This window comes from Pleurodeles waltl, chromosome 8, assembly GCF_031143425.1.
Source record: "Pleurodeles waltl isolate 20211129_DDA chromosome 8, aPleWal1.hap1.20221129, whole genome shotgun sequence".
In the NCBI taxonomy this organism is placed as follows: domain Eukaryota; kingdom Metazoa; phylum Chordata; class Amphibia; order Caudata; family Salamandridae; genus Pleurodeles; species Pleurodeles waltl.
The window spans coordinates 1,241,111,089-1,241,255,267 of NC_090447.1; positions in this window are offsets into that span (position 1 = coordinate 1,241,111,089).

Below are 144,179 nucleotides of genomic sequence, written 5' to 3' on the forward strand. Positions count from 1 at the left end.
CCAGTGATTTTCCCTTTGACTGCAAAGTTTGACAGCTTGTGACTGAAATGATTTTCTTTCCAGGCTAAAAGTCCATAACTCCGGTTATACTTCTCTGATTTACTTTGTTTCGGGGGTGTTTAAAATGATATAAAAATCAGATTTATTTTTATAAATTTGTGTCAGATTTCTTTTGAGTTGTGTTAAATACTTAGCCCTCACGTTGGTACTCTGAAATGCTTAACACATGTTCCTGTAGTAATTGCCTTACTGCTCCTTGCCACATTAGCAGGACTGATCTAATAGTTTATTATTGTAAATCCAAAGAACCATCTTTGGGGTATTGTGAGAGTGTTACATAGTGAAGCCTAAAAGTATTACTGCATTATATAGGCTGCTTGGCTCCACGCTACAGGTCGATCTTGACCTTGGGGACCCCATCCACCAGGGCGTCTCTTAATTATTTTATTCTCTTTTAAAGAGGAGGGGGCCGCGTGGCTTATATTGGCCCCTGCACACAATGTACTGAATGACCCCTCACATTGTTTTTCTTCACTGCCCCGTGGAGGTGGTGGTGCCCGGGGCTGCAGGGGGGCCCCCGCACATGCCCTGTGGAAGTGGCGGTCCCTGAGGCTGCGGCTGGAAGCATCCTGTCCTCCAATAAACAAGGTCTTCAGGACTTAGCCCACCCCAGGGACTTCTGAATAACGAAGCACAGGTGGCTGCGCTTAGTTTAAAAAAATTTTTTACTATGGATTCTGGACCCTGTCGGGATTCCATGGCAAACATTATTTTAAAAAGTGCTTTTTAGCCAAGGAGGGGTCCCTCTGGGACCCCACCACCAGAGCTAAGGGGTCAGGGTGTCACTACCCTGGCCCCTTTTCTTTATTTTTAACCTCTTTTCTGGCTGAAGCCGAGTCCTAGCTTGCCTGCCAACACTTCCTTGTTGAAGTGTTGCCTGCCAATCTCATCACAAGATTGGGGGGGTCGCAAATTCTTCACATCCCTATATATACAAATTTGAATTTCCTTTAATTTCTCTATGTGGGACAACAGGGCTGATTGCAGGGGCCCCCTAACTTTTTGCCCCCATTTCTCACTTTTTGCTGGTGTTTTCCTGACTCTGATGGCGTCCTGGGTACTGCTAACCAGTTTCAGGGCCTGTGCTCTGTGTAAGATAAGAATGCAAATTAGGCTAATTATAAAAGTGGCTATGTCAACATACCTATAAGTCCCTAGTATATGGTAGGGCATGTAGGTTTAGGGACCCCAGCATAAATAGTGCACCCATTGGTGCACTGCTGAGGTGCCCAGGGACATTTTAAAGGCAGGCCTGTCTTGCTGGCTTCTTTATATGCAAATTCGACTTTGGAATTAAAAGTACTTCCAAACTCTTAAACTACCTTATTTTCACATATACGTCACCCCCAAGGCAGGAGAATGGTGTGTTTAAGATTTTTAGCCACACCCGTGAGTTGGCTCAGCCAGATGTAACCTCTAAAAATCAGTTTTAGACATGATGGATTTTGAAGGAATGTTGCTCCCTGGGATTGATTTTTGCCACACTTCCCAGGAGGTGGTCTTTACAGGTGGAAGGACCCTGTACCTGATTGGAGAACCAGGACCCCTGGTTTTTCAGCAAGGAAAAAAATGGCAGACCTGCACCCACACCTCAGATCCCTACCAGATCCCTGCAAAGAAGAACTACAGGAAAAGAAGGACTGCCTTGCTGGACCCTTGACCTGTACCTGGACACTGCACTCTGGAGGACTGCAGCAGCTGCACACTTGGGCTCTACCACAAGAAGGACTTTACCTTGCTTCAACTGGTTCAAGGAGGGACTCCCTGTTTGCGACAGGTGAAAAATTGCTAACCAGAGTCACCTACCTCAGATCCTGAAGAAACTGACCAGCTGACCACTGTCCAGTGGCTGTTTTGGAGTTTGAGCCAGGTGTATTCTGGGAGTTGTAGTCCGCACCCTCAAGGAGCAACTCAGAACGTCTGGCACCTTGGGGTGAGCTGTGGACACCAAACGAACCTTAAAACAACATCTGGGAGAAGATCCAGAAGTTTGGAGATGTTTGGAGAACTTTTGGAAAAAAGCTCCATAAAGGGACTGACCCGCTATGGCAACTCTAGCCGGCTTGCTTCAACTGCAACCCGGCCTGTCTTGCAGGTTTATCCAGGTGAAGAAAATCTCAGAAAAAGTGACTAAGTCTGAACGTAGAAAATTGACCGGGATCTCCCAGGCAGTGCATCTGAAGAGGGCTCCAGGGATGTCAGATCAAGATTCAGGATTGCCCCGGTCCAAATATTTTCATCTCAAAAAATCCTCTAAGTCTGAACATAGAAATCTCCACCGTGGGCTCCCGCGACGCGTATCTGGGGCGAGAGTTCCAGGTGGTCAGATTGGGCTGGCAACTTGTGTAGCTAAGTACCCCCATTTTTACCTGTATGTCAGTATGTTTTTGCCTGTCTCACTGGGATCCTGCTGGTCAGGACCCCAGTGCTCATAGTTATGGCCTAATGTGTGTGTCTGTATAGTGCTTGACTGTGTCACTGAGGCTCTGCTAATCAGATCCTCAGTGCTTATGCTCTCTCTGTTTTTAACTTTGTCACTGTAGGCTAGTGACTTCATTTACCAATTTCAATTGACACACTGGATCCCCCTTATAAGTCCCTAGTATATGGTACCTAGTTTCCCAGGGCATTGGGGTTCCAGGAGATCCATATGGGCTGCAGCATTTATTTTGCCACCTGTAGGGAGCTCAGACAAACCCTTGCACAGGCCTGCCATTGCAGCCCGTGTGAAATAACGCACATGTTATTTCACAGCCATTTTCACTGCACTTAAGTAACTTATAAGTTACCTATATGTCTAACCTTCACTTGCTGAAGGTTAGGTGCAAAGTTACTAAGTGTGAGGGCACCCTTGCACTAGCAAAGGTGCCCCCACATAGTTCAGGGACATTTCCCAGTACTTTGTGAGTGCGGGGGCGCCATTATACGCGTGCAGTACATATAGGTCACTACCTATATATAGCTTCACAATGGTAACTCCGAATATGGCCATGTAACATGTCTAAGATCATGGAATTATACCCCATTCCAAATCTGGTATTGGGGAGCCAATTCCATGCATCCTGGGGGCTCCATTATGGACCACCAGTAGTGCCGAACCAGCTCTCCGAGGCTTGCACTGCAGCTCACAGACAGGGTTCTGCCCTCCTGGGGCTGTGCAGCCCAGTCCCAGGAAGGCAGAACAAAGCATTTCCTCTGAGAGCAGGGTGGAAATAGGTGTTACAGGCTGGGGAGGGGTAGTCTCCCCCAGCCTCTGGAAATGCTTTGAAGGGCACAGATGTTGCCCTCCTTGCATAAGCCAGCCTACACCAGTTCAGGGACCACTTGTCCCCTGCTCTGGCGCGAAATTGGAAGAAGGAAAGGGCCGTGACCTCTCCCCTTCCATCACTACCGTAGGGTTGGTGCCCAGAGCTCTCCAGTGTGTCCCAGACTTCAGTCATCTTGCTTTGCAAGGTGTGGAGGCACTCTGGGGGGCTCTGAGTGGCCAGTGTCAGCAGGTGATGTTAGAGACCCCTCCTAATAGGGCCTTAGCTGATAAGGTAGCCAATCCCCCTCTCAGGGCTATTTAGGGTCTCTCCTGTGGGTTCTCTTCAGATTCTGCTTGCAAGTTTCCTTCAGGAATCCTCTGCAACTACTTCATCATCCTCTGACTTCGGATCAACCGCAGCCTGCTCCAGAATCCCACAAGGGATACTTTTCCTCTGCAACTTCAGCTCCAGACAGCAACTGCAACAGTTTCCACAGTGTGCACGCTCTGAGGACTCCCTGTCTTCACCGTGCACCAGAAGGACGAAGAAATCTCCCGTGGAGTGACGGAGCCACTCCCCTGCTCCAGCAGGCACCTTCCAAGATGAAGACTGGTACCCTTGGACTCCTCTCACAGCAATGAGTGTGCTCCTAAGGACACAGAGGGTGGACATCATTGAAATAGACTGTCCTGAGGTCCTGCTGATGCAATGTGGCAGAGGTAAGACCTTGCCTTCCCAGAGAGCGATGGTATCCCTGCGTACTGCATCTTCTTCAGATCCTGAGGCCTCTGTGCACTATTAAAAAAATTCCTTTGTGCACAGCCTGGCCCAGGTCCCAAGCACTCTATCCTGCGATGCTCAACTCGCTGAGTTGTTCTCTGGCGGCATGGAACCTTCCTTTGTTGTGCTGCACCAACCGCATTTTGCACCTCCTTTGTCCCCGTGTCCTGGGACTCCCGTGGGTGCTGCCTGGCATCCTGAGGGCTCTCTAAAGTGCTGAGAGCCCCCTCTTCCTCCTCACACAGAGTTGAGGCCCCCAGGTCCCTCCTGGGTCCAGCCAGCGCCATTGTGATGCAAAACGTACTTTAGTCGTAACCAAGGCTTGTTGGTGACTTTCAACATGAAATCACATCTGCATCCATCTTCATGTCGTGGGACATCCTTTGCCCATGCAGGAACCCACTGTCATCTTCCTAGGGTGCATTCCTGCAGTCTTTGACTAACCAGGGACTCTTCTTTTTCACCCTCTTCTTGGTTGGCAGGGGCTCCTGCCCTTCCTGGAACTTCTTTCGACTTCTGGACTTGGTCCCCTCCTTTCAGGTCCAGGAATCCAGCAGTTGTTGTTGCAGACTTGGTTGGTTACTGCAAAATCCCAATCATGAGGTGTAGTGTGTCCTAAGGAAACTTGCAGCACTTTACTCCTGCTTTTCTGGACTCTGGGGTGGGGTAATTTTCTTACCTTTACTGTATTCTTACTCTCCCAGCGATTCTGTACACACTACACTTGTCTAGGGGGGAATTTGTGATTTGCATTCCACTTTCTTAGTATATGGTTAGTGTTGCCTCTAGACCTATTTTCTCTCATTGCATTCCATAGCATTTCCTATTGTTTGCATTGTTCTACACTATTTACTTGTCTAATTTTGGTGTCTAGTGTATATATTGTGTATAATACTTACCTCCAGAAGGAGTATTGTCTCTAAGATATTTTTGATACTGTGTCACCCAAATAAATACCTTTATTTTTGGTAATAGTGAGTGTTGTCTTTACGTGTGTATAAGTACTGTGTAACTATAAATGGTATTGCATGAGCTTTGCATGTCTCCTAGTTCAGCCTAAGCTGCTCTGCTATAGCTACCTCTATCAGGCTGAGCTGCTAGAACACTACTACTTCGCAAATAAGGGATAACTAGACCTGGTATAAGGTGTAAGTACCCAAGGCACCCACTACAAACTAGGCCAGCCTCCTACAACTTGGTGCCGCTAAAGTAAAATTTTCAACTTAGTCCGAAGGTAAACTTTTGAACGAGGCCTCCCGCCAGCTGTAGCCTAGCAAGACTCCATAGCGGTCGGACTTAAACTTTGACTTTGCCATGGTTGAGGTACGACCCGAAGACCAGATTGGCGCGATTCGTTTCTAAGTGCTAAAAAGCATTAATTCTTTCAAAATTCATATCTCCGGTCCCCCTTATCTGATTTTATTCGTTTTGGTGTTATTTTCGGGATAAAAATGTAATCTATTTTTATTGTGTTTTACTTATTTACTATTTTGTGTTTTTTTAAATGCTTTGCACATTTGTCTACTAAGCTAAGCCTTGTAGCTCGTTGCCAATCTACCAAGGGTTGAGCTGGGTTTAATTTATTGAGTTTTTTAGAACACGGACAAGGGACATGGTTACCCAAATTAAAAGGTTTCAGGATTTGTGGCCATTGTGAGGCCTGCAACTTTAGCAATAATGCGACCAGTGTCATGTTGGAGGGGATATGAAAAAAATAAAACATGACCAAATTGATCACTTGTAATACTGATTATTTAGTTTATGTTAAAATACATCTGTGCAAGAAGTAGTACATTGGGTCTGCCATGTTTCCAGTGAAGGAACAAATTTTGAAGCACTGACAGATGATCACTAACAACAATGGGTCATACAGTACAGCCAAACATTTTAATAACAAACATGCAGGAGCCTGGAAGGAGGCAACATTTTTTGCTCTAGATACTGTGTTTAAGAACCCACTCGGGGGGCAATAGGCTGTCTGCTTTGAAAGGTTAGAATCCCGATTAATTTTGGAGGCTGGGTGTGTAACTCCGAGAGGCATGAATATGAATGAAGATCTCTCAGTCCATTTACAGTAGGATTAGACTATGAGCTTGTCTATTGATTGACACATTCGACTCTCCTCCCCTTTTTAATTTGTAAACAAGGACAGAAGTGATTTGTAGTATTGTGCTTATGACAATTTGATTAAGAAGTTTCTGTTTTTGCTTTTTTATGGTATCAATATTTTTATTTTTATTTCTCCTTTCTTTTAGATATCTTCAATGTGAATCACAACTTTGGATTATGAGTTTCGATAATTTAGACAGGGTGAACACTTATGAAGTCTGAAGATGAGTAGTTGTTTTTAACAAAAGTTTACATTTTTTTTCAGACAAGAATTTATTAATCAGCATAGTAGAGAAATCACTATAGTTGGATGGACATAAAGTGTGCTACTATACCCACATCGATGTTGAAAGTTTTGAGATCACTAAACATTACAAGTAATGCTTGTTAGACAGGAACTATAAAGATTGCTGGCTACTATAGCTTAATTAGGTGTTAAATGTTTTTTGACAACCCACAACTGGAATTGATGTTTATATGGTTTAAGAGATCATGAATGTGATATTTGCCTCCTACGCTTTAGTGGATTACCGTCATTACTCCATTTTCTTATTCTTCTTACGTAGTAATTTTGTTTGACACTATTTTTAGGATTAGAATTATGAACTGTGAATTGAATGATTTTATGTTTTAACTGTGTATGGTTTTTGTTGCTTTTGACACATGAATTGGAAGTCTTTTTCCCAGTTCTGTAAATAATATTGTAAATGAGCTACAAGTCACGTGATCAAGACCATGACTGATCAAAACACGTTGTTTCCCAGCAAGTAAAACCAAATCAAACTGACTCCAGTGGTGTGGCTTGTTTTTTGTCCTTTGACATGAGTAGCTGAATGATGTGCTTTGGATGCGTATCAGACGTGATGCCCACTGCACAAGTCCCGGTCTGGTGGGTGGGCATCTCCTGCATCTGTTGACCTGGCAAAAAAAAAAAAAAAAATATATATATATATATATATATATACACACACACATAGATATATCTATACACACACACACACATATATATATATATATATATATTAAAAATGTGGGCGGTTTCCAAGATCCGCGGAGCCACCTGCAGATTTACAATGGGGGCTGTGTTGAGCCCCACGGGTGGATCTGCGGATCTTGAAAACCACCCCAAAAATTAGTTTCTGAGCATTTCCAGTACATTGGTTGGTATTGTATCACATTTACATCACCCAATGAGGATAGGGAATCTCTACCATGACCACATCATGTACATTTCTCCCACATTTCAGTCCTTGTGAACTGGTTCGCGATAAAACAAAATGGTGGCGGCAACTTCCCTGCTAGGTTGCAGCCAGCCAATCAGATTTTTCCTGTGGTGCGTGGATCCATGGATCTACCAGTGGTGAATCGAGGGAGGACTCACGGCCCTAGACATCTATATTTTTTGTCTTTTATATCTCTAAAACTACGGAACAGATTTACACCAAAAAGCATGCTTTCTGGACCAAGAGCTACCTCTCTGCCAAATTTGGTGTAATTCCGTCCAGTGCTTTTGGCGCTATCGCAGTTCAATTTTTCCTATAGGAATTAGCATTGAAAACACTCTAAATTTCACCACCCTTTTCTCTCAGCCCCTGCTTGACAGATCACCCTGAAACTTTCCAGACAGTACCCTAAAATCTAAATATACCATTCCCACCACATATCCTTACCCACCCTAAACCCTAAAAATGCCCCTTTTACCCAAATATCCGTACCCTCGCTAAGCACTGGAAACACCCTAACCACCCTAACCACCCAATACCCTCATCCATCCCTACATCCTAAAAATACACTTACTGCCCCAAATCCTACAAATACCCTTACCATCCAATACCCTTACCCGCCCCTAAATTCCCCCCGGTGGGGGAGGTCCTGGGGGTGTTTTATGTTATATATTTTCTGGGTGGGGGCATCACATTTAGAAGGGCCAAATCTCGTCAGGACCATCTTGCTACTAATGCTGCTCCCAGCAGGCAGGAGCGATATATTCGTCTGTTTTCCCTACCAACAGGCTGGGAAACAGATGGAAAGTCTGCTGTCAAAAGGCAGGAGTATTTTTGAACCTCCCACCAGCTGGGAGCAAAGTTGATGTTTACTCCCACTTGGCAGGAGATTTTAAAATGCTGCGTTGAAGCAAGAGCAAAGACAGGTTTCCCTGTCCGCACCACTGCAGGCAGGGAAACCAAGGTGTGTGGGCACCCCGGGAAATAGCTGTGAATTGGGCCTCAGGGTGGCCTCCCCGGGGTCTCTTGAGGCAAAGGGTGGGGGTCAGAGGTCCCCCTTCTTACCATACATTATATATATTTGTCCCTGGGGATGGTCTCCCCTGGGTCCCCACTGTCTCGGGAAGGGGGGTTTACGTTACCCCTCCCTATAAATAATAAGTTTGGCTCCCCAAGGCCTTTAATGGCTGTGGGATGGGGGTGCATGTCCTCCTTCCCCATAAAAACTGTTTGTGGCCCTGGGGATGGGCTCTTTGGGGCCTCTGGAGGGTAAGGAAGCGCCCCCTTATACTTTATAAACACATTCCTTGAGGTAGTCTCCTCTGGACTTATAATCACTAAATGCAGTCCAACTGACATTTTATTTTATTCCCTGATCCAGCGAGATTCTTGTGGGATAGCAGCATATTTTGCCTTTTTTTGGCCATGGGAAGGTCGTTCTCGACCCCCCATGGGGCCTGGTGGGTCAGGGTATCCCTACCTGCCCTCATATATCTTTTTTTTTTTTTTTAGAACTTCAGGACAAGGGCTTAATTCCCTGAGTCTTGTCATAGCTTCTAAAAACATTTTTCTCCATGGTGCTGGCAGCCAATCAGAGCGCCCTCTCTTAGTAGTCTGACTGCTGTGGAAGTGAGATGGCCCAAAGAAAATAAAGCTGCCTGGGCCAATCAGAAGTTTTTTTAACTGGCGCGCCAAAGAGAGTCTCTGAGACACTTGCAAGCCCAACTGTCAAAATACACAATTATTTTTCATCCTTAATTTCCCAAAAACTACAGAACGGATTTACACCAAATCATGAACAGCACAATCTGTTGACCAAGACCTTCCATTGTGCTGAATGTAGTTTAATTCCGTTCAGCAGTGTTTGCTGTAGCCCCTCTTGAAGAAATTTATGGAAAATACACAGGGATTTTGTATTTTGGGACCCCCTTTTTTCTCGGTGCCCACTGGATGGATTACCCTGAAGCTTGCCATGCACAAACTAGTCAAAAAGTAGCACTTTTTTTTTGAAAATTTTGCAGACATTCAATAAAAAATTAAAAGGTGCCAAAGTTATTAGCAACAGAAAGAAAAGACCTAAATGTAACTATCACCAGGCAACATATATATAGATATATATCTATATATATATATATAGATATATACATGTGTGTGTGTGTGTGTATATATGTGTGTGTATGTATATATATATATATATATATATATAATCCAGTAGAAGGTGTCAGTCGAAACTCGTTGACACTCCAGTTGTGTTAGGAGCAGCACCGGATTTGTACTTTACTTGCAATAAAAATATGAACAATGAAGAATATAAATATTGGCTTTTTTCTGTGATGGCATCTGTGGATCTATATTGTGTTGCAGCCACATGACGAGTGCAATCTCATCATTTTGGCAGAATGAGATTATGCCATTTATTTATTCCAAACAGGAATGCGTTCCGGCGTGTTACTGCCTTTGTCAACCTGTTCGCCACCATATTGTTTTGTCATTTGTATAGTCACATGATTGCATTGCTGCACGACATTTTCAACCATGATTCGTTTTTTGTAAATATCTAACATATTATCACAAAGCTGACACACATTGTATCTAATGCCTGCATTTGAAAACCTTCTACATTACATTGATATATTTTGAATTTTGCTCATGTGAAATGGCCCAAATATCACAAAACAAGGCGGATAGGTATACAATAAACTCATTCTAAACGTAAAAGCCATAGTGCCTGCAATAGCCAGCTTGCCAATTTTACAGACCACATATTCTAGGTACATATTCCATGGTAATATCTTCCTCACCCAATCTAGCCCAAGTGGACATTGTATAGAACCCCACCTCTCACTCCATTGTGAAAATATACACAACTCCTTTTCTTTCACTCACCAGCTCTGTGATGACAGAATTAGAAACAGAATTAAAAGTATATCTCTACATCCATGTTTACAAACAATTACAAATTTAAAAATAAACAGCACTTCAGCTCAAATGGATCTAAAATTCCTCACTACTGTTTAATCCATTCGATTCTTTAGTATCAAACGCAAGTACTCCAGGATCCTTAATTTCTTTTCTCTTCCACCACCCCAAATGTCTTTCAGTATCCCATCAATCACACTGTATTTTAAATCATCTGATTTCCCAGCATATACCTCATGAATCTGACGTGCTAATGGATAGGTATTTTTTTTGTTTTTAATTGCTCTTAGATGTTGCAAAATGTGTTTGTGAACTTGTAGCTTTGTGCTCCCTACATAGATTTTGAGACAACTACATCTCAGAATACATACTACATATTCACTTTTGCAATTATAGTACCTTTAATTCTGCTAACTCTTCTGCCGTCCTCCAGCACAGTTTTATTCTTTTCACCATTTTTGCATGCCTTGCATCTCATGCATTTGAAAAAAAAAACATTCCTTGGGTTGAGCCAGATATTACTGCTTTCTCTTTGTTTAATGTCGCTCTTCACTAATATATACTGCATAGATTTACCTCTACAGTACATAATCTGCGAATGTTTTCTTATTTTACCTCCTATAATGGGATCACTTTTTAACAAATGCCAATATTTGTTTGATATTGTTCTTATCTGTAAATGTGCCTTATTGTATGTGGTTAAGAATCTCTGTTGTTCGCCGCCTTTTATTTTTTCCTTTAGGTCTTAAAAAGTATAGTCTCTCTTGAGTGACTGTCTACCTTTCTATTTGCATTAGCCAATGTTGTATCAGTATAGCCTCTCACTCTTAGTCTTCTCAGCATATCATTTTTAACTGTTGCAAAGCCACTCTCCATACTGCAAATTCTCTTTGCTCTTAGTTGTTCTCCGTAAGGGATCCTTTCTTTTAATGATTTGGGGTGAAAATCGTTGGCACGTAATATACTATTACCAGCAGTGGGCTTTCTATAAACTGTTGTCTCCAACCTGCCTTTCTCAATTGTAACCTTGACATTCAAAAATTCGATTTCGTATTCATTAATTCAAGTCGTTCTCATTGATACAATCCACAAACGTCATTGCACTTTCTGCACTTCCTCTCCAAATAACAAAGATGTCATCTATAGAATGCAACCACAGCACAATGTGGACATTCCAAACATCCAACGGTGGACTGTTGAGGGCCTGCTCCTCCCACCAGCCCATATGCAAATTTGCATAGCTGGGGACAAAGCAGGTTCCCATTGCAGTCCTACATTGCTGTTCAAAAATGTCATTATTGAAGAAAAAGATATTGTGAGTTAAGCACCATTTCATCATGCTGATTAACATTTTTCTATGGTAGTAGAATCTGATAGGCCTAGCTCTTAAAAAATATTCTGCAGTCCTTATTCCCATGCTGAGCAAGTAATTAAATATACATCTACATATATAGATACACATATATATATATATATTTTTTTAAAGGGCTTGTATATGTGCTTTTATGGTATATTTTTTACTGAAACAAAGCTGAACTTGAACAATATATATATATATATATATATATATATATATATATATATATATATATATATATATATATATATGTATATATATCCTGGGGAAAAAATAGGCGTTTCATTTACCTGATATATACTTACCATTTCATTGTAAAGGCATGCATGATAAGGCATATGTGTGGTAAAAACTTGAGTGGTAAAGACAAAGCATGGCAAGGCATTCTGTGGTAAAGGATGCATGGTTAGGGTATTGCGATGTAAAGACCAATGGGCTAAAAGTTCCCAGGGGTTACGGTACCTTCATGGTTTACTGTAACTACTTTTGTAGAATGTCCTTTGTGCCATACTGCACACAAACCTACAGTGCTCTTCTCTGCCTAAATACAAAGATGTTCAAACCCTTCTCTGCTTGTGCAGAACCTATATGCCTGTCCCAGAGATGTGACCAGGTAAATGAGTGTTTCCGGTTCTGTGATCACTCTAAACTAGTTCTGGGGGCAGCTTCCTCACCACTAAGATTGATACCTACCTACCTTGGGGAGCAAAAGAAAGGAACCGTCCATGTGTCATCTGAAATCTACCTGTGAGAGAAAGGCCTCTTGATTTTAGTTACATTCCTGGGCACTGTCTAAATAGTCATCCTGCCAGAGGAACATAAACACCTCCCCATCCAGACCATTGTCTCTGGTCTTGGAGCAGTTATCATGTCTCCTTCAGGGTTCAGGGGTCTTGAACATTCAGAGGGCTGCAGCTTAAGGCTAATGCAGATGAGCCTCTAGACCTGAGGCTTTAGGCAGGGAAAAAGTAACTTTCTAAAAGTACATTTTCCATAATGTTCAATAAAAATCTGACTTCACTTGTGAATTTGGCTTTTAATCAATATTAGAATTAGTCCATGTTAGAAATGGGGTTTCTGGTTGGCTGGGGTATGCACCTCAGCCAGGCAGAACTTACCCACTCTAGTCAGGGCAATGGAGTTACACGTCCAAGATAACCCCTGCTCACCCCCTTGGTAGCTTGGCACGAGCAGTCAGGCTTAACCTGGAGGCAATGTGTAAAGCGTTTGCACAACACACACAACATATGTGACACAATATCCCCACCACAAAGGAAACACAACACCAGATTATATGAAAATATACTGTATTGTACACAATGCAATTATCAGACCAAACATCACATATCAGTACTATCCTGCTACCTTAGCAGTTGTCAGAACGTTACACATTAGTTACTCTGCAACCTAGCAGTAGTCACACATTACACACAGGTTACTCAGTATTCTGCAACATAAGCAGTAGTCAGGAAAACACGTTATTACATCACAGCAGTTGTCATAAGAATATCATAAAATGCCCATAGTAGGAACATTAGAAAACATATGGCAAGTTAGAAAAACATATTAGCAAGCATGTCCATAAAAGGGACATTTGCATACACATATGTAAAAACATCAAACGCAGATAGGTAATATGTGAATCAAACAAAAGTCTGTAGAAAGAACTTTGGATTGTAACTCTATTGGTCCTTTAAACAGTACCTGGTTGGACGAAGGCAGCTCCAGTGCCTAGAAGGTGAACAATGGGGCCCCCGGCGCTCCTATGCGCAAAACGGGGGCCTCCCTTATACTCTGGGGTCAGAGGAGGGCGACATGCACCTCCTCTCTTTTATAGACAGGCCCCTCCCGGGACCGTGATTACTGGGTCCCCCAGGGCCTCAACCGGCCCTCACGATGGGGCCAAAGCCAGCAAAAACAACTTAGGGCAGGAGGGGGGCACCACGCACCCCCTCTGGTTTAATGACAGGCCCCACCCGGGACCCGTGATCTCTGGGGGCCCCCCTGGGCCTCCACTGGCCCTTCCACCAAGCTGGGGGGGGCACAATAATGCCCATTTTACCTAACAGCAGAAAAGGAGCATCCTGCTCCTAACGCAGAGGCCAGGGGGCACTCCCCGCGCCTTCCCCTGGTCCTGCCGTGAAGCCACAAGAAGATCAGACCCCTCCTGGGGCCCGAGCAGACACTTGCCTTCACCCGATGCGGTGCGCGAGTGTTCTTCCAGCTTCCCGGGCTGCTGCGGTGATCTTATTTAAAGGGGCACAATGCAGCAAGGAGCCTACGAGCTCCCAAGGCTCCATAAGCGTCCGCTCTATGGCATCCGCAACCATGGAGAAGCACCCCTCATGAAGAAATGGATGCAGGGGTCAGGGGCCACAGCACCCTGCCCCTGGGGAGCAGAATCTTAAGACAAGGTCCTCAGGTGAAGGGCCCAGCTACAGGCCAGCACAAGGGAAAGGCAGCAAGTGGCAAGTCCTTCACAGTGACCAGGCAGGTCACAGGTCAGCACAGCAGCAGCAGTCCATGGCGGTTCCTGGTGAGTCCTTTCAGCCTTTGATGTCCAGTTCCAAGATGATTCCAAGAGTCTCCAATTTGTAGGGAAAATTCCCCTGTACTCATAGTCAGTTCTTACAGTGTTTTACAATGGTAGGGAGAGGAGGTTCCAGCCAGTTACAAGTTGTTCTGGGATTGCCCCCTCTCTCCTTTCAGCACAGGCTCCAAACATCAGTGGGGAGTTAACAACCCTATTGTGTGAGGCCAGGGCACAGTCTTTACAAATGCAGGTGTACCCCACCTCTCCCTTCTCTCAGCCCAGGAAGACTATTCAGTATGCAGATGCACCTCTGTGACACCTCCACCCTGCCTGTGTACAGGCTGTCTGAAAAGTATGTAGAAAGCCCCAACTGTCACTCTGCCTAGATGTGGATTGAAGTCAAGCTGCAAAACACCAGAGTCATAAGCACAGATAAATGCGCACTTTCTAGAAGTGGCATTTCTGTGATAGTAATAAAAAATACACCCACACCCGTAAGCAGCATTTATTATCACCATCACAACCATACCAAACACGCCTACGCTACCCCTCAAAAATCAGACAATACCCCTTACACATAAGGCAGGGCATTTCTAATGTAATCCTATGAGAAGGCAGCACTCAGAGCAGTGAGACACCAAGTTAGGCTGTTTGTCACTACTAGGACATGCCATGCAATATGGCACATGTCCTGCCTTTCTAAATACATGGCACCCTGCCAATAGGGCTAGCTACGGCGTACCTTAGGGGTGACTTACATGTAGTAAAAGGGGAGTTCTGGGCCTGGCAAGTAAATTTAGATGCCAGGTCCCTGTGGCAGAAAACTGTGCACACAGGCCCTGCGCTAGCAGGCCTGAGACAGGTTTGAAAGTCTACTTCAGTGGGTGGCGCAAGCAGCGCTGCAGGCCCACTAGTAGTATTTAATTTACAGGCCCTGGGTATAGAGATATCACTGTACAAGGGACTTGCAGGTAAATTAAATATGCCAGTTAGGTATAAGCCAATCATACCAACTTTAGATGGGAGAGCACCTGCACTTTAGCACTGGTCAGCAGTGATAAAGTGCTCAGAGTCCTAGAGCCAACAGCGAGAGGTCAGAAAAACCAGGAGGAAGGAGGCAAAAAGACGGGATGATCCTGCGTAAGGCAAAAAGTCCAACAGTCCAACAATTATTTTACTAGGTATTTCCTATCCATATATATCATAATTAAATGTAAAAGTGCACCTCAGTGTTTCTCTATAGAACTTCTAAACTTGCTACAGTAAAAATAGCTTCTGGGTGCTAATCACAGTAAAGATGAGTTTATAATTACATTTCTACATTTCTATATGTCCTTCTTGTAAATACCATGCACCCTATCTTATGGATTATAAAGCCTATTTAGGAGTGACTCAATAATTAATATTTAAATAAAAGGTTTAGACCTGGCAAATGGTTTTATTTTGATAGGTCGAATTGTAGTGCTTAAGTTGCTCCAGCCAGGCTACAGTGGTAGACCTGAAGTCATGTTTACACTGCTACTGTAGTGGATAGCACAATAGGGGCTGCAGGCACTAGTGGCCTTTAACCTACAGGCCCTGGGTACAAGTGGTACAGTTTATGAGGGATTTATAGGTAAATTAAATATGCCAATGAAGGGTACACCAATTCAACCATGTTAAAAGAGGAAGTACAGAAACTTTGCTGCTGGTTAGCAGGGTAAAGTGCACAGAGTTCTACAACCAACAAAAAAAAGATAGGGCAAAAGATGGTAATTTCCTGCACATAATTAAGGAATTGACAGAGTCAAAGGGGCTTGGTGCACATATGGGATCCTAAGGGTGTAAGTTGGCATTGAAGCAACAAACATATTAAATATTTGTATATGTATCATTTAAGGGAGAAAAGTGACCGGAGATGTCCAGGAACAGGGACTCACACCTCCAAAGTTTCCAATGATCACATGAATGGCCAGGGTAGTAGGGGGATCCAAAGTGATCTGGCTTATAAGTAACTAAAGCTTGCTTGTAGATATTGTGTGCCTCAGTGTTAATCAAGTTAAGTATGATTAGGATTGGAGTGATATTGTCAAACGTTTTTGTATTAGTGATTAGGCTAACCACTGCATGTAATAATGCTTTGTTCCCACCAAGTGTAGTTTTGGAATTCCTATCAATATGGAGTTTGGGTAGTCCAGTCTTGAAAGCTCTGGGGCTTTCATCATTTGCTTATAATAATTTCTGGTGATGAAACACTTCATATCTTGAAAGAGCCTCAGCTGATGTTCTGTGCCTTTGGCCAAAGAATTGATGTGAGCTTTTGCGTTCACATTTGTTTCCAGGAAGACGCCTTTTGGCAGATTTCACAATGGCAGGCTGGCAAATTAACATAGAACATGTGTTGTAATAGGCTTAGATCAGGAATGAGCAGATTTGGGTTGAGATGAGAAGGAGTCAGTTAAGTTTGAGGTGACATGCCGTCATTCACGTTTGAATGTTAGCAAAATATTGGGTTGTATTTTCAATGTTGTTAGGGATGAGATTTTCAGGAAAAGCTGAGTAGTCTCACAAAATGGATATGTTTGCAAGTTGGCTAGATGTTCCACTTAGATATTGAAAAGTAGGGGGAGCGAATGGATCATTAAGGACAGATTGTTGGTGTGCTGAGGGGTCTGAGAAATGAGGCAATTTTACATGTTGACTTCAGTTCTCAAGCTAAAATGGAAACCAGCTGAGGACAGCTCCTTCTCTGCCCCATTATAAACTACAACATTGCTAGAGTGGAGTGATTTGGTGTATTGCTGAGAGGTTTAGGAGGACACAAGGGCAGAGTCACCATGTCTGGAATGTAAAATTCATTGTCAACAAGGTTTTAGTATACTCTTTCCCATGCTGCATCCTGCTCTATGAACAAATTGAAACTAATTTAGAAGGTTATTTTCTGCTACATAGTGAGGGTTGAAAATATATATACACAGCTTTCTGGAACCTTCATAAGGATAGGAATTTGAAATATGGACATAAATTGTTTAGGTACCTGATCAATTTTTAGTCTACGTGGGGGCCAGGGGCCATATCCTTTCCACACGGACAGCACTCTGGGCCCAACGCTGGAGGTATCCAGGTAGATTTTGGGATCCTTCTTGGAAAAATGTACGCAATGGGATTGTTTGCAAAGGACAGATTTATTTTAGGCTACACAGCTGTCATCATTATTGCCCTCACTTGCTCAATATCATCTGTACAGCTAGGCAATGTCAATTAGGCTATTGTGGTATAGATTGCATTTCACAGACCATTTGAGTACTCCTTACACATTGAGAGGCATTGCACCTATCTTTTCAAATTGTCCTTTTCTGAAAGGGTCTTTATCTTCATAAAACCATATTGATTTGGCACACTATTTATTTTCAGCAGCTACATTCTCATTTTATTTGCTGACCAAGAAGGTACTAAATACTATGATATCTTACCAACCTTTTAAAATCTCCTTTAATTCTGGGGATGTTATGTTATATCTGCAATTGAGCACGTGTGATGGAGTGTGGTCCCTGCAATGTTATTCAAAGAGCCAGGTCTTCGGCCTCTTGCAGAACTTAAGAAATGAGGAGAAGGCTCTGATATTTTGAGGGAGGTCGCTCCAGGTCTTGGGTGCAATATAGGAGAATGAGCAATCTCCTGCTCTAGTTTTGTGGATGCCGGGGATTTGTGCAAGTGGAAGTGATGCAGAATGCAAGTGTCTGGCAGGCTTACTGAAGGTGTATGCCACTGTTGAAGTATGGTTGTCAAAATGCTGGGTAAGGCTTTGTATGTGTGCCTGAGGAGTTTGAATTGGCTGTGCTTGGTAATAGAGAGCTAGTGGAGCTCTTTCAGGTGCAGTGTGATGTGGATGTGATGTGGGAGGTTGAGTATTCATTTTTCAGTGGGGGTCTGAGTAGCTGGACTCTGTGTAGGAGTTATTTGAAGATTACTGCATGCAGAGCATTGACCTAGTCCAGCCTGTGTGACAGTCCTCCTGGTGTTTTTTGGGAACCACTTGAAGATCTTGTGCAGAATTTGAAGGATGGGGAAGCAGAAGAAACTCACTGCATTTATTTATGCCGTCATGTTGAGCTTGTCATCTAGGATGATTCCCAGGTTTCTTGTGTGCTTGTTATTTGTCCTAACTCCAAAGGCCACCAGGTGGAGTCCCATGGCGAGGTCTTGCTGCTGAAGATCAGCACTTCTGTCTTGCCTCTGTTGAACTTCAGACAATTTGTTATCATCCAAACTGCTACTGTGGTAATGCAGTTGGAGAAGTTGGTTTTAATGATGGCTGTCTTGTCCATCAGGGAGAGAATGAGTTGGGTGTTCGGCGTAGAAGGTGATGGTGAGTCCTTGGAATCTGATGATGTAGGCAAGCAGCATCATGTAGAAGTTGGACAGGGTGGGACTGAGAGACAAACTTCAGGGAATCAGCTCCAAGGTCACTAATATGAAGGGTGGTAGTCTGAGGGCATGGCCTGGGGCCGATGGAGCTGCACGCATAGTGCGACGCTCCCGGGCCACGAACTGGATCCGACGCATGAATCCTGCCATAATAACGACAGGAGGTCTTGAAAATTGAAGAGAGGTGGTCGGAGGGTATCCGGCACAGGTAGGGACCGCGGCGCCCCTATTTTGAAGTGGAGTTTGCCCGAAATCTGCCCTGACAGCTCCGCGGCTGCAGCGACCTAAAATGGCGGCCGCGGCGGAGCAGTGAACCCATCGCGGCTGCAGCCCCCGGCTGGGGGAGAGCAGCGGACCTGCAGTGGTGAGGACCCCCACGCCACCCATCGAAGTGCCCCAGAGGTACAAGGCCCTGTGCCCATGACGGCGAGAGTAATGATATGAAGCGGAACACCGGCGGACCTTGGGGAATGTAGCGAGGAGTAGATGAGGTGCGCAGTCCCTGGAGCTTCGGGTAAGAGAGGGACGGCTCCGACAGGTCGGATCCCCGGCTGCCATGAGGCCAGTGAGACTGTGAAGGCTGCCTGCTGAGGCGGGAGCTGATACCGGCACATTGAGGGGAATCGGGGAACTCATTCTCATACGCCCCAGAGATCCATGATATCCTGCACAACGGCTGCCCGGTTGGAGAGGGGAATCAGGGATACCGGAGCTGCACCCTCCCTTGTTTACCGGAACATTATGCGGATGTCGCTGACCGATGCCCTACCGGAGGTGAGATCTTAGCTCTGCCTTTCTGCATTCTCCGGTTGCTCTAACCGGCAACCAGCACATACATAACTGCGGGAGAACACCTTCGTGGACGAGCTGCCCAAAACAGAGGATATCTCACAGTGCTTTCCATGTGAGAGTGCTGGGACTGGGGAAAGGTGACACCCAGGTTAGACGACACTGGCGAACAGTACCACCTTCTACTAATTTGAGCGACCATCGCCTACCTGAGGCGAGTTGCTTTCCTATTACAATGGTAAAACCCAAAAAACACGACAGGCCGTCAGCGGGGGATACCTCACCCACTGAGAACCCACCCCCAACACCCGCCAGGGGTTCACAAGCTGGACATGAGCAACAAGAAACAACTCTGGACACTGTGCTGCTGGCCATTAAAGAATCCCGTGAAGCACTAGAACGCAAGATTGACAACCTTACCACAGACCTTTCCCTTTTACGAGATGACCACCGTAAACTAAAGGAAATAGTGGGTTCACATGAGAATACGCTGATGGAGGTTTCAGCTGCACAAAAAACCTTGTCCTCAGAAATTAAAGACCTGGCCACCCGGCTGAAAACATTGGAGGCAAGGGCGGAAGATGCCGAGAACCGAGCCCGACGGAATAACATCAGACTGGTGGGGGTTCCAGAGGGGGCAGAGTCCATTGCAGCTAATATGGAAACGTTCTTGGAGCAATGGCTTAGAGACACGGTGGCCCCAGAGGGCTTCTCGGCGTTTTTCGCCTACCTAAAGGATCCTCCCTCAGCCCAACCTTGTTCAACATCTACATGACCTCCCCCCTTGCAGATGTCATCAGATCCTACGGACTCAATATATTCTCCTATGCCAACAACACTCTGCTAACCCTCTCACTCACCGAAGACCCCCACAACACCAAAGCCAACTTCTGCAATGCCATGACCAATATAGGAAAATGGATGAAAAACAACAGCCTCAAACTAAACACCGACAAAACAGAGGCCCTGATCTTCAGGAAGAATACCTCCTCATGGGACCACCGGGAGCCAGACCGCGGCCGATAATCGCCAGATTACTCCACCATAAAGATAGGGACTACATACTGTCGCAATCCCGCCAGCAAGGAGAGATTCAGTTGGATGGTCAAAAAGTCATGATATTCCCTGATTTTACAAGAGAGACACAATCACAGAGGGCATCGTACATTGCAGTAAAGTGCACCATGCGTGAGCATAGTATAAAGTATGCCATGCTCTTTCCGGCTAAACTCCGAGTGGAATACGATAATAGGACCCACTTTTTCCTCACCCCTCAATTGGCGATGGATTGGCTAGAATCACTGAACATCCCCTGCAGAACAGTCCGCGATCGACCTTCTCGAACCCCCGGGAAGAAACGTAGTAGATCTCGGAAGAAGACCACAGAGGCGGCCCCATCCAAACATCAGTCACTTCAGGAGATGCATGATGCGGTGGAAACAGCAGCAGCACTGAGTGGAGGAGACTTCCACACGCGTCGGATCCCGGATGCTGCATCGGATGTCGTTTCAAGCTGCGAACACTCCTCAGTGTCCTCCCGAGACACTCTTATCAGCTTGCCGCCAATCACCCCAAGAACAGCGGATGAGCTTATATGACCTCACTGAAGTAATAAGCTGGCAAATGGGCTAGCATCTGTGGGTGATTTTCACTTTGTTCGGGGGACCTGCTCGGTCCCACCCGTGACTATATGGTGGTATGACCCTGGATATCACTTCCTAACCGGCACACTCCATGTGGTTGGGCCCGGGGAATGGCCTGCAGCACTACCTCTTGGTCTCTGGCGCACCTCCTTCCAATAGGTTGATAATTAAGATTACAATGGTTGTAATGGTTTGGACGGGGAGAGTTGTAGGTACCAGTCCTGGGGAGAGGGAGTTGCAAAGGGGTTTTGATTTTGTTCTTGTTGTTATAAGGGTATATCACGCACATCTACTTCACGGCTCAGACAGTTCACACCTCAGATTACTGATCTCGAAAGGTACATCCATTAGTTGTAATAGAGCTGCGTTTGCAGGCCGCCTCCATAAACTATGGCCACAGAATACAAGATAATCACATGGAATGTTAGGGGCCTAAATAACATGTCCAAAAGATACAAGGTCCACAATTTTCTTAAACGAAGGGGAGTGCACATAGTTATCTTGCAAGAAACCCATTTGTTAGAGCAGGAGGTTAAAGCCCTGGAAAAGCGCTGGAGGGGACAAATCTTCGCCACTGCCCACTCGGCGTTTGCGAGGGGCGTGTTGATATGGATCCGCCCGGCGTCCCATTGCAGGTTCTCCATACCTTGATTGACAAGGAAGGGAGATATGTAGTGATTTCTGGTAGATTGGACGGGAAGGAGGTAACCCTTGCGGGACTCTACGCCCCAAATCACGACCAGGGGAAATTTCTAGATCGATTATCGCTGGTCATGAGTACGCTCCTCACCAGCACCACACTAATAGGAGGGGACTTTAATTGTGTAATGGATGCCACAATGGACAGATCGCACCCACCATTGTTGCAATCCACAATCCATAAAACAGCATTGTACTTTCTGCAGTGGCAGAGACACTGGAAACTAACGTATTGTTGGCGCAAACTTAACCCCCTCAACAGAGAGTATTCTTTTTACTCAGCAGTCCACAACCTGCACGTGCGACTGGACACCTTTTTGGCCTCTCCGAATGTGCAATCTGCGGTGACGAAGGCTGAGTATCTTGGCAGCACCATCTTGGATCATAATCCCTTACTAATTTCTTTGACCTGGTGCGGTGTGAGACCTTTGATTCCCACTTGGCGCCTAAGAGCAGAATCCCTTGAGGACGAAGCTTTTAAGGCTCTACAGAGTACGCATATCACTGATTTCTTTAGGAACAATGCTGAAACTGCTTTGTCTAGATCCATCGACTGGGAATCCTTTAAAACTGTGACCAGGGGATATTGTATTGGCACGACTGTAGGAGTACGTAAGGTATTGGAGACTGAACTAGACGGTCTCGAGGATTTCCTTAGAGATCTTGAACGCAAACACCCGGCACAGCCCGACCTCTCACCACAACTGGAAGAGACAAGGGCTGGAATAGCGGAAGCTAACTTTAGACTGTCTCGTTTCGATTATAAGCTATTTTTACAGAGACTGCACGCGGAGGGTAATAAGGCGGGTGCCCTCCTGGCCTGGCTGGTTAAACCACCACAGCAACAAGCCATAGTAGTAGAGCTGGAGGTTACCCCGGGTACCAAAGTGTGTGGACAGAAGGAGATCAATGCTACCTTTCTCGACAATTACTCGGAGATTTATGCCCCTCCCACCGCATAACTGAGCGACGCTCAATTACTAGAACTGGGAAACCTCAACCGCCCTACACTGGGAGTGGAGGATAGAATGGCCCTGACGACTTCCATATCACTTGCAGAAATAAAGACTGCAATTCGTATGGCTAGGGGCAAGGTCCCGGGAGCGGATGGTCTCCCCCTGGAGTTTTACCTTATGTACCAGGATTTACTAGCTCCCCAACACAGTATATTATATGCAGAGGCATGGAATAATAATAGCTTGCCTCCTTCCACTACGGAAGCTATAATGATTCCTCTTTTGAAACCCACCAAATCCCCAACGGACGTTCGATCATACCGCCCACTATCAATGTTGAACTTAGATCATAAAATACTAAGCAGAGTGCTGGCTAACAGACTTCTACCGCACATGTCCTCGTTGATCCATCAGGAACAATCAGGATTTATCCCACAGCGTAGCACTGCCCAAAATATTCGATGACTGATTTCACTCCTTCATGCCCTGCCTTCTGATGCATCTAGAGCAGTGATCATCTCGATAGATGTCGAGAAGGCTTTTGATAGCCTGCGATGGGACTACCTGGAGCGAGTCATGCTACAGCTGGGACTGGGGGAAGGTTTCGTTAAATGGACGAGGCTTCTTTACACAAACCCCACGGCGCGAGTGCGCACAGGCCGTACAATATCCCCTTCTTTTGCCATAGGTAGGGGCACTAGACAGGGCTGCCCGCTGTCACCTTTACTCTTTGCCTTGGCGGTTGAACCTCTCGCCCAGTCGGCTAGATCCCAGAGGTTTTATGAAGGCATTACAATCAATGCCTGTACACATCATATTGCCCTATATGCGGATGACATGTTACTTTTTCTCCAGAACGTGGAGGCCGGCCTGCAGGGAGCGATGACAATGTTGGACAACGTTGGTGCTGCATCTGGGCTCCGGATTAATTGGGGGAAGTCGTCCATTTTTCCCGCTACCAGGGGCGTCAGGGAGCCAACGGACAGTCGAGGCCTCCCGTGGTCCCCGTCCACATTCAGATACCTAGGGGTTAATATCTATCACTCCGCTGAGGAACTACTGGAGGGGAACATACAGAGCACGATTAGGAATATCAAAAACAGCATGACATTCTGGCAGACGCTTCCGTTGGCGGTCACTGGGAGAGTAGCACTGATTAAGATGATAGTGCTGCCTAGAGTGTTATACTACTTCGGAACGATTCCACTCATAATACCGAGGGTAGTATTTAAAGCAATCACATCCTTGATTACAGGATTTATATGGGGACCCAGCAGACATAGGATTGCGTTGCGCACCCTCCAGAGATCGACAGCAGAGGGTGGTATAGCCGTTCCCAACTTCGCATTATATTACTGCGCGAGCCAACTCCAGTGGCTGGCGCGGTTTCTCAGGGCACCTCCAGTGGGGGAGGCCCTGAGAGCCCCTCTCCACTGATCCCGAGATAGAATTTTGGGCATACTACTAAACCCCAAAAAACAGAATAGGCCACTGCCGGTAGAATGGGAGGCATCACGTTACTGCTGGGAACAATACCTAAAGAGAACGCTCACCAGAGCTCCATACTCACCAGCAGCCCCCCTGACTTGCTTGAAGTCCATCGCGGGAAATCATGTGATAGGGGGCATCGCCCAATTCATATCATTTCAGATCGACACCATAGGGGCTCTATATAATAATGGGAGACTATGTACCTATGCAGAACTACAAGAAAAGTTCCAGCTCCCACCAGGGCTGTTCCTAACCTATAACGCGATTGCTAGAACTCTTCGTAAGCAATGGGGCACAGGGCCGGAGGAACCCCCCAGACATCTTACTTGTGACCAACTATGCACTATAGGGGACCAGGGGAGGATGATATCAGGGATATATACCTCTTTGCTAACCAGCACATGTCTTCCCTTAAGTAAACTTAAGACCAAATGGCAGGGGGAGTTGGGCGTTACAATAGACGACGCACAGTGGTCCAGAATAACCTCACACATATACACAGTTTCCAGGAATGCCAGGTTTAAATTAATAAATGTATATGTCTTTCATAGGGCCTACTTAACCCCCTATATGATATCAAAGATTTATGGTGTAGAAAATGCCAGTTGCCCTCGCTGTGCAGAACTGGCAGCGGAACTGTTACACATGCTCTGGAGTTGCCCACTAGTTGGGGATTACTGGGCGGAGATATTTGGGGCGCTCTCCTCCTGCACGGGCAGAACATTACCCCGATCAGCCATGGTAGTGGCCTGGGGGGATTTCCCACGCCCCAGCAAGCATAAAATTACAAACTGGTTCATAGACCTGGCACTGATATTAGCAAGGAGAGAAATAACCTCACACTGGAAAGATCTGAAGGGCCCACAGATAAACCGTTGGAGAAATGCGTTAATTAAATGGGCGGAAGCCGAAGGAACAGTGCTATTGAGGGAAGCCCTCAGAGGCATAAGAAATAGAGACAATGTTCAGCATTGGAATACGATACTGGACAATTTTAGAGCACCCGACACTTCTAATTCTGATGCTGAGGCTAATCTCTCAGAACCGGACCCTGCATAACTAACCAAGATACTCATACAGGAGATTGTACAAGAGGATAAATCTGTTGTTTATTTGTGAATTGGTCTAACACATTTATGCAATTGATAGAATGTGCGGAAGGGAGAAGGGAGGGGGGGGATCACAAAATTGTGGAGTTATTTCGTCATATATGCGTTGTCATGCAGTTATAAAGCAATAAAAGAGATTTAAAAAATAAATAAAATGAAGGGTGGTAGTCTGACCCTTTTGGTCCGTCCCCTGAGGAAGGAGCAGGTCCAGTTCAGTGCAGCTCCTTGGATGCCAATCTCATGGAGTCTTCTGATGAGACCGTTGTGGGAGACAGTGCTGAAGGCTGCAGAATGGTTCAGCAGGATGACGGCTGCTGTTTCTCTTTGGTCCAGGATGGTACGGATGTCATTGGTGGCTGCTATGAGTGCTGTTTTGGTGCTATGGTTCTTTCTGAATCTGGATTGGCTGTTGTCTAGTAGGCTGTGTAGCTCAAGGTGGGTTGGAGGTTGTTTGTTGATGGTCTTCTCAATCATTTTGGCTGGGTAGGAGAGCAGGGAGATGGGTCGTAAATTGCTGAGTTGGTTCGGGTTGGCTGATGGTTTCTTGAAGAGGACGTTGACTTCTGCATCATTCTTTCAAGACCCCGGATTGTGGCATAGTTGATGGAGCTGTTGATAATTTGGGTGAGGGTAGTACTAATTGATTGGGATCCAAGGTTGTACATGTGGTGAGGGCACAGATTTGTTGGGGCCCTTGATTGGATAGTCTGCTTGATTGTCGCTGTGTCATATCTGCTAAGGGTTGTCCATATGGCCAAATGCCTGTCTTGGTTGGTGCTTAGTAGATTGGCAATGAGCTAATTAGGGTCACGTTGGTGTTTGAAGTTGCTGTAGATATTTGTGATTTTGCTGTGGAAGAACCGCTTTTACCCAAATTTTGATTTTTGAGTGCAGTGCCCAATCACCACTCACACTGTGTAGTCCTCCATCAATGTCAGGTCCCACCACTGCCTTACTGGACTCATCACTTTGTCACTGTTTTCATGTTATGTCATATTAGTTGTGTGTCTTTTTTTTCTGACAAACACTGGATCAGAACCAATGGATTCCAGTGAAAACTCTCCTACCATTCTCACTCTCACTTTGTGGGTTGCACTAGCATAGAGGGGTATGGTCCTAAATTATGTCTTTACACCTCTTTTCGAAGGGTACCAGCTAGGCAGATATATGTTGACCTCCCATATTGGGACAAATTACCCCTGTGCTTCTTTTTATCCTCTAACCACTGAGGAGAAGAATAGAATTAAGAGTCCACCAGGAGTTAGTTTTAACAGCTCTGTTTCCCCCTTGCAAGTCTTACTGCTTACAGCTCATACTACCCCCAGAGAGGATCCTCTCACAGGTTTTCCATGCTCCAAGACCTCCCCTCTCACAAGGCTAGTAAAACACAGCAGCACTCTCCATACAGTTGCTTTGAGAAGGGGCTCTGTGATAAAGCATGCCACCCGTAGGTGGGCCAAGGACCTTTGCCTAATAATACATTTGGAACAACGCATTTGAGACATGCATTTTAATCAACAGTTGACTAGGAATATTTATTGCTGTACCATTATGGGTATTATTTAGGATTATTTAGGATTATAGATAGTGTCGTTTTTACATTAGCATTGAATCCAGTCGGTGCTCTGAATCATGACCACATGGATTTTGGAATATGAAAAGTGATATTTTGATACTTGACCAGCAAATGGGAAAGCTCCTGTGTCCATCTTCTCTTCTAAGAAGGCAAAGAACTTTTGTGAAGCGTTTTTGGTGTTACTAATTTTAGGACATTGAGTGGTATTTATCACATGATCAAACATATTTTTGTGGTATTTTTTTGCTTGGTCAATCTCATTTTCTATGAATGTGGACTTGGCTAGGAAAATTTGATGTTTATATTCCTTTCTTTTAGACCTTAGCTTGGCTAGAGACAGAGGACAGGGACTTGTGTACCATCACTGTTCAGTAGTGGTAAACGTCTTCTTTTCTTCGTTTACTTTTTATGAAAACATTTGTGTTCATGTTTTAGAAAGAAGGTATTTAGGAAAAAGACTACATTATTGGTTTGGATGAACAGATCAATGTTATTCAGATCGCTGATCCATAGTTTGCATCTCTGGTGTGCCTCGTGGCAGCATTTCAGAAGGCAGGAAAGAAAGGAAGAGAAGGAAGAGGTTTGACTAATCAACAGGGATTGGTGTCTCACTCTTAAGCTTTTAGTCTGTAGCAGTTTGGTGGTTAAGAATTGAGGTTTTATAGTGATTGGGAGTACAATAAATATGTGTGTTGTTATTACTTAATGGAAATGTTTAGAGCTGTGCCACAGCAGGGCCCCTTACATTACCCCATTTTAAGATAAGTCTAAAAGGTACCTGTTATTATTTCAGGGCATCCTATTATAACTCAGGAGTTTTATGTACTTCTCCACAAAAAAAATATGTTTGGCAGCATTGGAAAATGATGCAGTAGTTTAACACTAGGAGTGACATAGTTGCATGGGTGGGAGCCTTCTGACAATCATATGCATTTGGAGCAAATGCACATTAGGGCACAGAGCACACACCTGCTAGTCTAATGGTAGGGGGCAGATCTGAAAATGTGAGGGCAGGATCTGTGTTTTTGGCTTTGATCTCCCTTACCCTGATTGCAGGTCCTGACTGTGAATTAGATCCCTCAGCACCGAAATCTGAGGCCAACCATATACAATAGGAATTTTATCACTCGCTACTGTGTGGCCAAACGTTTATGAATAGGGTCTAAAATGTAGATCAATGGAACTCTCTGGTAATGTCAACATTTTTGATGATACATTTTTTTTCCAAAAGAGTAATGGCATGAGAGTTTTGTTTCTTCACTTTCACATAATTCACAGAATGGGAAGATGATGTAAACCAAACGAGGATGAACAAATTGAGACATGCTGTGATTATCAGTCTTAATAATATTCAATGCATTGTGAATGCTGCTGTCTTTTTTTAGAAATTGTTGTGGGTTAAATGAAATGCTATTTGTGAGTTTTCTATTGAAGTAATGGAAGTTAAACAACAAAGCTGTTTTTAGGTTTCTCCTGCTGTGTGCGCTTATGCGCTGTGCTTGTAAAATCTTTTGTTGATGATTTTTTTTAAAAGGTGCTTGGATCCCGCCCCTAACTTACTTGAACTTACCATTGGTCTATTCCAATGTCGCTCTGCTTTCCCTGCTCCTCATTGGTCAGCATGATGTCACTTTTTTCTTCACTTCTCATTTCCCTTCTTTGTTTGCCTGTCCATGTCATGGCATGGCGCTTGGCCAAAGTACAACTTCTGGTCACTTGCAGTGGCTACTGGCTAGTGTTCTTCCCTAGCTATGCACTTTTGGATGTACTTCTATTTTTTTTTGCTAGCAGGTCATTTTCCCTCCTCCCTGGCACTCGAAGAGTCTGGGGGCTGTATGGCTGTGTTTTCATTCATTGGCAGTCCGGGCTTTAAAGCTCCCTCAGGCAAACAATAGGGGCTGCGGGTGATACCTCTGACCAAGAGATGTGGTCACACAGCCCCCCACCCTTAACATGCATTCCATCTTCTTCCTGCACAGAATCAATGTTTTTTTTTTTAAAGATTGTATTCTTCCTGCCCTCCCGTTTCCTCCTGCCGTTCCCACTGCTAGTGCTCCCTAATATCTCCCCTCCTGCTGGTCGTTCTTTTTTTTAAAGCAATTTTAGATAGTGCTAATGTGACCCAATGGTATTGGAGCCCTTTACATGAGCACCAGTTATGTTACACAAGGACACATTTATTTCAGTCACAAAGAGATTGTGATTTTCTTTTAGTTTACTTTCTGCAGCGTGCATGGCACTGTCCATTTCATTCTTCGTCCCTCGTGTGTCGTATCCTACCTTCCCTCCTCCCAGCCACCTCACATGTTGCTAACCCTTCCTTATTGCTGCTCACACAATCCGAGGCAATCCAATATGTACTTTTCAACAGTGAAATGTGATGCTGATACTTGCAAATCTGCACACCCCATCTGCTGGCCAGACCACACTCGTGTTTAGTCCTTTCACAGCGTTAGTGTATCTATATCCTGGGACGCCAGTACAAATAAACCTCTCCAAGTGGACGTGCTTTTGTTGACATGCTCGGGCCGGGGTAACCATATCACAAAGGCCTGTGTCAAATTTCATTCTGTGGTTGATTTTTCTGGTGACATCAGTTGTGTTTTTCAACAGAACTAAAAATACGTGAAAAGTATTTCTACTTCAATTGTACCTCTCCCTCATACGTGTCTTTATTGTGATCTTTACATGTATAGTCAGGCCACTAGCTATGTGCACGTATATTGCAGCATGCTGCCAGAGGGGAATGTGCACCCAATGGATGCCCTTCTAATCCCGAATTCAGTCGTTCCCGTTGTGTCCTAAATGACTATTCCATTCATTCTTCGGATTCCGATAACATGAGCTAATTTGAGTTAAGTAATGAGAATGTCTCGGTCACAAGACCTAAGATAATGAACAGGGAGCCTGAAAGCAAACTCAGCACAGACCTTCAGTTTCTGCCATTTATAAGCGCTATAAACCGCACATATTACTATTGCCCATTCATACGTCTCTCAATGTGCCAACCTGGCTTATATGTAAGTAAACAACTCTACAGCTTTTTGGCATTTATTGCTCCAGTCTCTGGCTCCAGAGCAGAGCTTCAGGAAACCAGGAAAGCGTAGCGCTAGCTCGGGAAGCTTTTGTGCCCAAGAACAGAGGGAACACAATGTCCTCAGAGCTGCAGTGAAAATAAACATTTTATCTAGCAAAACCCCCAGTCACTCCGGTCGAGTTGTGTAAAACAGTCAGCCAGCTGATAAACAGGATTATTTTCTGTAAAACAGACTTTCTCCTAAATGACGCACAGGAACCTCAATAATAACATAGTAAGGGGCATATTTATACTTATTTTGCTCTGAATTTGCGTCATTGCTTTGAACGCAAATTTGGTGCAAAACTCCATATTTACATTTTAGCACTAGACCTGTCTAGTGCCAGAGTTATGGAGTTAAAGTCATTTTTTAGTTGTGGAAACCTACCTAGCGTCAATGAGATGCAAGGTAGGCGTTCCCGTGCAAAAATGACTCTATGGCCTTAGCACCATATTTATCCCCCAGTGCTAAAATCACGCACAGGGGGGGAGGAGGGGTCAAGTAACTTTGCACCATTATGTAACGCCTGGGTCGGGGCAGGCGTTAGGGGACCTGTGGGCATGTTTCCATGGTCTGAGATCTTGGAAAGAGCCCACGGATGCCCTTCCCTTTCCCTAGGGACACCCCACCCACCCCCACCTACACCACAGGGATGCTGCAGGATGGGAGACCCATCCCAGGTAGGTCCCGGTAAACATATATTTTTTTTATTTTTCCCCCCTGGGGTGCCATAACCTGGGGCCCCCCTGCATGGCACATTGGGGTGGTGGGCATGACTCCTGTCTTCACTAAGCAGGAGCCATGTCCATGGGGGTTGTGTGCCAGGAAATGGTGTTACTCTGCCTAGAGGCAATTTTTTTGTCTCTAAACAGTGTAGCGCCATTATTAGTTGCACAATCTCTGGTTCTCCCTACACCTCCCCCACCCGGTTAGCGTCATTTACAATGACGCTAACCAGGCATTACCGCCGGCTAGCGCCATTCCTTAAATATGGCAATCCGGCCGGCGTCCATGAATGGCGGTAGCCGGCATTATACTTTTGCAGTTTTGCATTAAAAGTATCAATCAGGACCTAAGTGGCATATGTAGTAGGAGCTGTCTTCTGAATGTTCATCATTTGAACATTAACAAAACCAATAGATTTTCAAATAATAATTTGCCACATTTGTCACATAATCCATCATTTGCCACATAATCTTGAAATTTTTGCACACAAAAAAACAATTTCTAGCCCAACATTTCAAATGTTACTTCAAACGCAGTGACACGTGTTGTGGTGCAGTGGAAGGCCCTCTGCCAAGCTGGGCAGTTGCTTATTGCTATATTTATATTACATTTACAATCCTAGAATGCAAAATAAAACACAGAGGCGAAACCTATTAGCTTTGCCTTTGTTTGTTACATTTTGCTGCCAAGCTGACAGAATAATTTTGTGAAGCGCTCATTGCTCTTGAGTGTTTAAAGACACACCATCAACTGGACTAAGAAATCACGAGCAGAAAACTTATGTTTGAGGGGAAGGTACCATCAAGATTGCCACAACATATAATGCGCTTGTTTCAAATGAAAAGCATAAATATTTTAGGAGGAACGCACATTCTATGCACCTTAACATTGATGGCTGTCACTTTGACACAGTTTCACAACAACTTTACTTCCGGTCCCTACTAGTGATTTTTACCACGTTAGCTGAATTGCAAATCGTTAATAATATTTTTATTTGGTATTAATAACATTGAAACATAAAAAGTGTTTTGTGGTATTAAAATACACTGAATCCGATCTTATAAATAAAATTCGACCTTTATACGCATTGCAGTTTTGATCATAAAATGAGCTGAGTCGAATGTCTCTGATTAAATAAAGTACTTTTGCTAAATTACAGAATAGCATTTCATACCACAGTTTGAGCTTCTTATGCCAAGAGAGACTTCACATGAGGGTGAGTCACTAATCAAACACAAAGAGATATTCTTTACGAAGGAGGAAACCGAAAGGAAAAACTGAAGCAACGCTGTTTTTTATTAAGTTAAATAAATGGTCTGAATCATTCTCGGACATTCTATTTCAACGTCAAAAGATATATTTAATAATTTAAAGGCTCTTCATTCAAATGAATTTGTAATGTGCGCAAGATGTTAAAAAAGAGAATTATCTTCGGGGTACTTAAATAATCAGACCTGCTATCGCCATTTTTCTAAATGTGGCTGTAATTGAGTAGACCCTTTTCTGAGTGTGCTTGACATAATTTATGAACACTACGTGCTTTCTTGAAGACTTCTTTCTTTGTAAATTGGAAGAAATTATTTACTAAACTGGTTTAATGACAAGAATATGCTACACTAAAATCATTTTTGTTCTTTTAGGCAAACCGTTATTGCCTAAAAGCATTTTACAGTACACTAGGTCAATTCTTGTTTATTTTGCAAGTTATTATTGTACTTTTATTTCATGTCTTATATGATAAAGTTAGGGCAGATTTGGTACCATTATCAACAAAGATTTTAAAGGTCCAATTCAAAAACTGAGTTTTGTAAAGTAATACTGCGGTAGTAGAACTCACATACTAAACAAGCATTTGCCCTGCAGTGGGTCTCTCGTTTACTCGAATTAAAGCTATTAGCTTTGTAAACTCCTAACCGGACTTTTCTTGCCACATAAACTGAAAAGTAAAACAGTTTCACATAAGCGAGCCGATGGCTGCCATCAGCGCAAAGCAAACACACAAAAGGAAACAGAAGTTCACTTGCAGTGAAACATATGGACAAAAGTGCATTTTATTCATGTAACCGCAGAAGTGTAATTACCCATGTAACCGGCAAAAGTGCAAATATCCACGTAACAGGGTTGATGTCATGCAAAGCGCTCTACTGCCCAGCGAGATCGCGCTGCCTGCAAAATAAAGAGAAAAATAGTGCAGAAACCATACGGAAAAAATGGAGCCTCGTATCTTTTCAATAGTTGGCTGGTGCGCTCGAAGAGGGCTAAACACCAGAAAAGGCATAACGTATGCATGCCTTTCACTAATTAAATCAAGCGAATTTTTAAAGGCAAGCCCACAAACCAACCAATAGTTATAAAGTAAGGTTTAATTTAATGGTGTAGGTTAGCATAGGGTCAATACACTTAGGGGGTCATTCCGAACCCGGCGGGCGGCGGGCGCCACCCGCTGGGCGGAGACCGCCAAAAGACCGTACCACGGTCAAATGACCGCGGCGGTCATTTTGACTTTCCTGCTGGGCAGGCGGGCGACATCCATAAGGCCGCCCGCCCGCCCAGCGGGAAAGCCCCAGCAACGATGAAGCCGGCTCCGAATGGAGCCGGCGGAGTTGCTGGTGTGCGACGGGTGCAGTGGCACCCGTCGCGATTTTCAGTGTCTGCTTTGCAGACAATGAAAATCCTAATGGGGCCCTGTGGCAGTGGCATGGGCACTGCAGGGGCCCCCAGGGGCCCCACGACACCCGTTCCCGCCAGCCTACACCGCCAGGAACAGGCTGGCGGGAAGGGGGTCGGAATCCCCATGGCGGCGCTGCTTGCAGCGCCGCCGTGGAGGATTCCCTGGGGCAGGGGAAAACCGGCGGGAAACCGCCGGTTTCCCTTTTTTGACCGCGGCTTTACCGCCGCGGTCAGAATTGCCCCTGAAGCACCGCCAGCCTGTTGGCGGTGCTTCCTCCGTCCCCGGCCCTGGCGGTCCATGAACGCCAGGGTCAGAATGAGGCCCTTTCTCTTGAATCTATTTTACTCAATGTAGTGGTAATCTCAGAAGTGGTAATCTCAACAGTGGTAATCCCTGCAGTGGTAATCTCAGTGGTAGTAATCACAGTAGTGGTAATCTCAACAGTGGTAATCCCTGCAGTGGTAATCTCAGAGGTAGTAATCACAGTAGTGATAATATCAGTAGTGGCAATCTGAGTGGCAGTAATCACAGTAGTGGTAATCTCAGCATTGGTAATCCCTGCAGTGATAATTTTAACAGTGGTAATCTCAGAAGAGGTAATCCCTGAACTGGTAATCTCGGAGGCAGTAATCACAGTAGTGGAAACATCAGCAGTGGTAATCCCTGCAGTGGTAATCTCAGCGGTAGTAATCACAGTAGTGATAATATTAGTAGTAATAATTTCAGTGGCAGTAGTCAAACCAGTGGTAATCTCAGCAGTGGTAATCCCTACAGTGGTAATCTCAGAGGTAGTAATCCCAGTAGTGGTAATCTCAGCAGGGGTAATCCCTGCAGTGGTAATCTCAGAGGTAGTAATCATAGTAGTGATAATATCATTAGTGGTAATCTCAGTGGTAATAATCACAGCTGTGGTAATCCCTGCAGTGGTAATCTCAGAGGTAGTAATCCCAGAAGTGGTAATCTCAGCAGTGGTAATCCCTGCTGTGATAATTTCAATGGTGGTAATCTGAGCAGAGGTAATCCCTGCACTGGTAATCTCTGAAGTGGTAATCTCAACAGTGGTTATCCCTGCAGTGGTAATCTCAGTGGTAATAATCACAGTAGTGTTAATCTCAGCAGTGGTAATCCCTGCAGTGGTAATCTCAGAGGTAGTAATCACAGTAGCATCAGGATGGGCTGCAGGGTGCTCCAAACCGTTTGTGCTGGTTGGGAGCCTGCGTCCAGCCAGCAAGGAAGAGGAGCGTGGCACGGGACCGCGCAGAACAGGTAAGTGTTTTTTTATTTTTATTATTTAATTAAATTAACTTTTAGCACGCCCCGTGCCTCCTACCCTTCCCTTTCGAGGCCCGCGAGCCGCTACTGATCGAAATATTTAATCAATCTCTGGCACTGCATGCTCATGAAGTTGCTTTCCATCTTTCGGAACTCTTTTTATTTAACTGACATTAATGTTCTTGAACAATTGTTTGGCAGACCACATGAAATCAGGAGCTTCAAATTCCTCTGCCTTTTGATATACATATATATATTTATTTCTTTTTACACAGGATTCCCTTCTGAAGCCGAATCTTCCATCAGTTGCATTGTTTAACACACAACTCATATGAAAATCAAGTGTGTAATTGTAATGTTGTCTTTCTTTGCAATGTGACCGTGAACAGAAGCGTGAAGAATAACATTGTGCACCACTAGATTTAAGGTTGTGATCTTAATAGCTCGGTCAAGTTCATAGCTCGGTCAAATCAACATAACTGTGTGCATTTTCTTTATTAACATAATATGATGAGTGATCTCTGAATGGCCAAGAACAGGCTCCTAACCGGGCTTTTCTTGCCACCTAAACTAAAAAGTAAAACAGTTTCACATAAGCGAGCCGACGGCCACCATGAGCGCAAAGCACAAGGAAGTTCGCTCGCAGTGAAACGTATCAGCAAAACTGCAATTATCCATGTAACCGAGAAAAGTGCAAATAACCATGTAACAGGGTCGATGTCATGCAAAGTGCTCAACTACTGCCCAGCGAGATAGCGCTGCCTACAAAATAAAGAGAAAAAGTAGTCCAGAAACCGTATGGAAAACATGGAGCCTCGTATGTTTTCAGTAGTTGGCTGGTGCGCTTGAGGCTGGCTAAACACTGGAAAAGGCATGACGTATGCATGCCTTTCACTAATTAAATCAAGCTAATTTTAAAAGGCAAGCCCATGAATCAACCAATGGTTATAAAGTGAGGTTTTATTTTAAGGTGTAGGTTAGCATTGGGTCAGTACACTTACTTCTGAATCTATTTTACTCAATGTAGTGGTAATCTCAGAAGTGGTAATCTCAACATTGGTAATCCCTGCAGTGGTAATCTCAGCAGTAGTAATCACAGTAGTGGTAATATCAGTAGTGATAATCTCTGTGGTAGTAATCCCAGCAGAGGTAATCCCTGCAGTGGTAATCTCGGAGGTAGTAATCACAGTAGTGGGAACCTCAGCAATGGTAACCCCTGCTGTGGTAAAATCACAGGTAGTGATCACAGTAGTGGTAATCTCAGCAGTGGTAATGCCTGCAGTGGTAATCCCAGAGGAAGTAATCACAGTAGTGTTAATATCAGTAGTGGTAATCTCAGAGGTAGTAATCACAGCAGCGGTAATCTCAGCAGTGATAATCCCTGCAGTGGTAATCTCAGAGGTAGTAGACCCAGTAGTGGCCATTTCAGCAGTGGTAATCCCTGCAGTGATAACTTCAACAGTGGTAATCTCAGCAGAGATAATCCCTGCACTGGTAATCTTGGAGGTAGTAATCAGAGTAGTGGTAACCTCAGCAGTGGTAACCCCTGCAGGGGTAATCTCAGAGGTAGTACTCACAGTAGTGGTTATCTCAGCAGTGGTAATCCCTGCAGTGGTACTCTCAGAGGTAGTAATCACAATAGTGGTAGTTCAGCAGTGGTAGTCCTTGCAGTGGTAATTCCTGCAGTGGTAATCTCAGAGGTAGTAATCGCAGCAGAGGTAATCTCAGCAGTGGTAATCCTTGCAGGGGTAATGTCAGAGGTAGTAATCGCAGCAGTGGTAATCCCTGCAGTGGTACTCTCAGAGGTAGTAATCACAATAGTGGTGATTCATCAGTGGTGATCCCTGCAGTGATACTCTTAGAGGTAGTAATCACAATAGTGGTAATTCTGCAGTGGTAATACCTGCAGGGATAGTAATCCCAGTAGTGGTAGTCTCAGCAGTGGTATCACTGAAGTGGTAATTTCAAAGGTGGTAATCTCAGCAAAGGTAATCTTTGCACTGGTAATCAGTAGTGGGAACCTCAGGCGTGGTAATCCCTGCAGTGGTATTCTCAGAGGGGCTCATTTCAACATAGTAGATTCTATGTAGCGGTATATGGACTCTGATGTATTTTAGGTGGTGACATGCAACCCTTCGTGTTCTCACACGTAGAGTGCTGGTCCCCTGTCTGATATGTTCATTGCATTTGCGTGTGAATAACGCTCAAACATTTTCTGTTTATAGCGCGCTTCCCCTTTAAGGACTCTTGCCTCCTTTTATAAACCCATTAGACATCTCAGGTCCTCAACAGCATTGGCCGTTATCCCCAGAGTGAAAAAATCCAGATGGGGTGGTAGTACTATGTCCTACCTCAGAGCCAAATTGTGGAATTCTTTTCCCCTTGGTCTCCGTTTAACCAGCCATGAACTTAACTTCCGGAAAGCACTCAAACCTGGCTGTTTTAGAGTGTGTTCCTCAGACTTTGTCTCACACTTTCGGGACTAGCGCTGGGAGGCCTCCGGGTATACAAGCAACCTTAACATAACATAACATGTTTTAAACCACTTCCTCCTCTGCGAGAAAAAGGACATCTGAACTGAGTACTGCGCAGCGCCTTCCGGAGGGGTACTATATTCATCAAATGCGCCTTCCTTAGGAGCACCATCCTCATCTAAAGGGAAACATCTTCATTCACTTTGTTTTTCTCAGCAGACTAGGGCCTTATAAAACAATGGGTCTCGGATAGAATCCTTTTCACAAGCATTTGCAATGCAATGGGTCTCGTGGTTACTCAAGTTAAAGCTATTAGCATTGTGAACTCCCAACCAGACTTTTCTTGCCACATAAAGTGAAAATGAAAAGTAAAACAGTTTCACATAAGCGAGCCGACGGCTGCCATGACAGCAAAGCAAACAAAAAAAGGAAACAGAATTTCACTTGCAGTGAAACATATGGACAAAAGTGCAATTGTCCATGTAACCGCAAAAGTGCAATTACCCATGTAACCAGCAAAAGTGCAAATATCCAAGTAACATGGTCGAAGTCATGCATAGCGCTCTACTACTGCCCAGAGAAATCGCGCTGCCTGTGAAAATAAAGAGAAAAAAGAGAGCAGAACCATACGGAACACATGGAGCCTCGTACCTTTCCAGTAGGTGGCCGGTGTGCTTGAGGCGGGCTAAACACCGGAAAAGGCATGATGTATGCATGCCTTTTACTAATTAAATCACACTAATTTTAAAAGGCAAGCCCATGAACCAACCAAACGGATGGGCTTGACATGGGCGTGGTTAAAAGCCCACAGAGAGATTACACAAGGGACGGAGCATGTTGCTCTCAACCCTAAAAATGCAATTCATAAATGCACTCTTGGAGACACCTGCCGCTCCTGCAATTTATGTACAGATATTTCTGCCATGTGGTTAAGTTCTCCACCTTCACGGGTATAGGCATGATTTTGTAGTAAATGTATGAGGGACTGGGTTATTGGTGGGACACAGGGAATAATTACTCAAAAATTGATGGGGTTTATGGAAATTTATGGAGAGATTTGGAAGAGGCATGCTAAGAGGCACACCCACAAAAGATAATTTCAATTGACAAAATACACCTCTGAAGTTACTACAGCCCTAAAACTGTCAACCAGGTTTAAATGTACTCCAGCTCAGCCTTTCCCCAATTCAAGTACTATACAAGGCCCACCAGCAGTACTTCAACACAGTCCCTTAGACATATTTGTGAAATTATTTCAATTAGTTTGGATGTAAAATATGGAACTGGGTGGACTCGCTGAGTTTTACTCTGCGCAATTCTGTGGAGTTAAAAAATAACTCCTTGGAACTCTGCAAACAGGGGAAAAATGCTCAACCAGCTGCTGCTTTTTCAGGCCAATAGTGTGTTCAAAACAAAAATAGGCACGAACGGCACCACATGGTGCGCAAGGGTGAGGCCATTTTGTTTTGTCTGCTTCTGTTCATCTCTCCTTGCTGGCTGCCTTTTTCCTTTATCCAAACCGATCCAACCCCATCTGCTCTCCCCTATTTCCAAGTCCAACTATTTTGTACTTATTTTATGATCTCACTTTCCCTATGTTTATTTATGTGTTTATTTCACTTTTTGGTCTTTTTTTTAACATTGTTTATTGTTTTCCTTACCTGGTCTATCCTGTCTGTGCAACTCCTGTTTCTCACTTTCTCTTGCAACTCTAGTCCCACTTCCAAATTCTATTTCCAACTAGTCCCAATAGCAGAAGCAGGCAGCGTGAGAGACACCCACACCTCATGTGGGCAACACAGAAGGGTAAGAGTAAGAACCCGCGCCATCTTCAGTAAGGAGGGGGTGACCACACTCATTATCTGGGTATAGGTCACCTCCTCCTCATCCTATGCCCTGCAAGAGCGTTAGGTGCTCTAGGGGTGAGTCTGTCAGTGTGCGTGAAGGTTTACATGATGCTTCGTATATATATATATATATATATATATATATATATATATATATATATATATCCCCAAAAAATAGTTTGGAGTAGAGGTCTATAAACAGAAACTGTCATTATGTGTGTTGCTCGTGAACAAGGAAATTTAGTTTCCGAAAAACGTTGAGTATTTTTGTGTGCCATTAAAGACTCACGTTAGCAAGCCATTGTGACTGGGACTCATGTTGTTTCTCGGTGGATATCGTTTGCTTGAACCAAGACGATGATATTTTTTGGGGGGAATTTAATAGGGGGTTGCTACCCTATTCCGGTCTGCTGCATTGTGGCATCAGGACTAAGCAACTTATGTAAACGGGTGTATATAAATATATATACATATATCCAAAAGTACTTCCTGCAGTTCGTTCTGTCATCTGCCTGACGGGGTTGGTGCTCAGCAGCAGACGCAGGACAATCAACGCCTCCAGCGCGAGCTTCCAAGCAAGGAAAGCCAGCAATCCAAACTTGCTTTTCACAAACGTTTATTGTGTATCCATCATCAGCAATTCTGTAATGGCTGATGCTTTTCAACCATTGCAGTCTTATTCTTAGCCCAAATTTTTACAAAAGCCCCACCACCATTAGAAACTATATTAAATGGTATGGTAAACATAAATAAAATACTTACAACAGAAAACATATTCATTTTGCATATACATTAGCAATTTTTTTAAAACAACTACCGCCCACAATTCTATATTACTGATACATAATTAATACCAGAGAATAAAATCAAATTCTCAACGTAAATTACATCTTGCCAAGTGGCTGATTGTTGTGTCATAGAACCCTATCCTGTAACAAATATGTTCTTACGTTCATAGTCCTCCTACAACAATAACAATATTGTGTGTCCCAGAAAGACAGTTCCTAATGGGATGTGAGCATCACCATACATAAAAATCCAATATACAAACCCCAGACAAAAGAACCCAGATTATATTAACCATATACAAATAGCTAGCATCCTTTCATAATATCCATTTATCAAATTTAAATCTCTGTCCAATTTTCTAACCAACATGTAAAAAAAGCTGTTCGTCTTGATTTAATCCCCACGGATGTCTGCTGTTCAATCTGAGTATGTGCTCGGATTCCATCTTCCAGAGAGTACGTTCCCTCTCTCTTCCTCTTGGAGTCTGCAACACCCTGTCAATGTCTACAGTGTCGCGCTGCTAGGTAATTTACATAATTATTTTTTAAGGTACACCAATCTTCTAAAATACGCTTTTTCAAAAATTGTGCTTCCCACATATCTGAGTCCACACGGGCAGGATATTACATACACAGAAAAATCAGAATTGCAATTAAGGATTTTTTTTATCTTGGCTTCCTTACCTGTGGGTAAATCATATGTTTTACGATTAACACTGTATGTACAAGCCTTACATTTAGCACACCTATAGAAACCTTGCTGATTTTCAAAGAATGTACCCCCCTTCTTAGTCGTGCAGCTATGTACCAGCATATCCCGCAAAGAACTGCTTTTCCTATACGTCATCATAGGATAGGGACTCACCAACTGACCGATCACTTTATCTGTTGTCATCAAATGCCAATACTGTTTCGTAATCCTCATCAACTGATCTGAGTATGAGTTGTAGGTGGTGATGCATCTCACAATGTTTTCTTTTCCTTTCAGTTTTTTAGGAGCAAGGAGACTGTCTTGTTGCACCTTGAAAACCTTATCACATGCATCATTGATAATTCTCACCGGATATCCCCTAGATCTAAATCTCCCTACCATATTCATTTGTTCTTTCGGAAAAATCTGAGCCGTACTGCAGTTCCTTTTGACTCCCCATACAGAATACTCCACGTTAGTTTAGGTGGGTTGTTACTTTGCGCATGCAAAATACTATTGTCTGCTGCACCTTTTCTAAAAAGGCTGGTATGAAGGGTTTCCACTGTTACTAACACATCCAAAACTTCCATAGTAGATCTATCACTTATGTGTGAAGCTCAAATTAAATTCATTGTTGGATTGCCAATCCAAGAAATCTTGTAAAATTCTCTCTGGTCCATCCCAGATGATAAATAAATCATCAATGTATCTCTTCAAGAAAATAACACATCACAACCATTACTCATACTCTTCAGACATCGCATGTTGGGTCACTATATGTGCATGTGTAAATATATGTATGTATGTATGCATGTACATTTTAACTTTTTGCACTTAGGGGGTCATTCTGACCCTGGCGGCCGGTGGCCGCCAGGGCCACCGACCACGGGAGCACCGCCAACAGGCTGGCGGTGCTCCAACGAGCATTCTGACCGCGGCGGTTCAGCCGCGGTCAGAAGCGGAAAGTCAGCGGTCTCCCGCTGACTTTCCACTGCTCGTTTGAATCCTCCATGGCTGCGGAGCGCGCTCCGCAGCCATGAGGATTCTGACCCCCCCTACCGCCATCCTGTTCATGGCGGGAAAGCCGGCATGAACAGGATGGCGGTAGGGGGGGTCGCGGGGCCCCTGGGGGCCCCTGCCGTGCCCATGCCAATGGCATGGGCACGGCAGGGGCCCCCGTAAGAGGGCCCCGCAAAGTATTTCAGTGTCTGCCTTGCAGACACTGAAATACGCGACGGGTGCCACTGCACCCGTCGCACCTTCCCACTCCGCCGGCTCGATTACGAGCCGGCATCCTCGTGGGAAGGGAGTTTTTCCCTGGGCTGGCGGGCGGTCTTTTGGAGACCGCCCGCCAGCCCAGGGAAAAACTCATAATACCCTCCGCGGTCTTCTGACCCCGGAGCGGTATAATGGGGGCGGAATTCTGGCGGGCGGCCTCCGCCGCCCGCCAGAATCAGAATCACCCCCTTAGTGTCTTTGATTTTGGCAGTTCCAGGTGGACCTAAACGTTCGTAAACTGTTATGTTTATAACTCCTTTTTGTTTTTCTTCCTAAGGTATATATGAAGATCATGTGGGGTTTGAGGTTTTAATATGGTGTTTTGTTTTACTCACTCAGGTATCAGCCATCATCTGCTTCTATTGGAAGCATAGTTCCCTCATAGGACAGGTCAGCATGGAAGGGGTATGTCTCTTCTATACCAGAACTTGGACAGATTAGTATCCATTTGAGCAGTTCTCGTTATTTACTTTGGAGTTGGATTTTGTATTATTCAGTGCTGTGCATTGTTTTTTCGACTGTGATTCTCTTGCATGTTGCCCACATGGGCTTTGATTTTAGATATATTGATTCATAAATTCGGTTATTTGGAGATCATACTGATTAGTTTAGCATGAAACCACTCGGTTTCAACATTATGATATTTGATTCAGATCACAGTCAGGACCTATCATATTGTACGCTGCCCACATGGGCTTTGATGCTGCATATATGACATGATGCAGCAGGTTATTGATTACACACCATTTTGTATGTAACCTGGGATAATGCTTTCCTTATTCATTTATTTGTGTCTTTTTCTGGTTGACTATCATGGAAACTATGCCGCATGAGGATCTTAAAATGTTATGCACACCAATTCATTATTGCATCTTCTACATTGGTGGTTATCTCAAGATGGTGCTCATGAATTTGGGATATCCACTGTACCAGAGGCCTTCTTTTGTTTCACGTGTACACCTTTCATTTGCGTAATCAACCTTGGCCGCTAACCGTGTTCAAGGCTATGTCTGTAGTGTGCTGGTGAGGCTTTCCAATAAACACTTCTTTTGTGCACTGCACCTACGTGCTCATGGTGATCCTTGTGTGTACTGAGGATTGCTTTGACGTTTATATATATATATATATATATATATATATATATGCAAATTCTGAACACTCGCTTAAGTCCTTTTGTCGCATCGTGGCAGACCAAGACGGGGTAGCGAACGCCTTTAAAATAAAGAAAACAATTCCTTTGTTTTGAGCAATCTGTACTCCTTCGCCAAAAAGAAGAAAAAAGTCTCAGTCACTGTGTTGCTGAAGTGAATATATTTAATGAACAGCAAAAAAACCAGCGTGTTTCGGAAACAGAGTTTCCTTGATCATGGGTTACTTCCTTAACAACAGTTTTATTTTCATCACATAGTGCATACATCCATCAACATTGAAAACAGATCATAAAACATTTCAGTATGAGGCAAAACAATTCAACCATCTTTGAATACCAATTTGGCTTGAATATAACATAATAATGTATAATCGATATGTGAGAAAACAGGGATGATTGCAGAGGTTCGCTAACTTTTTGCCCCCATTTTTCACTTTTTGCTGGTGTTTTCATGACTCTGATGCTGCCCTGGGTACTGCTAACCAGTCCCAAGGCCTGTGCTCTGTCTAAAATAAGTATGCAAATTAGACTAATTATAATTGGCTATATCAACCTACCTATAAGTCCCTAGTATATGGTAGGGCATGTAGGTTTAGGGACCCCAGCATAGGTGATGCACCAATAGGTGCACTGCTGAGGTGTCCAGGGGTATTTTTAAGGCAGGCCTGCCTTGCTGGCTGCTTTTAACTTAAAGTTATATGGAAATTCGACTTTGGAATGAAAAGTACTTCCAAAGTTTTAAGCTACCTTATTTTTATATATAAGTCACCCCTATGGGTGCCATGTAACTATAAGCAGGGACCTTATAAAAATAGTTTTATAAACACTGGCGAGGTAAAACAGCCTAATACATTTTTTCCCTCATTGTAGTGCATGGCCTCCATAGGCTAGAATGGGGAGACTTTATTTTAATTTATAAAGTCCCCTTAAATGTCAGATAACTCAAGTTTGGTATCAAATTAATTGTTATACCAAATCCCACAACTTACAATTGTTGGATTTAATATAACTTGTTCAGAGAAAGAGTTTTAAACTCTACCTAAAAAGTTGCCAACTTCAGCCCTGTAGTGCTCTGCTCTGATTGGCCAGCCTCTGGCAGCCTGGCCAGTCTGCCTTTATGAGGTGTGAAGTAGCCTGGGCTGAACAACAAAATGGAATGTGCCTGGGGGAGGAGAACTCCCCTCAGCAGATGGAGAAGCAGGAAGGGGGGAGGGCTGCCAAATGGGTCTTCAAAGGCAGGGAAGGACATTTGGAGCAGCCCAGCACCTCCCTCACATCCTGCAAACCCAGACAATTAGGTGCCATCCTGATTAGATTAGGAGAGGGCAGGAGAGGGGTGTGTTTAGGATTTTAAGCGACATCAGTGGGTAGACTCTCCCAGATGTAACCTCCAAAAATCAGTTTCAGCCATGATGGATTTTTGAGGAATGTTGCTCCCTGGGATTGCTTTTTGCCATATTTCCCAGGAAGTGGCTATCACAAGGGGAAGGACCCTGTACCTGATTGGAGAAGCAGGACCCCCTTGTTTTTCACCCAGGAGCAAGGATAAAACTGGTCGGCCTGCACCCACACCTCAGTTCCCCACCAGATTCCAACAAGGAAAAGCTACAGAAGACGAAGGACTGCCCTGCTGGACCCCTGACCTGCACCTGGACACTGCACTCTGTAGGACTGCACCAGCTGCACACTTGGGCTCCACCACAAGAAGGACTTTGCCTGGCTTCAACTGGTTCAAGGAGGGACTCCCTGTTTGCGACAGGTGAAAAATTGCTAACCAGAGTCCCCTGCATCAACTCCTGAAGAAACTGACCAGCTGACCATTGTCCAGTGGCCGTTTTCGAGTTTGCACCAAGTGCATTCTGGGAGTTGTAGTCCTCACCCCTCAAGGAGCATCTCAGAGCTTCTGGAACCTTGGGGTGAGCTGCGGACCTCAGAAGAACTGTAAAAGACCATCTGGGAGAAGATCCAGAAGTTTGGAGAACCTTTGGAAAAAAACTCCATAAAGGGACGAACCTGCCACAGCAACTCTAGCCAGCTTGCCTCAACCGAGACCCAGCCTGACTTGCAGGTTCGCGCTGTTGAAGAAAATCTCCAAAAAAGTGACTAAGTAATAATTTAGAAAGTTGACTGGGACCTCCGAAAAAGTGTATCCGTAGAGGGCTCCAGGGACGTTGGTTCAAGATTCAGGTTTGCCCTGGTTGAAGGATTTTCATCTTGAAAAAATGACTACGTCCGAAGGTAAAAATCTCCACAGAGGGCTCTCTCGATGCGTATCCGAGGGGGAGTTCCAGGAGGTCGGATTGGACTGGTGACTTGGTCCTGCTGAAGAAAATCTTCAAGAGAATGACTAAGTCTGAAGGAAAACTTTTGACTGAAGCCTCCTGCGGATTGTAGCCGAGCAGGGCTCCATCGCAGTCGGCCTCAAACTTTGACTTTGCCCCGGTTGAGGTGCAACCAGATGACCAGATTGGTGCTATTCGTTACTAAGCGCTAAAAAGCATTCATTCTTTAAAAATTCATATCTCCGGTTCCCCTTATCCGATTTTATTCATTTGGGGGTTATTTTAAATATAAAAATATAATCTATGTTTATAAATTGGTGTTGGATTTTTATCGTGTTTTGTGTTTTACTTATTTACTGTTTTGTGATTTTTAAATGCTTTACACATATGTCTCCTAAATTAAGCCTTGTTGTTCGTTGCCAAGCTACCAAGGGTTGAGCTAGGTTTAATTTATTGAGACCTAACTGGACCTAAGTGGAGGTTAGTGGTCTATTGCTCAGTGTAGGTACTTACCTGCCCTCACCAATAACCCATTTTCCAACATGATATTCCTCCCCTTATGATCCTTCCCAAAAGGGCACGATAAACAGAAAATAATGTATGTTATACCAATCTATAACCTACTGTTAACACCTCAAATCTATTAAACAAAAACTGCAAAAGATGCCGCATTTCCCAAATCAAATTCAAAATATCTTTCAAACTTCTGTTTCATTTCCTGCACTGACTGTATAACCATTATTATTTTTAACCATTATTATTTTTGAACGTTATTATTTTTAAAGGTTATTATTATTTATAACCCCTTAAGTCCAAGTGGGCTCAATATTAAACAAGAGAGTTTGTTTAAGAAAATTGTTAACATTTTAAACTGATCTACTCCCGAGAGGAGGGGATATTGATCCATTAATCAATAGTTCCAATCGAGCCTAAGTGGGCATTTATTCAAAATTTGCCTGCATAGTAAAAAAGCACAATATCCACCTCCTGTGATTAAACTTGTGTACACAGTTATAAACAGTCATCAATGATCTCACGTATCACTACTTCAATCAAACTTTACGCAGAATGAAACTCTTTTAAAGGATACAATTGCTCTTTTGCATTTCATAAATTAATCAGAATTTCAACCTAAGATCAGCTGGTATTGCCTTCAATGTCGCACCACCAGTGTAACTGTGAAATACATTTAAAAAAAGAGAGACATGAAAAACAAATAAAAACCTGTTTAAAAAATTCTTGCTGCAGACAAATGATCTAAATCATATTCCTGAAATTTCTGTCTATGCAAAACACAGGATCTATGTAATGGACATTTTTATTTGACATTTTTTAATGGACTTTAATAATCACCAACATGTATTGCCATCTCCTCATCCATATTAAGATCTGTAGGATGAAGTGTGTTAAAACTGACAATAAATTTAGATTCTAGTCTTCTTAATTGTAAGACTCTATTTCCTCCTCGTTCATTGATTGCAATTCTATCCAGAACTACACATTTTAACAAATTAATCTTTTGGACATGAAACTCTTTGAAGTGTCTAGCTACCGGATATGTTCTATCATGGTGTACAATGGCCCTAACATGTTCCAACATGCCATATGAATCGTGCTGCCAATATAGAATTTGTTACAAGGACAAAGTAGTGCATATATACAATGATCAGAGAAGCAAGGTAGATGTTTGTTGATGATAAATGGTTTTGGAATTGTAGGAAAATTCACAATTTTTGTATTGTTGCTGTATCTACAGGCTTTGAATTTACCACAGATGTAAAACCCTTGAACTGGATTACTAGTTTGTAACTGCGGTACAAGACATTTGCTTAGAGAGTTCTTCAGTGAGGTACTTCTTCTAAGTGTAAAATGTGGATGATCACCTACATTTCTTGCAAATGTATAATCAGTTTTTTGGCCTGACGAAAACATGTTAAAAATCTTCCTTAATTCACTAATACTATCATGATAAGTTGTAATAAACCTAATTGGTTGTTTATTTTCTTGAATTTTAGTTTTTACTGATAGCAAATCACATCAATTGACTCAGGAGACTTTCTTAATGGCTTTATACATTATTTTCTGTTTATCACGCCCTTTTGGACAGGATCACAATGGGAGAAATATCGATGAAACATTGTTATATGTTTTATGTTCGAGTCAAATTGTTATTCAAAGATGGCCGAATTGTTTTTCCTCATATTGAAATGTTTTACAGTCTGTTTTCAATATCAATGGATGAATGCAATGTTAATAATCGAAACTGTCATTAAGGAGGTCACCCGTGATGAAGAAAACTCTGTTTCAGAAACGCGTTGGGTTTTTTGCTGTGCATTAAATATATTCACTTCAGCAACAAGGTGACTGGGATTTTTTTCTTCTTTTTGGCTAAGGAGTACGGATTGCTCAAAACAAAGGAACTGTTTTATATATATATATATATATATATGTATGTACTGGCGGTCGCCAATTGGTAGTTATAGTTAGGACCATGTTTCCATAGGAAAAGCATTTTTGGACTTGCCTATATCTTTGGAGTTGTTAGAGGAATCTTCACAAAAGTTTCCACAAAACAGGTGTGCTGGTGATTCTTGTTGCACATGGAAAGTTAGGAGTCAAGAGGGGGCTGAGAAAAAGGGGGGGGTCAAAAAAGTGGTTTTACAATGTTTCTTCCCCTAGGAGTTTTGAACACTACTACAGCCCAAATCGCTGGATGTAATTATACCAAATTTGGCAGAAAGTTAGATTTTGATCCGTAGATTGTGCTTTTTTTTAATTTGGTGTAAATCCATTCAGTAGTTTAGGAGAAATTAAAGGAAATTCAAATTTGTATGTGTGGGTGGCACCTGAGGACAGATCTCATGGTGAGATCTGATTGGCTGTCAGCACTTTAACCAGGAAGTGCTGGCAGCCATCTTGGGACTAAGATATATGACAGCACCCCACTGAAATGCATTGTAGTGAATGGCAGGGTTTAAGGGTCACAAAAAGGAGAACATATAAAGGGTGAAGGGATATTCGTTGTAAAGGTTTTACAGGTAAGTAAGTATATATATATACAACAAACGTTGTCAAGACCTCACAGGGACAAATGTCCCACGACGACTAGCAACAGGCCGTGATCCCATCCCAAGCAAAACGTGTTTCTTATTAAATGAGAACAATCCTGATGCGTTTCGGAGCACAAGCTCCTTGTTCACAGGTCATATGCACTACTTCATTAGACATGCATTTAAGCCAAGGGAAGAAAAACAACATAAAAGAAGGACTCAATGCACTAATTACAAATGTGCCAGCCATTTTACAGTGGAGTCTAAAAGTGCTCTACCTGGTCACTAAATTGGTTTTCTCATGTGCTTAATCAAAATTGATTTCATTACTCACACTAATAAACACAAATCATATTCCATATTAATACTTATTGTTCACATATATCTATTTTCATATATGTTGAAGTTGCTAACAAAAAATACTTTACTGCCCCAGTGTCGGCCATATTTGAGAGGTGTCCCATATATGCTTATGTATATATATAGGCCTCGACAACATTTGTTGTATACATGAGGGGACGCCGCCCTGCTGTGATCCACCGTAAAGTAAGTGGCTGGGGCGAAGGCGAAGCTGTATTTTGTGTATATATATATATATATATATATATATATACAGGAAATGGTCATTTTTTAGGGTGGCTATGGGTTTTTTGGTGGCAAGGGTAATTTTAGGGTGTAGGGTAGGTATGGGTTTTTGGGTGATAAGGACACATTTAGGTTTTAGGGTGGGTATGGGTTTTTGGGTGGCAAAGGAATTTTTACGGTATAGGGTTGGTATGGGAAGCAAGGGCAATTTTAGGGCTAAGGGTCAATATTGTTTTTTTGGTTTTAAAGTGTTTTTTTCAGGGTTCAGGGTGGGTATGGGATTTTGGGTGGTAAGGTGTTTTTGAGGTTTAGGGTGGGTATGGAAGGTGGTTGGATTAACGTATAGTAATTAAAATTACTTTACGTTAACAAAACAGAAATTAACTAAAAAAACAAAGGTGACAGGTACGCTTTAGTTAGGAAATAAAATTTGAAAAAACATAGAAATTCATTTAAAAAAACAAAGGTTACAAGGATGTTATAGTTAGACTCACATTTTAAACATACAAAACCATAAAGATTCAGCTATTATAGTTAGAGTTATTTTAAGTAACTATAACTCATGCCCTGAAATAACTCTAACTATAATAGCTGAATATTTATGGTTTTGTACGTTTAAAATGTGAGTCTAACTATAATGTCCCTGTAACCTTTGTACTATATATAGGTAGTTATAGTTAGGACCATGTTTCCATTAAAATGCGTTTTTTGATTTGCCTATATCTTTGGCGCCGTTTGACGAATCTTTACAAAATATTCCAAAAAAAGTGTTCCTGAGAATTTTGCTGTACATGGGAAGTTTTGGGATGATCTGTTAAGCGGGGCTGAGAAAAGTGGGTCAAGAAAAAGTCTGTTTTCTTTTATAATTCCCAGAGGGATTTTAGCCGTGACACAGCCTTGGTGCAGGGGTCCCACAGGGACCTCTCCAGGCCTAAACTGCATTGTTTTTAATCTCTGAAAAGTTCTCGGATGGATTGCAGGTTTTTCTGAGATTTTTAAAAAAAAGGTCTTCTGCGCTCCTACTTCACTTTTCTCCCAGGTGGGCTAAGCCCCGGGGACATTGGGTGCTGAAAAAAGGAGGGGGGAACCAGGGTGTCCCCTCTTAGGGCTTATAGTAGCCCCAGGGCCTCCATGCCCCCGTGGACCACCACTTCCCCATTAATAAATGAATTAGGTGGGCCCACTTGGCCTAACTGCCTAACTCCTGAATATCTATGGTTTTGTATGGGTAAAATGTTAACCTAACTATAACATCCTTGTAACCTTCGTTTTTATCTGTATTAATCCTTATGCATATTCACAGGCAAAAACAAAGGTCACAGAAATGTTGTAGTAAGGAAATAGAAGTAAAATAAATATAGAATTCACTTAAAAATCCAAAGGGTACAGGTACGTTATAGTTAGGCTCACATTTCAAATGTATAAAACCATTCTAGGTGGAACTGCAGAGAAGACACATATGAATGATTTATGAATGATGTAGATATATATATATATAGCTAGTCACGTTAAAAACCAATGGTTACAGGAATGTTATAGTTAGGGTGATATTTTAAACATACAAACCAGTAGAAATTCAGCTGTTATAGTTATAGTTATTTCAAGTAACTATAACTTGTGTCCTAAGGTAAGTATATCTTCCGACTGCACTATGCAGTTATCTCATCAATAATGTTACTACAAATGTTACAGTGATATTATTAATGATGTTATCAAAGATGCCCTGAGTGCTTTAATATCTGGGGTATTTAGCAGTGCATGGTGAGGGTGCAAGTTATAGTTACCTTAGGGTGCAAGTTATATTTACTTGAAATAACTCTAACTATAACTGTTGAATTTCTGTGGTTTATAGCTCGTGCCCTAGCCATGCACTAGTAATTACCCCAGATACTACAGCACTCATAATGTTGTCTATAAGGTCATTAAAAATATAAATGAAACATTAGTAGTCAAATTATTGAAGAAGAAACTGTACATGATGAGGATGGAGTTATAGTTACTTTAGGGAGAGAGTAATAGTTACTTGAAATAACTCTAACTATGCACTGCAGAATTTTAATGGTTTTCTGAGAGTAAATTCAGAAGCTATCTATAACACCCTGTGTATAATAATCCACGGCACATGTTCCAAGTTCAAACAAAGTCTATTGGGGTCATTACGACCTCGGCGGTCTTTTCGCAAGACTGCCGAGGTACTGCCGTGCTGAAGACCGCCAGTGGTGGCGGTCTTCCGCGCTGCGTATTATGACTGCTGGCAGCCCGCCATCCTTTTTCGTACGGATAGCCGCCAGCAGCCATACTGGCGGACGGCGAGCAACCTCCACCGCCACGCCAACAGAACACCGCCCACTGCATCACATCCCATGATTCGGTGTGGCGGTGTTCTGGCAACGGTGTGCTGGTGGCGGAGCAGCCCCCATGGATCCCGTCCCCTCCCGGAGGATCAACAGACAAGGTAAATTGATCGTCCGTTGTGGAAGGGGGTGGGAGGGTGTTGTGTGTTGTGTGTGTGCATGGAGGTGTGCGTGTGAGAGTGTAGAAGGGGTGAGTGAGTGAATGTATGCGTGCGGGGGGTGTTGTGTGTATGGGAAATGTGTGGGGGTCAGACGGTGTGCATGTCTGTTTGTATGTGTGCGGGTATGTGTTGTCGGGGTGTATGTGTGCGTGTAGGGGTATGTATATGTGCATGTTGGGGGTGTGTGCGTGTAGGGGTGTGTATATGTGCATGTTCGGGGTCAGGGTGGGGAGGGGGTTGTGCCACCTTTGGGGGGTAGCAGGGGTGTGGGAGGATGATTCGTGGGGGGTAGCGGGGGTGGGGGAGACCCCTATCAGTGGCAGGGAAGGAATTCCCTGGCACTGATAGTGCCTACCGCCATGGATCTCATGGCGGTTCCCAACCACCGGAGATCCATGGCGGTATGCAGGGTCCTGATACTGTCGGCGGTCTAGTGACGACCCCCTGACTGGAGACCGCAATCTCCAGCCCAGTGGTCTTCACCGCCATGGCGGTCGGAATGGTGAAGTGGCGGATGACCGGGGCGGTAACTGCCGCGGTCATAATTCCATTTTTTTTTCCACCGCGTGTTTGCGGTCTGACTGCCGCTTTACCACCGACCGCCAGGGTCGTAATGACCCCCTATGTCAGTCTTTTTTGTTTTCTCCAATTCCATATTGCTTTATTTCATGCTTGCAGAGTTCTCTTCCGATCAATTCAATCACAGTTCCTCATAGTTTCAGCCACCGTTTCAGCCAACCCGTGTTTCGTCAAGCGAGAATAATCGCTGAGACTTTATCAGGGCTAAAAGGTAACATACATAACTGCCATTGTGACCTCAGTGTACAATCTACATTGATATACATTACATTCACCAAATTTGTGCCAAAACCATAAGAAAACAAATACATGTGGAAACCCTGAAAGACCCATGAAACAAGTGTTAATCATATCATATGAGTCATCTACACCATACCAAGTTGCATTTATCACTGATATTTAAAAGAGAAAGTTTTCTCTAGGAGAGAAAAGACTTGTGCAGGTGAAAGTTTACCCTGCAAAGGTGAACGACCAAATGTGCTGGTCCCATTAGAGATGAGTGACATCAGACCAAATATCCACCTCCAGTACATGCAAGTGTCATCCATAGTAGGAGGCGTGAGTGCACAGTGTAAATATCTATAGTATTGTGGAATGATTGTAAAATGAATCATATTATTCCTTATGTGGGATTTTGGAGGACCGTTCACTATTAATTACTTCAACTCTTCTCTAAGAACAATGCTTGTATAACTCCTCCTGTGAATGGTTTGCTCCTGTATCTGATGGCCCGATATCAAGATAGTAGCTCAACATATAGGCCCACATTATAACTTTGGCAGTAAGTGCTGCCTTCTGCCACGGCGATGGCCGCCAAAAGACTGTTACCGCGGCTAATATCTGTCTCCCATAATATGACTACAGCTGGATTTCTGCCTCAAGAAGGGCAGAAATCCTGCTATGGCCATGCTGGCGGACGGTGTTAAAGTGCCGCTGCTACCACCAGCAGTGCCACGCTAGTAGACTGCCGCCAGCCGTATTATGAGAAATAATACAGCCTGGTGGTGTTCTGCTGATGGGCGCTGCTGGCGGTAGCAGCGCCCCTTCCCGTCCCCTGCCGGAAGACCCCTGGATTCAGGTAAGTTGGGTTTCCGACAGGGGAGGGGGATGGGGGTGTTGTGTGTGTGGGGGGGGGTGTGGATAAATGTGTGAGTGTGTGCGTGAATGAGTGTGTAGTGTTACTTGCGTGTGTGTGTGCATGTGTGAGAATTTGTGAATGAATGAAATTGTGAATGCATGTCTGCGTGTAAGTTTGGATGTGTGCATGAGTGAATGGATGCATGCATTTATGAATGCGTGTATGCCTGTGTGAGTGAGTGTGTGAATGCATGGTGTGTGCTTGCGAGTGTGTGTGTATGGGATGGGGGTATTGGAAGGGGGGGGGCGTGGATGGAGGGGGCTGGAGGTTGTCTGGGGAGTATTATGTATAACTGTGTAGCTCAACACATGGTCATGAGTATCATAGCATCTCAGCATGATCATTACCACGAGGATGATTATGTGGGTTCTTTCTCCCAATAAATATTCATAATAATGGAGGCAATAATGGTGCACATATCCACGACTGACCCCCCCTTTTTCTGGATGGTAGACAAACGAGCTATAGAGCGAGTTGAAATGAAACATATTTCAATATGGCAGACCGATTCGGATAGACACGTAGTCCTTCTCCAGTGTCGTTACTTATAAAAGTAAGCCAAAGTTGGCGCACGGGTAGCTACGTTCAATCAGCATTCTTCAATGTTGCGACCCACAATAGCCAGCCAAAGATGACGTATAGATAGACGATTGACGAGCGTAAATGCATTGAGATATTTAGGCAAGTGAAGAGCGGGTTGGAATTATAGGCACTTTTCAGACTGGCAAATCTTAGAGCTTTTGCCAGCTGTTACGTTTATAGAGACATTTGACAAGCATACACACTTGTTTAAATAAGGGAATTGCAAGCACCATTATGTTTATTTTCCACACGGGTAATTCTGAAAAAAAAAAAAAATCGCCTGCAAAGATATGTAAATATACCTTTAGCGAACACGCTAGATTTATATTTGGTATTCTATTTCATGTTTTAGTTGCTATGGGTCATGTAATTGTATCCTTTCTTTCACAGTATATTTAATTTTGAGTTTATTTTTTCTTTTACTTTTGTGGTTCCAAAATAGGAAATTCAAGATAATATATACGGTCTCAAATGAATTATGATTTGGAATCTCAAGGATATGCAGAATAGGCAAGTAACATTTTACAGGATTTATAATATGGATGACACTTGCAGGAACTGGAGGCGGGTATTTGGTTTGTTGTCACTCATCTTCAATGGGACCAGCACATTTGAGTATTGACATTTTCATGGTAAACTTTCACAAATCTTTCCTCTCCTAGAGAAAATTTTCTCTTTTAGATATCACTGATAAATGCATCTTGGTATGGTGTTGATGACTCATATGATATAATTAACAGTTGTTTCATGGGTCTTTTAGGGTTTCCACATGAATTAGTTTTCTTGTGGTTTTGGCACAAATTTGGTGAATGGAATGCATATCAATCTAGATTGTATACAGATGTCACAATGGCAGTCATGAATGTTACCTGTTAGCCCTGACGAAGTCTCAGCAATTATTCTTGCTTGACGAAACACGTGTTGGCTGAAACAGTGGCTGAAATGCTGGCTGAAACTTTGAGGAACTGTAATTGTGTTGATCGGAAGAGAACTCCGCAAGCATGAAATAAAACAAGATGGAATTGGAGAATACAAAAAAGACTGACATAGACTTTATTTGAACTTGGAACGTGTACTTTGGACTATTATATAAAGTTGTTGTACCCTTTTTAAGGGTTTTTGGGGGGAGTTGGGTGGATCTCCCCTACCAGTAGCACCGTTGTACAGACCTATACGTTTACATATATATATATATATATATAGTGAATCTCTGACTCAGGCTGTGACTGGCTGTATGAATTTCTCAGTTGCTCTCTGAGTGACAGCGTGAGTCAGAATGGGTGTGTGAGTGGCTGAATCAGCGCTGAGTATTGAGTGTATCGCTGAGTGTATCTCTGAGTGAGTGTGTGAGTCTGAGTGGGTATGTAAGTGTGTGCATAACTATCTCAGTGGGTCTCTGAGTGGGTGTATTAGTGTCTGAGTGTGTCTGTAGGTGGGTGCGTCTGTGTCAGTCTGTCAGTGAGTGAGGTTTTCAGCAGGTCTGTCAGCGAGTGCATGTGTATAAATGAGTATTTTGTTTTTGCAGCAGGTTTTGCGACTCTGTCGCAAAGTTGCATGGGCGGTACGCAGGAGGATGCAATAGAGTCACAACTCCACGGTCATTGATTTTGAACCACTTCAAACTCATAAGGGGTCCCTCAGACACTCTTTGGTGAACCTTATGGGGTCAGGGTATCTCTTCTCCGTCCCTCTCATTATTTACAGCCCTTATTTCCATCACCCAGGGCCTTGCACCAGTTGATGAGATGCCGTCTGCAATGGGCTTCCTTCTGTTACACAGAGCCATGATGCTTCGCGTTGAGTTTGCGATGGATCCGCTACCCTATATTAACAAATTTGAGTTTCCTTTAATTTCTCTAAAACTACCAAACGCATTTACACCAAATAACAAAAAGGGCTCTTTCTGGACCAAGCACTAGCTTTCTGCCAAATTTGGTGTCATTCCCTCCACTAGTTTTTGCGCAGTCGCTGTTTAAAATTCCTATGGAAAAATGATTGGGGAACACATGTTTTGGAACCGCCCCCTGATCCCTGCTTTCTCAGCCACACGGACGGATCACCCCGAACCTTTCCAGACAGCAGCTGATGTGAAAATGAAAGTTTTTTGGAAAATTTTGTGAAGATTTGTCAAGCGGCGCCAAAGGTATTATCAAAACAATACAGACTTTTTCTATAGAAACTGGGCCCTAACTATAACTACCTAGTGCGAGATATATATAAACACACACACATACATAGCAATGATTGTGGGCAGTGGCACGTGTGCACTTTGGTGCAAAGTCAAAAAGGCCATTTTATTTATGAGCATGGGACCGTATTCATGCAAGAGGTTTATAAAAGTTAGTGTGTGCTACTCATGTACTTTCATCATCAGAGAGTGCTTGCAGTTGCATCCACTGTAGTTGTTCCAAAAGGAGTGTGGGCATGATGTCATATAATAATACACCAGGATTGATCAATACAGTGCTGAGTGCACCAGTGGCCAGGGCCCAGGGATATAAAAATTTCATGCAGGGCAGCAAGACAACTTGTTACACTGAATCAAAGGGAGAGGGCAGGAATGTGACATTTATTAAGACTTCTCATTCCTGCTCTCTAATTGTAATGAGGTATTGCTGTTGTACCTTGTGCAAAATAAATACTTAGGTGGCTATTTAGTTTCTAATATGGGTGTAATATGTTTTTCACCAGGCACCAGATTACCACCAGTGCTAATGCAGGGATGTTAGTGGAGGTGCAAGCATTTCAGGGAGAGGGAAAAGTCCCAGTGGTGGCAGGGAGAAGTGGCAAGTCACCTTGCTTTCTTATTGACAGTTCTCTATAGGCTACGTGAGGCAGATATCCAATCCATCACCTCCTGAGTCCAGTCCTTGCCCTCTGTATCTTGCCACCTAAAACTGCAGTCTGGTATAATCTGGTGTTGCAGTGAGTGCTGGGAATAAAATTGTGTGTCTGCTGTGGCCAAGAGGCATAACAGAACTAAGGGCCCAAATTTAGATCTTGGTGGTATTACCACCAAGCTGAATTGGCATCAGTCCCAAAAAGACCTCCGTGTCAGCGGTCTCTCGTACCCCATATTTAGATGTATTGCGGCTAAGCCAAAGAGTGTACTCCATCGTTCCAGCTGCACCCCACAGCTGACATGGCAGACTCCAATGTCAACGATTAGCACTCCATTATCGTCTTGACGGCGGCATCACACCAAGCCTATTTAGATCATGCAGTTGTGCTGGCGGTGTGTGATCGGAGGGCCTTGATGGTGGGAGTTATTCGCAGAATCCGTTTAGTATAGTACAATGACTGTGGCCATTGGTTGGATGCTAGTAGCCCACACCTGTTAATTGGACAATTATGAACACCTGCAAAACACACTATAAAACACACTCAATTTCAGACCATGATGCTTTGCCATCACACTACAGCAAACCGGACATGCACCAGATTGCTCAACACAGGAGACAGGTTTTTTTCTGTTTTCCTCTCCCTCTGTTTTTAAAAAATAAATGTACCTTATTTCAGTACCCTTCATTTTTGAGCACTAGATGTGTTTAGCAAACATTCACAATGGCAGGGAGGAGAAATCTCCATTTCACATTGGGAGAATTGTCTGTCATGGTTGATGAAATCATTAGAATAGAGCCACAATTGTTTGGAGCACAAGTCCAAAATAGTGCCATTTCACAGAAAAGGCAAATGTGGACCAGAATAGTTGACAGAGCGACTGCTGTAGCTAACAACCTGCACACACAGGAGGAGATTAGGAAGAAGTGGAATGACATGTGGGGGAAAGTTCATTCACTGGCCCCCAAGTGTCACCTGGAAGCCCAGAGGTCTGGTGATGGTTCCCCTCTCCCCCCACTACAACGTTTTCCCTGGGAAGAGAAGGTCTTGCAAATCCTCCATCCTGAAAGCTTTACTGGAATCCCAGGTGGAGTGCAGACTGGTAAGTCAGACCTATGGATGTCTCCCTAATCACTAATGGAATCCTGCCCTTAACTTAGATGTTTAGAATGCTGCAACAACCTTACCAACACAGATAGAGCTAATTTTGACTAAAGATATGATGTGTCATACAAATCACTAGCAGCATGGTTGTAGCTCTCCTTCTAATATAATGCAATATGTATATTAAGATTGTTTGTAGTTCCCAATGGACCACGGATCATCCATTGCATGGGCTCTGCCCATTACTGTCTATCAATTTTTGTTATTGTGCTTCCAAAAACAGGTCCAAAACGACATCCATTTTCACAGGAAAGTATAGTGTTTCTAAGTGGTATTTTCTCCTAGTTACATCATATCCATATGTGTGTACAAGTTGCAAACATGTGTTTATCTCCAATATAGTCATTGCAAGTGATATGTGTAACTTTCATTTCAAACAAGTATTGCCTAAGTTGTCAAAAGATAACTACCATGATGCTCTGATTGTGGATCTGAAAAACAAAAGTGGAATGTAACGTTGTACTACCGTCCTTTACTTCTATATGTACGCACATTTAAAAAACTAGTACATTTGACAGTCACCATGTCATGCAATGGAATAAAATATCACTTCTTGTGTATCTCAACCATGTTGACACCTGCTTGTAGCTACGATGAATTGATGAAAATGCTTACATTATTTTTTGTCTTTTGAATCCAGGATATCCAAAAATGTTTTTGTGGCATGCTGAATACAATTAGTAGCCACACACAAGTTACATTTCACTGTCCATATGATGACCAATTACAGTTTCATGTGCATTATGAACCACTTTGTATCCAATGTACCTGGAATGGTCCAGTAATCCAATCTACTTGCCACTGTCTTGGTTCAATGTCTGTCACATGTAACTTACAAATCTGAAATAACTCTTTGGCATTTCAGGACATCTCTGCAAGGGCAGCACTGGAGTTGTCATCTGCGTAAATCAGGCTGCATAGCTATAATAATGAAAATAACACAAAAGCTTAATCAATCTATCACTCTCCTTCTTGTTTTCAGGTTGGCCCTTTTGTAGACAAAGATACATGAAGTGCACAGACTATATTTCAATTACATGTCCTCTGTAACCTTCGCAGGTCAAAACACCAGGCCCAGTCCACCACAGTCTGCCACCCAAGACACCTCCACTCCAGCCCAGGAGCAAGCCTTCAGTGATGACTCCAATGCTGCAAGTCAGGATGACCATGAGCCAGCTGATCCATCTGGTGTATCTGGCCAGACAGCTCCAGTGGGTCAAACTCGATCCACATGTACACCTCCCACCACAGCTGCACAACATCTCAGTGTGAGGACACCTCCACTTCATGTGCACCAAGGACCTACACACCAATCCTATGCCCCCCAGTCTGGGTTCCTGTTGAGACACCAACAACACAGCCTCCAGTTGTGTCAGGACCCCGTGGTTTGGGGCACACTCCCTCAAGGGCACAGACTAGAGGGGGTAGGGCTCATGGGAGAGAATCTGTGGACCCGTCATGGGAAGCCACTGGGATTTTTGTTAGCCAGACCACCAATGTCCACATCTTTGGATCAGTCCAACAGTCCCAAGACATGATGAACCAGGTTATAACTGAGCTCTGGGAAATCAAGGAGATGAAGAGGGAGCACATCTTGGAACTGCAGATGCACATTGAAAAAATGTGCTCCCGCATCAGAGTGCTATTTGACATTTACCACCATATGTGCAGAGCCTTTCCTGTACCATCTGCACCTGTCTGTGATCCTTCCACTCCTGGGCAAAGTACAACACTGCCAGCCACAGACAGGGAGGCCCTACCACATGAGGAGCCTGCTCCTACCACCCCAGTCCCTGCACCTCTGCTCCCCCTCCTCCTACCCGGAAGGAAAGGTCATCCAGACCAGCAGGAGAGGATGGCAAGACCAACATCACCACTTCCAAGCGATGCAGAACCTGATTTCCTCCTTGTGTGTCTATCATTCACTCTGTGGACTATTTCATGGACACATTTACTTTTTCTGAGATAATTTTATTTTGGACATTGAACTTTAATCTGCTTTTGACTCTACTACCATGTTTCCATCAGCCATTATAGGCTCTTTTTTCTTTATTTTATCTTTTAATAATACATCTCACTCTTGCTTTAGTGTTATGATAATAAATGTAATGGACACAGAGTACATGACTCTTGTTGGAATATTTGTGGCATTCCCTTTGTCGTGTCCATCTTCCACCATCATGTTGCCAAATCCTTAGAACATTCAGTTGGGAAAACAAATGTTGCAATTACTAAAACTTAAATGGCAACAGGACATTGTAGAAATAGAATCTGGGTTAAAAAAACTGTCCTAACCCCAATAGTCTGTGCCATTCAGGTTTATATGCTCCACAACATTGAAACTATGGAGGAAAGGGAACATGCAATGAGAACAAACTAAATAGATAAACTATCACTGATGCGTGAACTCAGTTGGAGCCATACATTCTGCCCTCACAATAGGAATTCTAGATCAATAACACCAATAGTCTTCATCATGGCAGTGACAACATTTGAGGCCATATGACCGGTATAAGTCACTGTGGCAGTTTCTGGTGCAATGACACATTCAGCATTCAGTTCTATCACCTATAATGAAACACATTAAACAACTACCTCCACTGTCCACAATGTGAAAATTTAGCCAATGTGAAGGAGAACAGTATGTTATGGCTTTGCACACACATGTTCTTTGAGCAGCTCAAGTGGCGCATATTGCCTTGATGGCAGCATCACACAGAAAACATATCAAATACAATCTTCTGACCTTCCATACTATCAGAGTACAAATTGCCTGTGGAAAAGGTTTGTCCATCCCAAGCGGGTGTCTGTCCCAGGATCAATACATGTTCACTTTGTACTTCCAAACAGTTTGCTGTAACGTATCACAGCAAATGCCAACACTTTGAAATGTCCAAATGAAGCTGACATGGGGAAGGATCCTGAAACGGAATAACAAGGGGACATTAATTTTACCACATATTAAATTGAACTAAATTGACAAGTCATGAGGACACACATACTTAGCACAAGCACATTTAATCTATGTCACTGACCCCATTATCCAATGTAGGGAAACTCTGATCCACTAATATATTTGCCTTGAGCTTTCCAGCACTGACCATTCCTAATAAATTACCAAAGTAGACAGCTATGCCCCTAGGCCACAAGTTGTGCTGACATTGGAGCTTAAAATTTGTAAAGGTAAACTTACACTCAGGTGAAGAAATTAGCAAATATATATAGACGTGTCAACTCCTTCACCACTGTCATTTTCATTGGGCATTTCAACATCCTCCTCCGGGGGCTCATGATAGTTTCCCTCCTCTTCAATTATAGGGATGCCTCTCCTCAGGGTGATGTTATGGAAAATGCAGCAGGCAACCATGATTTGGCACACCTTATTGTGTGAGTAGAGGAAGGCTCCACTGGTAATGTCCAGGCACCTAAACCTAGCCTTCAGGAACCCAAAAGCCTGCTCTTTTGGCCTCAGTGTTCTTCCATGGGCCTCATTGAAGCAGACTTCCCCTGGCATTGTTGGATTCCTCAGCAGTGCCAATAACCACAGCGAGTTAGGATAAACTGAGGCCCATATTTATACTTTTTGACGCAAAACTGCGCTAACGCAGTTTTGCGTCAAAACAATTAGCGCCGGCTAACGCCATTCTGAAGCGCCATGCGGGCGCCGTATTTATTGAATGACGTTAGCCGGCGTTAGCCGCCGGCGCCGTCTGGTGTGCGTTAAAAAAAACGACGTACACCAGGCAGCGCCGGCGTAGGGGAAAATGGAGCAAGTCAGGGTGAGGCAATTTTTGCGCCTCAACCCGATTTGCGCCATTTTTTTTCCACTCCCAACCCCCATAGAAATGACTCCTGTCTTAGCAAAGACAGGAGTCATGCCCCCTTGCCCAATGGCCATGCCCAGGGGACTTCTGTCCCCTGGGCATGGTCATTGGGCATAGTGGCATGTGGGGGGGCACAAATCAGGCCCCCCTATGCCACAAAAAAAAAAAAAAAACTTACCTTATTGTCCCTGGGATGGGTCCCTCCAGCCTTGGGTGTCCTCCTGGGGTGGGCAAGGGTGACAGGGGGTGTCCCTGGGGGCATGGGAGGGCACCTCTGGGCTCCTTCAGAGCCGACAGGTCCCTTAACGCCTGCCTTTTGCAGGCGCTAAAAAATGGCGCAAAAGCGGCCGTACGTCTATTTTTTTGACCCGCCCACTCCCGGGCGTGAATTTTGCCCGGGAGTATAAATCCGACGCACATGCCTCGGAGTCGATGTTTTTGACGGGAACGCCTACCTTGCATATAATTAACGCAAAGTAGGTGTCCACGCTAAAAAATGACGCTAACTCCATGGACTTTGGCGCTAGACGCGTCTAACGCCAAAGTATAAATATGGAGTTAGTTTTGCGTCGGAATTGCGTAAAAAAAAACGACGCAATTCCGGCGCAAACGGAGTATAAATATGCCCCTGAGTCTCCTACACAGGAGCAACACATCAACAGATTATTCACATATCAAGCCATTGTTTTTTCCTAAACTAGGATTCAAGCAAAAGATCAACGTGTCATAGTGTACTTACCAACAAACCAGGCCTTCTCTGGTCCAGTTTGAGACATCTGCATGGGCATATTGCTGTTCCGTAGTATGAATTACTCATGTGTTGACCCAGAGAAGAGGGCACACACACTTGAGATGTATAAGTCTGGTAAGCAGACACCTTGCACATTGATGGAATGTAAGTTCTTCCGATTGCAGTAGACCTGTTCTCTGTTGGGTGGCGGCACAAAAGCAATATGCATGCCACCTATTGCTCCAACCACATGTGGTATTTCACCCAAAGCTTAAACGTCTCCTTTCACAGTGGCCAAATCCTGTGGACGTGGGAATTGGATGTAGCTGTTGATGTTTTTCATCAAGGAAGCAAGGACTTCTCATAGCACACCACTGAACGTTGGCTGAGACATGCCTCCAGATTCTGCCACAGTGTATTGAAAAGTGCAAGTGGCTATAAAATGCAGTATTGCCATGAGTTTTACTAATGGTGTTATGGCTGCTGGATTCATATTGTGAAACAGGAGATCAGGCTCTAACAGCTGGCACAAATCTAAAATAGTTTGCCTATTTAGACAATATTGCTTGATGATGTCCCTTTCCATCATGTCGGCAAAGTCTGGAAAGGGCCGAAACACTGTCACCTCCTACCCATGGCTGAGTTCAGACATCTGTATGTATGAAAAAGAAAAGATCAGATGAAATGGTCACACCATACTTTTAATCTCAAAACACATCTGATTTCATGGTAACAGGAAATGTCATTGGGTAATACAGGTACACACATTGATTCAAATATCTGGACTTCAAAAATTTGAATAAAATCTAAAAGCTTTTACATTTTTTTGTCATTATGTGCAAATAATACATTTGCACTGCATTATTTGTACATAATTATTTGTAAAAATTTTTTTTAAAATACCGTCAAGTGAGGTAGTACTTCCGTCATGGCACTTTCATTGTCAAACATAGCCAAGGTCCACATTTTATTGTGTTGTATCGTTCCAAGAAAAGTGTTGCTCGTATCTGACATATAGAAGTGCACTAGTCTCCATTTAGAGAGCTGGAGATGCACTAACAATTGAAAAATGTGCAGCTTCCCACCCTAAAATGGCAGCTGCCTGACCTTGCAGTCATGACATTGGCTACCCGCCGACCATCAGTGGAAGTTGACTGTGTAGAAGGTGGTCGCCTCCATGAGAGGCCCTGCAATATTCTAATGTGTGTGATGGCTAAACACGAAAGCCAATAGGTGTGTCTGTCTCCATCATGGATCGCGTCCGCCATGTACTTGTATGCAGTGTTGTGAAAAAACATGAAGACCTCCTAATTTTTTGCTGCTATTACCGACCTCTGGAAGCCAGGGTGCCGGGCAAAGCAGGTGACAGGGCCTCTGCCTTCTCCCCTAGCTCCATGCCAGGGAGGTTCTGTCCCTGTACAGCCTACTCTATGGGACTGCAGAGGAACAGATACCCATCTGATTGGGGAATGTCAGACTGAGTAAACCCTTCCTTTCTGATTCACAGGCTATTTGGTTCCTTTTTGGTAATGTGGGTAGTGTTGTGATTGGAGTTGACAGAATGATGTAGCTGGGACAGGTGTTTGTAACCAAGGTCTGAAATGGCTGTGGATGGCAATGTTAAGTCACCTGAAAGTAGAAGCTGTAATGTGTGTCCATGTAACACACGAATCTTATTTCATCACACAAACTGCAGACCTCTGACTATCAGTGACCAGTAGACGGTGTGCCAATAGTATGACTGACAACATACAGCCAATGTTGAGATGAAATTGAAATGAAAGTGATGTTGGAGGGAAAATGTAGTGGGTCTGGAGTTGTCTGATGCTGTACTGTCATGTGGGATTCCAGCTCTCTATGGTTTAAATATGTCAGAGAGCCACATGTAGGTAAACTTATTTTAGGTTCAGCAAGTTCAGATGACACTGGCTCCCCACCATCCATTCCAGTCTGTCCCATTCCAAAATACACTTGTTCAAACAACCCACAAATACACACTCTTATTGACAGATAGCAGCCCTTCTATCTTGCCCTCAGTCACTGTGTGACACCCAGATGCTGGCTTACCTGGATGGCATTCATGATGCCCTGTCTGGCCTATTGCGGTCATTCCAGTGTCTTGCTTTCTAATTGGCCACAGCCTCCTTCCCACCACAACCTTGTGCCCAGACACCCACTCCTTCCCCATCCCAAATTCCTCAACCCAGCCCTGTTGTAAAGCACACACAAACATATACACAGACCCACAACAATAACCACAAGCAGCACATCCCAACACAGCAAAAAATACAAGCACAGACACACACATGCAGGCATCACACACACACCACCACAACAGCCAGACTCCCTGTCAGTGCACCCGTCACTACACAACAACACACTCTCACCACTAACTAACCAACCCACAGACACAATACCCACCACCACAGCAACACTCACACACACACCACAAGCACACACCAGTAAGTGAACCCACAATGACACAACCACACACTCCTACCACCACCTCACCCACAGACACAACAGCCACCACTACAGCAAATCCCACGGACACCACAGGCACACATCCAGTCAGCATACCACACACACCACACATGCATGTACCAGTACACCCACTGACACCATACCAGCACATACCACATTCTCAATACAAACACCCACACTCACCCACCCAACAATCAATAAAATACACAAATCTAAAAGTATAGCATGTATACCAGACCCTCAAGCACCCACACCTTCAACACACGTATGCACAATAGACACAGCCACTCCCTCTACCTCCCAAACCCAAATCCTTCACGAATGCCCTACCCATTTTCCTAAGGAGACCATACTTTTTCCCTGGCTCTGACCCCTTCCACATTCCACCACCACCCGACCCGACCCCACCAAATGTAAATCCACCCCTTCCAAATCCCAAACCACCCCTACCAAACCCAGCCCTCCCAAACGCAAACCCACCACTCCCAAACCCAAACCCTTCCCTTTTGAAATGCAAACCCTCCCCTCCCAAACCCAAGGACCCACCCCTCCACACTAAGATCATTTAGGTACCTGCTCTCTGCCCCATAGATGCACTTTCCAGAGGAGGTTTATTTGGCATGGAATTTAGGAGGCAAGTGATGGGTCTGACAGCCATTGTGGCCCACATGGGCTAACGCCTTTGAACTCATAGTTTTCCCTCAGTTCAGGTGGACTTTTGTTATTTCTCTTTGAGAAACATATCTCATCCTTACATAACTACATTTTATTTTGAGAATACCTTTGTCCTGGCCATATTTTTGGATTGTTACTTACTGCTTGCCGATGATGTCCTTTCTGCTAATGTGTGTGACAGTGACAAATACAGGTTGTATATTGTAGTTTTTTTTTTAAAATGCATACATTAGTGTTGTACATTAGTTATGGACATAGTAATTTTGGTGCAAGCATTCATGTTGTTACTGGACACTCACACCAAAATTACATGTGTTTCTGTTTTTGAGTGGAGAATGCATGTGTGTTTATTTTAGTTTGTTGTACCAATAATATGCACATATGCATTACACGGATAACCTGACACTTTACAGTTGAATGGAATCTTATGCTTGTGACATATTGCACACACCAAGGGGACATGTGATCTTCCTACATCTCTGCCATGTTTGCAGTTCACCAGTCAAAATGGTATTATGTTCCGTCTACACCCACCTGTAGCATGTTGTAGTGTAATTGCTACATTATCATGGGATTGTTTGGTTAAAATTTGGGATACTGATTAAGTTGATACTTATATTTTGGGGACATTATTTCACACACCTTTACAACTCATTTCTATTTGTGATTGCTGAGACTTTTTGTGTAGGTGTTCATTGCTAGGAAGGCAGTCTGTCCCAGATTGGCGGGTGCTAATTAAATCTCGAGGTCTGTTATGATACCTTTTCAGACTTACCGCAGACATTTCCGAATTGCTCAACATTATGGTGGCATTTACACACATCAATGAGCCATGCACGAGTCCAGTAGTACTGTGAAGCTACAGCTCCGAGGATAACAGGAATGCCTGTGTCTTACCTTCTGTTCCGGTGATGACAGGGTTGATTTTCATCTTGGGCCCAGCCCAGGAGCAACAGGAGGACTGGTAGCAGACGGTTCATGGCGGCAGGATACTTGGAAAGCATTTAAAGGTGAGTTTTGTGTATATATAGCTCCCAAACAACCAACTCAGGTGTGGAGGTTTAGCCGCCACAGTTCATCGGCGGGAATGCACATCATGATTGGCTCAGTGATAAAAGGGGCTGTCATCCCCCCGACCACTCGCTTTTGCTTACGGCGCCGTCAACAGGGTTGAAGATTCTTGCCAGTGACAGAAGACTGTTGGCGGTCTTTGGCCTATGTAACTGCTGACATCTAAATACAAAGGGTGGACTGTCACAGCGGTAGGCAGGTTTCCCATTGAAAAGTCAATGGTGGGACCATTACCGCCAACATCTAAATCAGGCCCTAAGTCGGCAATGCACAAACCGAAGACAAGGTGTGTTTCCCATTAGACACTCAGTCGCCTACTGGTGATTCACTGAATCATTCTGTCTTTTTGTCCCACCCTACCTGAAAAAACTAAATTCTATCTTGGCACCTAATGTGTGTGCCACATTTCTGTGCCCAAGTGAAGTCATAGTCCATGTCTTCCATTACAGATTGTCAGTTCTAATATTTTTCCTCCCATCAATCAATGTGTCTAAGAAGCCAAAGAGCAGTACATGATCAGTGACACCAAACCATTCCATAGGTAAACCTCTACTAGCCCAATCCTTATAACTTATCTCCCTGTGGGCTAATTATCCCCACTGCCAAGCAAAGGTATTTCTTGAGAACAATCTTTGTGTTGGAAGCCTGCGTGTAATGTGGGACTTAGGGCCAGAGGTATAATTTTTTCAAATCGCAATTACCCAATTGCGATTATCTGGAACCACAATTATGTAATCACTATTTGAATGCATGAAACTTCAGGAGTTTTATTTAGTGATTCCCAATGGCTCACAAATCAACCTAACTTATTATTATTGTTGAAGTAGGTCGCAATTTGCGACCTATTGTGAATGGCGATAATCACATTGATGGTGGCCTGCTGGGCTCAGCAGACCACCATGTCTGTGATTGCTTTTGAATAAAGCACTTTTTTAACAAATGCAACCCATTTTCCTTAAAGGAAAATGGGATGCATTTAAAAAAGAAAAATGAAAAGTTTTCTTTTAATTTTTTAAGAGTAGACAGTGGTCCGTGGGATCACTGCCTGCTCTTAAAAAATGTTTTTGCATGCATTCACAAAGGGGAAGTGGTCCCGGGTCCCTTAGGGACCCCTTCCTGTTTGCGAATGGGTCACCACCTACTTGAAATAGGTAGTAAAAAGCAAATGTTTTGCTACCGCATTTGGGTCACAAAACATTCCTACATACTGCTGCGATTCGGTATTAGGAATGGACACCATTGATACTCTCCTTCTTAATATCGAATCGGTATGTAGTCCCAATTCCAATTTACAGAATCGCAAATTGGAATTCATACATACCAAAATGCATGATACATCTGGCCCTTAGGGCCCAATTTGGAATTTGGTGCATGGGATACGCTGTGACAAACTAACTATCCTGTTCGTTGCACTACAGTTCATCATATTCTTCTATACACAGTTTACTGTAACACAGCAGATGGGATATACGTTATCCCACCCGGTGTGTTCCATCTGACAGATTCTATCAGCCTAAGACTATCATAACCTAAGTTTGGACTTAGGGTAGTAGATTTGAGGATGGAGTTGGAGAAGAGTAGGGCCTTTGAAATGATAAGTTCATAACATCCTACAGCTTGGCTACCCCAAAACATGCTGGAGAGTAAGCAGACCCATCTGCATGGCTCCGTTAATGTTGCATAGTCAAGTATTAAATGTGCAGCATATGAGATATATATACATATATATATATACGCCTTGCTCATTAATGGCAGGTGGTTGATTTTTAAACACGCAGAAAGTGTGTGTTCAATTTCACCATGAGAAACCAAGTTTTGATTATGTTGGTGTTCTGGCTTAATTATTCTTTGCAGTCAGTGCTCGGATTGATTACCCAGCTATGATGTGATGCATGGGTGGGAAAAACCTGGCCCAGGCTGTGTGATTCATCAATATCATCAATCATCACATCCAAATTAAATTGCATTGGCCTTAGGAGAAAATAAATGTTCTACTACTGTACTGTGCCACTATAGAAAGTATAAACAAGTGTTTGAGCTGAGGATCACAATTTGTGTGTTCAGTATGCTGTTCTTCTTACTTTCTTGATATAGCTACTCTTTCTGCTGGACCTGGCAACAGGCAGCAACTGGTGCCAGCCCCAACACAGCAGGAGACTGCTGCCTAGCTATGTCAGTAAAAATTGGAGGAAGTGGATGCACGCTATCCCCATTTGGTGGCCCTGGAAAAAGAAGAGGACGAGGTGGAGGCCTCAAATTCCTTGGGCCGCCAGCCAGTCCTGCCTCCAACTCGGCCACACCACTGCCACCACCAATGCAGCTGGGGTCCACTGCCACCTATACCACCACCAGCCTCCCATCCTCGGACTCAATATGACGCCTTTCCCACAGTGTCCTACAAGAATTAGAAACGAGATGGCACTGATCCAGCATGCGCAGCAGAACTTGGTGAGGGAAAGGAATATCGTTAAGGCCCTTTTTTATTATTTTTTATGTTTTGGTGGGAGGGCATGATGTGGGTGGAGAGGGTGGGAAGGGAAGACAGTTGGGTAAAGGGATTTGGAAATTAGACTTTTAACTTTTGGGACTTTTTTGGCTTAGGAAGGGGATGGGCCTATTGTGGGAGGAGTGGGTGGAAACTACTTACAAAATAAATTGGCTTTACTTTTTTTCCTTTGTCATCATCATTATCTGTCTTTCCATTGCTAGTTGGTGTAGTATAGAGTTGTTGACATGAGAGGGTGGCATGGAGCTGCCCTCTGAAATTTTCACACCTTATACACTGACTATTCCCCTTAGACTCTCCATACCTGAAGTCCTTTGTCATATATGTATTCTTCAGTAGGTTACCTTTTCTTGCAGTCCAGTAATTAATTGTACCCCGCCACCATAGTGGCACTGTCTGCGAACAGAATAGTGATTAATTTATTTCTGTTTCACTTGAGGTTTTGCAGTACCTGGTCACCGATCAATTATACAGTTTAGTATAGTAGTTAGTATAGTAACTGCCCTTGCCCTACCATCTGTAACTATTTGCCCTATAAAGGGTCTGCCAATATACACAAAAATATAATATTATCATCTTTCCTTCCAAAGGACAACTTCACTACTGAGTTATTACCAGTTCTTCAAGTTCTTATGTGATTTGATTTAGTGATGTTACCTCATGCAATCTTCCAAAACCTTATTGCAGGGTTTCCCAAAAGGGCCTTCTTATTATTAGTTGTGGTATTAGTGTTCTTGTGCTAGGATGCCATGAGGGAAAACATAACAGAGCAAGGTCCCATTCCCACTTACTTCCAAATGAGGTGAACTCCAACTGTCGGATTGTTCTGAAATATCATTCATCACAGGCAACTGGAGTGAAAGAAAACACAGAGTTAGTGAGTTATCACAGACTGAGACTAGACCATCATGACAAAAAACTCTTACTCCAAAAACAAGCCATAGTAACTTCTAAGAAATCAGGGTCTAATTTATAAAAATAAAAAATTTATAAAATCCTTGACTCAGGAGTCAAGTCTCAGGAGGAGAAGGTTTGGTTACTCCATGTTGCTTAGATTTTGTACATAACCCAGGAACGTCATGATTCACAAAGTTAAAGTTACACTAAAGTTTATTGACACTTGCAGTGTAAGTTTATGACTAGAAGCTTTTCCATCAGTAACTTTATGAGTAATAATTTTGTGCGTAGTAAGTATACTATTAGATAGGTACTAAGTTTGCCAATTGTAATGGTAAACTTCTGGTAGTCCAGTTAAACTACGGTAGCATCTGAGCATTGGCCTGTGGCGACGCAAGGTGCTGCTGGTGTCTTCAGGCTGAGGTAGGACTATGTTCCCCAGCCTTCTTTGCAGTATGGAGAGGCAGAGCCCTTGCAACACTCTCTCTTAAGCACCTGGTGACTCCCGCACTACTGCCGGACACGCTGGTTTGAGGACTGAGCATTTGCCTGTGGCAACAAGAGGAACTCCTGGTGTCTTCAGGCTGGGGTGGGACCACACCCCCAGCCTTCCTTAGAGTAAGGAGAGGCTGAGCCTTTACAACACACGCTCTTAAGCGCCTGGTTGCTTCCACAGTGGGGAACACACTGGATTGAGGACTGATCATTTGCCTGTGGCGATGTGAGGGGCTGCCGGTGTTTTCAGGTTTCTTTGAAGTAAGGAAAGGCAGAGTCCTTACAGCATGCGCTCTTAAGCACCTGGTGACTCCCATCTTGGCCAGGCCACCCCTCTTGGTTTCTGTCTCCAGATTTCCAGATTGCCAACTTTCGGGAGGAGGGCGATGTTGTGTTGACCCAGATACATTTCAGATTAATTCAGCCCGCCTGTGTGACTGACTTTTTTCTCCTTTAAGTTGTCCTTACCTTATCTGCCGCATAATGGGGAAGAACAAAATAGCTGGGAGTTCTTCTGCCCTTATGCCCCCTGCTAAACCTATCACTATTACCTGTATGCTTGAAGGCGCCGTAGGAGTTATTAACACTAAAATCGCTTTTGCTGAATGAGGACTTTCATTAAATCTTGGTCAGGGGACTGGGTCTGATTATATTTTGCCTTCTAAGGGCTTTACTGGTGAGTCTAGGGCAGCCTTCCCTAAAAGCCCTATTTCGATTATCACGGCTTCTGTTAATGATGTTATTTCATACAAGCCAGTTAGCCCGACACTGCCAGCTAGAAGTACCTTATCCCCCGCCTCCCAGGGAATCTAAATATGATATTCAGCCAAAGAATTCAAGTGTTAGTATAATAACATCCCATGACATTGGCCTGCAGATTGCGGACTTGACAGCTCCCTACCCTTTCTCACCTCCGCAATCCTCAATAACAAAGGAGGATATTGTCAAGGCGGTGGAAGGCAGTGTGGCCAGTCTTTTGGCAGGTCATTTTGAGAGATTAATGAAACTATCCAACGCAGAGAAATCACCCCTAGTTTCTTGCTTAATTATTAGTGATGAAAAATGTGCACTTCTTGTGCCTAAGCCCTCTCCATCCTCGTATACAAACATGGGTGATCGCCAGCTGGGAGTGGCAGTAAACGGTTAAGTGCCAATGAGGCACCCATTGAAGGTCAGCTACGGTACCTAAATGTTTTGCAGCCAGGTCTGCAGTACATACTAATGCCTATATCCATAATAGTCTGTCAGCCGAACCTCTCACATCCTGTTCTGTTATGGGGGCTCACCCCAGTGCTGGCACTGGTAGCGAAGGATGCATTTCTATGGAGTAAAGTAGGGTGGGACTTAGGAGGAGTTGCTCACTTTCTGCATATGATCAGGCTGCTGTCAATCTTCCCCACGCAGTCTGCCCTTATGTAGTAATTTTGATAGAGGTACCTCCCCTTCGGCACAGGATGAATGAGTCTGGCAACAAGCTTTTTAATAAGACCTTAGATTGGCTTGTATGATATAGTGGGTTGCCTCCATACCGCGCTAAAGATAACTTGATGGTTTGGAGATGTGCATGGGTAGGCCCCGATCCCAGTGATACCCCTGGTGATTGCGTCATTGTGAATTTTAGATTCCTGTTTTTTGGCCAAAACCTTTTGTTTGGCCCAAGCCACTGCACAACAGGAAGAAGTAAGATTGCTTTAGTCCCCTTAGGCTATTTGTATAGGCCCTCCATACCCAAGGCCCATTTATTCCCGGGTTTCTCAACCTTCCTGCCTGGAAGTCACCACAGGGGCTCAGCGATGGTCTCCTTCACATCTTTCTATAGCTCCCTCTACCAGCGTAACTACCCAGAGGTCAACAGGTTTACCATCTAGGAGAGTCACCTCTCCTGCCATACCTACGACCAACAGATCTGATGTACTCTGACATAGATTGACTCCAGCAATGGTACTGATCTAAGCTCTGCTTTAAAAGTCCCCCCTCTAGGAATGGCCCCAAGGGCAGTATGGCTAGCTATTGTGAGGCTCGATCATTCACAATACTTAGCTGGAATGTTTCAGGACTTCAGGCGAAAGTTAAAAACAAGGACTGGCTAACCTTTATTTCTAGGTTCGACATCATAGCCCTGGAGGAAACATGGGCTACTGAATGAACACCCTGCAAAGGCTACGCATGCTATTTCAGTCCAGCCTTGCCCTACGTGAGGGGTAGAACTAAGGGAGGCCTCGCTATTTGGAATTGTTGGAGGCTACAGGTTGAAGCTATAGTTATGGATTCAGGAAGTCTGGCCTTGCTAACTCTGTGAATACAGGATAAATGATCATGCTTTTCCTTTATATATCGTTAATTTTTACCATAATGATTTTGTGAACATTATTTGTAGCCATTTTACACTTGTGTTTAATTTCCTTTCCACATTGCAGTCTGTAGGTGATGCAGTAAAAGCCCAGCTGCTTTTTTTCTCGTGCAGGGATTTTAATGCCTAGCTGGGCGATTACAACTTGGCTTCAGGGGGTTAGGCGGATAACCCACTAGGGTTGGTTATAAATTGTAGAGTGGCAGAGCTGGCCTTACATATTGCAGAACTGGATTTAGTTGACCTCATTAGTAGTCATAGAAAAAATAGTTCCATCATGCCCTTCTTTAGAGGTCGGGGAAGTGCCTCAATTATTGACTACATGTTTGCAACTAAACATTTTTTGTCTCAGTTCTCTGGTGGGAGATTGCTCAGACTGAGTGCGGACATCGGAATGCCCTCCTGGTCAGGGGTCCACTCCCAGTAAATAGGTACACTCATTACTCCAAACCTATCTACATCTCTCAACAATTTTCTGATGGCTTAAATCTTCTTTGGCACCTTAAAGATCCAGAAGGGACCCTGACCCTTTGGTTAAAGTCATTGAAGGGTTTATTTTAAAAATGTTTAGAAAGTGCTAGTGGGGAAGGTGTGTCTGCACATTATGATTGCTTAACTCAGGATATTAGATACTCTCTACTCAAAAATATTCGGCCCGATGAGGATGGGCTGCAATGGTTTGATGTACACTGCTCAACAGCTAATTGTAGGCTGAGGAAGGTATTGAATGCTACCCCCCGGGTTGGGATGTAAAATCAAGAATCCCGTTTGGCCTGTACGTGTGCTCTGAAATGGAGAAAGTAGGCCTGTTAAAGTGAGAATGGGAGTTCTTGGAGTCTGCCGCTGTGGGGAAAAATAGAAAGGTCTTTTGGGACACCATCAAAAAAATTAGAGATGGAAATGCCCTTGAAAGTCCATTTATGCAATGCAGTTCTTAGGATCTGACTGGGCCTCACACTTTAGTACCATATATTACATAGAGGTGGATGCTGGTATGGTCAGTTCCCTGGAATTTAGATTACAGAACTCTCTGCCCTTCTGGGTTCTCTTCTTAAAAGTTGATCTGGCAATAAAGAAGTATTCAGCAGGGAAAGCCTAGGACCCGACGGGGTCCCAATGGACCTTATAAAATGCAAAGTCAACTTGTGGGGCCCATTGACTACTAATATGTTTAATCAGTCCCTGAACGTAAAGATTCCCTGATCTTGGGTTTTGACCACAATTGTACCCCTATTCAAGAAGGAAGACCGAGCCTCACTCAAATGTTATAGACCGATTTCCCTAACTGATAGCACAGTTGAAATCATAGGCAGGATGGTATTTAACCTGGTCCCAAGAAAACAATGTCCTTTGTCTATTCCAGCTTGCTGTCGGTCAGGACTAGACACAGTGGAACAATGCCTAAATTTGAGTCTGATACTCAATAAATACATGTTTGTTGGGCACGGCCCATTCCGCACTCCGGATGTCACCTGGAAGCTCATGTGTACCATCCACTCTGGGGCACCCTCGAACCCATGCCCAACTGCATCTTAAACTGAGCTAGTGCCACCTTCCCGGATGAAGGGAAACATGTGGAGATAAACCCACTAATGAAGAAGTCCTCCGCAGACCAAAACGGAGCTGAAGAACTACAGATAGATCTCACTGCTCCCTTTTTTAGCCAAGGTAATTGAAAAAGCGATCAGCACACAGCTTCATGAGTTCATAGAGACAAACCACATCCTAGACCCTTCCCAATCCAGATTCAAGAGAAACCACAGCACTGTGACTGCACTCCTAGCAGCCATGGATGACATCTACGCCCTATTGGACCTCAGTGAAACAGCAGCCCTCACCCTCCTCGACCTCTCTGCTGCTTTTGACACTGTCTACCACATCATCTTGTGCACCAGACTACACAACACTGGCATCCGCCGCAGAGTCCTAGAGTGGATCGGCTCCTTCCTCACCGGCCGAACACCACCTTTCACCTTAAAACAGACAGAAACCAGCTGCGGAGTACCTCAGGGCTTCATTCTGAGTCCCACCCTCTTTAATATCTACAAGACCTCGCTCGCCAAGATCGTCAGACACCACGGGTTCCACATCATCTAATACGTCGATGACACACAGTTAATTCTCTTCCTTACCAACAAACCATCAACAGCCAAAAGCAACTTTCACAACGGAATGAAGGTAGTTTGCATACTGGATGAAAGACAGCTGCCTGAAGCTCAACTTGGATAAGACGGAGATCCTCATCCTGGGCCCACTGCCCACGGAACTGCCCCACCTCCCACTGACCATGCACGCAACCTTGGCACCATTCTCGACTCCTCGCTCTCTATGGCCCGCCAAGTCAACGCCATCTCATCCTCATGCTTCCACACACTCTGTCTGGTCCGGAAGAGTTTCAAGTGGATCCCCATAAACACGAGAAGAATAGTTACTCATGCACTCGTCCGCAGTAAACTGGACTACGGCAATGCACTCTATGCTGATATCAACAAGAGACTCCTAACAAGACTTCAGAGAATACAGAACACCGCAGCCAGACTTATCCTGGACATCCCCCGCCACAGCCACATCTCTGCCCACTTGAGAGACCTACACTGGCTCCCCATCAACAAATGCATCACTTTAAAACTCCTGACACATGCTTACAAAGCCCTTCACAACACTGGACATGCCTACCTCAACCACTGCCTCTCTTCCTACGTAACACCAGGCAACTCCGCTCTACTCAACTGGCCCTTGCCACCATCCCTAGGATCTGGAAGAACACAACTTGATAAAGATCCTTTTCCTAACTCACCGCGCAGACCTGGAACACGGTGCCGCTCCACCTTAGGCAGTCACCGCACTGGCTCAGTTCAGGAAGGATCTCAAAACCTGTCTCTTCAACTGACCTGCATCTCTCTTCAGCGCCTTGAGACCCCCTAGGTAATAAGTCGCGGTCTACAAATATTTGATTGATTGTACCTGGCCTTTCTGGACCTCTCCACAGCTTTCGATCGTGTGGCTCAAAGTAAACTGTGGATGATGCCAGTGGACCTGGGGGTGGAACTAACTTTAGTTAACCTCCTACACATGCTGCATGTAGATCTCACAGTCAAAGTGCACCTGAATGCCGACAGAGATATGACCATGAAATTTCCCTTAAAGGAGGTGTCAGTCTGGGTTGCCCAATAGCCATGTTACATTTTACCACCTACCTTACTAAATTATGATCTCATTTTACCTTGACTCCCATGGATTAGGTAGATGGATTAGGACTCCCATGAACCAGACTTCTCAAAGGGGAGGAGAGGCCTGCTCGCATTTGGTCGAATCCCTGGAGAGGACATCCAGTGTTGTATTGCTAGGTATTGCCAATAGACTGATTGCAAGAGGTCATAAGCTGACCTCCTTTGGGTAAAGTCCATAATGCCTTCCAACTGGAGTCCTGCCAGCTCTTGAATGAGGATCCTGTGAGAGCTGGGGCGAAGTTAGGATTGTTGATAATTAGCGTTTGAGGGGAAATGGGAGAGGACAGGCCCTTACGTGCTTGCACCCTGTGCAAGACATCCACCGTGACTCGCAGGATGGGGGAGATGTAGACTCCCGGTGGACGATGTATCCGAGGGAGCCATGGGATCTTCCAAATATGTTATCCCACCACTGTCTGGTCAATAAAGCACCATTGCTTCTCAGTGCGTTCCCGGGACCATTCCAATAAGTCTGGTAGTTGGGATGCCAAGCAACAACCAAATGAGGAACTCCCAGTCCTCCCTCTGACCGCAGGAGATAAGCTTGTGCCCTCGCCATTCTTGCCTTTTTCCCAGCCCACATGAATTCCCAGATCAGCTTCTGCATAGTGTCAAGCACCCCGGCCAGAGGTGGCAGTGGCAGGGTTTGCATAATAAAAAACATTTTGGGCAGAAGCGTCATCTTTATGGCTGCTACTCGGACTAGACAAGAGAGCCCATAGCCCTTCTATTTGGCCAGTCTGTCACGTGCCTCACTCAGCAGGGAGGTGTGGTTATGTTGGGGTGTAGTGGCTGGAATAGTGCAAATCTGCAGGCCCAGATAGTTCACTGTTTGGGTGGCCCAGGCAAAGGGCAGGGCGGGCCTCAATGCTTCTACCTCTGACTCCAGTACTGTTAGAATAGAACATTTAGACAAGTTAGCCTTGAAGCCAGCCACACTTATAAATGTGCTCAGTTCTTCCAGCACCGCCAGGAGAGACACTATTGGTTGTGATAGACAGAGCAGGACGTCATCAGCATATACAGCTATTTTGTGGGTTCGGCCACCCATCGGGATGCCGTGAATATTCTGGTTTAGATGTATGCGCTCCGCGAATGGCTCCATATAGAGGGAAAACTGCAAGGGCGACAGTGGGCAGCTCTGCCTGGTCCCTCTGGCGATAGGGAAGGGGGTAGATAGACCACCATTAATGCTCACCCTGGCCTGATGGGAAGTATAGTTACACTGCAGCCATTTGCAGAATCTCGGGCCCAGACCACAGCGGGGTAGGACAGTGAACAGAAAGTCACAATGAACCCATTAAAGGCCTTCTCTTCATCAATAGACAATAATAAGGACGGCATGTGGGCTCACTGCACTTTGCCTAAAAGGTGACACAGCCTTTTAGCGTTGTCGGCACAGATTCTCTCAGGGATAAACCCGGTCTGGTCGGTATCTATCAACCTGTGCATGTAAGGGCCTAGCCTGGTTAACAGGACACTAGTAAAAAGTTTGGGATCCACATTCAGTAACGTAATAGGCCTATAATACGAACAGAGAGCTGGGACCTGCCCTGGTTTCAGAATAGCTGTGATCATTCCTAATTGCATCAAGTGGGTAAGTGTTCCCGTATTTGCGAAATGGTTAAAAAGCCATGCCAATATGGGTGCTAGGAGGCCCCCAAACATTTTTTAAGATTCTGCTCCAAACCCATTCTGCCCTGGCGCCTTTCCCATGGAGAGGCATTGCATAGATAGTAAAACTTGAGTAGGGGTGATATCTTTACACAGTGCTGTGATTGTTGACTGTGGGAGTTGGGGCAAGTGCACCGTATGCAAATAATCTGTGATTGCTTCAGCGTCCAGTCCTCCTGTGTGTAAAGGGAGGCATAAAACTTCAGAAATTCCTGCAGAATCAACCCATCCGTATTAGCAGCAATGCCATTTTGGGTTTAGATCACATTCACCCGACGTTGCAGTGTCTGTGCGCGTAGTCGATGGGCCAAAAGCCGTCCTGCCTTGTCCCCCTCCCACAGAGTACATTTGCTTTGTACGCAACATGGCATGCTCCGCTACATCTATGTCTAAGGCCTTTAGTTCTTTACGTGCCACTCCAAGCTGGCGTCTTAAGTCTCCAGCGCCCATTAGCCTATACTTCTCTTCTAATTCTTTTACCTTGGCTTCCAATTGCTGCCGCTTCTCCATCCAAAGGGCGTTAGAGGGTGCAGCAATAGCTATAAATTGGCCCCTAAGCACCCCTTTCAGGGCTTCCCATGTCCCAATCACTGAGGTCTCTGGTGTATCAATAAGGGCCAAATAAGATCTAATTATGTCCCTTATTTCTGTGCATACCTCAGTGTAAGTGAGAAGTTTAGTGTTGAGTCTCCATAACCTTAGTCCCTGTCTCGGAGCTGGTATGGTGAATTGCAGTGTAATCGAGGCATGATCAGAAAGGGCTGGTACTCCAATCTTTGTCTGCATGATTGTCTGTAGGAGACTGGGGGTGGCCAAGAAGAGGTCAAGTCTTGTATATGTCTGATGCACAGCTGAGAAAAATGTATACTCTCTAAGTGTCAGGTTATTAGTGTGCCATACATCTGTTAAACCCCACTCCTGTAACCAGTGTTGAAAGCCTGTGGAGTGTGCTCTCACCTGCCCATATCATTGTGCCGATTTGCCCATGAGGGTATCAGGGACCACATTAAAGTTGCCTCCTATAAGGATATCTGTGTCCTTTGTAGTAAGCACCTGTCTGATGGCCTCTCTGAGAAACTGTAAACTTTGCACTTGTATAGCGCACTACTCACCCGTTAGGGTCTCAAGGCGCTGTACACATACCACTGTGGAACACCTCCTGGCTTTTCCCTGTGAGGCATCCACTCCTGGACAGCCCCAGCATGAAGCCAGGCATCCAAGTGCTGTGGGGGCCGTTGTGGAGATTAAGCAAGCTATTGCCCAGAGTTACACCCATCAATTAGATTAGGCACTGAGGCGAGAATTATCTGGTTCAAGGGAATTGAGCCCAAGACCCACCGAGGTGGGAATTGAACCCTGGTCCTGGGCCAGATATCTGCATGAGGGTCTGCCGCTCTAACCATTGTGCCACACTTCTCCACTTCTCCAAAAACCCCTCCTGACATTCATTAGGGCCATTGATGCAGCCATTGTTAACTTATACCCATGTATGTCTATATGTAAGGAAACAAGCCTGTCATTCGTCTCGGCCTGGGTACCCAACACTTTACTTGGGAAATGTGTAGCTAGAAATATAGCCACCCCCGCTTCCCTGGCCCTGAGGAGTGGAACTGTTGATCGAACCAGTGGGATTTTAACCATTTCCAGTCCTCTTGCAGCAAGTGCGTCTCTTGTATCAGGCATATGTCACATTTAGATTCCCTGAGACGTAAGAGAAGGGCTCGCCTCTACACTGAAGCATTAAGGCCTCTAACATTGAGATTGATTACCTCAAAAGACATGCATGTATGTGGCGACTTAGTATGGGAATGCCCTCGGGCGTCTAGCTTACAACTAGCTGAAGTTGTTATCAGCAGCGTTCATACTAGCATCCAAAGGTAAGGTGTGGCATGAATAGTCAACATAACAACAAATAGTACAAACCAAAAAACAAAAACTGAACCAGATCCTGGCCTGGGAACTACACCACGTCCATTGAGGGGTACATCTCACTACTTCAGATTGTTCTCTGTCTTGTTGTCTTCCATGTTGGGGGGAGCTCTGCTGTCATTCTGTCTGCCATACTGCTTCAATTGTAAGTGTTGGCCTGTGTCTGTCTAGGAATCCCGATCTTCCCTTGTGTGGGGTCCGAGTGGGAAGATAAAGACGAGGAGGTAGGGGGGCAGTCCTCTCAGCCTCTATCGCCCCCCTCCATGCATGTCTGTTCTACCAAGCATTAAGGGTGTGCTTCTGTGTCAGATACACTCTCTTGGTTCCGCAAGCTGTGCAGCAGATCCACTCTTTCCTTCCTGCTCTCCTTGTCGGATGGTTTATGGGTTCTTCCCTTCGCGTTGTCGAGTTGTGCACCCATGGCCTCCAGCGCCTGCCTGTGATGTCTGGTCTGGGTCTCCGAAGGAGGGCCGTCCCTGCTCCTCATTCATGTCCGGGAGAGATTTGCCTCCTCCAGATTTCAGACAATGCGCATTTTGTTTTTCCAGATAAGTTGTAGCCTGAAAGAGAGACCCCATATGTAACGAATTCCTTTCTCTTGGAGAATTATCGTGATAGGTCGCAAGGCTCATTGGCACTGCAGCGTTAGTGGTGAGAGATCTTGATACAAGTATATTTTGAGGCCTTCAAAGTTTATTGCATTCAAGTCACAGACTGCCGTCAGGATTAGTTTTTTCTGTTTGTAGTAGTGAGGACACGTAAGTATGTCCTGTGCCTGTCCTGGAGCTCGGGATGGGTGGCCTGTTCTGTGTGTTCAATCCAGTATTATCTCTTGGTCTTTGAGTGCTGGTGCAACGTGCCGGAACAGGTGTATCACAAAGTCCTCCAAAGACCCTGGCGTCGATGTGCGGGGACTCCCCTAATACGTATTTTAGAGCGCTGCGACCTATTCTCGCCTGTATTGCAATTCACGGCTGCTATCCTGCAGGGTGCGAAGTTCTTGCCTATGGTGTCCAATTCATCAGCTTAGACATCATAGGTGCATTCCACTGTGTCCACTCTCTGTTCCAGTGCCATGACTTCCCTCTTAAGTCCTTTGGCTTTGGTGGTGATCTCCTACCTAAGACTAGCAAGGTCTTCTCAGAGTCCCCCGAACAAGTGCTCCAGAAATTATTTTGTTATCGGCGTGGTGTCCTCCTCCACATGCTCGTCACAGCTGGACCCCCTGCCTTCTGGTGCCACTCACGGGGTGTGCTCTTGTTTCTTCACTGGGGTCCTCGCGAAGAGCTCCTTTAGGTTGCCCTACTTCCTACTTTGCCTTTGCACCGCCATATCTCTTTTGCGCGGGGTAGATCTACTACTGCCGGCCTATGCAGCTCCCACCAGGTACTCCACCATGAGTTTCCCACTCAGTCTGTTCAGTCGCGCTCAGGATATTCACTCCCTCCTCTTTGTATATCCTGTCCCGGGGTGGGTTATGATCTGGTGGGGGGCATTGATTTTGACTGTTCAATGTGATCACTCTAGGTTCTGTGAAGTTACCAGTAGTGTGCGACCTTACCGTCATCCAGGATATCTCTATGAGGGCCCACTCATTTCTTTGTTAGCTCCCTCCCAGACGGGAACCTCCTCTGGTCCTGTGTCTGCTGCTCAGCTTCTCTCCAGAGGTTGTCTCCCCGCTCAGGTGTCTGGCCTGAACCCCCAGATCAAGGCCTATGCTCACTGTGACGGAGGGCGGTGCGCTGCTCCCTCTATACCGTTGTGCAGGCCTTCAGCTGTCTCACGCTCCAGCAGAGACCTCTATTGGTAGTCTTCACTCCTCCCCTGAGCCACTGGATCTGAGGGGGGCTCGGCAGGTCCCAGCGTTATGGTGTTATGGCCCTCCTGTGTCCACCACATTCATCCGTGGCCCATGCGGCCACCACCATCCTGGGGACCATTGATCGTCAGGTAGTCATGCAGCGTTTTTACCGCTGCCACCTCACCACCGATGCTTCCCTGTTGTCTTACTGGGCCCAGGCCGTGGCCTCTATGGTGGCAGGTCTCACGCTTCTCCCTCTGCGTTAGCGTTCAGGCCACCCAGGAGTTCCATGATCAAGGCTTTCGCAAGGGTCCTATGTTGGGAGTCCTCACTCTCCCCGTGCCACTTGGGGTGGGAGGCACAGTAAGCCTCCGTGCTATGTCTTACAGGGCCCTCTCTCAGTCACCACACCTGGCCCAGCTGCTCCACTCGTCCGTGATTCATGTGGCTGCCATTTTGGTTGGGGCCACTGGTTGCCAGTTGACCGTGCAGCGCTCCCTCCGGTTCTCCGATCCTCAAGAGTGTTCCCCCCTGCTCTCGGGATCCGGGACATTACTTTATCAGTGCAGGTAGTATTCTACATGGCTCCAGACGTTTCCGGCCCGTATTTGACGGTGGAGCTCCGCAGCGGCATTTCTATCTTGCCACCATCTTGGCTCCACCCCGTGACATACGTAATTAGAAGGAAATTTTTGACTTTGAATTCCAAAGCCGAATATGGGCATAGTTTTATTTTAAAATCAGCCTGCCAGGCAGGGCTGGCTTTAAAATGACATCAGACACCACAGTAGTGCACGCTTAAGTGCATTAAGTACACTGTGGTCTCTAAACCTACATGTCCTATCATATACTAGGGAATACAGGTAGGTTGTCAGAACCAATTGTAATTACACCTAATCACCATATACCTTCACACTGGCCCTGGTTAGCAGCGCCCAAGGCAGAATCAGTCAGAAAACCAACATGGGGCATAAATTGGGCATACATCTGCAAAAAGCTCTGTTTTGTTACACTACCCATACCCAGAGTTGCCTGCTTCCATATTTATATATATATACATATCCATAAACATATAGTTTTTCAATATGGAGTCACAGAGTAAACACGCTTGCTTTGCCTTCTCTAAGCCAAGGAGTTAGGATAATTTGTCCTTTCCAGAAGTGGAGCTTCAACTGGGGCAACTGCTATGTTCATGTTTGTAAGTGCTTCCTGTTGAGGTTTGCTGTGGAATGAGCATCATGGCGAGAACGGAAGCTCACCTGTTCTTTTGTCTAACAAGAGTCCACAGTTTGCACAAAATTTCATATTCAACTGGAGCACTTTCTACTGGTTAGTTAGTAAGTGCTACCTCGTTGGTTAAATATGCATTGTGGGAGAGGGGGGTCACGCAGCCCCCCCTCCTCTGGTCGATATCGGCCCCCAGGGAGGTGGTAGTCCTTGGTGCCAGAGATTTGCAACGGATCCTCTTCATTATCTTTTTTTAGCCCTAAGGAGGTGGTGACACTCAGGGGTGCGAGTGGGTTGCCCTGCCCCCTTAACGGTAAATGAATTGCACTGGGGAGGTGGCAGTCCCCAGGTTTGCGGAGGGGGGCAGGAAAGGCCCCCCACATTTATTTCATCATGTGCCCGGGGAGGTAGCAGTCCCTGAGGCTGCAGGGAAGCCGCGCTGGTACCCTGTGTTTATTTTATCAGGTGCAAACAGCTATGTCCTGGGGATGGCCATTCCAAGACATAACAGGAGCTGGTCCTGGGGGTTGGCAGTCCCCAGGACCATCAGTGGTTCCTCAAAGGGAGCCACATGCCATCCCCTCCAATGTGCACAGACCTGGGGAGGTAGTGGTCTCCAGGGGTAAGGCGGTCTGAAACGTACCCTCTATCTATGTTTTTCAGTTTGCCCTGGGAAGGTGGCAGTCCCCAGGGCTGTGAGGGTGGCTGACAGGCCTACCCCATGCAATTAAAGCATATTGGCCCGGGGAGGTGGTTGTCCCTGGGGTGCGGGGGCTGTGGGCCCCCAGCACTTATCACAAAAATCAGCTTGGGTAGGTGGTGGTCCCCAGAGCTGTGTGGGGAGGCTGATGGACCTCCCCTACACACTTAAAACATCTTGCCCTGGGAAGGTGGTGGTCTCCCGGGTGCAGGGGAGCAACGGCCACCCCCACATATATCACAAAAATTTCCCCAGGAAGGAAGTGGTCCTCAGGGCTGTGGAGAAGACCTATGGGCCTCCCCTACACAATTAATGCAGTTTACCATAGGGAGGTGGTGGTCCCCAGAGAGTGGGGGCCCCAACCCCGCATATATGACAGAAATCCCCCGGGAGGTGGTGGTCCACAGGGCTGCGAGGGAGGCCAACGGGCCTCCCCTACACAATTAAAGCATTTTTCCCCGAGACATGGTGGTCCCCGGGGCTGTGACACATTCAAAATTATGAATGCCCCCAGGACCTGACCCACCAGGGGGCTTATTAAAAATAAGCATGGGAGCCAGCACTGGCATTTTTATTTTTGGCTGCAAATTCACAAATATCATGAATCCGCAGCAAAAAAAATGCTTTTTTGCTCTGGGGGGGAGGGGTGGGGGTCCATTTGGGACCCCACCACCAGAACTAAGGTGTCAGGGTGTCTATTCCCGGGCTCATTTTCTTTTTTTGCATTTTTTTCCTGGGGCTCAGGTGCATTCGAGGCCCAACATGGCTGCCAACACTTCCTGGTTTGAAGTGTTGGCAGCATATCAGAGCTATGCATCTCCCTGCTCAAGCCCCTTTTTTTTCACAAATACTTTACAGCTGCAGATATACAAATTTGGATTTCCCTAAATTTCTCAAAAAGTACTGAACGGATTTACACCAAATAAGTGGAAACACAATCTGCGTACCGAAAGCTAGTTTACTCTCAAATTTAGTATAATTCCATCCAGAGGTTGAGGCTGTAGATGTGTCTAAAGGTGCTACGGGAATTACCATGGGAAACTTAACTTTTTTCACCTCCCTTTTTCTCTGCCCCTGCTTGACGGATCACCCCGAACCTTTGAGTGCAGAACAAGAATCACTGCAACACTTTTTTGGGAAAATGCTATTAAGATTCGTCAATCAATGCCAAAGATAGAGGCAAGTTCAAAAATGCCTGTCCTATGGAAACATGGTCTTAATATATATATATATACTCCTACTGGAGAAGCCAGTGTGTAGAGTTAGAGCCTAGTTGCCATAGAAAAGTGTTTTTTGTTTTGCTAATGACTTTGGCACCGTTTGACGACTCTTCACAAAATTTTCAAAACTAGTATGCACCTGATTTCTGGAAGTTTTCCCTATGGAATGTCCCACAGGGATTTTAGAAACAACTACAGCCTGAACCGCTGGAAAGAATTACACCAAATTTAGCAGAAGACTACCTCTTGATCCAGAAAGAGACCTTTTTTATGATTTAGTGTACATCCGTTCAGTAGTTTTGAGTTATTAAAGAAACAAAAAAATGTACATCTAGGGAGAACAGATCTCCTGCTGAAGTCTGATTGACTGGCATTACTTCAGCCAGGAAGTTTTGGCAGCCATTTTGGGACTTGGTCTCAGCCGAGTCCAAAAAAGGTAAAGAAAAAAGACGAGGGGGAAGGGTAGAAATACCCTGATCCCCCAGGCTGGAGTTGAGGTTCTCCAGGGGCCCTGCTGGGGCCAAAATCATTTGTTGTTTATTTTTTTCATGAAAATCTTGGAAGATCCATGAATCTCTGCAAAAAAAAAAAAAACAAGTGCAGTCTCCTGAGCTTGTTAAATCCTCGGCCCCTCGGTGGGCCAGGTCCCTGAGGCAAATTCAAATAAGTATACTGGACTTCCTTCTCCCCGGGGCCAGGTCAATGTTCATTAAGAGGGTGGGGGGCACAGTCCCCCTATCAAGGCTGTTTACTGCCCCTAAAACAGTAAACTCCCTGGGGCAAGGCCTATCTTTACAAGGGAAGGGGCCCATGCGACCCCCCTCAGGAACCTTTTTTGGTTTGGTGGACCACCACCTCCCTGGGGTCAGGCTGTTTTTTGCAAGTGGGAGGGAATCCGTGTAGTCCCACTCCCAGGCCTTTTTTAGCCCTGGGGACTACTACCTCCTTGGGGCCAGCCAATGCAGTTTTAAAGGAGGGGGCTGGGTAGCCCCCTTCTAGAGCCATTAATGGGCCTGGGGCCCACCTCCCTCCAGGGCTGGCTTCCTGGGTCCTGGGGTGCCATATCTCAGAACACAGATGTTTGATTTCGCTTAGTGGGGGCATTGATAGCTTATGGTGAAGTTTGACTTTAAATTGTAATTCTGGAAATGCCACTTTTAGAAAGTTAGCATGTTCTACTTTAATCATTTGGTGCCTACTGCCTGCCTCTGATCACTTGTCTCTGGTGGGTGCTGGCTGGACTTTGTGTATTCCCCCTAGACAACCACACACAATGGGAGCTGGATTGAATAGCCTTGATGGCCCATCCCAACAGGAGGGGAGAGAGGAGTTGGCCACAGCCTCACACTTACCACACAAAGGGCTGCATAACCCCCTGTAGTGAGTCTGGAGCCAGGACAGGAAGGTCAGGACCTCTGTGCACTTCAAAGGCCTCTTTGATGTTTCCGTTGGGGCGCGGCCATTTACCTGAAAAACAGGCTGTCTGCAGGGGGGATGACTTTTCTCCTGACCTCCTGAGGCACCTCTGGGTGCTGCTGATTGCACCAGGAGCCTCGGCAGGTGCCCCAGAAGGGAAGAGGATTTGGAAAAAGAGAGAAAGAAACACTGCACTCCTTTTCACCAGGTCCAGCCGGGTGACATTCTTTGGGTTATGGAGGACTGTCAGTGGAGCCCCTGGAAGTTGTCGTTCTGTGATAAATTATGGTATTGGTGAAGCTATGTGCTACTAAAAGACTGTTTCACAATGTTAAATAAAGCATGCACTGGTCTCATTAAACAGCATTCAAAAAGGCATGAACTGATCTCATTGAATTTGTCTAATTTGGTTATCACAGAACATTCACCTGGTAGTATCAGCAACTTGGCCCTCTTTCTCTTCTCACGGATTAATATATACAAAAGGTGACAAAATCGGAATGTCTCTAAATAAATTAGGAAGTTCTGCAAGTCTCTTTCATGGATCTGCACTTTCACATTATGTTTTCTATCGTAAAACTACAACAGAAAACGAGTTGCAATACCAAAAGCAAGAAAAGTCACATAGAGTATTCCTAGCACTGAACTGCATGATCACTATTAACATAAAATGAATTGCAATACTAAAAGCAAGTAAATGCACACATAAAGTAATCCTAGCACTGAATTGTGTAATTACTATTAGCACAAAAATAAACAAGAGGAGGATAGTGAAGTTCTGTCACAGTTCTCAGTTACAAAACGAAAGATGTCAAGGCCCCCACGCTAAATCTGTTATTCAGCCCTCATCAAGGCCCCACTCATAAATCATGTCTGTGTCCTTAGAGGAGGCCTTTCAAAGTCTCGAGAAGGCTAGAGTGCAATCAGCAATAAGCTTTCACCCCAAAAAAAGCGACCATAATTAAACTCTCACAAACAGATTCCAGACAGCATGCTCCACTTAGCTAACAGAAGTGTGTTCTTTCAAGAAGATCTCTGCTGAGGCTCTTTGCTGCCTGTGAAGAGGACAGTGGGTGGGGCCTTTAGGGAATTCCAGAGTGCAGAGGGCTTTCCTTTCCAGACAGGAAGAAAGCCAAGCAGCCATGTACACAGCAAGAGTATTTATAGCCAGCCTTTGTCTTTGAAAACAGGAGGCACATGCTCCCTGGAGATCTTGGGGCGTGGTGGTTGCCTGGCAACCAATAAACAAGTGAACCTGATACATTTAGAAGCACAATGACTTGACACAGTCACATGTGTTTAACAAGCATTCGTGAAAACTACTATATAGTGGAACAAGCACTGGTACATATCAAACATTGGCAATATCTATCCTGAAATGCAGACAGTACAATGACGTTACAAGCAACCCAGTGGTGCTGCACGCACATGATTACAACTTCGCCAATGAGGATGCTGACAAATTAGGCAGAGTTGTTGGGTCCTGACAGTCTCTTCCACTTCAAAGGCCAAACTGGGAATAAGTACTGGATCTCTGAAACCACTAACTCAGTACACTTCTGGACCTGTGACTGCTCTGCCAGGAAGAAGGACTGCTGTGCTGATGGAGGACTGCCACTCTGCTTGACTGCTGCTTTGCTAGACTCCTGCCTTGCTGTGCTACCTGCTGCCCCTCTGCCTAGGTGAGACGGACTGCACCTGCATTACTTGAACCAAGAGTGCCTCCAAGAACCGGCTGGCTGGTCTCCTGATCTGATGTCGCGGACACAAAAGACTTCCAACCAACAGGCTTCTACACCTGGATCCTGCATCTGTAAGCCTGCCTTGCCAAGTGGTGCTGCCCTAGTCCTGGACCCTGGGCTGAAAGTGGTTTGCTCAGTAGGACCACTGCATCCCCTGTTGCGTGGGAAAAATTGATACATCACATCTGTTGCATGGACAGAACCGGCGTTTCCCCCATTGGAACCAGCACTGTAGTGTTTTCTTCAATGCAAGGCTCCTGCATCACTGTTGATGACAGCCTCAACGATAATGCCAAACTCTGCATCGCAGCCACTGTGCCGATTGAAATCAGCACATTGCCTCGACGTTGACACAGCTGGCACTTGCACTCAAACTCTATTGCACCTCAGAACTGACGCATTGCTACCACTGCATGGGAAACTACGAAGCATCTCCTTGACTGCAAGGGGAAAATTTACACATCTCCTCAAAAGCGGGTTTTGAAAAGAACGCAACACTTCCACCAGGATCTTAAGGTACTTTGGTTCAGCAGGCCCAACAGGGTCCCTGTTGTCCTCCCGCGCTCCATCCAAGTTGGCCTCAACTTTTGACTTTGTCCTGGCCCGGCGTGACCAGATAACCTCGATTGGCACTTCTTGTTTATGTGTGCTATTTTACAGTTTATTCTTTAAAAAATCATATCTTAAATTCTACTTATTGTTTTTTTGCCATTTTGGTCTTGTTTTATTCATTAAACTTTGCTCTATTTTTCTAACCTAGTGGGGAATATATCTGTGTGGTATTTTCACAGTTTTACTGTTGAAGAGTTGCACACATACTTTACACCCTGCCTCTAAGTTAAGCCTAACTTCTCTGTGCCAGGCTATCAGAGGGAGAACAAAGGTTACTTTATGGTTTGCCTGACACCCTGACTAGGACTGTAATTGATGTTTGACTAAGTTTAATACCCCAGTCAACCAAAAGCCCAATGTCTAACATGGCTTACTTATGAATTATGTTAAAAAAAAGAAAACTGAGGGAATATCTCAGAAAACCTCTCAGTTTTAAGTTTAGCAATGATCTAGTATTCTCAAATTAAAGGACAGATCACATACTTTGTTTGGATATGAATGAGTATTTATGTTGCAGATCCATTGGATTTATTGCAATTATTCTAACTTGTATGAATGTAGACTGCAGTCACATATTGTGATGTTATGATATTGAAGATCAGAATAATTGTGTTAAAATGGATACTTTGGAGGACTAAATCAAGTTCAATACAGTATCATACCTTCATATTGGGCAAATTAACAGCCTTCTCCCAATTCCTCCCACATCGTCTAAGAAAAAACACATTGGTTGGTGGGCCCACCGAGGCTACTAAATGTTTCTAGTGCTTTGCCTAATAATGCTTTAGCAAGGCGAGAGTCACTCCAATTAAGCGCCTATTAGGTACCTTCAGGATAGGAATGGCATCAAACAAGATGTTTTTATGTTGTCTTCGGTAGTTATTAATGTTTCTAGTGGCTCATAAAAGACGTGTTAAGCACTGTATATATAACAATGTTAAACCATTGTTATTTCCCATTCTAAATTATGGGTCTTATTTATAAGCCCCTGTGCAGTGCAGGAACATCACTTTCAGTGATGGTCTCGCAGTGCACACTGCAGGGCCATATCTACGAAGCCACATAAAGCCATCCTGCATGGTTTTTCATGGCCTTGTAGATATGGATTGACGCATTTGACACATTTCCTGATTTACAAGATTTCATAAACCTGGGAATGAAACAAAAGCCTATGCTTGCCCAGGGGAGGCGTAAGGGAGGTGCAACGAAGAGAAATACCTTAATTTCTCCTTGTTTTTCCTTTTTCTATGTGTGCTGCACACATAGAAAGAGGAAAACACCTCTTGTGACTGTTTTTGTGCAGAAAGGTGCCCCTTCCTACACAAAAACAATCATCTTTGCAATGCAGACACCCTTGTACCATGGTGCAAGGGTGCCTGCATTGCTGCATGGCAGCCCATTGTGTGCCAGTGCAGGAGAAAAGGGCAGGAATGTGCTGTATATCATAGATGCTTGCCCTTTTCTTTTGATGCAGGGCTGCGCAGCAGGAATCCTTGCGGTGCTGCTTCAGCGCCAGAACCCCATAAATTAGGCCCTATTTTCTTGGGAGTCAGGCAGGACAGATGTTTTAAGATGTGAATTCATTTTTATTTCTAAACTATAAATTACCTCCTCCTAATCCGACATTCACATGTAAAGTATGAGCTGTCACAGTGCATTGATGAGGCAATGAAGTTGTTGATCCGAGCAATCACATTCTGCAAACACAATAAACCCCACCGGATCTTCATGGACCACATGATAAAACATAGTTGAGCTGGAGCACAGTAATGGACGCATACATGTTCATTATCATTGGCCCTGGCATTTTGCCATCAGCCGTACAAATATATAGTTAAAGGATCCCCGACAAAATATCTTGCATGAAGGACAGGTCATGCCCATCTGCCTGCCCTGTGGTTCTTTTCCCTGCGGTACAGCCCATGGAGCGCTGGACTTCTGATTAGTTCCGCTTGCACCCCTTTCACGAACCTCCCCTTTCCCGCCTTGTTAGCACCTTCTAGAGACTATCATGGTGCTTGAGCTGTGATAATCTGATATCTTCATCTTTTCTGGCTGCTGATGCACCGCACTTCACCCTGTGAACGAACCAGGCCACTCAGCAGCAGCTCTGAGATTGATGATCTCTAGCTTGCCACTGCAAACCCTTTTACGAAGGCACTGTGATAACATCAAGCCTTAATAATTCCCAGCTGCTGCTAGTTTCGCGCCGTCAGGCAGTTTCAATCAAGATGAAAACTCCTATATTATAGCAAGCAAGAGTCAAGCAAGGAAAACAGGAAATAACATATGTAATGAAACACTAACCGGTGGTAGCCAGCATGGTTCCAGGCAGCTGGAGCACTGCAAGAGAACTGACATAGGATGTGAGGCAGCCTTTCTGTGGCTGAGCAGCCAGGCTCAAACCCTTCCATATGCAGAAGTCGTGCATGATCAATAGGATGACATTGTTTATAGCATCAGTGTTGATTATGTGCCAACCCATCCTATTTACAAGCGTTCCTTGCAGTTTCCTCTCTCCCCCCTTCTCCAGAGCACACATAATGTAAAATGTTAGTGTACTTAGACTGAACACAGAGGCTGCAGCAGGGTATTCAACAGCTAGTTGGATGTCAGTCAGGGGCACGACCATGTAGCACAGCTAGCAGACTAAGTGCTACAGAGCAACACCCAAACCATTCCCAAATCATCAAGCTGCTGGACTACCTGATGAGTAGATGAAAAGCCCACAGGTGATCACCTTCTTTCAGGCTGGAGGTTCACAAACTTGAACTCCCGGCTTTTTGGGTCCAGGAGCAACGTGGATCTGACCTTTTCAACTGCTTCCAACACTGAACCGATCCAGTCAAACAGAGAAAAGCCAAATGTTTTTCGTGAGTTGTCCAGCATTCCAATTTACAATGTTTTTTATTCCAGGGACCAGTCAGTAAGTAGACCCTGTGCATGTTAACAAATTCCTCAGACAAATATCTGCCATAGCTTTTCCAATCATACACACTATGGGGCATATTTGTTAAATCTTCATTCAAGGCAATGCAGCTAGCCACTTTGCTGCACTACGCTGCATAAAAGGGAAAGGGCAGGACTGCACAGCAATTAACATTATATGGAGCATTCCTGCCCCTTGCCTGCCTTGGTGCACAGACTGCTGGTTAGTGCCATTGCAGGCACCCTTGCAAGATGGTGCAAGGGTGCCTGCATTGTACACAGAATTCTTTGTACGTGGGAAGATACACCTTCCTGCACAAAAACAACCCTCTGAGTTTTTTTTGCTCTTTCTATGTGTGCTGCAGAATGCAACACACATAGAAAGCAGAAAAAACAAGGGGAAATAAGCATATTTCTCCTCATGAAGCCTCCCATGAGGAGGTGTAGCATCTTGACACATTCCCTGGTCTACCACTGATGGTGAATCTGGGAACGTGACAAAAATCCATGGAGGGGGTGGGAACTCCCACACTCCGTCCATTCAGCGCTTCCCTGGGGCAGAGTAACGCCAGGCTGCAACTTGCACGACCTTGCGCGGCATGATAAATGTCATTCAGGGTTTTACATCGCCATTGTGCCTCCCTTCAATGCACAATGGTGATGCACAACCACAGTAAGTATGCCCCAAAGTCTTCAACTGCACAACAATCTTTTACCTGCAGGGAATTCTAGACTTTGATTACCAGTTGTTTCCTTCACATATCCTCATGTGCCTTAGAAATTATGCAAGATCTTGCTTCACAGCTACACAATTTATCCAGGACATATTGATGAGAAGAATCCTTCTCTTGTGTATTGTAGAGCTGCATTGTGGGATAAATTACTACAAGTTTGTTTTTATAAAGACAAGTGATGCATAGAGGCATGGTTTAAATGCACCCACACTCAACATGGCTGCCCCTCACTTGTGAGATCTTGAGCTCACATCCTCTTGTCCGATCCAGTGCTCATATGGCTATCTCAAGTGAACAAGAGCAATTTTCCTGAAGAAAGAATCCAAAAAGCATGAAGGGCGGGGTGGTGGTGCAGGTGAGAGGGGGAAAGAATTTAGTTTAACAAGAGGAGGTTGTGGAATGGACTGGAATAGAGGCATTGGATTTCAGCAATGAAGATAAAACTGGGTTTAAATGAGGAAGCTTGGTGATGGTTTTCTGGAAGACGAAACCAAGACAAATAGAAAGAGATTGTGGAAAATTTGAAATGAACAAAGTCTAGGGAAACAAAATCCACGTAGGTCCCAAAATGCGGGACAAATTACTATCATTTTAAAAATTTTTTTTACAAAGACAAGTGATGCTTTAAAACATGGTTTAAATACACCCACACCCAACATGGCTGCTCTTCTCTTTAAAAAAAGAAAAAAAAAAAAAAAAAAAATTGACTTTTACAAACAAAGTGAGTGGTGCCAAATCACGTGTGGTAAAGGCACAGGACACAACATCATATGTTGCATAACAACAGGACAATAAATTAGCAATACAGAGAAAAATGGCATAATAACACTGAGTTACACAGCAATACCTAAACCATTCATCCTGTGTGCACACTGTGGCCCAGATTCAAGAGGGCCTAGCGCCATTCCAACGCAACATTAACATAATTTTTTTATGCTAATGTGGCATTGGAAGGTCACTTTGTAACCCCTTGCACCACATTATGCCTGCGTCAGGCATAATGTATGCAAGGGGGGCGTTCTGGCACTAGTGGGTGCCGAAACAATGGTGGAAAGAAATCTAAGAGATTTCTTTGCATCATTTTTATCAGCATTTTTACCGCCTGCTAAGAGCAGGCATTAATAGGAGGCACATCATTATTTTCAATGGGCCTCTGGGTGTTTTGCAGGATTAGCGTCAACATTTTGACACTAATCCTACTAAGTGCCTGACTAGCCTAAAAAATGTTGGTGCTAGTACCCCTGACTACCGCCATGGTGCACCGTATTTTAAATACAGCGCACACATGGTGGAGTTAGGGGGATGCTAAGGGGCACAAGAAAAGTGGCGCTGCACTAGGTGTAGCAGCACTTTTCATAACTCTTCTCCTACGTGTGTCAAGGCTCCAAAGGTGTGTTTCTCCGAAAGTGGACTATAACCTGTCTGTGCATGGTTCCAACTGTATGTCCCTTATCCTAACCCATTCCTTCCAGATTTTATAGTGTTTTGGGTTAATCCCCTCGCCAGGTAAATCAAATGCTCATGTCTCATACAGCAATCCATACCTTCAGACCAAGACTTTATGGGGGGTATAACGTCTTTCCAGACTCTTGCAATATCCCTCTTGGTAATAATCAAGTCCAGCCAGAGTAACACCTTTAGACATCGATTACTCCCTAAGTCATTAGTCATATGTAAAAGGATAAGTTTGAGGCCTCTGGGGATGGGCCAGCCAAGAACATCCTCCAGCCATCCCAGAACCCCATTCCAGAAGTGAGAGAGTGCAGGTCACTGTTAGAATGGATGGGGTACATCTCCCTCTGGGTCATTACATCTCAGACAGTTCCCAGCTGCTATCAGACCCATGCGATGTAGGCATGCTCTAGTGAGGTAGACATGGTGGACCAAATTCAACTGTATCAGTCTAAATTGGGATGCTATTACTGCCTCCCAGAGGTTTCCACTGCTTTCCTCTAACCATCGTCATTTAACTGACCTAATTGTCCCTCCCACACCTCCTCATGTCCACCATTGGGTTGGGCGATTTACGTTAAAGCATTTTATAAATCTCAGAAAGTTTGTGATCCTTTGTGTCTGTAAGAAGAACTTTTGCTTCTGTTGGGGATAATTCGGGGATGGCCTCCTCTGACTGTGAATGGTAAGAGGGCATGGCAAAGCTGTAGGTAGTGGAAGAACTGTGTTTGGTGCAGATCATATTCTACCTGTAGGTCCCATAAAGACTTTAGTTTTCCATTGTGAATCATGTCCCTCAGTGTGGAAATGCCTATTGTGTCCCAGGCAGAAAAAAACACATAAGGCTGCAACCTGTGGGAGCTGAGGGCCCGCCACAGTGGAGTCTATAGTGTTAACCTACCGGCCCAACCTATGAACTTTATATCAGCAGTCCAGACTCCAAGCACCACTTGTGTGGCAGACAGGAGGGTCTTTGGTGCAACATCGCCATAAGGTAGATGTGGAATGTTTTGACGACCAGTCACCCATCCCTCCACTGCATATGCTGTACCATCAAATCACCTAAACCAGTATTCATTCACCACAACCATGTGTGCCATCCAGTAGCACAGGAGCATATCTGGGGTAGCTATCCCTCCCTCGTAAACCGGTCAACAGCATTTCCCCAGGGCTATTCGAGGAGCCTCCTCCCCATAGCAGTGTTCTAATTTTTGCTTTCACCATGGTGAGGAAGGCCTTGTCTACTGGGAAGGGGTGGTTCTCTAGTTGGTAGAGGAGCCGGAGCAGAGAGGCCATTTTAAAAATGGTGGAGCATTGCAAGAGGGACAGGAAGAGAGTGGACCAGAACTTAATGTCTCTCGCAAGGGCGTCCAGCTGGAGTGCTAGGTTCCATTCAAAGGACCTCTGTGCGTTGTCTGTGATGTAGACCCCTAGATGTTTGAACCCTGAAGGAAGTATTGGTATTCCCAACGCCCATGGCATATCCACAGGGCAAAGAGCTATGGGGTGAATCAAGGACTTATTAATGTTCACATAAAGCCTGGAGTATGTTCAGAATATTTATAGAATTTGGAGAGCTCTGGGTCCTGATGACTCTGGTTGAAGAACAACAAGGCATCGTCTGCATACAGCAAAATTCTATTGCTCAACTCAGAGCCTCTTGTGCAATCTTGAGCTCACATCTTCAGATTCTGTACTCACATGGTGCCCTCACATGAATCAGGGCAATCGTCCTGAAGAAAGAATCAACAAAGCCAGCCCAGGATGGGTGGTGGTGTGGGGGTGAGGGGGGAATTTAATATATCAAGGGAATTCTGTTCGAGTGAACTGGAATAAAGACATTGGATTTAAAGCAGTGGATATAAAACTGGGATCAAGGTAATTTTTCCCATTTGAAGCTCATGATAACAGTTCTCCCTGCATCCTGCAGGGTCTGAAAAAGCACTTGGGAGTGGTTGCAGAGAAAGTGAGGCTGGAGAAAACAGAATAGACAAAAGGAGTAAGGGCATTGAAGAATGGTCATTGTGGTAAAGCAGGCTGAGAGCTTAGCCTGGCAATCAGCAATGGAACTAGTACCAGAAAGGGGGAGGATGCAGGCCTTAAATTAAGCATTTCAGAAGTGCATAGGGTGTGTGCATATGGGAAGAGGGGCAGCTAAAGTATTGAAAAACTCATCTATTGGGTGGTAAACACAAGAACAGAATTTGAAATGACAAGGCCTGTAAAAACATCTGTGCACCTATCTGCACAGACTTCTGCCAAGGCTATGCACAGAGACGCCCTCCTCCTATTCTCCTATCACCCACTCCCTTCCACAATTTCACCTCAACATCCCATATTCTTAGCAACACCTGCTAGTGATTGTGAGGGTAATCGTTCCTCCCCTCTAAAAGCAGCCTGTGTTTACATTTAATCACCCTGAATCCTTCATGTGGGCAACCAATCATCTCTGATTTTTGGATATAAGAAAATAATACAGCAATAAGGTTGAATTGTAATTGTATACCTGAGATGTATTTTAATGAGTTACAAAAGACAAGTGATTTTATTCACTGAGTTGGGTTTCAGGTTCTGTTACAGAAAACTATTTTAGACAAGATTTTGGTCTAGTGTCTAAAGCTACAGGCTTTTGCAAATAATCAGTGATCAATAGAGGATGTGTTGGAGACCCCTGCCTTCATAAGCAGAAGAATTTGGCCCAATTGTACAGGAAGCAGAGTGCCCCTTCTCTCACTGCATTCAGCAAAGCAAGAATAAACAAAAGCTAGAGATTCGCAGGCCATGAGCTTGGCACTCTCTGACCATTCTGCTGGTCCCTCAGCTGTGTTTCCTTGCTCTGTCTTTTACGGGCAGCGTGCACTGGTCATACTCCTTGTCCGCTATGCAGCATTCCTACTGCTTGTTCCTTGCACTTCTCTTTTGGCCTTGTTTAAAATCTGGCCTCACAGTTTTCTAGCTGTACCCCCTTGGAGTTACTGCTCTGAGTTGCAATGTTTCTCTTTTCTGGCCTCTTCACACAGTGCTCTGCTTTTCTTTTCTTGGCCTTTGAGGAGGGTTTTGCAGAACATTTTGTTATAGCTATCTGCACTCTGCACTGCACCCTCTCTCTGTGCACAGACTGAGAATATAGAGCAAAGAGCAGCAAACCCCTCCTCAAGGGACAAGAAAAGAAAAGCAGAGCACTGTGTGAAGAGGCCAGAAAAGAGGAAAAAAAACACAGAGCAGTAACTCCAAGGGGGTACAGCTAGAAAAATCTGAGGCCAAATTAGCTCTGGTTGTGTCTTGTGTAAGTTGTTTCTTTACCCTGAAAGGTAAACAAATATTCATCAGAACTGAATAATCATAATTATTCTAATCATCACCTCCCACTTGGTCCTTTCCCTCTCTTCCTGACAGGGACAAAGGGAGCAGAGAATTTAAGTGGGAAGCAGAATTTGATTAAACAAAAGTACTATCTGCCCAGGGCAAGTACGGGATTGTAGGGTGAGGAATCAGCTTGCCAAAAGCATTGCTCCATCTTTCCCACCCTGAGCAGGAATAGAGAACACAAAATAAAAGTGCTTTCCAACCAGCCAGAGACTGCAAGGTTGCATGCAGACCAATGTTAAATGACGTCCATGGAGCACCAAATCATGGATGAACAAGCCCCACTCCACCTAACAGCACTGTTGGTGAAAGAGACTCACCTAGGACGAGCCTAGACAGGAACAAAGATGACCCACAGGTAGCTATCTGAAACAGCATGGGGACAAATGAGATCAGCCATTCACCTGCCACACTCCACCCTGCAGAAGCACTGTTCCTCACCAAAGTTGCACTTCTCAACCGATACCCTTCCTGTCCCAGACCAATTACTCCAGCCTTGCACCTAAGCCCAGGTGCAGCCAGCAATCTTTTGGTGCTTCTCTAGCAGATAATCATGGTCCCCTCTCATTGTAGGCCTTGATTAACATGATATTATATCCCATCCCCATGGTGCAACATCCATCATGTAAAGCAGTGGGAGATGTTGCTGACTCAGTTCATACCTAGAAATCAGCAGCAGCTCTCCGTGTCAGAAGTGCAGCCCAAACAAAAAGCCACCAGGAGATATTTACATTTTGCTTGTTTACACTCCATCTATCCTCATCTATGTCTGGTTCTTCATCAATGAACACAATTGCATCTGTGTCATCCATACCTCCTGCAATCATATCCTTCCCTTGGTTATCTATAGGTAGCGTGGACAGGGAATCTACTAATACATTTTAAATTGTTTTACATATTCAACAGTATTAATGAATTCCAACATTTCTAAATCTAGTGTGCTATCCGAATTGTTAGATATCCATCTACACATCTTCAGCTTTTGAAAATATTCACCAATGGCCTCTGATTAGTTGTTTAAAAAAATGTTAAACCTGATATACAACACATGACATGCCTTATGTCCCATCATAAAGCTAAGGTCTCCCTTTCTATCAGTTAGTATGATAATTCTCCCTCTTTAGTCTATTCAATCCAAATCCTACAATCATTTCCTACCCATCTACCATCTGGTTTATTACTAAGCTAGTCCTACATTGCTAGCATCAATAATTAAACATATTTTAGCTTGAATATCGAAATATCCTAATGTGTGTGCATTTGTTATATTGGCCCCCATTACAACCCTGGCGGTTGTTGTAAAAGTGGCAGTTATACTGCCAACAGCCGAGCTGTATGTCTTCCCCATGCTCTTCTATGTCCTGCTCCACCACGAACCAACAAAGGCGAAGACGACGATGACGACGGTGAGTACAGCCACCTAGCACACAGGGTAGGGGGGAAGGAAAAAGAGAGTGAGACACCACTCACATGCACAACACCCCCCCACCCCAACACCATACACACAGTCAGATGCAGTACTAAAAAACTTTTACCCCATACCTCGGATGAATAATGCAAGCACAACAGGAATTTACTAAAGTGAGTGTAATACGACCAACACAGTATAAATAATAAATATGCAATGTAACATATATATACAATTGTACAGTTCAAGGGACACTGCCCAGTCCTCAGTGTGCGTGGGCCATAGGGCCGCAGGCCAAAGTGCAAGGCCCCACTTGTCACCTCCATCAACACAGAAAGAACACTGCAGGGGCATCAGTTGGAAAATAGGCAGGCACCTCAGGTGGATGGGTGACGGGGGCACCTCAGCCGGGAAATGGAACAGGGCCACTAGTTCTGGAGGGGGCAACATGCCCTGTGCTTAGTCCTGGGAAGTGCAAGCCCACAGTCTCTCAAGTGGGTGACTTGACCACATGCTTTGGAGGGGGCAACATGTCCTGTGCTCTTGATCCTGGGGAGGCTGAGGTAGGTGGGTGTCTTACCCACTGGTTCTGGAGGGGGCATCGTGCCCTGTGCTCTTGATCCTGGGGAGTATGGGGTTGGTGGGTGTCTTACCCACTGGTTCTGGAGGGGGAAACATGCCCTGTGCTCTTGATCCTGTGGAGTGCAAGGTCATAGTCTCTCAGGAGGGTATCATACCCACTGGATTTGCAAGGGGCAGGCCGCACAGCAGCCAATGGAGGCAGGACTACATACCGTCTGCCGGCAGTGATGACTGCTTAGTGGTGGTGGTCCTGCTGCTGGTGAGGGATGCTCCAGCCCATCTCCTGAAGCCTCGGACGGCTGCCCACTGGTGGTGGTTGTGCTGCTGCTGCTGGTGGGGAGAGGCTCCAGCCCATCCCCTGCAGCCTCGGACAGCTGCACAACCATGGTTGGTGGTGGGTGCTCCGTCAGAGTCCCTGCCCTAGACTCTTTGCTCTTCTGGCAGCAGCTGGTGCTGGCTGCTTGCTCTTCCTGCCAGCAGCTGGGGCAGGCTTCTTGCCCTTCCTGGCAGTAGCTGGTGCTGGCTCATTGCTCTTCCTGCCAGCGGCTGAGGCAGGCTTCTTGCATTTCCTGGCAGCAGCCAGGGCAGTCTCCTTTTTTTCCGGGCAGCATCTGGGGCAGGCTCCTTCACCCTCAGGACATGTGCCCTGGATCCTCCAGTCTCCACCGTGGTGCTCCCCTCGCCCTCCGTCCCACTGGTGCCCTCGCCGTCGGGGGACTCTGCCTCCTGGGTCATGTGGGATGCAGCTCCCTCTCTCACCGGTGCCTCTGCTCCTCTGCCAGATGATGCTAATGCACATAAGGACAGGGTGACAAAACAAAAAGGGGGGAAAGAGACAAAGGATACACTTGGTCAATAGCTGCACCAATACCACCTTTGCCGTACCAACACCCTCACACACGGGGAACAGCCCTGCACACTATGCATTGCACTACCAGTTATATTGCTAGCCACCAAGGCATAGGGAGGGGCACACACCGCCAAATGCAGCACACCTGGGACTCATGAAGCCATGACCAGTTGTGGATGCCTAGGAGTTAGGTAGCAGGTTTATCCCTTCAGGACCCTTGCCACCAGAGGACCTCCTCAGCATTATCAGGCCTGGCCTAGGGGCATCCACTGACACACATCCCCTACCCAAATAGCACCCTACTATGTGTAGGTTGTAATGATGGGAACTGTACTCACCCCCTTGTGGCTGCTGTGATGCCCTCATGCGCCCATCCGGCTAAGGATAGGCCACCGGCAGTATGCAGGCCATAAGCGGTGTCAGGGTTCAAAGGGCACCCCTTCCTCGTTGGGAGGCCATCCCCAGCTGGGCCTCCGCCGTCTTTCATGCCCAGCATCTCAGGTCCTGCCATTGTTTCAGACAGTGGGTGCTCCGCCTGCCGTAGACCCCCAGGGTCCGCATGCCCTTGGCAATGGCACACCATGTACCCTTGTTTTGAAGGGCCCTGACCTGCAGAGGAAACACACACAGGAAAATAGTATCATTCAGACAGTCCTGCCTGAACAACGGCCAAGCTACAGAGGAAACTTCAGCGCATTCAGAACGCCTCAGCACGCCTCATCCTTAACCTCCCTTGCAACAAACACATCTCAGCCCACCTCAGAGACCTTCACTGGCTCCCCATCAACAAAAGGATCATCTTCAAACTCCTGATCCACGCTCACAAGGTTCTCCATGACTCCGGCCCTGCCTATCTCAACAAGCGTCTCAACTTCCACGTCCCCACACACCAGCCCCGCTCCGACAACCTCGCCCTTGCCACTGTTGTCCGCATCCACCGTACCACTACTGGCAGCAGATCCTTCTCCCACCTTGTCACCAAAACCTGGAACTCCCTCCCCGTCAATCTACATCTGACCCAGGACCTCCTGACCTTCAGGAAGCGTCTCAAGACCTGGCTGTTCGAGCAGTAGCAAATCCTCCACCCCAGCGCCTTGAGACCCTATCGGGTGAGTAGCGTGCTGAACAAATTATTGATTGATTGATTGATTGTTACACTTTCGGCCCACCATACCCCTTCACATCACCATTTACACACACATGGCCCAGCACACAACCAATATGCCTCCCAGAGGACGTCCACCCACCCCCCTACATGAGGCCTTCACACACACAACTTCATGCATTCATGCCACATGCATTGTGCCCGCAGTGTACACACCTGTTGGTCTGGAAGCCCATACAGCAGTCTGTACTGGGGTAGGACCCCATCCACCAGTCGCTCCAACTCCTCCGAGGTGAAGGCAGGGGCTCTTTCCCCAGTCACACGGGCCATGGTAGGTTCCAGACACAGGTCACAGCAGCTCATGCAGTGTAGGTCCTCTCCTGTTGAAGGTCAGGTAGTAAGTGAGTGATCAGATAGAAAATGGTGGTCACGACCGTTGCGGTGCACACCGTCACCACCAGCATACATCACCATTAGCCAGTGTACCCCATAGGGCCCAATGTTAAGCAATGAGGAGTTGAATGGCAGTTCCCGACCTCCTCCCGCAACAGCGCACAACGTCAGCGGAATTACCTCACTTCCACCTATCCCTCCTCACAGAACAGGCGGATGCCATTTAAAGGGGGGGGCAGGCCCTGGATAATAACTGTGTCACGGTTAAAACTTAGACATACAGGACAAATCTCACTGCTCCATTACAAATTGACAAAATTCATTGTACTGTTGTAGCCCCATTGTTCAGTGTGTGATCGGTTCCTCACTCTTTTGTCCCTTAGATTGCTACTGCTGCAGAGGAATAGGAGATGGAGACATACCCTCGTGTACAGACCCCTGGTGGACTTGGCAACACTGTAGGACAGGCACATCATCCTCACCTATAGACTTGACAGGGCCACAATCACAGAGCTGTGTGTCCAATTGGAGCCTGACCTGATATCTGCTATCCGTCACCTGACTGGAATCCCCCCTCTTGTGCAAATTCTATCAGTGCTCCATTTCCTGGCAACTGGTTCTTTCTAAGTGACAGTGGGCTTGGCAGCAGGAAGGTCACAGCCAATGTTCTCAGTAGTGCTGAACAGAGTGTTGTCTGCCCTGATTAAACACATGGGCAGCTACATTGTTTTCCCCTAGCTGGAGGATTTGGCCACAGTGAAGGCTGACTTCTATGCAATGGGACATATCCCCAACATAATTGGGGCTATTGATGGAACACATATTGCATTCGTCCCCCCCGTCAAAATGAACAGGTGTTCAGAAATTGTAAACGTTTCCACTCCATGAATGTACAGATGGTGTGCTTGGCGGACCAGTACGTCTCCCATGTCAATGCTAAGTATCCTGGGTCGGTGCATGATGCCTTTACCCTGAGGAATAGCAGCATCCCAAATGAGATGTCCCAAATACAGAGGCACAGGGTGTGGCTAATAGGTGAGCCCTGGCCCCCACACAGTATATGTTGGTGTATGGTATGGTGTGGGCCATATGGGATAGTGTGTGGCTAAATGTTGTCCCTCGATATTTACAGGTGACTCTGGTTACCCCAACCTATCATGGCTACTGACCCCTGTGAGGAATGCCAGGACAAGGGCAGAAGAACATTACAATGAGGCACACGGGCAAACCAGAAGGATATTAGAAAGGCCTCCTGAAGGCCAGGTTTTGGTGCCTCCATCTGACAGGTGGATCCCTGTGCTACACGCTCAAGAAGGTCTGCCAAATAATAGTGGCATGCTGCATGTTGCACAACCTTGACCTGAAACGCCATGTGCCTTTTCTTCAGGAGGAGGAGACTGGAGATGCCCGTCTGGCAGCAGTGTACCCTGTGGACAGTGAGGATGGGGAGGCAGAGGATGAGGATGAGGATAACAGAACAGCAGTGATACGACAATACTTCCAATGACACACAGGTAAGACAGTGTTACATCACATTTCATTGTCATTATTTTGACATTCTTTGGCACTGGCATGCTGTTATTTCCCACTTCTATGCCCACTTACTGTACCCTTTGGCAATTCATTTTACAGATGTTGGTGCCCCACTTTAGCGTCTGGTTTGATCACTGCAGCCAACTACAGGTCTTTCCTGTGTGCTCATTTACTGTACAGTTGAATTTCAATGTTTGTACCTGGTTAAACATAGACATACTCGAAAAATGTGGCATACTCCATACTTGTATTTTTTCCAAGGGTGTTTATTGAAATGCTAAGAAAAAGAGGGGCAAGTGTAATGGGATGGGGTGATGATGGAGGAAAGTTCAGGGTATTGTTCCAGTCTATTTGTAGCAAAGATGCATTGTTCAAGGGGACATAGGAAGTGGCGCAATGGCAGTTCAAGGTGGACAGGGTGACTTAGTGGGACACAAGAGTGACAATCAAGAGAGTCTCATTTCCTGGAGGGGTCTTGGCAATAGTCTCTGGCTTCTGCCTGGATCGCAGGAAACATTTGTGGGGTGGTTCTTTTTGGTTGTATTTGCCCTGGCAGCTTTCACTTGTGTAAGTTGGTATGTGGTTGGCTAGCTGAGTCTCTCTGGTGTGTATGCTTTGGTGATAGGTGTCCATGGAGGGCTGTGAGTGATGTCCATGCATTGGCAGTGCATGCAGGGCTTGGCATTGGAATGAGTGGGATATGATGGTGGGGTGTGTGGGAGGTGGTGGAGTGATGGGAGTGAGGGTGAGCGTGGGGGTATGTGATGGCATGCAGGTAGGGGGATGATAGTAGTAAAGAGTCCAATCCTCTTCCTACTCCGGCCAGGCCCTCAGGATGCATGATTGCCAAGACTTGCTCCTCCCATGTTGTTAGTTGTGGGGGAGGCGGTGAGGGTCCACTGCCAGTCCTCTGTTCAGCGAGTTGGTGTCTTGCTGCAATGGAACGCACCTTCCCCCGTAGGTCGTTCCACCTCTTCCTGATGTCATCCCTTTTTCTTGGATGTTATCCCACAGAGTTGACCCTGTCCATAATCTTTTGCCACAGCTCCATCTTACTAGCTATGGATATCTGCTGCACCTGTGCTCCAAATAGCTGTGTCTCTACCCTAATGGTTTCCTCCACCATGATCCTTAGCTCCTTCTCTGAGAATCAGGGATGTCTTTGTGGTGCCATGGGTGTTGTGTGAGGTGTGTAGGTGAGGGTGTGTAGGGTAATGTGTTGGGGTGTGTGTTGTGGGGTGCATGAGTGGTGTATAGGTGTGAGTGGTGTGTGGCTATGGTTGTGTCAGTGGTCTTGCTGTCTCTCTCTGGTGACAATTGTTTGTAATGGTAAAGGGTTGTGGGTAATGTGGGTGTGTGTTTTATAGTGGTGTGGGTGGGTGGGTGTGGTGTGTGTATGGGTGTCAGGTGTGTGTAGTTTGACTTGTCCAACTTGTCCAATTTGGTGTTGTTTTGTATGTGTATGTGTGTATTTTGAGCACGGCGGTATGCACCACCAATGGTTTACTGCCGTTGAATGTCTGCTGTGGTGATTCGTGGGTCAAAATGTGGTGGGCGTTTTTCTGTTGGTGTAACGGTGTGGGTTTTGATACCGCCAGTTTATCACTGACCTTTGGTGTGGCGGTATTGTGTTTGTGGCTGAATAGTGACGGATTGGTATGTGTGTGTCATAATATGGTGAACAGACATCCGCGGCGGCAGTATGTTGGTGGCAGTCAGCATGGCGGTAAGAGGGATTTACTGCCAATATCGTAATGAGGGCCATTGTCTTTTATATTTGTAAAAGTTCCTCACATTCGTCACTCCATTGATATTTTACATTCTTTCTCATTAGAACTCTTACGGGTTTTACTACAGCACAGAACTTTTTTACATGTTTTGTGTACTATTCTCCTACTCATAGACAATAATTTTACTACACTTAACTCTGGAGTCGTACCCCTCTCTGATATCAAAAATCCCAAATAACTTTCTTCACTGACATTTTTCTCTTTTCACTGTAATCCCTGATTCCTTTATTCGTTCAATTGCTTTTTTGAATATTATGTCATGTTCCTCTTCTGTTTTTGTTATCAGAATAGTGGCTTAGAAATACCATGCATTGTAGATGGCCTCAAAGAACTACTGTGGGGCCTTTGAAAAATTCCTGCCACTTGTCCAATTGAATTGCCATGGTACCAAGTAAAAAGCTACTAATTGTGCTAGAAATTGTATTCAAATGTGAAGATCCACATGTAAATTTATCTGACAATAGGCAGTAGACACATCTAAAACACTGCATTCGTTGTCACGTCCCATAATATTTAGTAAGAGATGCCTATCAACCCAAATACACTGTTGGAGTCCTCTAAGGTCAACACAGAAAAAAACCTGCCTGTATGTTTTAAATATAGTACGACTGAGAGGAGCCACTCAGAGGGTTCAATTGATCCTATAATGCCTTCTGCAATTAATTTACTCAGTTCCTCCTGTAATAGTGCTCACATGATCAAACTTTTTTAACTATTGGGTTCCCTTTTTTAATCCAATTTTAAACTTAAATGCTTCCTTGGTCCCAACTTTTCAGAGTACACCTTCATTTCTTCATAACGTTTCTCTATCCACATCATCCCTAAAATATTAGCTCATTTTGCTCTGCATCCAGCTGGTTTTATGTCTGATAATATTCGTTGTTCTATCTCTCCCAGTAAGTAGTAAAGATCCATATCTTGGACAATGAGAACAAGCATCAAGAAACAATTATCACTTTTACTCCCTTTCTGTCAATTGTTACCTTACAGTGAGGTCTCTCAAACTTTCCTTAACTCACTTGTTTAAATATTACACACTTATTTTTCATACTTCGGGCTATAGTTTGCTCAATACCGTGGTGCTGTCAATATTACTTTTCGTACCCTATCAAGTTTCCTCATTTTTTTAAAAAACTTCTCATTCCTGGTTGTACATACTTTAGAGAAGTACAATCTTTTACCACAATTTCTGCACAACACTCCTGGCATTGGATGTATAAAATAAAGTAGGATGCTGCAGGAAAACATTACAAAAAATTATACTGAAAATGACACAATAAGTTGTACCTGTTCTATTTAAACACCATATGTTAAATATCTATATCTGACACCCAGTGTAGATACGTATGTATCCTTCTGGAAACCTTCCAAGATGGCCTGCACTCATTCCAGAATAACCACTAGGGGCCAGATGTAGTCAATTCTGAATTGCGACTTGCAAGTTGCGAGTCAGACCGTAAGATGGTGTCTCTGACACCATCTGCGACTCGCAAGGGGGTCGCAAAGTCCCACCTCATTAGTATTAATGAGGTGGGTCGCAATTTGCGACCCCCTTGAGACTCACCGCACTCACAGGGATGGTGGCCTGCTGGAGACAGCAGACCACCATGTCTGTGACTGCTTTTAAATAAAGCAGTTTTTTTGTTTGTTGCAATGCTGCCCGTTTTCCTTAAAGGAAAACGAGATGCATTACAAAACTAAAAAATGAAATGTTTCCGTTTCAGTTTTTCAGAGCAGGTGGTGGTCCATAGGACCACTGCCTGTTCTGAAAAAATGTTTTTCATGCCATTCACAAAGGGGAAGGGGTCCCATGGGGACCCCATCCCTTTTGCGAATGGGTTACAACCAGTGTGACACTGGTGGTAACTGCGATTGTCTTGCGATCGTGTTCGCTATCACAAAACAATACAACATCGCGCTGCACCTTGCAATTTGCAGACCCGTTTTGCAAATCGGTAACCAGGTTATCGACTTCAAAACGGGGTTTGGGCATTGCGATGTGCTTTTTGCACGTTGCAAACAGCAAAATTTGCTATTTGCGACATGCTAAACGTTTTGTACATCTGGCCCTAGGTGTTTTCTATCCCATGATGCAACGTGTGGACCTGGGCTTGCCTGTGCATCTGGGCCCAGGCTTCGGGCCTGGCATCTCCAGATTTCTGATATCGAATGAGTTCCTCTTCACTTTGCAGGTGGCGTTACAGGTGCACTGTTAGCGGTTTCACAGCGGAAAGACAAACAAGTTAGATCCTAGGTGGTGGGCAACCTGTGACAGACCATGTGGTGGCATCTGATTCTTCGGAGTTACTCGACTGTTTTGGGAACATGCTTCTGCTATGAGTAAGATTTCTGTTGATCCTTTTTTGGAGGGAATTCTGCCTACACACTTACTTGTGAATTTGGGTTTCATCGCTATAGTGGTTAGCCTTTTGGATTAATCCCCCTTCTTTGTACAGCTAACGTCCCTTCTCTCTTATACAGCCAGGAAATGGGCCTGGTACATAATTGGTTTTTCATCAGGGCCTGGTGACATTGTGACTTTAAATACTATAGCTCATGCATTTTTTAATCCCATAATGGTGGTGGAGGTCAGTACATTCACTCATAACCCATGATAGTACCGAAGTGGCATGTGATTAGGTGTTAGTGCATGGTGAATATTTGCATGAATAATTCTAGTGGTTACACGTTCAGGCCACAGGTGGCTGACACTTTTCATATAGACAAGTGGCAACCTTATTGATATCCCCTTTCCTCCCTGGGCTTTTAACCATTTTGGTAATAGTTCCTTGATGGCATTTTTGCAATCAGTAGCTTTCACCTGTAACTGTCTACAAGTAAAGAGCTGTGTTTTGACTTGCAAAGAGAAGAAAATGGTGTTTGCCTCTTCACTTTTACAGGCATAATTACTTCCTTGGTCCTAATGAGACCCTAAATAGCAGAGGCCGAAACGTATTGACTTTTGAATTGCAGGAGTCCCAACAAGAAGAGACGTATTAGATTAGATTGTTCTAGGAGGCGCCTGAGTCGTTTAGGCCCTGCTTCCCTGACCATTGTGGACTACTTACTGGTGGATCAGACTTAGAAAGAAATTGCAGAGAACCTCCATATTTCAAAAATAAAGGAAGCAACAAGGACGTTGTATGAAAAGATACGAACAATTGTGGCAGAGGTTTTTTCTTTTGTGGTTTCCGGTTTTCAGATGGATACATGAGTACCTGCACTGGGTGTCAGTTATATATAAGTAACATGGTGAGTAAATAACACATAACTGGTGAAATATTATTGTGTAATTTTCGGTGTAATCTTTTTAAAATGTTCTTGCAGCACCCAACTTTAGTTTTTATATGTATGCATAACCCAGGGCAGGCGGGATTAGTTGGGCAAACCCTTAATGTTTAAGACGAACTCCTAGCATTGGGAGCAGTGCTAGATCAAATATGTCCAGGTTGTCCACATCCACAATATGTTGACATACTGTGAAAACCCAGACATTTTGCTTTGTGGATCAAAGTTGGGACAAATCTTAAAACTGTTAGGTTGCAAAGCCAGTCTAGGTCAGAAGGTGAGGTTGTGAGTGCATAGAAGGAGAAACTTGATTTTATTGGAGTTAAGCTGAGATGAATGGTTTGTTCCAGTCTGAGAGGTATTCTAAGCATGTTTTCAGGATCACAGTGGCAATAGCGCTGGAGATTTTGATGTAATGAACCACACAGTTCCTTCACTCTAGCAGCAGTTTGAATTTGTCAATGTTTGTTTTCTTACCAGGAACTGACCTGAATACTTCCCTACCATCTCTGCAGTCACTAACTGAAACTACTGATGTGTTCAGATTTTTTTTTTTGCATTGCTGCCTTTGTGTCCTGTGACCCCTTAATAAATTGCACAGGTCCTATTGTTTGAGTGGACACCTTGAGGTAGAGTTCAACTGTGCCTTTTATGGTAGAGTGTGAAATTCGATGGGATAACCAAGGTGTACAAGAGTAAGGATAAATATGCTCATGATCCTGTAAGCATGTTTCTGATAGGCTAGTGGAGACAGCACTCCACCAGTTTTTAGTTAGGTGAGATAGGTGCCCTTATGGGTTGCTGAGGGGGTTTAAGCATACTGATGGGTTGCTGAGGGTTTTTAAGCATAATGTTGATACTCCTTGGACTTGTTGTCTGGAATGGAAGGACATTCACTATTCTTGTGTGCTCACCATCTTCTCATCTTCTCTGCAGTTTGTTGAATAACATCATCAAGTTGTCATCACTGTAGAAGCGCTTTTGACTTATATCTTTGCTTTGTAATCCCAACATAGCTGCTGAGGTCCCTGCCACTAGGATATGAGCACCAAGTCTATAATCCTGCTAGTTCAAGACCACTTTCAAACATAGTGGTTTGAAGGTTTATGTTTGTGCATGTGTGCATGCATGTAAATTCACACACAGAACAATCTGGAGTTAGCGAACCCCTGACTGAAAAGTGAGGCGTGAGGCTGGAACAGAGCAGCCAGCGGACAACTGCCCACTGAGATAGCAATGGAATTGCAAAAGGCCAGTCTGCCCTCAGGTTCTCACAGAGATGACAGTGACAGAACAGAGTATCCTATATACAACTGTCACAAAAGTGACCTGGAGACTGCTCAGGACAGAATGGTCAATGAGGTTGCAATAGAGCCACCTTCATAGAGCTGACACCAAAGAGGGAACACAAACTCCCACAAAAACCTTTCAGATAGCTGGCTCACAGAAGAAAGTGAGACTCCAACAGAGCAGCCTGAGGCTAATTAACTAAATAAAACTAAATAATACTATTGACAGCTGACCGGAAAACAGCCAACCTAACTGGCACAGCTGAGTACTTGGAAGACAATTAAGTTACACTAACAAGGTATTGTACTTGCTGGTCAGAATGAAAACCTTTTTTTTGGTGTGGACAATATAGTGTCATGGAAAGAGTTTATGCCTGTGACAAGGCCATATTGCAAACTACTAGATGAATTTCCTGACGAAAGTATGCTAAACCCTTACCCCCATTGATGGTTTGCTTCATCACTGGGTCTTCTCCTTACTTTTCTCAAATCACCCAGGCGGGCTCATCCACAGCTCTAGTATCAGTGCTCCCAATCACAAAATGGAGCCCTGTTTTGTATGTCTTCTCAACCGTGACTTGGCAAGAAAAGCCAATTAACAAGCAGTATGATTGTAAATAGTAAATACTTCGTCGGCCTGGACCAAAGTGCCAATGATACTTTCTTGAAGCAATGGTGGCAGGAAGCTGACCAAAACAGACCAATATCTAGAGGTTGTTGACCCATTACCCTCTCTATATATTTTTGTTGCACCTGATAAAATTAAAAATTAGCAAGATCTAAAAAGTAGAGATAATGTGCTTGCCTACCTTATGCTAGTCACCGTCTGCTGGTCACAGTCACCAAGTAGAGACAGAACTAAACAGAACTGCATCTTTCTGTTCCCAATAGTCTTTTTGCAATCAAATCACATATGTGATTATGCTACACCCTTGATACTACTTTACCAATAGGTTGCAGTACACACTTTCACCAAGAATTAAACCACTCTGCAAATGTGTGTCCTGCAGTGCACAATAACAGAATCCTATTATGAAACTATGTACATATTTCCATTATGTTGTGTGTTGCATCACCATTTTATTCATATGGAGGTCTGCACAGCCATCTGAAGATGTGATGTGCTCTAATTGTTCTCCATCAGATGTTTAATTTATTTGAAATGGGTAACTCTTGATTCGGGAGAGTGTTCAGAACGAGAGGTAACTATAGATATATATTTTAAACGTATTTTGTGCCATCTTTTTACTTATTTAGCTGGTCAAGTGATAGCTAACGCCATGACCATGATGTCAATTATTGGAGTTTCGTAGCAGCAGTGGTTGGATCACCAAATTTAGAAAAACAGAATTTATCTCACATAGCATGTAATAGGACGTTGTGGGTCACGTGTAGCAAATCGAGCTGACTACTGGACATTGCTTTATCCACCCATAGGAAGACTAAGGCTACACTGAGGCTTAGGAGTTTATGGAAATAGATTATTCTTTCTAATATTTCCCAGGCTGGATATGCATATTTGTGCTCCAACAAAAGCGGGGAGACTGCCACATCCTATGTTTAGACTCCTATGTGCTCGTGAGTGGTCCTCACGAGCTTTGTATTTGAAACTTTGTTTTGTTCTCTAGTGTTAATGTGGAACAGTGCTGAACTTCTAAAGAAAATATATACGTTAATGATAGACAGGAATGTTAAACCTTTCCACTGCTTAATTTGGGCCCTGATGGTTTCCGGTGCAGGGCGCATTAACTTATTTTTGAGGGCCGGCACTTATCCTCCTGGCTCACGCATTTCCTGTGAGCAAAAGATGCATATAGTAAAGACGGAGGAAGAGAAAAATGAAAAACGTCACATAGGGAGAAAACTGAAAGCTGCAAGAGCGAGCTGAAGGGGAAGGGAGTGCCAGTAAGTGAATTAAAGAGGCCCGAGGTGGCTCCAGGATTACACTGTCTCAGTATTCCGTGCTCGCATTTAATTACAGCAGATGTTAGTTTCAGAGAAGGGCTTTGGGCACCAGTACGTTTTTATTTACAAATTAAGCATTAAATCTTTCCAAAAATGCCCTCATAGGACTGGTTAGATCCTAGAGAAAGCCAGGAAGTGTTAATCGCTGCTTTGATCAGAGTCTAACTTTACCCTTCAACCTAAAAGTCGAGGCTCTTTAAGATCACTTAGACATTTCTCTCCTAAGACCTCCGTGGGCTTCTATGCACCTGAAACAGTGAGTTCCTTTCAACCACCTCATCCCATTTAATAGAGTGCATTATTAAGTTAAAATGTGACCTGTACATAATAATAATTTGCTCCAACACTCTTGTATCATCTTGTTTTAATAAGGCAGAGGTTTACCTCTTACTGTTGGCATGTATGAAAATGCAGATCCTCCTTTTTAAACCTATTTTGTGTAATGATGAACTGCTTCTTAAAAGGGTTGATTGTAAATTAGAATTTGCTTGGTATGCAAAGCTGAAACTCCCAGAACCCTTGCGGCACTTGGACTTTGCTGGGCTTCCACTGCAGGTTTTGAGTTTCAGACTGAACCAAGAGGGCTCAATGTCTTATGAATAAAACAATACTATTGAAGCGTCCTAAGCTGTTCATGAATTTATGATTAGTATATTGTAAGGTTTACTGACTGAATCAACTGCATGCTTAGTTGATAAGGGAGGCCATCTAAGCCATATTTGTTAGGAGCCTAAACGTTAACCTTTACATAAGCCCAATGTTGACCTTGAGTTCCTTTTCAGATCTTGAAAAGCATAGATTTGGAAGGTCTCACTAGTGCTTGACTCATGGGGAGCCCTACAATTTGTGTGGAGGGTGCCTTTTACAGGTTTGTGTGCTAGAACGCACACATTAGGCATGCACCAGCCTTTCTCTTCCATGAGGGAAACTCTTTCAGACAAACATTTGTAACATTAAATAAAACATTACTCAACCCAGTGAAGATTTGCTTTTTATTCCCCAACACATCCTCCAGCATATACATTCTGACAATATATTGACATAATCACTTGTGTCAGCTTTCCTTCATTTGAATGTTTAAGAGCCTTTCAGAAAGAGTGGAGTGCAAAGTGGACACATAGATCCAATGTTATGGGTTGAAGGAACTGTATATGCCACTTTGAACATGCACAATTATTTACTTTGTGCAGTCCCCCCCCCCATCAAAAGATTGGCAGAAAGTGTCTGAAGGGCACTTGACGATGTAATGTTCGATCAAAGTCACATGTTTCTATCAAAACGTGGGCCAGGATTACAACAAGTTGTTACAAAGATGGTAATTCAACCACTCAGCCGCATCTAACCTCCACTGCTCCTAATTAAATAATTGAAGTTAATTAAATGTATTGGAGCTTGATTGTTGAGAAGTCTGGATGACTAATCCCCATTTAGGAACTATCTCTTTTTGTAAGCGTATTTTCCTGGAAACTAACACGTGCGTAGTTTGTGAGTTTTTTTCTTCTCACCAAGAGGATGTGCTGGCCCCCAGAGTAAGGTTATCACCAACAAATATCATCAAAACAATGCACTGCTAGGGATGATACGTATGAGGCTTCATTTCATCCCTCATTTAAATCTATAAGGTGATAGGCAGGAGGGCATTTGGTCTTGTAATTAAAACGGTCTCCACTGTAGAGGAAGCGCAAAAACGTACGCTGTAGCTGCGAGGCCTGCACTGCCCGTGGGTTGTCTACATATCCTCTCAAGCATCTTCTCTGCAATTGAAACTTTGGTTGATGAGAGCACTGGAGCAGAGGAAAAAAAAGTTGTGGCCACAATGAAATTCAGGTGTACTGGGGAATCTGGGATCAGGGCAGCTTTTGCCTAAGAACAACATCTGCTATGAAACCAATATCATCCGGAAAAGTATACTGAACATTTGCTTAGTAATTAATACTGTGAGACAACTTTTAAGGGTGAAAATCAGAAGTCATCAGCTCCAGCATTCACAGGATCACATTTGTTGTCTACCCTGTATATTCTCCCAGGTTGCTGTGGTCACAAGGTTGTTTCTTCCTTCGAGCACAGTTTACCGCTTTTTCTTTTTCTCTGTATAAGCATCTGGGCACTACTTTAGTCATGCTTCCAACACCTGAGCTGATCGACTGTCCTTGCTAAAGCAGTGGCTTGTTGTTAGACAGATCATTCACCTTATCCCAGTGCTTATCAAAAGTACCTATTATAGTACTATCTTGCACGCAAATAATGTTACTTTCTAGAGTATTACATCCCCGTGCTATCTCAAAAAGCCTCCTCCCACTATACTCCCTAAATCTTTCATGAAAATTCGACCTCGATTTAAAACTTCAGATTATTGCCTCTTTTTTATTTCTTTTGATTGACCCTCTCCTTACCTTCCATCCGCTGCACGTCTCTTCTCTCTGAGTGTAGCATTTTCCCATGTCAGGTGCATGCCAGCCTTAAACTCTGTCACTGTTTTTCTACAAATTGCCCACATCTCATGTAATAGATCACAATCTGTTTTCTTTGAAACCGTACCTGTCCAAACTAATGTTACCTGGTCTCTACTAGTCTATCCATTTATCCCAGCGATAATTTGCATGAACCCACTATCCCTCACTAATGATCAGATCTATCTCTTATTCATTTGTTCTACAGCAGTGAACCTTTACATGCAGCCTCATCAGGGACAGTAAGCACTTTAAAATAAAGTTACAATACATTAAACTCATGGTTGTTCATTCTTTTCACATCATTTGCAAACTAGCTAAGCCATTAGCATAAAACAGTAGAATTAAATGTATCAAGTTGCTAAAGCTGAGGACGACAACCAAGATGCTTTCGGCATAACACAGAGGAAAGAGTGTGTTCCCACTGACAGACCACATTGCTATCTACTTGCTCTCTTGCTACCACCTATGGCTTGATCAGCTTTTATGAGTGGAAATGGGGTAAAACAAAATTGAGATTTAGAGTATTATTGTGAGGCTCAAATAACTTCATAGAAACGTAGTATCGTGAAAAATAAAATATGTGGCGCAGCACCCTTTGCTACCAGGGCTACGGAATGATTTTAAATGAACCAATTTAATCAAAATGTAGGCCCCTATAGTCTATAATCTCACTATATTTGCATATTTATATTGTTTAAAAATTCACTGAAAATGCATTCAACCGCAGTGCAAATATGTTCATATGAGATGCCATCCGATGTTGAAGGGTTTACAAATGACCTTCTGAATGTAGAAAGTGTAAACACGAAGAACTCATTTAATTTATCTCCTCCGTTTGTCCATGTTATGTCAACAAGTTGCTGTTTTGGTGGCCATCCAAACTTCGGAACTGTCTGTAAGCATAAAAAACTTTTACATTTTCCCCTCCATTTAGTAATGTTGTGTCTACAAGTTGGCCTCTGGGAGGGTATTAACACCTAAGTTAACGTTGACGTGAGGTGCCAAACCATTTATGTGTCACAGTTAAAGTCGGAACAGATAAAGTCGTTGTGTTTTCAAAAATGACGTGAAAATAACAGCGTGTTGTCCAAGCAAAGTATAAGCAAAGCTGCGAACAAAGGCACAGGAATAATTTATGATGTGCTAGGGAGGCAAAAGTCACCACTGGTCTTTTGCAAATGAGTCCTTGGGAGGTAATGCTGCTGTACAGTTCATTTACATTATCACACACTTCACCTCATCCATATGACCCTCCTATTGTGATGAAACCATGGGAGGCATCTCATGGTGGAGTGGGTGTCTCCTCTCAAGGGTGCTCAAGGGTGCTGGAGCGCACACGGAGGTCTTCTTTCCACCTCAGGTGCAGAAACCATACACGCTCTGGTGAGACACCACAACTTGTCCCACCTACACTAAAGGTCAACTAGATCTTTAGACTCAGTGATGAGTGTGCTAATCGGATTTATTCCACACAGATCAATAGTATGGGAAACATAAACAACTTTAAACACCATGACCAATCTTACCACAGAATCAAGACTCTAAATTGAATAAAGTTTCAAAGCTTTATTACAACCACAAAGCCAATGTGACATAAATGGTTCACAAAACTAAGTTATAAACATACATGAAAACCATAGGCTCACCAAAATGCCTAAAGGGATAAAGCTAACTTAACATCTATGCTATTAAACACTCCAAGAGAATAGCACAAATTAACTGGACTATAATATGCACATCAAAATCAGATTTCAAAGCAGATGATCGCGACATTAGTAAATCATCAAAATTCAATCAACAACAATCAGTTTTCAGGGCTGGGCCATCCGTATCCCTAATACAAATTTGGACTTGTGTTGGGATGGACTAACACATACAGGCAAAACAAAAGGAGAGACAAAAATAATTTGGAAAAATAATCTAACTAGGGTAACTCACTATAAAAATACACTGGTGTAATCATCTATGCTGAAAAGGAATAAAAATACCACATTACAGATTACACCTCTCCTCATGGGACAGCAGACAGGAAATAGCCATCAATAGCAGCATCGGAGGCAGTGCAGAACATGAGCTACACACAGGGTAGATCAGCAGTTTATTGAGCATATTAGTACTGAACAGCATAAGAAACAGGAGATATAACACTAAAGGAAACTCACAACATAAAGGACACCCGGGAAGAGGTAACACTGAGTTTCAAAAGTCTCTCCCTAGCTAGAAATGTGATTGGTCCTCCATGTGGGCTCATCTTGTGCAAATTAATCAATATACAATGGAAATTTCATTGACGACATCACGTTTGCAATTATTCAGGATTTTCTCAGGGAGTGTGCGAAGTCATCACGATTAATTCATACAGTTCCACCAAACAATTCAGCTACTTGGGCAGAAATGACTCCTTGAAGCCTTTGACTACTCCTGAGATGGTGTAAATTGGATAACCAGCTCTCAGAGTACCCTCATTGTCTCTTAAACAGAAGCTATCAACAAATACAGCTGATCATTCTCCTCTGAAGGAGTATCCTGAATATAGGGTCTGGGGTTGGTGCATAGTTCAGTGACCTCGAGGCAGTCATGTTCGATTTCATTTACATCATTTGGGTCATCAATATTAACAGGTAACAATGTAGAAGGATTGAAAGCTGAGCACCTTTTGATAGACACATTGGAAGAACTGAGAATTAAGAACTCATAACGGGTAAGACAGCCATTAGTCAAATATTGGGTTTTGGTTCGGGTCAAAAGGACCTCAATCGAATGTGAGACATAGACACTTAAAGGGTGTCCCATCACAATGCCTTTGCACTGACCAAGACTAACACCAGTGACAATCACGTTCTTTAAACAGCCAGACAAAGCTGCAGAGACAGGATCCAATGTGGCGGAAAAATATGCCGCAGGTCGTTTGTTCCTCCATGCAACTGTGTCAAAACAGAAAGATCACAACCATCACATTCATGACAAAGCAGTGAAAAACTTTTAGCATAATCAGACATTCCCAAAGCCGGAGCTCTGCACAAACTCTCCCTCAACTCACTGAAAGCTTTCATACATTCTTCATCAGACAGGACTGGGTCGGTAACTTCTTTGTGTGTTAGCTTCTACAGTGGTTTGGAAATTACTGAAAAATTTGGGATCCAGTGGCAACAGTAGCTCACCATGCCCAAAAACATTCTGACATCTCTCTGAATAACTGGGGGATTCATCTGCATAATTGTAGCAATTCTCTTACAGCACACTGTCCTTGCACCTTTCTCAATCTGGTGACCGAAATATTTTACTTCCTTCTAGCAATATTGTAATTTGGTAGGTATGTCCATTGTCACCCAAATGATTCAACAATGCTATGGTATCTTGTCTACAGGCTTCACGTATACTGGTTGCAACCATCAAATCGTCAAGGTATTGTACCAAAGCAGACTGAAATGGCATATTTAAGGACTCTAAGTTCTTTTTCAGGATCTGAATAAAAATGGACGGTAATTCTGGGCATGCCTGTGGAGAGTACGGCACAACGAATACACACGGGTTCCAAATTTAAATGAAAATTAAGAACTGGCTTTACTCATGCAAAGGCACTGAGAAAAAGGCTTGAGACAAATCAATAAGAGAAAACCATTCTGCTTCACATGGAATCTGAAATAAAATTACTGCTGGATTTGGCACAACAGGACAACAGGATACCACAATTTTGTTCACCTTTCTCAAATCTTGGTCTCTGCCGTATTTCCCACTTGGTTTTCACAATCCCATAATAGGAGGATTGCAAGGGTTGCCCATCACTTCTTTTAGAACTCCCTGCTCAACAAAATCTGTAATTATTGAAGTAATTCCCTCAATTAATTCTGGGGTCATATTGTACTGTGGCATTCCGGGAAAGACTGCACTTGGCTTTATGTTACTTTGACTGGCTCCGCACCTTGTATGAGTCCAATATCTTTCACTGAGAGATCCCAAACTCTCAACATTACTGTGTCTTGTAATTCATCAGGCAAGTCTATGACTGTCATAACAGGAAACAATTAAATTAAAGGATACATCTCATCAGTTTGATTTGAGGTTTCATCATCACTCTTTGTTTGAACTGCTACCTCTTCATAAGTACAAGTGAGGGAACATTTTAATTTGCATAGCAAATCTCTTCCTAACAGACTCACAGGACATGAATGGCAGACTTCAAATTGGTGCAAATACTCAAAGGTTCCTATTTTAACCGGGATGTACACTGTAATGTGGTTTACCAAATGCTGGTTTGCTACTCCTACTACCTGAACTGTCCTTCAAGAAAGGGTCATATTAGGGGCTTCAGCAGATCTGACAGTGGAACGGTTGCTCCAGTGTCAACCAGAAATGAAACATCATGATCCATAACACTTGCATTCACATACGGACCACGCTGATCTACCTCTAGTGAGGCAGCCAACACATATTCTTCCTCTTCTGAACTCTCACTCAGATACTCTCACTCATTTATCATCACTGAACTCCATTAATGGGTATTTTGTGATTAACTGGTTTTCATTTACATTGGTTCTTTGGTTTGCGTTCTGCCAAGCAACAATTACCTGTTGTGCCATCGGAGCTTGTGGAATCTGCATTTGCTGTGGGGCCTGAATTTGCTGTTGGGGAAATTGTACTTGTTGTTACGGAACTTGCATTTGTACTGCTCCTGTAGAAACATTCATGTTTTGATTTTGCCATCTTAGAACTCTTTGATTTTGAAATTGACTGTTGTCAACCATTTGTGCAACACCACCACCTTGCACTAAATTATTTACACTAATATATAGATACTCTTCTTTTTAGTGTCTGACGTTCCCGCACGCATGACAAGGAAGCATTCTCTTCATGTTTTGAACATCAGCCACATTGGCATTCTGAGCTACTGGCAATTCCACGACTTCTGCCTCTAACCTGGGGCATCATATTGTCTGCTGTTGTACTCCCTGCATTCCTCACCCTTCCTTTGGGATCCTTACATACCTGCTGTTTGGGCAGACTTAATTTGCATCACTATCGCCTTCTCCTTACACTTCTTCTGCTTCAATTCAATTGTATTACTACAGTATTTTGAGTACTTCAGTACTTCATCAAGCAGTTTACCTTGCCAGTAAATCAAATACTTCTGAGTCGTATTGCTAATTTCAGGCTTCAATCCTTGAACAAATCTGAATACACAATGAATGATATCTCTTGGCTCAATAATCTTGGTTCCATTGTATTTTTTAAGTGCTTGCAACAGTCTCTTATAATAAGAATGAACAGATTCTTTTGACTCCTGAGCTGTTCTGTTAATTCTCTGCCAAATAACATCTTTGGAGGAAAATCTGGTTTTCAAAAATTCAATCACCTTATAATAACTTTTCATCACCTCTTCAGATGGCGCACCACTATCCCTTGGCAGCTCATGCGTTGGCTAATCAACCCTCTTCTCCCATTCGACCCACAAATCTCCTGGAACCACAATTTCTAAAAAAGTATTAAAATCTTCTCACAAGCACTTTGCAAGCTTAACAAACCTCTCTGTTTGTTGCTACTATGCCACTGCTTTTTCCCTCAACTTCAGATAATCATAAGTAAATGACAATATGTCACTTCTGATCCATGGGAAATTAATGAAATTACATCCTGGAATTTCTCTCAGTGGCATCATTTTCACAGTTTCCTCAGCCTGCTGTACACCATTTGAAGGTGCAGTCACCTTTTTTTCTGGTCTCTTTTTTTTGCCCATCTGCATTTCCATTTACCCAGTGGTCCCCATGTTTGAATGCTCTGAATCAATTCATTAATGTGAATTTCCATACCAGTGTGAATTTTCATACCAGGTGATATGTTTGCAATATCTCTAGAATCGTATTCTAATCTGTAACTTCTTTTTACTTGTTTGGATTCATTCATTTCAATTTCATATTTCTCTGCCAAATCAGCTAATTTCCCATAGATCTGTCTTGCACGATGTGGAACATCTTTGCACACAAAGTGCAGTTAATTTTCATTGTAAGAATCCAATCTGTCTAATTCAAGTATTCCCTCAATCATTTAATTCAATTACAATTTCAGTCTAGCCAAGTTTAATGTCTTTTTTTCTTCTGGTGTGTTTTTCAAAACTGACTTAAACTGGCTAACCATTCAGTTAGTTGTTGTGCTGATATATCTTGTAAACTAATATTATTACTTCGAGATATGGTCTGTGGAGTATGCTCCTGAGACAACATTGATGAACCTATTGAGCATGGGGAACGTGTCATATCAACCAGTGAACCTGCTTTATCACCTATTTGATAAGAACTAATAGGATTCATAGGGGTCATGTCTGGCACAGTAGTGATTAGTCTCTCCATTTCTGCATTGGTTCCAAAAGGGGAGTATACTGCTGATGCTGGATTTCGAAACTATGGACCACTCTCATTATTACCCTGGGCATGCAACAGGACAACTGGGCCTATTGTCACAGGAACTAATGTATCTGGTCCTGACAAATTTGTTTGACTTGGTAGGAACATCAGTCCTGTACCTTGACCAGTTAATACTGTACCAAAGGTCTGATTTGTCTGATTTAGAACAACATTCTGTGGTGTTTTTACTGGGGAATACAAGGGCATTGTCTGCCCCAGTTTCACAATTTTGTCAGGTGTCATTACATTAAGCATACACTCAAATTGTCATTCCTGAATTCTGAATTGGCTGTGGCATAACTGGAACTGTGACATTCTGGGCTGTATTAACAATTCGGACTGTCGGATAAACTGCTGATACCTGTGCTACAGTAGTAGTAGGTACATTTGGAGCTATGTGAACCTGGCTTTGTGCAACTGGAGCTGTGTTACATTCTGATTTACTGATTCAACTGCATTCTACAGTGGGGGACAATGCTGCAAAAGCTGGGTTATAAATGTAACAGCTGAATCCCTTTCGGTTCCTATTACCCTTTTGTGTATATCTAACTTCAGCTCTAGATCTTCTGCAGGTTTCTTCTTGGCTTTAGATCTAACACGTTCATCACCTACCTGTGTTATTGCTAGGCATAATTTCACTCCATGTAAAGTATCTGTTCTCCAAATTCTCTGCTCCTCATCCCATCTAGCTTCTTCTAACGTCTTTTCTGCTTTCCTCATTCTCCTCTTTAATTTCTGACTCTCTTTCTGCCTCACAACTAATTCCCAAATTGCAAGTGTAGGAGGATGCCCTGATTTGTAGTGGGTACCTATGGTACTTACACCTTACACCAGGTCCAGTTATCCCTTACTAGTGAAATGTAGGCAGTGTCTAGAAGCCATCTCTCTAGAGGCAGCTGTAGCTGAGCAGCCAAGGCTTATCTAGGAGACATGCAAAGCTCATGCAATACCACTGTAGTCACACAGTACTCACACTCATGAAAGAAAATACTCAGTCTTGCAAAAATAAAGGTACTTTATTTTGGTGACAGAAATGCCAAAAATACCATAGAGACTATACTCCCTTAGGAGGTAAGTAATACACAAATTAAATACACTAGTATGCAGAAATAGGCATAAAAGCTGTTAACAACAGTATTTAGAAATGGGCCCGGGAGAACACAAACTATATACTAAGAAAGTGGAATGTGAATGTTGGTTCCCCACCTAGGCAAGTGTAGTGTGTAGAGGGTCGCTGGGAGTACTAGAAAACACCACAGGTAAGTATTAGAACCCACCCCGTGACCATGAAAGCAGGAGTAAAACAGTATCTTTCCCAGAACACACATAGAAACGAGAAAGAAGATTATGCAAGAACCAGAAGAGACTGCAAGACACCCACAGTGGATTCCAGGACCAATAGACCTGTGGAAGAAGTGGACCAAGTCCAAGAAGCACAGAAGAGTCCAGGAAGAACATGATCCCCTGCTAACCCCGATAAAGGTGAAAAGAAGAACCACCCGTGAAGGAGAACAGTCAGTATTGCACCCAAGCAGACGGAGCTGGGTTCCTGGTTGGTACAAGTGATGTCTCACGCCGAATGGAGGATTGCAGTCTGGTTTGCGTCGCTAGAGTCCACCAACAAGCAAAGCTTGCGTTAGCGGAAAATGTCGCTGCCCGGGGCCAGGCAGGATCAGGTGGACTCTTCCCAGGAGAGTGAGCCAGAGGGGGCTCTCAGCAACTCAGAGAGCCCACAGAAGACCAGGCAGTACACACAGGAGTCCCACAGCACGGGGACAAAGGAAGTGCAAAAGGAAGCCCATGCAGCATTAAGACAAAGGCTCCCAACGCTGGAGAACCATTCAGGAAGATGTGCGTTGCAGGATAGAGTGCTAGGGGCTGGAGCTGCACGGTGCATAAAGAACGTCATGGAAGAAGACCAACAAGCCTTAGCAACTGCAAAACACGCAGTACACGGGGGTACTACCTTGTGTGGGGAGGCAAGTTCTTACCTCCACCAAATTTGGACAGTAGGATGTCAGGACCGTCAGGACCACTTCAGTCCACCACCTGTGATGCAGAATCCATGCAGCTCAGCAGGAAAGGGGATCCACGCAGCCGGTCGTCATTGCAATAGGTGTTTGCTGAAGCAGGGGAGTGACTCCTTCACCCCAAGGGAGATTCCTTTACTCTTCTGGTGCAAGCTGAAGTGGGCTGTCCTCAGAGGATGCACAACTGGGAAACAGTTGCAGTTTCTGGCAGGAGCTGAAGATACAATGTTGCAGAAGGCGTCTTGCTTCTTTGTTGCAGTTGTAGAGTTCCTGGAGGGTCCAGATGCAGTTTCTTTGGTGAGAAGTTAAAGTGAAGGATGCAGTGGATTCCTGCTGTAGTCTTGCAATCCGAATCTGAAGAGCCACCCAAAGGAGAGACCCTAAATAGCCCTGAAAGGGGGATTGGTCAGCTAAACAGGTAAGCACCTATCAGGGGAGGGCTCTGAAGTCACCTGCTCGCCTTGGCCACTCAGATGCTCCCAGAGTTCCCTGACAACTTGGAATCCAAAATGGCAAAATCCAGGGACCCTTTGGAGGAGTTCTGAGCACCACCCCTGGGGTCGTGATGGACAGGGGAGTGGTCACTGCCCTATCCTTTGTCCAGTTTTGCACAAGAGCAGGGATTGGGGGTCCCTAAACTGGTGTATACTGGATTATGCAAGGAGGGCACCAAACGTGCCCTTCAAAACATTTCCAGTGGCTTGGGGAGGATACCCCTCCCAAGCCTGTGACACCTATTTCCAGGAAATCGTTTGTTCTACCTTCCTCGGCTTGAGCTTCTCAAGCAACAGGATGGCAGAAACCTGTCTGTGAGGTGGCAGCAGCTGTGGTGGCCTGGAAAACCTCAGAAGGCTGTAATGGCACTGCTGGGGTCCTCTAAGGAGCCCCCAGAGTGCCTGGGATCATACAACCAATGCTTGCAAAAGCATGGGGGTATGATTCCTACATGTGTGATACCAAACATGCCTATGTTGGAGTTATCATTAAGTAGCTGGACATAGGTAGTCACCTATCTCCAGTACATGCGTAAAATGGTGTCCCAGCACTCACAAAGTCCGGGGAAATGGTCCTGGAGGTCCTGGGAGCACCTCTGCTAGTGCAGGGGTGCCCTCACACAAAGGTACTTTGCACCCTGCCCTCAGGGCTATAGGGCCCGCCATAGGGGTGACTTATAAGTGACCTGGTGCAGTGTAAATGGCAGTGAAAGGGTGCATGCACCTTTTAACGCAGGCTGCAATGGCAGTCATGCAGACGCCATTGCATGGGTTCCCTATGGGTGACAAAAGATATGCTGCAGCCCATAGGGATCCCCTTGGAACCCCAATGCCCTGGGTACCTAAGTACCAAATACTAGGGACTTAGAAGGGGGCACCAGTATGCCAATTGTGGGTGAAATACTGGGTTACCAGTATGCAACAATAAAATTTAGAGGAGAGAGAGCATATTCATTGGGGTCCTGGTTAGCAGGATCCCAGTGAACACAGTCAAGCACATTGACATCAGGCAGAAAATGGGGTTAACCATGGCAAATAGAGGGTACTTTCCCACAACAAGTGCTTCAAATTGTGTAGGTCTAGGAAGTGGTTTCAATTCATACAACATCCTCCTCAGACTTTTAGTACTCTTAAATTAAAAGTTCTGTAACAGGGAAAAGATAGGTTACCTTCCTTCTCAGTGATGATTTTGCATCTCTGTTTTACTGAGAGAGATGCTGAATCTCCTCTTTCCTCCATTACTTCAAATGCTGGTGTACTCTCAAGTGGAGTAGACTCACCCTCTCTAACTGGAATAAAAACATCTTCTTTCAATGCACTCCTTAAAGCTTCGAAAAACATAATTTTTACACAAATTTAATTAACAAGCACAAATTCTATGAATCCAGGAAGTATTTTCAATCCGACAATCCTCTTTAAGAGTAGCCCTCAGCCTATAACAGTGCAGACTTGCCGACCAATTTGTGCGCTGCACTTTTCACTAACCAACCAATCCCAGCACAGACCAAATGACGTCACACTCACTTCACTCTACAGCTTTGACTCATTTCAGAGCTATCTCATACACCTCTCACCTATAAATGCAAATATGGTGAGCACAAAAACCAAAAATGTCTGCTCATTATGGGTAGGACCCAAATGCTTTAAAATCTGTTCTGTTACCCTCCCGACTGTGGCTTTCACACATACACAAGATTTGACCCACAAATCTCACTCCGGTTGATATGGATTATCCCTGTGCACTCAGGATTCACCTAATACCCTCCAACAACTCACACACTCAAGGAATCTACTGGTATTGTTGACAGCTCTCAATTGACCAACACCTCAATGCAGACAATAAATTAACCAAGTGTCTCTACACACTTGAGCAGTACTCCAATGTCTTAGGCCATGCAGGACCTCTAAACAACAACAACAATGTGGGCAATTTTTGAGCACAAAGCGCAACATCCACTTGGAGTACACAGACTCCCCAAACATCTCACACATAACACTTCACCACAATTTTAACCCACAGCATTGCAAAGGGCAAACCCTACTTAAAACACATACCGTACACTTGTAACACAACATTGGAATTTTATCAACCCCTACACTTAACCAGGAACAAATCACAAGTTGGATAAATCCAACTCTGATTCTCATGAGGCAAAACAATACCAAAACTGCTGGAGTGCACGCAGAGGTCTTCTTTCCACCTCAGTTTCAGAAACCGCGCACGCTCTGATGAGACACCACAACTTGTCCCACCTATACTAGAGGTTGACCAGATCATTCGACTCAGTGGATAGTGTGATAATTGGATTTATTCAACACAGATCAATAACATGAGAAACATAACCAATTTTAAACACCAAGACCAATTTATCCACAGAATCAAAACTCCAAACTGAATAAACTGAACAAAGCCAATGTAAAGTAAATGGTGTGCAAAACTAAGTTATAAACATACCTGAAAATCATAGGCTGGCAGAAACCTCTAAAGGGTTTAATCTTATCAATAATAATAAACACTCCAAAAAAATAACACAAATTAACAGGACTGTTATATGCACATCAAAATCAGATTTAAAAGTGGATGATGGTGACATTAGTAAATCATCACAATTAAATTAATAAAAATCAGTTTTTAAAACTGGGCCATCCCTATCCCTAATACGATTTTGGACTTGCATGTGTGGGGACGGACTAACACATACGGGCAAAACAAAAGAAGAGACAAAAGTAATTTGGAAAAATCGTCTAACTAGGGTAGCTCACTATAAGAATCCACTGATGTAATCATCTAAGTTGAAAAGGAAACAAGAGCCCACAATACAGATTATACCTCTCCTCATGGGACAGCAGACAAAAAAGATTTGCTTGCGTCAGAGCGTTCACAGCTTCTAAGTACCAATAGACAGCAACATCAGGGGCAGTGCAGAAGACGAGCTGCACATAGGGAAGATCAGCAGTTCATAATTTATTGGGTATATTAGTACTGAACAGCATAAGTAACGGGGCATATAAGATTAAAGGAAACTCACAACATAAAGGTTAAAAATGTCAGAAGACTTGGAGAGGAACAGGAGGTGAGAGCCAGGAAGTACTAGCTCTAAGGACCTGATTTAAGAAAATTGGTGCTGCACCCGCCCCTTAGCGCCCCTCTAACGCCACCATGTGTGTGCGGTATCTAAGATACAGTGCACCATGGCGGTAGTCAGGGAACTATAGTCAAATTTTTTGACGCTAGTTCAGAGCTTTGCAGGATTAGCTCTGAGCAGGCGTAAAAAGTGCCGAAAATAATTATGCAAAGAAATCCTTTCAATTTCTTTGCTCCATTTTTTTGGTCCCCCTAATGGGGGAAGGCCCCCTTTGCCTACATTATGCCTGGTGCAGGGATAATGTGGTTGCAAAGGGTTACAAATTGGTGCAATACATGCATTGCAACACTTTGTAAATTTGGCGTGGTAATTTTGTCCTCGTTGGGCCAGATTAGAAGAAAAAAAATGACCCTAATGTCATGCAAAGAGGTGCTAGGGGCTCTTAAATCTGCACCTAAGTTTCAAAACTCTCTCCCTAACTAGAAATGGCCACAAGTTTCTGATTGAATCTCCAAATGGAAATCCATTGATGACATCAAGTTTGCAACTATTCTGGATTTTCTCAGGGAGTGTGCAAAGTCATCACAATGAATTCATACAGTTTAGTCAAAATATAACACTTGTTCATCAATTGTAACTTTGCGATTCTTTCCCAAAGTGCACAGGATGATTCTAACAGTTCTAATGCAAAATTAATAAGCCTTCCTGTCTTGTTCAACAGCTGGAACAAATACTGTTACATTTGTTATCCTCTGTCTTTAATAAATACAAAAGGACATTCACCAACACTTCAGCAAACTTGGAATTAGTTCAGGTCAAAAAAGACAGAATGAATTAGTACTTTTCCTCTACTGCTGCAAAATAAATCTTCAGGCCTAGTTTAGCTAAGAAAACCCAAATACATTTTAATGCAATTGATACATATAAATCCTATTGTGCACCTTCCTATTTGAATCAACTATGCAAAGCAAAGTATTTAACTGTACACATTATATATGACATTAGAAACAGTTTAAACATGCATTCATATCTCTGCACACATGTAACTCACGTTAATGAATTTATTTAAATCGATATAAGTATGATTAATTCATATTCATTTAATACTCATAATATCCTTTATTTCTACTATTCTTCTAAGAATAATACTTTTAATATTAATCAGTAGTTCACCCAAATATAAATGCACAACACCTTTCATGGCACACGCAAGGTCAAATGAAATGCAGGTCACAATATCTGCCATATTTCGTACATGAACATTTTTACATTTCATGTTAATGTCTCTGTTAGGCTTTTAAATGAAGGTTTATAAGTCATCATTTGCTAACTTCTATGCCACTAATGTACTAGTAAAATTTTATCTCTATCAGTGGCACAGTGTAAGGTCTCCCCAAACGTTCTGTTTTGTGAGTGTCCTGAGTGTGCCCCCGGGCACCCACCTGAGGCCCCAAGTGATAGGGTCCAGGAGGCCAGTATTGGCTGTGAGAGGGGGTCTGATTTATCGAATAGTATATGACAACTTAAGACATAATGTCGCCATTCATTATTGATGTATTTCTGTGGTCAATACGAGGTTTTGTAAAATAGGTGGTGGCAACTAAACAATCATGAGGGTCATCATCTTGAAATAGGTGGTGGCGACTAAACAATCATGAGGGTCATCATCTTGGAAAGGTAGAAACAGTAAGGCAATATTGAAAATGGGAGATCTTTACAGCAGATAAAAGCACAATTTTGAACTTTAACAGCCTTGCCACTCAGATGTGTTGCATTTTCATAATCCAGCAGAGTGGTAATCAGTAGGTTCTGCTTTGTCACCATGGTCTTGTATTAATAACCCATGGGCAAAACCTTGATTTCATGGCATTACAATTCGGGGTGAGTAGAATGTTTTATTCTGCCTGTGGAATTGGCAGAATTGGGCAACCTTACGTTAATCCTGTAACGCAGAGTTCCAGACAAATTTCAGCAATCGCTATGTGGTGGAATGTTTTCCCATGATACTACAGAAATGCAAGCAGGAGAGTGCCAGCGAGATCTGGTGTCCCTAGTGTGATTTTCTGGCGCAGTTGGTCATGAGCCTTTGCAGTTAGAGAGCTGCTTCTTGAATATATTTGCTGTCGTTCAAATAGATTTTTTACTCAAGCGGCAGCAAAATCATCTTGAATGGCTGCATGCTCTTGCACACCTCAAGTGCTGTTCATGCTGATTTCTCAGCGCTGCGTGTTTTAATGGAACTAAATTGCAAAGCAAGCAGCATGGCATGAATGTTTACAGCCCAGTGGTGGAACTCTATTGAATCTTGCAGGGTTTTTATGTAACTTTGCAGAATTCCATTTAGTGAAACTCAGTGACTTCTGCTCACCCCTAATTACAACATGAAAGTCTTTGAATAATTGTAGTGGGTTTAGGAGACTTTCTGCTTTGGTTGTTACTTTAATAGGAAGGTGGCAATGTGCTCCAGCAGGATCTTTAAATGAGACATCATAGCATCTGTTATGCTCCTACTGGAGTACCATTTCAATTCGTTTGAGATGGTAGGGTTACATAGCCAGGAAAAACTTGCCTCTATCTTCCTTGATCGTCTCTTTGATAACCTAGGTGAAAAGGTAAGTTCTGATTCTGGTGTCATATCAATAATCTGTTATTTTTGTTCTTCCTCTGCGTCTTTACGGCCCCTGATTTGGAATTCTCTATGACGTTTAAGGGTTTCTTCATGCCAATTTACGAATGCCTTTCAATGATCAGGTGAAATTTTGGTTTTCGCTTTTTCTATATTGCATTTAGGATAGGCGATCTGATCAATGCTGAAGGCACCTTCCACAGAAATCTGATTAACTTAGCTATTGCCTCCTCTGTACACACTTCTCAATGTGCGTTTGCAAGACAGGTGATACATAAAGTGGCCAGGAATCCCCTTCTGCAGAGCTGTTATGACATTAGGACTTCCGACTGCCATTTTAAACTACTGTACCTTCATTCACACCAGGAAAAAGAGATTATGGGTTGCATTGTGAATAGGGAGCACTTTCCTGGTCTTAGCCACACCCCTAAATGGGTGCACCACATTACAGTTAATGTGCTGTCCGCAGGGAAGCTGCGAACGTGCACCTTCCCTAGGGGCAGTGCATTAGTGTAAAGTGAATTGGCTTTTTGAAGAAGCCGGTCCATCTTTCACTTTTCAGGTGGCAACATGGCCTGCCTTTCAAAGGGGAAAGAGATCCTTCTGCAGGTGGGTGCAGTGAGTGACTGCACCTGCCTGTAGGGGGATGTCTGGATAGTCTCGAGGACCCTCTTTCCCACTTCCAAGGGTCGTCCTCTGGGTGAACGCTGACCGTGCATCTCCTCTTTGTGGCATACAGCCAGTGTGTCACCTAACAGCTAATTTGCCTCGTTGCCCAATCTATACAATGGAGCAGGAGCAGAGCCAAAGTGTTCCCTTATTGCATGGGGCCACGCCGAAAGCTAATAAATGAACGCTCTCTTAATATCATGCTTGTTCATAGGTACCACCGGCATGACCAGTATTACAGAAGCAGCTGTGCAAGCAACTGCAGCCTCCCCTAAATACGAAGGTCCCCTATGGGCGCAGAAAGTGGATGCAGATGGCCCCTTGTACCCCAGGTTACTCAGTACAATAGAGCCTTAGGTCGCCTGTCAATGACTGAGAATTCGTGCCCTGGGAGGGAGGACGAAAGGCACTCAATCTTGCCTCTAAGCGCAATACGAACTGCTGCCGCTTTGCATTTCTACAATATCCATTTACTAACCCTTAGGGTTCGCACAGCAACCTGAGAGGCTCAACTGCATGCCAACAAATCAATCCAATAGGGTCTATACTGGGTACAGAGACATAGAGAATGTCCCACTTCAGCCATCTTTTCTTTGATTGGATTGCACTCACACCATGTCTCCTGGTATCCTGGACTCTGCCTGTTCCTACCCATTATGTATATCATTTATTCATTTGAAGCCTTATGCCCAAGCCTTGGATGCAAACCGACAGATGCCTATTTTATGCTCATTAATTCAAATATAAGCTTCCATTTAAAATATCAAATCACGAAAAAGTGTTTGGTTTGGCCAACGAGACAGTCGGGCTGTCCTCAGCCCAAGTACCACTTCAAGGAAGCCTGTAGCTTACACTTTGCATGCCTTGGGCGTACAGAGAAGGGTAGTGTAACTCCAGCCATCACTTATGTCCAAGTTGTTAAGAATCCGATGTAAATTATGGAAGAAAACTTTAATGATCTGCATTTGGGTGCGGCCTGCTAAATGTACTACAAACGAATTGACCACATAAACTTCGGCAGGGGACCCCCATCACTCTCCACGGAGAGGAGCTTTCTGAGGGATCGGAAGCACAGATATTTATAGCTTAGTATGTGTAGTTTCTAGAATCAAATCACATGATCAAATGTATAGTTATGTTAGGTGCCGTGCAGGATTGAGATCATGTCAAAGAGTAAAACTGAGAGTCTGTGTCCTTTAATTCTATCTACGTGCAGTGTTTGCCGCCTCTTTATTTCATATGCGCAGCAGAATTTTCAAAATAGCACTCCAGGCTCCACGTGAAAACCGCGCCTCGCTGACAGCCGGAGCTTCCTGTTGGTTCATTAGTAGGTCTGATGTAAAGATGGATATGGGAGGTTACATGATTCAACCTCATCACAATATTTACATGCTATCCTCTCTGTGATTGTATCTTCACAGGCCTGCATCCACACTCTTGGATCACACCAACGTTCCAAGCATTAAAAACAAAAATGTGTACACTTGTTCACCAATGGAGGAAAAAGCCCAAAGAACTGAACATTCCATAAACGTGTACATATTTCCTTTCACACAGCCAAGACACTGATGTCCTCAATTGTTGACCTTCCTAACTATTGCAACAGCATTTTAGTGTGACATGCACTTTACTTATTTTCCTGATTCTATACTGCTCTATACTGTGCAACAAAGACCCTTTATTATCTTTTCAAACACATTCCAGCCTCTAAGTATCGTCATTCATACTGACTGGCTATTTATTTAGAATTAATTGAGCTTCTCTGTGAGTTACTGAGTCTTCTGTTTAAAGATATTAATAGCTTCTCCCATTCTGCATCACACATAGAAAGAGCAAAACGCTATGAATGATTGTTTATGTGCAGGAAAGTGTCCCTTCCTGCACATAAACAATCATTAAATAAGGACAATTTGCTAGGTTTATGTGTGCTGCAGAATGAGGCACACATAGAACTGACAAATCGCCATTATTGATTATTTATGTGCAGGAAGGGACACTTTCCTAGACATGAACAATCATTCCCTGCAACGTAGACACCCTTGCACTATTGTGCAAGGGTGCCTGCGTTGGCGCTAGGCAGCTAAATTTAGCACCAGCGCTAGGGGAAGCACAGGGGTGCGCCCTATTTTTGGAAATATGGCGCATTCCTGCATTTCTGAACTGGTGCGGTGCTGACAATTTTGGACCAGTACTGCGCTGCGCCTCTTCCTCATAAATGAGGCCCATAGCTCTTTCTCATTACTGGGACTCTTGCACTGGAATTCTCTCTCTTCATTTTCCATCAAGGCTGCCCTCAAACCGCCTCATTTAAGAGGAATCCAAAATGCCAATCACACACAATCTTCTCCTTCTCACTGGTTCAAGCTTTGTGCTTTTTAACTATTCAAAGGAAACCCTTATTTGCACTGTTCTGTGTATCCTAAACGTTCTTCACCCATCAATCCTATAGCCTCCTCTACATATTCCCATCGCAACTGCTTATGTGCTTTAAAACTGTTGATGTACAAAATGTTATCTCTGAAAACTTCATTTCCTTTTTCCGTTGTTGTTACAAATAAATAAAATAAATAGAATTGTCCCGAGAGTAATGGTGTTTGCCACTACCTCCCATGGTCACATCCTCGTATGCTTCCTTGATGAGAGTGTACAGAGGTATAGTCTCCAGCTGACTAGTGAGGAAGAGTGCACAACATCGCTTGAGCCTATTAACTCCAAGAGAATCTTTAATTCAATGATTTCAAAAGGTAGTAACATAGTAGCCCAAATTGATTGAAGACTTGAATGTGAAGCCAAACTTCAATGCATTTCTTTGTCACTTACAACCAAATTTGGAAGATCAACATAAAGGCCAGTGTCCAGGAAAACTGGCAATATCAAATATGGAAATCTCCTGTGTCTCTGGCCAAGAGGTGCAAAAGAACAGATGATGGAGAGAGGTGGACATCACTCTAATAGGTTCCCATGAACCCAAAAAAGGGGATACTATCTAGCTGAAGAGTAAGCAGCAGAAATCACTAGCCTAACCAACCTGCTTGATTCATATTTTGTAAATCTTGGTGGAAAAAGAAAGGGCTTATGCCTTCAGATCCCTTGAGAAATAGAACCCTAAAAGTCCTCCTTCACGCACTCAAAAGCGGAACACTGTAACACATGAACAAGCAATTAACTATTCCAAGGAGGAATCAAGAACTTTAAAAAGGGCTTACCAATCAACTGCCCCTTAGGGAGACACACTACATAAGTGATGAGTTTATTGAACAGGAAGTGTATGGACTATCTAAATCCTTGTTAAAGATGTCTAACCTAGATTGTATTATTTGAACAGAATCACACCCCTCTGCACCACACAAGTTTTGAAAAGAGGCACATTCATGATGTTATGCCTTTGACAAGTATGCCTTTTGTGACTGTTGACCATAGCTGCATCTTGTTCTGCTTTCCCACTTAACTCCTACCAGAGCTTACAGAACCTCTCTGGAATGCACTTCTGAGTTCAAAGAAGACATTTATTGTTGTTAATTTTCCCCCACCCACAAGTTCCTGAGAGACGAAATTAGTAGATTTCAAGCACACGTTTAAAAGTAGTTGCAGCAATGAAAGCAAAATATATCACAGTACTTCTCAGTTGCAATGTACACAGCAAATATATAACACAACTGCAAAGCAAAGCATAAAAGCCAAATTTATCACCGTATGGGCAAGACGGTAGGGCCTAAAGCTTCATCTTTCTGGGGTCTGCAAATTGATGACTCCGGTCAACTGCGAGAAAGAGATTATCTACCCAAACGGGAGACTGGCAACTGACGTCTAGCTCCAGCCTGAAGTCAAGCAGATTCGAATCTAACTCAATGTAACCCAGAGTCATCCTTAAAAGCAAACTCAGTGTGAGATCCGAACAACCTTGGAGAGGGGCCAATTCTCCTGAGCAATTCCGCTCTCAGACTGGATTGCGAGGTAAACACAAAATCTACGTGCTCTTATCAGCTAAGGTCTGGTGTGAAGAAAACAGCTTGGTCCATCTTGTGGAAAAACACAGCTTGGAAAAACACAGACATCTGTAATGTCTCAACTGCAATGTCTAACCCTACGTTAAAGCCAACAGGCAGCTAACCTAAATATCAAATGTAATGTCTAATGTCATGTCAAAGCCAATAGGCAGCTAACCTAAATATCAAATGTAATGTCTAATGACATGTCAAAGCCAATAGGCAGCTAACCTAAATATCAAATGTAATGTCTAATATCATGTCAAAGCCAATAGGCAGCTAAACTGAATACAGAATGTAATGTCTAATGCCATGTCAAAGCCAATAGGCAGCTGAGCTGAATACAAAATGTAATGGCTAATGCCATGTCAAAGCCAATAGGCGGCTAAACTGAATACAGAATGTAATGGCTAACTCCATGTTAAAGCCAATAGGCAGCTAAACTGAACAAAACATACAATGTGATACTGGTGAACATTGAGCAACTAATATGCGCAGTGGTGAAACACAAAGTCATTGGTCAAACACAATTAATAGCATCACACATCTTCAATGGAAAAACCCATTTAATGCACTACAGTCCATTCAAAAGCAAAGCTGCTGACCTGAGGCTGGCCAGTTTACCCAACAGAATTCTTAAACCCTCAATGGGCATAGAACTTTTGGGAAAACCAATTCTCTCACTACTCACATATGCCTGAGGATTAAAAACCAAGACCCTCACAGTTAAAATAGAGTAATCACCAAATTTTATGCTCTGTCCTGCTGATTAGAAAGACCTATAAATATTAAGAACTAAAGGAGAGGACAGGAAGAACAATCACCAGTGGTAGAAAGGAGCATCTGAACCTCATGCTAACTAATCATGAAAAATAAAGCAGTACTGATGCAGCAAGGCGAGATTCATAATGCTGAAAATCTTATGCATAATGCTGAGCAGATTAGAGGAGATAAACAATAACTGTGCAGACTCATCTATATTACGGCGAGAGCTCTGACATGAAATTTAGTCCATTGGCTGATGAGGATCTGTGGCCATACTATGGTTGACTCAGACTATGGCAATCATGTTTTCTATTTGTATTAGAATAAATAACCTGAGGATGTGTTACACTAGAATTTCCAAGTGTAAGGGAGCCCCCTGGATACACAGGATAGCGGAAGACATAGGGGGTTATTACAACTTTGGAGGAGGTGTTAATACGTCCCAAAAGTGACGGTAAAGTGACGGATATACCACCAGCCGTATTACGAGTCCATTATATCCTATGGAACTTGTAATACGGCTGGTGGTATATCCGTCACTTTACCGTCACTTTTGGGACGGATTAACACCTCCTCCAAAGTTGTAATAACCCCCATAATCTTCTAAAGTTTTAGCAATCACTTTGCTGGACATCTCACTTTTCAGTAATCTGAGTAAAGTAGTGTTTCAGCATGTTCTGGGAAATGTCAAACCTTCCCAAGGCTGTTATGAAACTGGTGCTGATTCATTGTAACTTGTGACAGGAGAGAAAGATGTCCCAGTTTGGCAAGAGCCCATGACCTTGAAGAACTGAGCACAAACTGAACATGCCTTATGGCATATGTGCCCCTTTATATGGGGCTTGTAAAAACCAGCATGGGTTTACCATCCGCCGCTTGCCATAAATATGTGCAACTAGAATAGCCAATATTTTTATTGACACACTGTCAACATGCACTCTCACATTAAGTAAACACAAAGATGAGCTAGTGAACAGGGAGAAAAACTCCAAGCAAGAAGATCATAAATAGACCATAAATACACAGATATTCATCCTGAAGCTTTAGGGCTGCTAGAACTTCCTTTTGAGTTACATTGTGAAATTGCTTGCAGCATATCCATCTTGAAACAGATAGTGTGGATGTAGCAATTGAGAACTTTGAGTTCTAAAATTAGGCTAACCTCTCAAGAGTGCTTCTCAAGCAAAACATAATCAAAAGGGTGCATTTATTTTTACCATTCACAATTTCCCCTTATTTAATTTTTGTGATATAAAACTGATCAAATGTACCAGGGTGGGTGTCAACTAATAATCATGAGGAAGAAGGCTATCTTGGGAACCTATATACTATAGTTATATCTCTCTACTACAGCCATACCTAGTCACTCAGGGCAACACAACCCTTGTTATGTTTAGGACTACTTTTATGGTTATTATGAAAGTGTACATGCAGGTAGCTGTATGACTACAACAGGTACAGTGTTAAGTTGAACACATGTTGAGTCTCAAGTTTTGCAGCTGTTAAGGAAGCTGAAAAGCTATCATTTTCAAGAAAGAAGAATGATGCAAGCAATACACGTAGAAGCATGTAACAACAAGTAGAACTTTGCAAAGAATTCTATTGCTCTCCAGGAAGTTAATAGAGAACAAGATCGTGAGGGCATGGCTCAAAATGTGGTCCTAATGGGTCTCAGCTACACCACACCCTGCATGGGTGGCAGGGGCAGTCATCACACTTTGAGGTGAAAACCATGATTAGCCTGGGCCTTCTACCCATGTTAAGACCCGGACTGAAGGGGACCTAATGGGTGAATGTCCAGGCAGTAGGCAACATGAAGCCACCAGAAGGCGCATTTCATGACACTCCCTGTATCAGTAGTAGGTCTTCATGAAGCATAGACAAATGCTGAAGATGGGGAGAAATTGACAGAGTCATACCTGCTTTTTTTGTTTGAGTTGTCAATAGGTTCAGCACTAAGGTCTCCCAGCCCATTGGGTAAGTCTACTGAGAGATATTTTAGTTCAACACAGCATGCACAAAATAGGATCTGCTCATATATGAGTGAGAAAGGGCCCTTTTTGTGTGGCCAGCTCCATTTTTGTGGACCAATACTGCTGTTTTTTTAACTGGGGCCCAATGCATGTGCTCTGACCCCTAAAAATATGGCAGACTTGGCTAACTTCTAATTGGTATATTTACCTCTCTATTAAGGCCATAGTATATAGTGCTGGGAAATACACAAATGACACAGAAAGGTAAATTTGCCTGTGCTTTGCAGCACATGTTGTTCCATCCACTAGGCTTACAAAAGAATCAAGGATTTAGGGCTACGTGTACCCTGACTACTGCAGCTTTAAACCTGCAGGTGAACCTGTCAAAATACCTCTGTTTTACTAGAAAGAACCAGACTTTTATGTATTACATGTCACCCCAAGTAGGCCTTGTCACCCATATGGTAAGGTGCCTAGTATTGTAATGTGGTAAATGGAATAACATAGTGTTGGCATGTTCCCACAGTGACCAACCCCCAACAGCTATCTTCATTTTACAGGGTTGTAGCTGACTCTCTGAAAATTTAAAGTACAATTATAATACTATTTTTGCTAACTCTTGGATGTGCTACAGAAATAATTTAGCCACTGTTTTTAATATTTATTAAAAAGCCAACACCAGCTAAGTTGACTGTGCCCCCTGTCTGTGACCTGTGTGGCGACCTGAATGGCTGCACAAACTCACGTGTCTACGGGACTGAGAAGGGACATAAGTGTCAGTTCCTGTGTTTCTACAGTGAATTAACGAGCTGAAAGAGGCCCTTTTTCTACAGAAATAAGCTTATCAGTAGCAAGTGGAACTGGAGTTGACACTGCTGGGGATCTCTGTTGAAGGGGCCCTGGACTGCATGAGGTCCTAAGAGTCTTAGCAGAGACCAAAAGGAATTACTCCAGAAGATCTGAAAGGTGGCATTTTAAGGTTTTGGACACTGAAGAACCCAGGGGTTTCAGCAGGATCTCATGGAAAAGGTATTTGATTTTGAGAGGCCAAGGACCTCATCCAAAATGATTTGCTGTTACAAGATGTTCGCTGGATACAGCCTTGAAACATGCCTCCGCTGGAGGATTTCAACTACGGTTTCAGAGAATAAGTCAAAAGGTAAAACCTTGACCGGCATGATCCACTTGGTGTATCTGACCTCTGATCCATCATGTTGGCCTGACATGGTGAACAGTGACTCCTGAATGGCACTTTACACTTTGTTGGTGCTTTTTTCCCTAAAAGTTAAAAAAATCATATCTCTAGTTCTCTGTATTGGATTTCAATCATCGTATATCGTTTTTATGATTACGAATTTCTTTATTTTCAGAAATTGGTTGCAGTATGCTTACTGGGTTGTGCTTTGACTTTGTAACTGTTTTTGTATTTTCCCTTAAATCTGTCTGCTCTGTGCCATAGATAAGAGGGGCAGAGTCCATGTTTATTTATTTGACTTGTATGTTGGACCTGACAAGATTTTGGACTTGTTACTTAAGAAGGACTCTCATCCTCCCCAACAAATACATTTTCTTACACTTTAGCTCATAGCTTTGCAGTCAGGAACTTCAGGCATAGCCAATTATGTAGCAGGACCAAAGATAAGTGTATGAGAAAATGTAACTTACACCTAATCAAGTTAATGCGTGACCACCTCCATATTATGTGTACTACTAACGGCCTAAAAGGATGGATTTGCCAATGCTAATATAGAAGAGAATTGATGTTGCCTCACTGAGCATCTCAGAGCCATAAGGTCTTCTTCAAGCGAGGTGTGATGTTGTGTATTATCCATTTTTAAAATGGAGTGTGGATGGATGCAGCGTTCTAAAGAGCAGTGTGCAGGTGTGATTTAATCAGCAGAGTCAGACTCACAGTGAAGGTTTCCCGGTATTACTGAACTGTAGTGGAGGCACTATAGTAATTTTTATATTAAAATGCTTTATGTACTTACGGTACATGGGCACACCAGGCTAAGATGTGAGCCTGATCCTTTACAGGTAAGCAACACACAGACACAAGGCATCAGGTATGCTAGCGGAGGAGGTAGATATTGCCTATGCAGGGGACCTGGGCTTCATATGAGCAATGCATTGATTATGACAGGCCAGAAAACTTAAAAATAGCTTTAAGGTTCTTATAGTTCCAAAATAATTCCTAAAACTGAAGTTTCTAGTAGAAAACAAGTCATGCCAAAGCCAATAGGTCTCAATTTTGAAAGACGTTACAAACTTTTTTGGCTTTGCCAGTTGTTATCGAGGAAACTGAATGGCATTGATAAAAAGGAAAAAAGTCAAAATGGACAGCCCCAGAATGATGATGTGCATGCATGCAGGGCCGGCTTTAGGATTGGTGGCGCCCCGTGTGACAGTTTATTGTGGCGCCCCCCAACTCCATGACCTTCTCCTCGGTTTCACTCACTACCACCCGCAAATGTGCCCCTCATCTCTCCATCACTCCCCTTTCACATACATTCATGTGTTTTAAAGCACTTGTAAAGGCTGGCTTTACTAACCCAAGCAGCTAGCCACATAAAATATAGGGGCATATTTAAGAGCCCCTAGCGCCATTCTAACGCCACATTAGCACCATTTTTTTTATGCTAATGTGGTGTTAGAAGGCCAGAAACACCGTGCTATATTTACAAAATGGAGCAATGCATGCATTGCAACACCTTGTATCTCTTTGCGCTACATTATGCCTGCGCAAGGCATAATGTATGCAAAGGTGGCATTCCCCCATTAGGGAAGGCCAAAAAATCTGACAGATTTCTTTGCACTGTTTCTTTCTGGCACTTTTAACGTCTGCTCAGAAAAGGCGTTAAAAGGAGGCGTCTGCTGGTTACAATGGGCCTCTGGGTGCTTTGCGGGATTAGCATCAACATTTTCACCCTAATCCTGCAAAGCGCCAGAGTAGCGTAAAAAATTCTGACACTAGTTCCCTAACTACCACCATGCTGCGCCATATTTTAAATACAGTGCATTCATGGTGGCGTTGGGGGAGCACTAAGGGGCGCAAGAAAAGTGGTGCAGCATTGTGTGCAGCGCCACTTTTTTCAAATATGCCTCATAGGGGCATATTTAAATGCCCCTAGTGCCATTCTAATGCCACATTAGTGTAATTTTATTTAAGCTAATGTGGCGTTAGAAGGCCAAAAATGCTGAGCCATATTTAGAAAGTGGCGCAATGCATGCAAACAACAGCCATGGTTCGCCATCTTTTAAATATGATGCACACATGGTGGCGTTAGGGGGGGTGGTAAAGGGCGCAAGAAAAGTGGCGCAGAACTGTGTGCAGCGCCACTTTCTTCAAATATGCACCATAGGGCAGTGCTTAATTTGTAAATAAAAAGGTAATGGTGCCCAAAGCGCTCCTCTTAAACATGCGGCTGCTAAATTAAATGTGTGAACATGGAATACAGAGGCTCTGTAATCCTGAAGCCATCCCGGGTCTCTTCAATCCATTTACAGACAGTCCCTGCCCCTTCAGCTCACTCTTGTTGATTTCTGCTTTTTCCCATTATGCCGCTTTTTCATTTTTCTCTTCCTCCGTCTTTCCCACATATGCCTTTTTCTTGCAGTAAATGCTTGAGTCAGAAAAATAACAACGGCCCTCAAAAATAAGTGCTGGTGCTCCGCACTGGAAACAACAAGCACAATTTAAGCACTGCCATAGGGGTATATTTGAGAGCCCTTAGTGCCACTATAACACCACATTTGTGTCATTTTTTTACACTAATGGGGCGTTAGAAGGCCAAAAACGCTGTACCATATCTACAAAGAAGTGCAGTGCAGTGCATGCATTGCGCCACTTTGTAACCCTTTGCGCTACATTATGCCGGTGACAGGCATAATGTATGCAAAGGGGGCATCCCCCGTTAGGGGGGTAAAAAAAATGACGCAAAGAAATCTGTTAGATTTCTTTGCATAATTTTTTTCCTGCACTTTTAACGCCTGCTCAGAGCAAGCATTAAAAGGAAGCTTCCGTTGGTTACAATGGGCCTCTGGGTGTTTTGCAGGATTAGCATCAACATTTTTTATGCTAATCCCGCAAAGCTGAAGACAAGCATAGAAAATTCTGAGGCTCGTCCCCAAACTACTGCCATGGTGCACCGTATTTTAAATATGATGCACACATGGTGACGTTAGGGGGTGCTAAAGGGCGCAAGAAAAGTGGCACAGCACTGTGTGCAGCGCCCCTTTTTTAAAATATGCCCCATAGGGCAGTCCTTAATTTGTAAATAAAAAGCTGCCGGTGCCCAAAGCGCTCCTCTTAAATACGCGGCTGCTGCAATTAAATGTGTGAACACGGAATACAGAGGCAGCATCATCCTGAAGCCATCTCGGGCCTCTTCAATCCATTTACAGGCACTGCCTGCCCCTTCAGCTCACTATTGCATATTTCTGCCTTTTGCCATTGTGACGCTTTTTCGTTGTTCTCTTCCTCCATCTTTCCCATATGTGTCTTTTTCTTGCAGTAAATGCTTGCGGCAGAAAAATAAGCGCCAGTCCTCAAAAATAAGTGCTAGTGCTCCGCACCGGAAACAACAAACAAAAGTTAGCACTGCCATAGAGGCATATTTAAGAGCCCCTAGTGCCACTCTAACACCACATTAGTGTCATTTTTTTACACTAATGGGGCGTTAGAAGGCCAAAAACGCTGCGCCATATATACAAAGAGGTGCAGTGCATGCATTGCACCACTTTGTAACCCTTTGCGCTACATTATGCCTGCGCAAGGCATAATGTATGCAAAGGGAGCATCCCCCAATTAGGGGGTCAAAAAAATGACACAAAGAAATCTGTTAGATTTCTTTACTTCATTTTTTTCTGCCATTTTAATGCCTGCTCAGAGCAGGCATTAAAAGGAGGCTTCCATTGGTTACAATGGGCCTCTGGGTGCTTTGCAAGATTAGCATCAAACTTGACGCTAATCCTGCAAAGAGCCTGACTAGCGCAAGATATTCTGAAGCTAGTCCCTGAGCTACTGCCATGGTGCACTGTATTTTAAATATGATGCACACATGGTGGCGTTAGGGGGGTGCTAAGGGGTGCAAGAAAAGTGGTGCTGCACTCTGTGCAGCGACACTTTTATTAAATATGCTCCATAGTTCTGTTTTTTGCAGCAGGTATATTAACCCTCTATGCTACTTTATGTTGAGCCAAAGCTGCCACTAGGCAAAAACTCCCATTTCTCTATCTAGCAGGAACATTAATCACAAGAGGTATCTTGACATTTAAATTTTTTCTTGAAGGCTAAACGCAGAAGGAGCTTTTCAGCAGGTGCTTATAAATCGCAAGTTTTGGAAGTTATTGATAAACACACCGCCCCAGTGAGGTTGGCGCCCAGTGCGGTCGCACTGCTCGCACCACCCAAAAGCTGGCCCTTCATGCATGGAACATGGAGCATGTGTATGAGAACATGAAAACATATGCACTCCCAAAGAGTGCTGAAAGAAAAAGAAAAAAGTAGTTCCCTTAGACTCAGAAACACTATAAACCAGCTATGCTCTAGGAAAGGGACAAACACAAGAAGAGGAAGGGCTGTAATTGAATTAGAAGCAAAACAAAAAATTGAGATAGACAATAAAGCCAACCTATCATGAGCAATGGGCTGACTGAAAGGACCCCTCAATTTTTGATATTGCACACACTAGGTAGGGCCCATATTTATAATTTTTTTGTGCCGCATTGGCTTTATTTTTTGACACAAAAGCAGCGCAAACTTACAAAATACAATTATATTTTGTAAGTTTGCACCGCTTTTTCGTCAAAAAATGACGCAAATGTAGTGCAAAAAAGTTTTATTATGGGTCTAGGTCTTTCAGCATCAGATAGCTAGAGTTGTCTGTTAGCAAGACCTAAGAAGTGTTGGCGGCTCCAAGCAATTGAAGCAAAAGCTGCCCCGGAATTCTTGCCTTTCATGATGTACAAGTCTGTGGTGGACCCCCCTGCTGACATTTTCAAGTAACTAATGTAATCCTCTACCATGTGGTAAAATCTATTCAAGTCACAGTAGAAACGTAGGGAAATTGAAAAGAGGCACAAATAAAATGATCGGACTATAAACAAACGTGCATCAATGATGACGTGCAAATTAGATGCTATTCCTGACACCAGAATTTAGCAGTAAACAAAGTAGCATAGAAAGTGTGAGTATGAAACTCTCTTCTAATTTATCAACGCTCTTATTATTCTGTCAACATTTTGTTCTTCAACTGAGAGTTTCCATTTAAAAAACAGTTGCTGCGTGAGTGAGCCAAATATGTTCCAAATAAATCCTGAACTGATAGAGAAGGTTTTGTATTTAAATCTACAATCAAATTACTTCTAATTGCACGTACAGAGTGTACTGAAAGCTGCAAATAAAGAAACGCAGCTTGTGGCATAAATTATGAACCAATGAGGGTTGAGCTACAACGGTTCTTCGGCTAATGAGCCACTGTGACACACTATTGCTATAAACCAGATGTACCCTACCTAAATTGCTCAGTTGTTCACTTGATTCGAGCTACCGTTAATGTCGTGAGCTGTGTTTGTGATGATATAAGACAGTGGTTCTTAACCTGTGGTACTCGGACCTCTGGGGTACATGGGGCCTACACAGGGTGACCACGACTGTTACAAAATTAAGTAACATCAAAATTATTCATTAAAGTTAATAAAATATATGCACATAAAGAAGCAAAACTGAAAATGTGATAACTCTTTTCTATATTTGATTGTGAATTAAACAAAATATTTCAATATTCAAGCATTTATTTGGGTATGCTTGTTTTTGGATTTTTATGTTTTGTTTTTAAGTTCAAAAGATAGAAATGGAGTCACCAGCTTCCAGTAATGACTCAGTATGGGGTCCCTCGATTACAGTAATGATTCAAAGGAAGTCCACAGTAGTTAAAAGGTTAAGAATCACTGATTTAAGACATAACTCACGCCAATGGCAGAGTCAGAGCTAAGGCTATATTTAGGTGATACTAATTAGTTACTTCAGGAAATAACCATTAGCGGTCTCAAGACTGCAACTGAAGACCTCAAATGAAATCCTCAAGTATAGCTCTGTTGCTGGGCAGACATCAAACAGCAAAATGTGATTTTACCAAGGCTTTCGATAATCCTTGTACTGAGGTTGGGTAGAATGAAAAGCCTTCCACACACCAACCAAATAGATACGCACTTTTTTTTTATTAGCAAGTGGCATCATGGGCTGTGTAAAGTGAGAACCTCAACAGGGATAAAGATGAATCCACGAGATGGTTAAAGTGAAGTGGGTTTACAACAGTTGTACTAATTTTGTGCACCCCAACATTGTAACCGAGCTGTAATTGACCAACAGATTTGTTACTTTATTATTTGACCTCAGAATGACGATGATGATACATTGACTCTCCTCTGAAGAAGTTCTAACCTGAGGCTCGCAGGTTACCAACACACCTTTGCAACAAGTGCATAACACCTTCTGTTGCAGCAAAAGGAAGCAACGACTTTTAAAAGCTTGAGCAGATGTGTTCTGAAGTAGGTAACTCCACAAGTAACACAGGCATTGCATACAACATAGAGGTAAGTTGGAAATAGTATAATTTACCATTTGTCCCATCCAACTGCCTTTTACAGTTTTACTTCACAGAGAAGACACAAAAAGAGGCCGTGCAAAAGCAAATATTCAACCCTTACTTAGATACACTGATTGTGTTGAAAACCCCAAAATATGTTGTGGTGTAAGAGCATGCCTTTAAACTTGACCCTCTCAGAGATGTTCAACAATCACAAGTGTAGTTCAACCAGTCTCGGGATCATAATTTTAAAGGTCTACTGTTTCAAACCGACCTAGTAGGTTGAAGGGGGAGACACTTCTGGTTAATATCAAGGTATCACAAGAAGCTGACCTGAGGGACATTACAGTGGCAAGCTTAAAATTTCTCAGAGGTACATTTACGGTTACTTTAGGTACTGTGGGCCGTTGTTAAAGACCTAGGGACTTGTTTAGAGTTTGGCCGATGGGGACATCTGGTAAAAAGTCGCCGACATTCCATTGGTCCTACTTATAGTGACATTAAGGCATTCTTTATATGACAAAGGGAACACCCATTACATTTTGGCATCTGCCCCGCATCTGCCAAATCTAAATAAGGCCATTACTGTTTGGGGGCCTTTGGTAGAGAGCCGAGATCCAGCTACATAAACAGCAAACCAGTTACATTATTAATAGTTTAATATCCAAACCAATTTAGGAAAGCTAAAGGTGAATGTTGTTAATAATAGTCAGAAAAAACGTAGTGGTGAAAAATGATGAAGATTAATTGAAGACATAATAGTTCTTGAATAGATAATATTTTCTATCTTGTTTAGCCACAAATTAGTGAAACAGAAACTAAAAATGTTCCAATGCAATGAAAAAATGACTATGTGGAATGAAATGTTTCATACCACATATGGATCCGTTTGAAATGAAAAACAGAGGAAAATTAGTTTAAAAAATATGTTTAATTGTTTTTCAGCAAAGTTATTCATAAGAGTGCAGGAGCACAGCAGAGGTATTCTCTGATCCAGAGAGTTCCATTGGGCTGGTTGGGCTGTGTAATGCTATGACACTAACCTATGTTTTCATTTCTTTTTTAGCTAGTTCAATCTCGTTGGAGTGAGATGTGATCCCAGAAGTTAGTTAGTTCCCTGTGCCACCCTACCACTCACTCGTTCTGAATCCCGACTGGTGACCCTAAGAGTACCAGTGCTCAGGGAAAAGGTGAAGTAGATAAAAAGAAGAAGAAGCAATGTTCTCCACTCGTTC